The following is a 144,179-nucleotide window of genomic DNA, read 5'->3' as shown; positions in this document are numbered from 1 at the left end:
TAGAGGAAGGACTAAAAACAAAATATATCTATTGTAAAATAGATTGTGTCTGTAAAATGTGTATAAGATGTATAAACTGATGGTAGAAGCCTAAGTTTTATTGTTTATTAGTTTACTCCAACTGGGGGAAGGGTGGTAGGGTTTGCAGAGAATAATAAAGGTATATTCTAAACAAAGTTTGTATATCTATATAGGTATGTTTATGTATATATGTGTACATGTATGCACATGTGCAATAATATGGATATATATATTTACCCCCAAAATATATGGGGGATTGGAAATGATGCAGACAATTACATTCATTGAAGCTACAATCTTTCCGCAATATTAAGCTGATCCACCCCTTAAAAAAAAAAGACCATAGTGGGTCTTTCTGTTTGAACTAAACTTTACATCTTTGCCTGTTATAGAAGTGTTCAGAAAATAACTTTTTGGACTTGACTGCCAAAACTTTTAGGATATAGATGTGCTCAAAGTTGACCCATTTTGCATGCCCCACACTAACATGAGACATTCATGTCTTCATCACTGGAAAATATTAAGGGTTGAGTTTGATATAATTTAAAAGCTTACAAACAGGGTTGTCAAACTGTTTTATAATTTCTTAGAAAAAAATAAACATTTTTAATCTCAAAGCAGACAATTAATATCCCTTTGAGCAAGGTGATGTTATTAGTTACACTTTGGATGGTGTATCAATACACCCAGTCACTACAAAGATACAGGTGTCCTTCCTCACTCAGTTGCCGAAGAGGAAGGAAAGCGCTTAGGGATTTCACCATGAGGCCAATTGAGACTTTAAAGTTTGTGGCAAATCCAATACAACACATTACTGAGTACCACTCTCCATATTTTCAAGCATAGTGGTGGCTGAATCATGTTATGATAACATGTTATCATGTTATGGGTATGCTTGTCATCATGTTATGGGTATGCTTGTCATCATTGAGTTTTTCGGCATAAAAAATAAATGGAATCCAGCTAAGAACAGGCAAAATCCTAGAGCAAAACCTGGTTCAGTCTGATTTCCACCTGACACTGGAAGATGAATTAACCTTTCAGCAGGACAATAACCCAAAACACAAGGCCAAATCTACACTGGAGTTGCTTACTAAAAAGACATTGATTGTTCCTGAGTGGCCGAGTTGCAGTTTTGACTTAAATCTTCTTGAAAATCTATGGCAAGACCTGCAAATGGTTGTCTATCAATGATCAACAACCAATTTGACATAGCTTTAAGAATTTTGAAAAGAATACTGGGCAAATGTTGCACAATACAGGTGTATACAGACTTATCCAGAAAGACTCACATGTGAATACTTATGTAAACTAGATATTTCAATGGCAATATCAGTTATTTAAAAAAATACTGTCAATATTCTGTAGGAAACCTATTGAAATGATAGAAATATAGATAATAGAATATACTTATACATTTAAGTTGGAATTCGACATTGGACAACCGGCAACATCCACAAAGAAAATGTTAATTGACCACAAAATCAACATTTTGCAATGGCCATCTCAGTCTCTGGGTTTGAAACCCATTGAAAACCTGTGGTTTGAATTGAAGAGGGCAGTCCATAAGCATAGTACAGGATATCAAGGACCTGGAAAGATTATGTATGGAGGAATGGTCTAAAATTCCTCCCAATGTGTTCTCCAATCTCATACTGTAAAACATTTTAGAAAAATGCTCAGTGTCATTATCCTTACAAGGGGAGGGTGCTTGATTATTGAAAACAGGGGATCCAAAAATGTTGACCCCTATTTTTTTTTTTTTTATTGTATTACTTGGTACAATCTCTTTCTCTGAGCAATTGTATTAGTATAAAATAATATACTTTTTCATACAATTTGTCTCAGTTTTTTTATTTTTTATTTCATACTTCTTTTTTGCTAATCTTTATCAAGGAATCCAATAATTCCAAAGCCTACTGTATGTCTAACATGTTTATTGACTCCTAAGTGTTTTTAAAATATTTTTTTGTACATTATCGACAGATGCTTTATGTTAAGAGGGAAAAACATTATTATGACAGCTTGTCCAGTCTTAATGTTGTTGTTTTCCCACTATGACAGGATATGAAAACGTTTTTGAATATTTATCAGTCTACATATTAATTGACATAACAAACATATGCTATAGGACATTGTAAGTTGATCAGGAAAAACACTTTACCATTTTTTGCAACATTATCTTTTTTGATGAAAGATAAAAATATTCCTGGCCATTTCACTAAAATATGACAATGACAATATGCAGTTGCAATTATAGCATGTAAATCGAGGTTGGGCAAAATCCCATTGGGCAAAGTCCCATTTTTAGATGCATGCCAGCAAAGCCACTACACATAACAACACAACACTAAACAATACATTAATTGCACTATAACGGTGACAAACAGTGCCCACAAACTGTTAAGTACTACATAAAGCTGTCCCAACAGCAGAGCTTTATTTTCAGTACCATGGAATCCTTACCACTGCTACACTTGGCTATCAGCCTTGGCTATCAGCCTTGTCTGGCAGGGAAACAGTTAATTTAGCTTAATTTACTGCCATGAAACTGTGTCAAAGTTGGGCATTCTCTGATTTTATGGTGCTTTCATGACAACTGGGAACTCAGAAAAAACAAGGTTGAATCATGACGTCAGTGATCTTCATGTCGGAGCTCTAGAAAGAGGCCCAAGTTCTCGACTTGGAATTCTAAGTTGGATATCCGTTCAAAATGTATTTTCCAGTCAGAGCTCGTTTTTTTTCTCCAAGTTCCCATTTGACTTGAACACACTGAAATCTGATATTTTCAAGTTCTGAGTTTCCAGTTGGTTTGAATACAGCAGAAGTCATGCTGGATTGACAGCATGGCTAATGTATTCAACCTTTTTTGGCCCATGGTGTTGAATATTATCCTGTTTGGGATAGGGGGCAGCATTTTCACTTTTGGATGAAAAGCATGCCCAGAGTAAACTGCCTCCTACTCAGTCCCAGATGCGAAAATATGCATATTATTAGTAGTATTGGATAGAAAACACTCTGACATTTTCTAAAACTATTTGAATGATATCTGTGAGTATAACAGAACTCAAAAGTAGGCGAAAACCTCAGAAAACTCCAACCAGGAAGTGGTAAATCTGAGGTTTGCCGTTTTTGAAAGCTTGGCCTATCAAATGCACAGTGTCTATGGGGTCATTCGGCACTTCCTAAGGCTTCCACTTGATGTCAACCGTCTTTAGAAACTTGTTTGAGGCTTCTACTGTAAAGGAGAGGCTCATACAGTAAGTGCTCTTTGAGTGAGTGGTCTGGCAGAGTGCCACAAACTCTGACGCTCGTTCAGTGGTAGCTCTCGTTCCATGGCTTTTCTACACACAAAGGATTTCTCCGGTTGTAACATTATTGAAGATTTGTATTAAAAACATGTGTTTTTGTGACTTGGCTCTGACCGAACATAATCATATGTTGTGCTTTCGCTGTAAAGCCTTTTTAGAAATCGGACACGATGGGTAGATTAACAAGAAGTTTATCTTTCATTTGTTGTATTGTACTTGTTATTGTGTGAAAGTTAACTATTTCAAAAAAATCTTTTTGAAATTCCCGTGCTGCCGTTTCAGCGGAATGTTGTCGAGGGGTTCCGCTAGCGCTAAGAAGCACTAGAAGTTATCCATTAAAGGATGGAAAAGAGACCCTTAAACCCAGACCTGGACCACACACCCACTCCATTGAATAGCAGGCAAGTGATTGCTTTACAACACTTGCAGCCACTGATTCATTCCAAACAACTCATTGTTGCGATTTCCAACTTGTTTATGTCCAATGGACGATGAGCACCAATACCTTTTATCTATAATTTATCTTCATATGACAAGGATTGAAAAGGATTTGCCAGTAGATTGTTGACTTGATTCATGATGATGACTACTTGTCTAGCTCGCTAGCTAAGATTGTGAAATTATGATGTTGACATGATCAGTCCAATCAAAGCTACGATAGATATAAAGTGATTTGACATAATTTGATCTGTGGCCAATGATCTGTAGCCTTCTTAGACGGGCACTTCTAATGTAACTCAATGGCAGCACGCAAGGGGCTTGAATTTTCTAGCTTTCGCCGTAGATTTTGCGGTGACGTAGTGTCCCCATGAGTGACAGAACACCGGGACAATCACAGAGCAACTAGAGAACATTCCCAACCCCTACGCTCCGTATTTTCCGTTGGCTGCCCGACCACCACAGAAAGCGCTAAGCTAGGTTGAAACACCTCCATTCTTGGAGCTGCCTTACTCAAGAAAGCGAATAAGAGACCATGTTTGTATGCATCTTTATTAACTCAAAGATTTATAGATTTTTTTACATTGTTTGCAAACTGATATGTGACATGTATTAATTCCAAAATAACACGCAAAAAAAAATATGTATATATATTTTATAATAGCTAAACAACGGGGGGCTCAAAACAGGCTATGCTCCACCTGCCCTGAATGACGGGTCGCCACTGACAGTATGATATGGTTACTACCTACCCAAGGAATGTCTGATAGACATGGGATTGGAGTGAAACTGACACGGTCACTATCATAAAACATGTCATCTTCACTGTGTAAATGATGAATATACTTTTGCATATACATTTCCGTAAAAAGTGATTACCTATTGTCTTTGGTTCCAGCAGGTCCTAAATTATCAAAAAGAGCTTAGCAGTGGACTAACCTCAACTCCACACCTCACACCTTACTCCCTCAGTGTTGTTTTCCCCATTAGTAAGATGAATCCATTCACGGCTCATTTGCATAAACACCTGTCAGTGCTTTGTCCCCCACTGGTATCTAATTATTTATTTTTTCTGCATTGAGAATCCCTCGCTGTTCACTTGCCTGCTAGTCTTGAGCTGTTTGTCCTTACTCCGCACTCAAGTGTTGTGCATAGCTGCATAGTTCTTGCTTTAGTACAATGCACAGCTTTTCAAACTGAATTTTAATTGATTCACCACATTCATTTAATAAAAAATAAAAAAAGTCAATGATTAAAAATAAATTCTTATTTACAATGACAGCCTACAGAGGAACTGCTTTGTTCAGGGGCAGAACAATAGATTTCTACATTGTCAGCTCAGGGATTTGATCCAGCAACCTTTGAGTTACTGGCCCAACACTCTAACCTCTAGACTACCTGCCACCCCATGCTTTCTCCCAAGTTGTAAATCCATGAGCATCCAATCACGCAGTGAGGATAAGGTTCGGCCAGATGTCATCTTTGGTGTATGGATTAGCTCTATCAACAACACATTCAAACCCTTTCTTCAACATTCCTGCAAACATTGATTTTATGCATTTGCACAGATAATATGCAGTTTGCAGTTCATAGAGGTCTGCTGATCACCATATCACTGCAAACGATACCTGTCAAATGATGCATTCATTTCAGTAAAGACAGTGAAAGTATTTTCTTTAATCTGGCAACTTTACAAGTAACTGCATGCTCGTTTAAGAATATATACAGTACCAGTCAAAAGTTTGGACACACCTACTCATACGAGGGTTATTAATTATTTTTTACTATTTTCTACATTGTGGAATAACAGTGAAGACATCAAAACTATGACATAATACATTTGAAATCATGTAGTAACCAAAAAAAAGTGTTAAACAAATCAAAATATATTTTATATTTAAGATTCTTCAAAGTAGCCACCCTTTGCCTTGATGATAGCTTTGCACACTCTTGGCATTCTCTCAACCAGCTTCACCTAAATGCCTCTACCAGTGTGAATACAGTGTAAATATAGCTTATTCTGCTGTTTGGTCTGTGTGCCTTGGCGTCTGTGTGCCTTGGTGTCTGTGAGCCTGGGTCTGCTGCTGCCTCACTCACATACAGTAGTTTGTTAAACATACTGCTGCTTTCTGACTGGTTTTAGAAGCCATGCATCACTAGGGAAGATGGACCAGTAAAGTGAGAGTGCGTGCCCTTGGTGTGGTGTGGCGAGGGGGGTGAGAAGGGCTCATAGCTTTCATATTTGGCAGCATCAGCAGAGAATAGCCTTCCCCAAGCTCAGCCTTCTCAAGGGCTACATCCTAAATGGCACTCTATTCCCTATAAAGTGTACTACTTTTGACTAGCATCCATAGGGCTAATGTCAAAGTAGTGCACTATAAAGGGAATATGGTGCTGTTTCGGATGCAGACAAGGTGAAACATCAGATGATAGGCTGCTGCTATCATCATGTCTGGAATGAGAGAAGATGGCTTGAATAAAGTCTCACTGTTAAAATAAATCAATAGGTTTATTCGGGGGGTACATTGCCAGAAATGGCACTTTCACCTCCAATAGATTTGGCTACATAAATATGCTGCTGGCTTTGTGTGTTCAGTACTATTTAGTGTGAAACAGATTTGCAAAGACATTTAAACGGAAAATAAATAAATAACAAATCAAAATTTGGCACATACATACTGCATTGACCAAAATAATTGTTTGCATAGTATTTCCAAATACTGTAGCTTGAGGCATTCGCTGTTGATACAGTGTGGTACCTGTGATTTCAGTGCAAAAGTATTCCTTCAAGAGGCCTCTGACAGACAGAGAGCCACAGAAAGCAAGGTAAATGGAAAAAGACAAAACACAAAAACCCATCTTCTTTCTCTTCACATGAACCTCTGCCACAGATGGTTTGCCACCAGTGGCCAACTTCTGGCATGATGGACCACAGTAGGGGTGATATTAGTCGGGCAAAAGGAAGGTGACCATTCTTGGCAGAAAAAACATGTTTGCTTAGTTGGAAAAACCTATGAGAGGCTTGATATGAAACAGATGGCCAAACAATAACTGGGAGCGAAACGCGGCCTCGGGGGGACAAAATGGAATTTGGTTGAGTTGTGGGTATTCTGAGGTTCTCTCCCCTACTGGTTATGCTTGGCCTTTTTGATGTGTTGTTCCCTGTGGCTGTCGACCAACTAAAGCAATAAATCATCGTGACAATATATGTTGTGACATCTGCCACACAGCAACTGATGGCTGACAGAAGTCATCTGTACCCTTGATGGGTGAAAAAAGGCATGGGATCACATGCAACAGCGGGGGACATTGAAAAGGGTTACCCTAAATGGTCCCACTTTAAATGAAGTTTAGCTTATAAAGGCTTCATAAAGCCTCCATAAAGTACTACATAAATATGGCACCAATCATTATAAAGGGTGCCATAGCATCGCTTAATAAAGGATTTATAAATCATATTTAATTGAGGCTTCACAAAGAATTTATAACCTTGTCATGCATGTTGGTAGAGCATTGCAAAGCCAGGATAGTGGGTTAGATTTCCAGGACCACCCATGCGTAAAAATGTATGTGGAAACGTATTGCTTCTGTACCTCTCCTTGCCCCAAACAGTCCCTCTGAACACAACGTCGGTCACCCATGAAGCATTGTTACCCATCGCACCATGAAGCATTGTTACCCATCGCACTACAAAATCCCCGGTTCTTGCAGAGCAAGAGTAACAACTACTTTAATGTCTCAGAGCGAGTGACGTTACCGATTGAAATGCTACTAGTGCACATCTCTAACTAGCTTGCCATTTCATACCACTTACATTTTCAAGCATGACCGTAAGCACCTTTGGATAAAATCTTCTGCTAAATGGCATATATTATATTACGGAAAAACATTATATTACCAAAACATTTCTAGGATGGCCTAACCCCTTTCTCTGTTGGTTGCATAGCCAATATTGGACTTGAGCTCAACTTTCCCCAAAATTCTGTGCTGCAGGATGACACGTAGTCTAAAGTGCAGTCATGCACAGCAAAACACTTTTAAATAAGTACATTTTTATTGCCTAATTATTTATTTAATTGTTTTTACCTTTATTTATGGTAATTGAAATTAGTTAAGTGTATGGCCAGGTTACATGGCTACCTAAATTGTTATTTCAAATAATTTTGGTGACTTCAAAGGAACTGCTAGCTAGCAAGCTAAAGTTAGATAGCAAATCATATATTTTTTTATGACAGACACTGTTTGTGCAGGACAACAGAGAGAAAAATGTGGTCCTGATTCAAAAATTGAAGGTGAATCTCCAAAACCAGTTAGCTAGCTGGGCCTAGGCCTAATTGTTTTGTAATCTCATAAAATAAATGTATGAATTGCATTCCATTTTATGTTATTTAATGGAGAGGTAGTATGTAGGTCTTTCTACAAACTACGGTACCAGTGAGCATTTCTTGTAGTGGACAATTGTTTGGAGCTGTTACAAAGTCATTAATATAAATGAGCCTTTTTTCCCCCATCTAAATACCTTAAGATATACAAGGGGAATATAAATACAGTTGAAGTCGGAAGTTTACATACACCTTAGCCAAATACATTTAAACTCAGTTTTTCACAATTCCTGACATTTAACCAAGTAAAAATGCCCTGTCTTAGGTCAGTTAGGATCACCACTTTATTTTAAGAATGTGAAATGTCAGAATAGTAGTAGAGAGAATGATATATTTCAGCTTTTCTTTCTTTCATCACATTCCCAGTGGGTCAGAAGTTAACATACACTCACATATTATTTGGTAGCATTGCATTTAAATTGTTTAACTTGGGTCAAACGTTTCGGGTAGCCTTCCACAAGCTTCCCACAATAAGTTGGGTGAATTTTGGTCCATTCCTCCTGACAGAGCTGGTGTAACTGAATCAGGTTTCTAGGCCTCCTTGCACGCACACGTTTTTTCAGTTCTGCTCACACATTTTTTATGGGATTGAGGTCAGGGCTTTGTGATGGCCACGCCAATACCTTGACTTTGTTGTCCTTAAGCCATTTTGCCACAACTTTGGAAGTTTGCTTGGGATCATTTTCCATTTGGAAGACCCATTTGCGACCAAGCTTCAACTTCCTGACTGATGTCTTGAGATGTTGTTTCAATATATCCACATCTTTTTCTCTCCTCACGATGCCATCTATTTTGTGAAGTGCACCAGTCCCTGCTGCAGCAAAGCACCCCCACAACATGATGCTGCCACCCCCATGCTTCACGATTGGGATGATGTTCTTTTACTTGCAAGCCTCCCCCTTTTTTCTCCAAACATAATGAAGCATCACATCTGGAGCAAACCTGACACCATTCCTACGGTGAATCATGGTGGTGGCAGCATCATGCTGTGGGGATGTTTTTCAGCAGCAGGGACTAGTCAGGAGTGAGGGAAAGATGAACGAAGCAAAGTACAGAGAGATCCTTGTTGAAAACCTACTACAAAGCGCTCAGGACCTCCGACTGGGGCAAAGGTTCACCTTCCAACAGGAAAACGACCATAGGCACACAGCCAAGACAACGCAGGAGTGGCTTCGGGACAAGTCTCTGAATATCCAGCCAGAGCCCGGCCTTGAACCCGATCAAACATCTCTGGAAAGACCTGAAAATAGCTGTGGTGCGACGCTCCCCATCTGACCTAACAGAGCTTGAGAGGATCTGAAAAGCGGAGAATAATGGGAGAAACTCCGCAAATACAGGTGTGCCAAGCTGGTAGCTTCGTACTCAAGAAGACCAGCGGCTGTAATCGCTGCCAGAGGTGCTTCAACAAAGTACTGATAAAGGGTTGTAATACTTTTGTTATGCTGGTGAATGAGGACCCAAAAGCGACGTAATAGTAACAGAGTCTTTATTCCAGTAATAAACAAATAATGATTCTCCTGGATATAATCAATGGTAAATCCAAAACAGGAAACTGAAATCCTCTCGTCAATAGAGAGGAACGACTGGAGACGCGACCACTGACTGCAGGTCGCTTCGGGAAGGCACTGGCCGTAGCTGACATAGACACCTGCTCACACGCAGCATCTGAAGAAGGCAAAGAACACGACAGGGCGGAACAAGGACACAGGAACAGCAAACATCAAACAAGAATCCGACAAGGACAGAAGCGGAAAACAGAGGGAGAAATAGGGACTCTAATCAGAGGGCAAAATAGGGGACAGGTGTGAAAGAGTAAATGAGGACTTCGTTAAGGCAAATGAGAAACAGCTGGGAGCAGGAACGGAACGATAGAGAGAGAGAGAGCGGGAGAGGGAGAGAGGGAGGAGAGAGAGAAAGAGAAGAACCTAATAAGACCAGCAGAGGGAAGCACAGGGACAAGACATGATAATCAATGACAAACATGACAGTACCCCCTCACCGAGCGCCTCCTGGCGCACTCGAGGAGGAACCCTGGCGGCAACGAAGGAAATCATCAATCAACGAACGGTCCAGCACGTCCCGAGATGGAACCCAACTCCTCTCCTCAGGACCGTAACCCTCCAATCCACTAAGTACTGGTGACCACGTCCCCGAGAACGCATGTCCATGATCTTCCGTACCTTGTAAATAGGAGCGCCCTCGACAAGAACGGGGGGGGGGGAGGGAAGACGAACGGGGGCGCGAAGAAAAGGCTTGACACAAGAGACATGGAAGACAGGGTGGACGCGACGAAGATGTCGCGGAAGAAGCAGTCGCACAGCGACAGGATTGACGACCTGAGAGACACGGAACGGACCAATGAACCGCGGAGTCAACTTGCGAGAAGCTGTCGTAAGGGGAAGGTTACGAGTGGAAGCCACACTCTCTGACCGCGACAATACCTAGGACTCTTAATCCTACGTTTATTGGCGGCTCTCACAGTCTGCGCCCTGTAAGGCAAAGTGCAGACCTGACCCTCCTCCAGGTGGGCTCACAACGTTGGACAAAAGCCTGAGCGGAGGGAACGCTGGACTCGGCGAGCTGGGACGAAAACAGAGGAGGCTGGTACCAAGACTACTCTGAAACGGGGATAGCCCGGTAGCAGACGAAGGAAGCGAGTTGTGAGCGTACTCAGCCCAGGGGAGCTGCTCTGCCCAAGACGCAGGGTTTCGAAACGAAAGGCTGCGTAATATGCGACCAATCGACTGATGGCCCTTTCTGCTTGACCGTTAGACTGGGGATGAAACCCGGAAGAGAGACTGACGGAAGCACCAATCAAACGACAGAACTCCCCCAAAACTGTGACGTGAATTGCGGACCTCTGTCTGAAACGGCGTCTAACGGGAGGCCATGAATTCTGAACACATTCTCAATGATGATGTGCCGTCTCCTTAGCGGAAGGAAGCTTAGCGAGGGGAATGAAAATGTGCCGCCTTAGAGAACCTATCGATAACCGTAAGAATCACAGTCTTCCCCGCAGACGAAGGCAGACCGGTAATAAAGTCTAAGGCGATGTGAGACCATGGTCGAGAAGGAATGGGAAGCGGTCTGAGACGACCGCAGGAGGAGAGTTACCTGACTTAGTCTCGCGCAGTCCGAACAAGCAGCCACGAAACGGCGCGTGTCCGCTCTGAGTAGGCCACCAAAACCGCTGGCGAATAGAAGCAAGCGTACCCCGAACGCCGGGGTGGCCAGCTAACTTGGCAGAGTGAGCCCACTGAAGAACAGCCAGACGAGTAGAGACAGGAACGAACAGAAGGTTACTAGGACAAGCGCGCGGCGACGCAGTGTGAGTGAGTGCTTGCTTTACCTGTCTCTCAATTCCCCAGACAGTCAACCCGACAACACGCCCTTCAGGAGAATCCCCTCGGGGTCGGTAGAAGCCACAGAGACTAAAGAGACGGGATAAGGCATCAGGCTTGGTGTTCTTATTTCCCGGCACGATAGGAAATCAACGAACTCGAAACGAGCGAAAAACAACGCCCAACGAGCTTGACGTGCATTAAGTCGTTTGGCCGAACGGATGTACTCAGGTTCTTATGGTCAGTCCAAACGACAAAAGGAACGGTCGCCCCCTCCAACCACTGTCGCCATTCGCCTATGGCTAAGCGGATGGCGAGCAGTTCGCGGTTACCCACATCATAGTTGCGTTCCGATGGCGACAGGCGATGAGAAAAGTAAGCGCAAGGATGGACCTTATCGTCAGACTGGAAGCGCTGAGACAGAATGGCTCCCACGCCCACCTCTGAAGCGTCAACCTCGACAATGAATTGTTTAGTGACGTCAGGAGTAACAAGGATAGGGGCGGATGTAAAACGCTTCTTGAGGAGATCAAAAGCTCCCTGGGCGGAACCGGACCACTTAAAGCAAGTCTTGACAGAAGTCAGAGCTGTGAGAGGGGCAGCCACTTGAACCGAAATTACGAATGAAACGCCGATAGAAATTAGCGAAACCGAGAAAGCGCTGCAACTCGACACGTGACTTAGGAACGGGCCAATCGCTGACAGCCTGGACCTTAGCGGGATCCATCTGAATGCCTTCAGCGGAAATAACAGAACCGAGAAATGTGACAGAGGAGACATGAAAGGCGCACTTCTCAGCCTTCACGTAGAGACAATTCTCTAAAAGGCGCTGGAGTACAACGTCGAACGTGCTGAACATGAATCTCGAGTGACGGTGAAAAAATCAGGATATCGTCAAGGTAAACGAAAACAAAAATGTTCAGCATGTCTCTCAGTACATCATTAACTAATGCTGAAAGACAGCTGGAGCATTAGCGAGACGAACGGCAGAACCCGGTATTCAAAATGCCCTAACGGAGTGTTAACGCCGTCTTCCACTCGTCCCCTCTTCTGATGCGTACGAGATGGTAAGCGTTACGAAGGTCCAACTTAGTGAAGAACCTGGCTCCCTGCAAAATCTCGAAGGCTGACGACATAAGGGGAAGCCGATAACGATTCTTAACCGTTATGTCATTCAGCCCTCGATAATCCACGCAGGGGCGCAGAGTACCGTCCTTCTTCTTAACAAAGAAAAAATCCCGCTCCGGCGGGAGAGGAAGAAGGCACCACGGTACCGGCGTCGAGAGAAACAGACAGATAATCCTCGAGAGCCTTACGTTCGGGAGCCGACAGAGAGTATAGTCTACCCCGAGGGGAGTGGTCCCGGAAGGAGATCAATACAACAATCATACGACCGGTGAGGAGGAAGGGAGCTGGCTCTGGACCGACTGAAGACCGTGCGCGATCATGATATTCCTCCGGCACTCCTGTCAAATCACCAGGTTCCTCCTGAGTAGAGGGGACAGAAGAACACAGGAGGGATAGCAGACATTAAACACTTCACATGACAAGAAACGTTCCAGGATAGAATAGAATTACTAGACCAATTAATAAGAAGGATTATGACATACTAGCCAGGAATGACCCAAAACAACAGGTGTAAAAGGTGAACGAAAAATCAAAAAAGGAAATGGTCTCACTGTGGTTACCAGATACAGTGAGGGTTAAAGGTAGTGTCTCACATCTGATACTGGGGAGAAGACTACCATCTAAGGCGAACATGGGCGTGGGCTTCCCTAACTGTCTGAGAGGAATGTCATGTTTCCGAGCCCATGCTTCGTCCATAAAACAACCCTCAGCCCTGAGTCTATCAAGGCACTGCAGGAAGCAGCCGAACCGGTCCAGGTAGATGGACCGACAAGGTAGTACAGGATCTTGATGGAGAGACCTGAGTAGTAGCGCTCACCAGTAGCCCTCCGCTTACTGATGAGCTCTGGCTTTTACTGGACATGACATGACAAAATGTCCAGCAGAACCGCAATAGAGGCAAAGGCGGTTGGTGATTCTCCGTTCCCTCTCCTTAGTCGAGATGCGAATACCTCCCAGCTGCATGGGCTCAGTCTCTGAGCCGGTGGGAGGAGATGGTTGAGATGCGGAGAGGGGAAAACACCGTTAACGCGAGCTCTCTTCCACGAGCTCGGTGACGAAGATCTACCCGTCTTCTATGCGGATGGCGAGAGCAATCAAAGAGTCCACGCTGGAAGGAACCTCCCGGGAGAGAACTCATCCTTAACCTCAGCGTGGAGTCCCTCCAGAAAACGAGCGAGCAACGCCGGCTCGTTCCAGTCACTGGATGCAGCAAGAGTGCGAAACTCTAATAGAGTAATCCGTTATGGATCGATCACCTTGACATAGGGAAGCCAGGACCTGGAAGCCTCCTTCCCAAAAACTGAACGATCAAAAACCCGTATCATCTCCTCTTTAAAGTTCTGATAAATTAGAACACTCAGCCCTTGCCTCCCAGATAGCTGTGCCCCACTCCCGAGCCCGACCAGTAAGGAGTGATATGACGTAAGCGATCCGAGCTCTCTCTCTTGAGTATGTGTTGGGCTGGAGAGAGAACACAAATATCACATGGGTGAGAAAGGAGCGACACTCAGTGGGCTGCCCAGAGTAACATGGTGGGTTATTAACCCTAGGTTCCGGAGACTCGGAAGACCAGGAAGTAGCTGGTGGCACGAGACGAAGACTCTGAAACTGTCCTGAGAGATCGGAGACCTGAGCGGACAGGGTCTCAACGGCATGGCGAGCAGCAGACAATTCCTGCTCGTGTCTGCCGAGCATTGCTCCCTGGATCTCGACGGCAGTGTTGCGAGAATCCGTAGTCGCTGGGTCCATTCTTGGTCGGATTCTTCTGTTATGCTGGTGAATGAGGACCCAAAAGCGACGTAATAGTAACAGAGTCTTTATTCCAGTAATAAACAAATAATGATTCTCCTGGATATATTCAATGGTAAATCCAAAACAGGAAACTGAAATCCTCTCGTCAATAGAGAGGAACGACTGGAGACGCGACCACTGACTGCAGGTCGCTTCGGGAGGCACTGGCCGTAGCTGACATAGACACCTGCTCACACGCAGCATCTGAAGAAGGCAAAGAACACGACAGGGCGGAACAAGGACACAGGAACAGCAAACATCAAACAAGAATCCGACAAGGACAGAAGCGGAAAACAGAGGGAGAAATAGGGACTCTAATCAGAGGGCAAAATAGGGGACAGGTGTGAAAGAGTAAATGAGGTCGTTAGGAGAATGAGAAACAGCTGGGAGCAGGACACGGAACGATAGAGAGAGAGAGAGCGGGAGAGGGAGAGAGGGAGGAGAGAGAGAAAGAGAAAGAACCTAATAAGACCAGCAGAGGGAAGCACAGGGACAAGACATGATAATCAATGACAAAACATGACAACTTTTGTAAATGTGATATTGATTTTCTTTTTTTATACACATTTGCAAACATTTCTAAAAACAAGTTTTTGTTTTGTCATTATGGGTATAATGTGTACAATGATGAGGGGAAAAATGATATAATCAATTTTAGAATAAGACTGTAGCGTAACAAAATGTGGAAAAACTCAAGGGGTCTAAATACTTTCCGAATGCACTTTAGGTATTGTTCAAGTGACTAGTTAACAGGATAGATAACAAGCAGTAGCAGCAGCATATGTAATGAGTCAAAAGAGTGCAAAAGAGGGTCAATGCAGATAGTCTGGGTATCTACTCGTTAAACTATTTAGCAGACTTATGGCTTGGAGGTAGAAGCTGTGCAGGGTCCTGTTGGTTACAGACTTGATAGCAGCAGCTCTAGCCTTAAACTCAGTGCGGATGTTGCCAGTAATCAATGGCTTTTGGTTGGGTATGTACAGTACAAGTCAAAAGTTTGGAAACACCTACTAATTTTTGATTTGTACTATTTTCTACATTGTAGAACTATATTGAAGACATCAATACTATGAAATAATACACATGGAACCATGTAGAAATCAAAAAAGGTATTTAAGATTCTTCAAAGTAGCCACCCTTTGCCTTGATGACTGATTTGCACACTCTTGGCATTCTCTCAACCAGCTGCATGAGGTAGTCACCTGGAATGCATTTCCATTAACAGGTGTTCCTTGTTAAAAGTTAATTTGTGGAAATTATATCCTTCTTAATGCGTTTGAGCCAAGGTAGGGATGGTATACAGAAGATAACACTATTTGGTAAAAGACCAAGTCCATATTATGTCCATAACAGCTCAAATAAGCAAAGAGAAATGACAGTCCATCATTACTTTAAGACATGAAGGTCAGTTAATACGGAGGATTTCAAGAACTTTGAACCTTTCTTCAAGTGCAGTCACTAAAAAACATCAAGCGCTATGGAGAAACTGGCTCTCATGGGGACCGACACAGGAAAGGAAGACCCCGAGTTACCTCTGCTGCAGAGGATAAGTTCATTAGAGTTACCAGCCTCAGAAATTGCATCCCAAATAAATGCTTTACAGAGTTCAAGTAACAGACACGCTGCAAAGAAATCACTACTAAAGGAAACCAGTAAGAAGAAGAGACTTACTTGGGCAAAGACACATGAACAATGGACATTAGACCGGTGGAAATCTGTCCTTTCGTCTGATGAGTACAAATTCGTCTTTGTGAGACGCAGAGTAGGTGAACGGATGATCTCTGCCTCTGTGGTTCCCACCGTGAAGCATTTGTGATGGTGTGGGGGTGCTTTGCTAGTGATACTGTCAGTGATTTATTTAGAATTCAAGGCACACTTAACCAGCATGGCTAACACAGCATTCTGCAATGATACATAATTCCCATCTGGTTTGCGCTTGGTGGGACTATTATTTGTTTCTCAACAGGTCAATGATCCAACACACCTTCAGGCAGTGTACGGGCTATTTGACCAAGAAGGAGAGCGATGGAGTGCTGCATCAGATGACCTGGCCTCTTCAATCACCCGACCTCAACCCAATTGAGATGGTTTGGGATGAGTTGGACCACAGAGTGAAGGAAAAGCAGCCAACAAGTGCTCAGCATATGTGGGAACTCCTTCAAGACTGTTGGAAAAGCATTACAGGTGAAGCTGGTTGTGAGAATGCCAAGAGTGTGCAAAGCTTTCATCAAAGCAAAGGGTGGCTACTTTGAAGAATCCCAAATATAAAATATATTTAGATTTCTTTTAACACTTTTTTGGTTATTACATGACTCCATATGTGTTATTTCATAGTTTTGATGTCTTCACTATTATTATACAATGTAGAAAATAGTACAAAATGAAGAAAAACCCTTGAATGAGTAGGTGTGTCCAAACTTTTGACTGGTACTGTACGTCACTGTGGGGACAACATTGTTGATGTACTTATTAACCCTTGTGTTTTGCTGGGGGGAAAAACTATGTTCATTGTGGTATGGGTCAGATTGACCCTCACAGTTTAAACACACTCAAGACAGTCAAAGAATCAAGTAAAACAGCCAAAACTTTATTTAGTCTTGTCAGACCTTTCAGAAAGAAGTACATTTGATTTAAAAAACTCTATACTTAAGAACTATTTGTTAAACATATTTCCTTTCTCACAAACAATGACTTTGTTTCCCCAAGTATGCTTTTTTTTGGTATTTTCCAGTAACAGTAACACTTAGGTGTGATTTGACCCTATTTGTCAAAATGATCCCTTCAGTCTTTCTCTCCACATGTTGAACACAATGTACATGTGTGCTTTCTGCAGATGTATTTATTGCATTCTACACAAGCGGTGCTGGCTTTACTGTCTTGGCAAGGGGGGCAGAGCAAATCGTGTAGTGCCTGGAACAATATTGATTATATTGGAAGCTGACAGTCTACATTGACTTTGTTGTGGTGACCATTCTATATTACCATCTTTAGATTTCTCTGTTCTGTCTTCTCTGGATGATGGTTGTTGCATGCTCTCTCTCTCTCTCATCTGATGGAGTGGATGGTATGGCAGACTCCTCTGTGAATTTTTCTTTGGTGAAGAGGATTCCCTCTGGATCATCAACAGCATTGTGCTCTATCTCTGAAATGTCCTCTGTCTCTGAAACCTCTTCCTTTATTTCCCTGTCACATTCCAGAATTTGTGATGCGACTTCATTGACTGAAAATCTTTTGGAGCTCATTTTTGAGTCTGTGTCAGAGATCTGCTGCTCTTGCACCGAGAAGGAGACGATTGGGGAAACTCCTTTTCACCCAAACATAATTATAAAAGTGCAACTAGAACCTGTCAAAACAAAATACATCAAAGGCACTAGTTTATTTTGGACCTGTGGAAATATCTAAACACATGAAAGCCTCTGGGTCAAAATGACCCACAACATCATGTTTGTATACAAAATCTACACAGACATTCCACAACACATCGGTGTGTCCAAATTTTGAAGTTAGGTTCATGACCCTAAATGGGGTAATTTAATTTCATGGAGAAAAAGAGAGGTTAGCTCGTATTTTAGACAACTCAAAAGTGGAAATGGGTTAAATTGACCCGCAACATAACAGGAGGGTTAATGAAGCTGGTGACTGATGTAGTAAACTTCTCATTGCTATTGGATGAACCCCGGAACATATTCCAGTCTGTTCTAGCAAAACGTGGAAATATCTGTGAAATTATGCGATTTTCCAAATGTGAATTCATGTAGTTTTACCCGTAAGGGATGAATTTCTTTGCATTGGTTATTATTGCATTGGTTCTTATGTTATGTTGCCATGACTCTTATCTCTGTTTATTAAGCTCCCCAGGTAAATAGCCAAGGAAGGCACTGAGCTGCAAGCTGTCCCCACAAATCCAAGTGTATGAGATGTCCTCCTCCTCTACCTTATCCCATTCCACAATAACTTCATCCCCAAACTGCGGCATTGACTGCAGACATTGCTGACAGGTTAGGTTAGACAGAGACCTGTCATTACCTGTCCTGAATTGTTGTCTTCCAGAGGAGGAGAAGAGGGCAAGATACCTGCCAGAGGATGCTGAAACCCTTCCAATGGTAAGACAACATGAACAATATACTTGGTCTATCATATACTAGGGTCTATTTTTCTCCACTTCCTGTCTGACTGACATGGCCAAAGTAAACTGCCTGTTACTCAGGCCCAGAAGCCAGGATATGCATATAATTGGTACCATTGGATAGAAAACACTTTGAAGTTTGTATAAATGTTAAAATAATGTATGATACTATAACACAATTGATATGGTAGGAGGAAATCCAAAGAAAAACCAACCAGATTAGTTTTTTTTGGAGAGCCCTTGCTCTTTCAATGGAAAGCTATGGGTCCTATGCAATTCCAGCTCCCAGATTGAAATTCCTATGGCTTCCACTAGATGTCAACCATCTTTGTTCAAGGTTTCAGGCTTGTTTCTTCCCAAACGAGGAAGAATTTAAAGTTTTGGTACAGGGAGTCAGAGTTGGAAATCAGTCTGTGTGGAAATCAGTCCGACGAACGCACACTTGCTAATTTAGCTTTTCTATTGAACATACTTCTTTCCGAATGAAATATTATAGTTTAATTACATTTTTGGGTACCTGAGGATTAAATAGAAATGTATTTTGACTTGTTTTAACAACGTTTATCTGGAGCTTTTTGGATTCCTTTCTCTGCATGTTGAACGAGTGGATTACTCATTTCGATGGAGCCAACTAAACATACTTTTTGGGATATAAAGAAGGATTTTATCTAACAAAACGACCATGCATGTTGTAGCAAAACAACCCTTGGGATTGCAAATAACAGGACGATTTTCAAAAAGTAACTGAATATTTAATTGCTATTTGTGATTTTACGAAGCCTGTGCTGGTTGAAAAATATGTGGGGCGCCGTCCTCAAAATTTCACATGGCATGCTTTTGCTGTAAAGCTGTAAGTCGCTCTGGATAAGAGCGTCTGCTAAATGACTTAAATGTAAATGTAAATGTAAATCAGAAAATGCTGTTAGATTAACAATAATTTAAGCTTTAAACCGATATAAGACACTTGTATGTACCTAAATGTTTAATATCCATAATTTTTATGATTATTTATTTGAATGGCGCGCCTGTAACGCTCGTCCTCCTCCTCGTCTGAGGATGAGCAAGGATCGGACCAATATGCAGCGTGGTATGTATCCATAGTATATTGATTTGTGAAAGACGAACACGAAGAACACTTGACAAAATACAAAATAACAAAACGACGTGAACAGACCTGTACTTGAGAACATGAAACAAGAACGCACGAACAGGAAGGAAATCACTAACGAACGAACGAACGAAACATTCCCGTGTGGCACAAACACTGACACAGGAACAATCACCCACAAACAAACAGTGAGAACAGCCTACCTTAATATGGTTCTCAATCAGAGGAAACGTAAAACACCTGCCCCTGATTGAGAACCATATCAGGCTAATTGAAAATGAACCCAATATAGAAACACATAACATAGAATGCCCACCCCAACTCACGCCCTGACCATACTAAACAAAGACAAAACAAATGAAATAAGGCCAGGAACGTGACAGCGCCCTCCAATTTCACCGGAAGTTCTCGACAGGTGACGCCTCGGTAACGGGACGCCTAGCCCTAAGCTTTTGACATCATACTTTATTTGTTCATTATGGAATTTGACATACCAATGTCCTGATCCAATACGTTTTCCTGATCACATCAATCATTTGATATTTGTATTCAGGCTAAATAATAACACATCATCCGACTTTTTCTACAATGCAATAAACCTTTCCTATCAGTGCCGCACAGAAATGCCCTTATCCAGATGATGTGACAAAGGCATTTCCTAACAGACCTGCTAACTTTATTTGTTGTAACTATTAAGGTTAGAGCCAAAATGCAGAACCTCCAGCAGGCAGAGAGACAGGAACCTTTCGTCAGCCAGATCAAGGACAAGGCATACTGTTCACAGCCTTGTGCAATGTTCAATGTTATTGCATTGCCGGACTTCTTGAAACTTAATGGATTTGTATTGTTTAAACTTTTTAATTTGACATCCTATATGTTAAAGATAGGGAAGATGATAAGTGGGGGTGGAGTATTAATGGGAAGGGGTTTACAATGTAAAAATACAAGGAGATCTATGGTTTAAACTTGAATGTTTATTTGTTTTAGCTGTTAATGATAATTCCTTAGGTGTTAAAGCATTTGGGTTTCGTCATTAAGCCTTTATATATATGTGTTATAAATGACCAAAGGTGACTGACTTTATAGTAAGTACAGCGTCATACGATAAGGCATTTATGTACGTGTTATGAATGACCAAAGGTGTCTCACTTTAAAAATAAGTACAGCGTCGTGCGATAGAGTCTTTGTGTTATGAATTATTATTATTTAAGGACAAATTCTTATTTACAATGACGACCTACCCCGGCCAAACCCGGACAAGGCTGGGCCAATTGTGCGCTGTCCTATGGGACTCCCAATCACGGCCGGATGTGATACAGCCTGGATTCGAATCTGGGACAGTAGTGATGTCTTTTGCGCTGAGATACAGGGCCTTAGACCGCTGCGCCAAAAACCTTTTGCAGGTTGTTGTTGTGGCTCAAACAGATTTTGAGGAGTGCCTTGGTAAATGCTACACTTGTTGCATCCATTAGTGAGATTGCTATACCAATTTAAGTTATATGTAGTAGCAGTTCCATTACATGTAAATGTATGTAAGGGATAGATCAGAGTGGCAGTAAGTTGCACATTTGCAACGGTTGAATTTTGATTCAATGCGGCATTTTTTCTTTTTTATTAGCTTACCTTGGATTGATTTTTTATTGTTTGAAGCATTCTGTAAATCATGTTGCATTGTGGACACATTTTGAGGGAAGGGAAAGAATTGCTGGCTCATTAACATATTTGAGACATGCCTTGTAAGTGGCTATATTTGCTGCACCAGTTAGTGCGAATGCTATACCAATTGAACTGTTATGTGGTAGTAGTGCTCTAATCATTTAATATATACAGTGCTTTGGAAAGTATTCAGACCCCTTGACTTTTTTCACATTTTGTTACTTTACAGCCTTATTCTAAAATTGATTCAATTGTTTATTACCTCAACCATCTAAACACAAAACACCATAATGAAACAGTAAAAACTGTTTAAAAATGGTGTGTTAATTTATCAAATCACATACAGTAAGTATTCAGACCCTTTACTCAGTACTTGTTGAAGCACCTTTGGCAGCGATTACAGCATAGAGTCTTCTCTGCAGATGCTCTCAAGCTCTGTCAGGTTGGATGTGGCGCATCGCTGCACAGCTATTTTCAGGTCTTTCCAGAGATGTTCAAGTCCGGGCTCTGGCTGGTCCACTCAAGGACATTCAGAGACTTGACCCGAAACAACTCCTGCGTTGTTTTGGCTGTGTGCTTAGGGTCGTTGTCCAGTTGGAAGGTGAACCTTCACCCCAGTCTGAGGTCATTGGCGCAACAGAGCAGGTTTTCATCAAGGATCGCTCCGTACTTTGCTCCGTTCATCTTTCCCTCGCTCATGACTAGTCTCCAAGGCCATGCCGCTGAAAAACATCCCAAAAGCATGATGCTGCCACCACCGTGCTTCACCGTAGGGATGGTGCCAGGATTCCACCAGACGTGACGCTTGGCATTCAGGCCAAAGAGTTCAATCTTGGTTTCATCAGACCAGAGAATCTTGTTTCTCATGGTCTTAGAGTCTTTAGGTGCCTTTTGGAAAACTCCAAGGTGGCTGTCATATGCCTTTTACTGAAGAGTGGTTTCCGTCTGGCCACTCTACCATAAAGGCCTGATTGGTGGAGTGCTGCAGAGATAGGAAAGGCAAAGACATTTCTGCCAACCTGTTTTCAGAATGCTGAGGATTATTTTTATTTAATCAATTTTAGAATAAGGCTGTAACGTAACAAAACATGGAAAAAGTAAATGGGTCTGAATTCTTTCCAAAAGCACTGTATAGGGAACAGATCAGAGAGGCAGTGGGTCTTAAACCTTTAATTGGTGAATATTAAGCATATCCTTTAAGTCTGTTTTGCCCTGTAATCACAGCCAGTTTTGGAGGCCTCTAGAAGTGCAAGTGATATACAAATACCTGACACCCGACATGTTTACACTAATCCCATGTAAGTACAATAAAGTACTGACATGATTACAGTATCATTTACCTTCTCACGGTATAGTAGGCTGAAAGGCGCTGCATGGTCAATTTGACATCTGCATTGCCGAGCAGCATTTACGGTGATATGGTCAATGCAGAAGTCAGGGCATTCATTCTTCTTTCACTTCTCGGTGCAGAGCAGAGCTGTTGTGAAGGAAGTTGTCAAGGAAGTGAGTTCTGTTTATACAGTACCTCCCACCCTCACCTACCGTCAACCAATCATGTCAATACGGATCTATTTCGGAGCCCTCCGCATTGTTACAACATTTGAGAGGCACACGGAGATGCGGTACGCAGCTCAATTTGGCCACTGCGTGCCTCCGGAGGCTCCGAAATTGTGTCACACCATTCATACGGTACCGAAGACCACTTTCTCGGCTCAAGCATAAATTGTGTCTAATGCTCTGCATTTTCCAGTAACTTGCAGGAAGCTGGTGTCAAGTTCTTGTGAATATTACAGTAACGTACTTTGCCCTTCAAATTAGTGGATTCGGCTATTTCAGGCACACCCGTTGCTGACAGGTGTATAAAACCGAGCACACAGCCATGCAATCTCAAGAGAAACATTGGCAGTAGAATGGCCTTACTGAAAAGCTCAGTGACTTTCAACATGGCATCGTCATAGGATGCCACCTTTCCATCAAGTCAGTACATGAAATTTCTGCCTTGCTGTTATTGTGAAGTGGAAACGTCTAGGAGCAACAATGGCTCAGACGCGAAGTGGTAGGGCACACAAGCTCACAGAATGGGACAGCCAAATGCTGAAGCACGTATTATGTACAAATTGTCTGTCCTCCGTTGCAACACCCACTACTGAGGTCCAAAGCCTGTGGAAGCAACGTCAGTACAGGAGTTGTTCATCGGGAGCTTCATTAAATGGGTTTCCATGGTCGAGCAGCCACACACAAGCCTAAGATCACCATGCACAATGCCAAGCATTGACTGGAGTGGTGTTAAGCTTGCTGCCATTGGACTCTGGAAGCGATGAATCCTGCTTCACTATCTGGCAGTCTGACAGACGAAATCTGGGTATCTCCCCGAATGCAAAGTGCCAACTGTAAAGTTTGGTGTAGGAGGAATAATGGTCTGTGGCTGTTTTTCATGGTTCGGGCTAGGCCCTTTAGTTCCAGTGAAGGGAAATCATAACGCTAGAGCATACAATGACATTCTAGATGATTCTCAACCCCATCGAACAACTTTGGAATTAATTGGAATTCCGACTGCGTGCCAGGCCTAATCGCCCAACATCAGTGCCAGAACTCATTAACACTCGCGGCTGAATGGAAGCAAGTCCTCGCAGCAATCTTCCAACATCTAGTGGAAAGCCTTCCGAGAACAGTGAAGGCTCATGTAGCAGCAATTGGGGGAATCAACCTCATATCAATGCCAATGATTTTGTAATGATGTATTCGACGAGCAACTGTCCACATACATTTGGTCATGTAGTGTACATACAAAAGGTATCTTGTTACAAATGCAGAATATTTTGAAAATGAATGTATGCCTGACTAAAACAACATTAACAGTAACGGTTACAGGTACATTTTACTTTCTATTAAGGAGATACAGTTGAAGTCGGATGTTTACATACACCTTAGCCAAATACATTTAAACTCAGTTTTTCACAGTTCCTGACATTTAATCCAAGTAAAAATTCCCTGTCTTAGGTCAGTTAGGATCACCACTTTATTTTAATAATGTGAAATGTCAGAATAATAGAATAGAGAATTACTTATTTCAGCTATTATTTCTTTCGTCACATCCCCAGTGGGTCAGAAATTGTCGTACACACAATCCATTAGTATTTGGTAGCATTGCCTTTACATTGTTTAACTTGGGTCAAATGTTTCGGGTAGCCTTCCACAAGCTTCCCACAATAAGTTGGGTGAACTTTGGCCCATTCCTCCTGACAGAGCTGGTGTAACTGAGTCAGGTTTCTAGGCCTCCACGCTTTTTCAGTTCTGCCCACACATTTTCTATAGGATTGAGGTCAGGGCTTTGTGATGGCCACTCCAATACCTTGACTTTGTTGTCCTTAAGCCATTTTGCCACAACTTTGGAAGTATGGAAGTATGACCCATTTTTCACCAAGCTTTAACTTCCTGACTGATGYCTTGAGATGTTGCTTCAATATATCCACATAATTTTCCCACCTCATGATGCCATCTATTTTGTGAAGTGCACCAGTCCCTGCTGCAGCAAAGCAACCCCACAACATGATGCTGCCACCCCCATGCTTCACGGTTGGGATGGTGTTCTTCGGCTTGCAAGCCTCCCCCTTTTTCCTCCAAACATAACAATGGTCATTATGGCCAAACAGTTATATTTTTGTTTCATCAGACCAGAGGACATTTCTCCAAAAAGTACAATCTCTGTCCCCACGTGCAGTTGGAACAGTGGCTTCTTCCTTGCTGAGCGGCCTTTCAGGTTATGCCGATATAGGATTCGTTTAACTCTGGATATAGATAATTTTGTACTTGTTTCCTTCAGCATCTTCACAAGGTACTTTGCTGTTGTTCTGGGATTGATTTGCACTTTTCGCACCAAAGTACATTAATCTCTAGGAGACAGAACGTGTGTCTTTCCTGAGCGGTATGACGGCTTCGTGGTCCCATGGTGTTTTTGTACTTGCGTACTATTGTTTGTACAGATGAACGTGTTACCTTCAGACGTTTGGAAATTGCTCCCAAGGATGAGCCAGACTTGTGGAGGTCTACAGTTTGTTTTCTGAGGTCTTGGCTGATTTATTTTGATTTTCCCATGATGTCAAGCAAAGAGGCACTGAGTTTGAAGGTAGGCCTTGAAATACATCCACAGGTACACCTCCAATTGACACAAATGATGTAAATTAGCCTATCAGAATCTTCTAAAGCCATTACATAATTTTCTGGAAATATCCAAACTGTTTAAAGGCACAGTGAACTTAGTGTATGTCAACTTCTGACCCACTGGAATTGTGATACAGTGAATTATAATTGAAATAATCTGTCTGTAAACAATTGTTGGAAAAATGACTTGTGTCATGCACAAAGTAGATGTCCTAACCGACTTGCCAAAACTATAGTTTGTTAACAAAACATTTGTGGAGTGGTTGAAAAACTAGTTTTAATGACTCCAACCTAAGTATATGCAAACTTCCGACTTCAACCCTATGTTTTTTTTTTATCAACCTTAGATGAATGCATTGACTGTAAGTCACTCTGGACAAGAGTGTCTGATAAATGACCAAAATGTAAAAATCAACATTTGCAAAGCACACTGATGGGTATTATTCAAATGAGCTCCTCAATTTTAAACAATTTCTGTTTTCATCAAATTTCATATTTTTGGAGGGTGGAATAATTCCCAGCAGTGTGCTTTTCAAGTGTTCCTTTTTACATTTACATTTTGGTCATTTAGCAGACGCTCTTATCCAGAACGACTTACAGAACCAGTGTGTTAAATTAAGGTTAACAAGATTATACCACAGTCATAGAAAGTAAAAAACACTATGTTACAGTTACCAAGAATGTTGTAGTTAAATGGGCTACTTATAAGTATATATTTGAAAATACAAAATAGATGTATAATTAAAATCTTACAAAATAGGTTGCATGAATTGCAGTTCAGGCTAGTGAAATACATAATAAAATAGGTATTGAAGGTATGGAAATAACATGTAACAGAAATACTGCCTGTCGTTGGCACTAGCTACCTATACTGTGAATCTGCAACAGTTTACTAACCGCTGTGCTTCCAGTGATTTACTGTAAATTCTAGAAATGCAGCATGTTACTGTAGTCAGGTGTTCCAGTAACATGCTGTAAATTTGTGTTAATGTAAAGGTCCTGTAAATCTACAGTAATTTACTGTTTCTGTGCTGCCTGTATTTTACTGTATTTTACAGGAAATGTTATACAGTGTAGTTCTCTGTGACTATATGGACGATTATGATATGAGAGTTTAAAGTCTGTATTACACTAATCAACAGTGTAATACACTGTAGAAGATGATATCACACTAAGGTTGAGTTTGTTGCCTGGATAATAAACATTGGATTAATGGACAGTAAAGGCCTGCAATGTTTGTATTCCGTTTACAAAGTCATCAGTGTAATAGAGAAATATGTTGGTTCTGACCCAAATGACACCCTATTGCATAATTATAGTGCCCTATAATGAGAATACGTTGTCATTTGGTCAATGCACCATAGCAGCTAGTCCATTCTCTTTCACTGCTGTATGGCATCATAATCAATTTTAACTGTGCCACATATTTCCAAATGTAAATCTCATAAATGGTAATTGATTAGCATTGTTGGGAATATAATGAACTTGTCACTAGCATAAAGTATTCATTTAACCTTTTCGTGGCCATAGCAATCCTACAATGCAACATCAATAACACATCATTGAAATAGCTTCTATTTTTAAGGAAACGTTTGTTTGTTCATAACATAAACTATGATGGACGTCTGTTTTTAGTCATACAAAATCGAGAGAGCATAGGAAATATATACTGTCTGTACAGTTCATATTTAAAAGATGCAATATTACATTGCAAGAAAAGCTGTTTTGAGGACTTTGACCAGAACATAAGCCACACTTTCACTGACCAAGAACTTGAGATCCATGGAGCATACAAACATAAAATAACAAAAACATAATGACAATCAAGAGGTGTTAAAATGCATGCTGGGCAGAAAGAGTGTCTTGAGTTATTCTCCCTGGTAAAAGGTGGATGCCTGTGGGCTGCGGGGTTCAGAGGTGCAGGTTGCAGCAGGAACATATGGGGGCTGAGGAACCACCTGGGGGTGTTGGGTAATGGGGTTGTGGGGGGGTTACACAGCACAGTACCACTACCAGTGTTGCCGGTTATCACACCAGCAGGAGGGAAGGGGGCTATGGCAGAGTTACTACCTCAGGCTGGTCGCGTGTGGAAGGGGATGGGGTGGAACAACAGGCTAACGAACAAGAGGTGAGTACGTTTTTGGGTTAAGATACAGAAGATGTGTTATGCATGAATATGTTTGCAAATGGTTGACTAACTTACGCACATACGCAGATCAAGTATCAAAAAGCAAGTAAATAGTAAGCTATTTTAATATTAAAAATATGTTGTTTTTTTGCCATCAACAATGTCACACAACAAATGTAATTATATAACATGCATGTACTGTAAGATAACTTTTTTATTTGCACTGCAGGGATCGGTTTGAAGGATGAGGCCAATTTTTCTTGTTACTTATTTACATTTTCTGTCCTCTTTGTCTACTTATTTATACATTTTTCTACTTATCTACAAAACCCAACTCATTCAGGGTTTTTCTTAATTTGACTATTTTCTACATTGTAGAATAATAGTGAAGACATCAAAACTATGAAATAACACATATGGAATCATGTAGTAAGCAAAAAAATGGTTAAACAAATCCAAATATATTTTAAATTTCAGATTCTTCAAAGTAGCCACCCTTTGCCTAGATGACAGCTTTGTACACGCTTGGTATTCTCTCAACCAGCTTCACCTGGAATGCTTTTCCAACAGTCTTGAAAGAGTTCCAACATATGCTGAGCACTTGTTGGCTGCTTTTCCTTCACTCTGCGGTCCAACTCATCCCAAACCATCTCAATTGGGTTGAGGTTGGGTGATTGTGGAGGCCATGTCATCTGATGCAGCACTCAATCACTCTCCTTGATCAAACAGCCTTTACACAGCCTGGAGGTGTGTTGGGTAATTGTGCTGTTGAAAAACAAATGATAGTGTGAACCACACATGCGGAGATCATCCATTTACCTATTCTGCATCACACAAAGAGATGGCAGAGATGGAGATGGATCCAAAAATTGCAAATTTGGACTCAATAGACCAAAGGACAGATTTCCACCGGTCTAGTGTCCATTGCTCGTGTTTCTTGGCCGAAGCAAGTCTCTTCTTATTATTATTGGCATCCTTTAGTAGTGGTTTATTTGCAGCAATTGAACCATGAAGGCCTAATTCACATAGTCTCCTCTGAACAGTTGATGTTTTACTTCTCACGAGTCACCATCCCGGATCCGGGAGCATCCTCATCAGTAAAAAAGCTGACTAGCATAGCCTAGCATAGCGCCACAAGTAAATACTAGCATATAAATATCATGAAATCACAAGTCCAAGACACCAAATGAAAGATACACATCTTGTGAATCCAGCCATCATTTCCAGCCATCATTAGCTAACCACAATAGCAAAAGACTCAACCGCATATTTTCACCATTTTTTTACCGCATAGGTAGCTATCACAAATTCGACCAAATAAAGATATAATTAGTCACTAACCAAGAAAAAACTTCAGATGACAGTCTTATAACATGTTATACAAAATATCTATGTTTTGTTCGAAAAAGGTGCATATTTCAGGTATAAATCATAGTTTTACATTGCAGCTACAATCACAAATATCACCAAAGCAGCTAGAATAACTACAGAGAGCAACGTGAAATACCTAAATACTCATCATAAAACATTTATAAAAAATACATGGTGTACAGCAAATGAAAGACAAACATCTTGTGAATCCAGCCAATATTTCAGATTTTTTAAGTGTTTTACAGCGAAAACACAATATAGCATTATATTAGCTTACTACAATAGCCAACCACACAACCGCATTCATTCACGGCAAAGGTAGCGATCGCAAAAAAACAGCAAAAGATATACAATTATTCACTAATCTTGACAAACTACATCAGATAACAGTCCTATAACATCATGTTACACAATACATATATGTTTTGTTCGAAAATGTGCATATTTAGCGGTACAAATCGTGGTTTTACAATGTGAATACGTAGTCAAAATGCACAAAATTGTCCGGAGAAATCTTGGACAGTCAYCTAATCTAATCAAATAACTCATCATAAACTTTACTAAAAAATACATGTTGKACAGCAAWTGAAAGATACACTAGTTCTTAATGCAACCGCTGTGTTAGATTTAAAAAAATAACTTTAGTACGACATACAGCTTACGTTATAGCGAGACAGCGCCCAAAATAAGGGCAGAAAATATGACTAAACATTTTCAACAGAAATACAAAATAACATCATAAATTGTTCTTACTTTTTGCTGAGCTTCCATCAGAATCTTGTACAAGGAGTCCTTTGTCCAGAATAATCGTTGTTTGGTTTTAGAATGTCCTCTTCTCCTGTCGAATTAGCAAACATAGCTAGCCATGTGGCGCAAACGTGCCCAACTTCACATGACGCAAAGAAAAGAAAATTCMGAAAATCGCAATAAACGTTCAATAAACTGATATAACTCGGTTTAAAAAAACTACTTTATGATGTTTTTATCACATATATCAAATAAAATCAGAGCCGGAGATATCTAACGTCTATACCGAAAGCTTTTCAGAACGCAATCTGGGGTTCCTTCTCGCACCTTCCAAGACAATGAAAATTCCAGACACGTCATTCCAAAAGCTCTTGTTCGGCCTCAGATCAAGCTAGACACCCCAKTCCACCTCTCACTGCCTGTTGACATCTAGTGGAAGGCRTATGCAGTGCATGTAKATCCATAGATTTCAGGCAAATTAATAGGAAKGCCCTGGAACAGAGCCTCGATTTCAGATTTTTCACTTCCTAGCAGGAAGTTTGCTGCAAAATGAGTTCTGTTTTACTCACAGATATAATTCAAACGGTTTTAGAAACTAGAGAGTGTTTTCTATCCAATAGTAATAATAATATGCATATTGTACGAGCAAGAATTGAGTACGAGGCAGTTTAATTTGGGCACAATTTTTTACAAAGTGAAAATAGAGCCCCCCTATGTCTGTTACTTGAACTCTGTGAAGCATTTATTTGGGCTGCAATATCTGAGGCTGGTAACTCTAATGAACTTATCCTCTGCAGCAGAGGCAGCAGAGGTCTTCCTTTCCTGTGGTGGTCCTCATGAGATCCAGTTTCATCATAGTCCATATTGACTGACCTTCATGTCTTAAAAAAGTAATGATGGACTGTCATTTCTGCTTGCTTTTTTGAGCTGTTCTTGCCATAATATGGACTTGGTCTTTTACCAAATAAGGATATATTCTGTATACCACCCCTACCTTGTCACAACACAACTGATTGGCTCAAACACATTAAGGAAGGAAACAAGGCACCCATGTTGATTGAATTGCATTCCAGGTGACTACCTCATGAAGATGGTCGAGAGAATGCCAAGTGTGCCAAGTGTGTGCAAAGCTGTCATCAATGCAAAATGTGGCTACTTTGAAGAATCTCACATATAAAATATATGCTGATTTGTTTAACACTTTTTTGATTACCACAATTCCATGTGTGTTAGTTCATAGTTTTGATGTCGTCACTGTTATTCTACAATTTAGAACATAGTAAAAATAAAGAAATACCCTGGAATGAGTAGGTGTGTCCAAACTTTTGACTAGTACTGCATATATATACCCCACATTATTTCATTTTGGGGATTTTTATTATCCAAACTCACAGTAGGTGGCGGAATGCGCATATATTATTTTTGAGAATGCCATTATACCAAAGAAGAATAAGAAAAAATAAATAAATGTATTCTAATGAAACTGTTTACAAAATAGGCTACATGAATTGTAATTCATGCCAGTGAAATACAAATAACAAAATAAGTATTGAAATCCATATATCAAATACATGTAACATGTATCTGCAGCAGTTTACTAACCACTGTGCTTCCAGTAATGCACTGTAAATTCTAGAAATACAGCATGTTACTGTAGTCAGATGGTCCAGTAATATGCTGTAAATGTTTGTTACTGTAAAGGTCTTTACAGGTTTCTTTGCTGCCCAAAACTTTCTTTAAATTTACAGTAACCTACTGGCTACTGTGCTGCCAGTATTTACTGTAAAAATGGCAGGATTTGTTTTTACAGCGTATGCTAGTCTACATGATGACATTATTATGGATAAGAGCGAGAATATTGGTATTTGTCAAACGGCAGTCAAGCATCAATCATCAGAATACAAAATAAGGAACGGCAGCGCTGCTAAAGTACACATATAAGGGGGAGGATTGTCCAGCAATTTTACATAACCCACAACTTACATTCAGAATGTAGGGAGGAGAGTACTGTTGGTAGAGACTACGTACATCATGTAAACTGGAAAAGCCATGTCAGTAATGTTTGCAATAAATCCAACCACTTACTGATTACATTAGTTATGGAAAATGTATGTTACGTACACTACATATACAAAACGATATGGACACCCCTTCAAATGAGGGTATTCGGCTGACAGGTGTATGAAATCGAGCACACCGCCATGCAATCTCCATAGACAAACATTGGCAGTACAATGACCTTAATGATGAGCTCATTGACTTTCAATGTGGCATAGGATTCCACCTTTCCAACAAAACAGTTCGTAAAATATCTACCCTGCTAGAGCTGCCTCGGGTCAACTGTAAGTGCTGTTATTGTGAAGTTTAAATGACAAGGAGCAGCAGCACAGTGGTAGGCCAAACAAGCACACCAAATGGGGCCGCTGAGTGCTAAAGCGCGTAGCGCTTAAAATCGTCTCTCTTCACTTGCAACAATCACTACCGAGTTCCAAACTGCCTCTGGAAGCAACGTCAGCACAATAACTGTTTTTCAAGAGCTTCATGAAATGGGTTTCCATGGCAGAGTAAACGTACATTAGCCTAAGATCACCATGCGCAATGCCAAGCATCGGCTTAAGTGGTGTAAAGCTCTCCACCATTAGACTGGAGCACGTGTGAGTGATGAAGTGTGAGTGATGGATGAAACAAGCTTCACCATCTGGCAGTTTGACGGACAAATCTGGGTTTGGCGGATGCCAGCAGAACGCTACCTGCCCTAATGCATAGTGCCAACTGTAATGTTTGGTGGAGGAGGAATAATGTTCTGGGGCTGTTTTTCATGGTTCGGGCTAGACCCCTTAGTTCCAGTGAGGGGGAAATCTGAACAATACAGCATAAAATGACATTCTAGATGATTCTGTGCTTCATCTTTGTGGCAACAGTTTGAGGAAGCCCCTTTCCTGTTTCAGCGTGAAAATGTCCCCGTGCAAAAAGTGAGGTCCATACAGAAATGGTTTGTTGAGATCGGTGTGGAAGAACTTGACTGACCTGCACAGAGCCCTGACCTCAACCCGATCGATCACCTTTGGGATGAATTGGAACTCCGACTGCGAGTCAGGCCTAATCGCCCAATATGGTCCCGTCTGGCTCAGTTGGTAGAGCATGGCGCTTGCAACGCCAGGGTTGTGGGTTCATTCCCCACGGGGGGACCAGGATGAATATGTATGAACTTTCCAATTTGTAAGTCGCTCTGGATAAGAGCGTCTGCTAAATGACTTAAATGTAATGTAAAATGTAATATTAGTGCCCAACCTCACTAATGTTCTTGTGGTTGAATGGAAGCAAGTCCCACAGCAGTGTTCCAACATCTAGTGGATAGCCTTCCCAGAAGAGTGGAGGCTGTTATAGCAGCAAAGGGGGACCAACTCCATATTAATGCCCATCATTTTGGAACAAGATGTTTGACGAGCAGGTGTCCACATAGTTTTGCTCAAGTAGTGTATCATTGTGTAGCATATGATAAAAAATAATAATAATGTAAATGCGAAAACAATTCTAAAAATCAACCTGCAACAGAAAATGCTGTGAAATATGACAATAACACCCCTCCGACATATGTGGATGCCATAGTCTTAACTTCCTGTCTCTGGTATCTCTTAATGTAGCTAAAAGTACTCAGTCCCAAACAACTCCAGTTATTAGCACTAACTCCAGGGAGGGTATCACTCTGTTGAAGGTTAAGATAGTGAACTCCAATAATGAATTTAACTCTAAATGTTTTTACTCTGTCATTTCAACTCTCCTTGATTTACTATACAGGCTGTCTGCATTCGTGATTTCTGTTACCACTATCTCATCTGTGTAATATTGACATAAACTCAGAACTACTGCAAACATGGTTCTGTTTTATCAATTGCTGTGCTGATTAATGGACAGGTCATTCATTACCTCTGTCAAATGAATAAGTAGCTTAAAGTTACGTTTTGTATATGTATTTATTTTTGCAATAAGATGGTGACACTACAATAAAACACATTTTCAAAAGGCCTATATCTAAAATCACATACAGCATAATGAGCTACGGTAGTAGGTCAAAGCTGTGTGCTTGAAAACCTTGGTAGATCATGGGTGGAGTAGACATTTTGGTGCTCATGTGAATTTCCTTTTGTTCTATGCTTCAGACCAATCGCTACTTCTCACTTAAATCATTGATTTTTTTAAGCATTATACAATGTTTCTAAATGCAAAGCCTGCGCTCTGTCAACAAGCTGGTGTCCGCATTTCTGTGACAGATATATGCCCACAATCCCACACTGCCATCGAGCAGTCCCTGCGCTGTACTGTCAGGATGGCGTCCATCTCACATACGTTTTCGACAACCTTTTCCTTGAGAGTTTGAGAGCTGGTCTCTCTTCCGTTCTCACTTTCCTGCCACTCCACAAACCAAGATGCTCTTTTAAGAGCCACCTAATTAATACAAATGGGCACACACCATGCCCGGTGCACGAACCAGTCCTCAAAATGGTTCCTCTGGGAGGCAAACCCACCGTCTTCAGATCCCCAGACTGCAACGCTAACCGTTACACAAAAAACCCTGTTCATATTTTTTTTACTTGACACTATTTAAATGGTCAGTTTGGTGATGATAGGAAGTTTTTGTTCCAAAATGCTTTTAATCATCCACTCAGTAGTGATCGAATGTTTATTTGACTTACTTGATTTAAAAAAATTGAATAAAACAATTGAAAACAGCCTTGTATAATCACATAGCTAACCAAGTTAGCAAGCATTACATTTATTTTAACTGCGCAAAGGTCGAGCAAACAATGATGTTATAGCTAGCACTCCCTTGCTACTTTTTACTTGTACATGGCGACTTCAGATTTTCGGTAAAACACTAAAAAGTAGCTTGACTTGACATTGTGTTTTCCAGTGAGAGCAAATTTGGATTTAAATGGCATGAAAAAAATTGCATTAACAGAGGATGGAGCATACTAAATTAATGCATCATGAGGTAAGGGAATTTGTTCTGGATGCTCAAAGAGTGACATGTCTGTCTATTATATTGATCGAGCTAGCTAATTAGCCAGTAAGATTTTGTACACTGCAATGCAAAGCCGATACTAGCTACTTGCATGTTCATTGGCAGGGTGTTGATTCAACGTTAGCAAGGCATTTTGATTTAACTACTACAGTTTGTGTTGTAACAGCCTGGTCTCGGTTGATGCTAGCGACTGTGGTGTAAAGTACGTATGTACTTTAAAGTACTACTTAGGTAGTTTTTATGAGTATCTGTACTTTACTTTACTATTCATATTTCTGACAACTTTTACTTTTACTTCACTAGATTCCTAAAGAAAATTATGTTATTTTTACTCCATACATTTCCCTGACACCCAAAAGTACTCCTTACATTTTGAATGCTTAGCAGGATAGGGAAATAGTCTAATTCACGCACTTATCAAAAGACCATCCCTGGTCATTGGTACTGCCTCTGATCTGGCGGACTCACTAAACACACATGCTTTGTTTGTAAATTAGTAAATTAGTGTTGGAGTGGCTATCCATAAATTAAAAAAGTATATTAAGTATATTTTAAACCAAATACTTTTACTCAAGTAGTATTATACTGGGTGACTTTCACTTGAGTTATTTTAAATCCAGGGATTTTTGTGGGCTTTGGTCTTTCCATTTATATTTTGAGTTTGGAGTTTAGCATGTTGCACGTGTGGCACACCGATTTGTGTCACCTCATTAGGCAGTGTGGTTACACCTGTGCAGGTTTGTCATCTCATTAGTCGGAAGGTGTTTCACCTTTACTGGCCAGGTGATATATTAGAGTGGCCCAGTTCACCAGTTGTCTTGAGAGATGTGGAGGGTTAACACCTTTAGTTAGTTCACCCCATTTGAGTTCTAGAAAAACAATCCTTTGTCTGATCTTCTTTGTGCCACCATTTTGGTTTGCTTCCTGTCTTTTAGTTTGGTGTGTGTTTTTATATTGTTTTCCTCTTCTTGGGCAAATTTAGTGGGCTCTCATGGTGTCTTAGGTTCCAGTTGTTGTTGCTAGTCAAATTTAAGTGGACACCACAATGAATTTCTTTCAGAACCCCTCTTAAAACTTCCCCTTCTGTTTGAGAGACAAGTTTGGGTTTCTTGCTGGGGAACATAACAGTATCTTTACTTTAACTCAAGTATGATATTGGGTACTTTTACTATCACTGACTATTGAGCATGCAATTGTACACAATAATCTGTTTACATATGTGTTTGGGGTTCAACCATTGACTCTATACGATTCCACATAGAAAATCTCAGCTATGATTTGTGTTGTGGTCTTGGTGGTTATTGGTTGAGGAAATGTAGCATAGCTAGCTGCAGTGTTTGTCCTGTCTGTCATTAAAATAACTCTACCTCATCTTGTTGTTGCTTGGACGATGGAGTAATGTTAGCCACTTGCATGCATCATAAGGTAGCATCATAAGGTAGCTAGCAGCGCTTCCCAAAGTTTGCCATTGGCTTTGAATCTAGCTAGCTATGTTTAGTGGAAGATTGTAGGATATATTATCAACATTGAATTGTGGTAAAGTCTTGTTGGGATAATTTTGGCGACCTAGCTAGTTCAGTAGCAAATGTAAGGAATGCATCCCATTGTAGATGGCAAAGTACATTTATGTGAACAGCTTTGTGGTGCATGAACTGGCCATACATAATGTTAGCTAAAGTTAGTCTTATGTTAACTAGGTAACTGGCTAACATATCAGCCAAGGACATTCACTAGCTTATTTGTGTATATTTGTTTGTGCTCTGATTACACGCAAGTGTCGAGGTCATCAGTTTACAAATGACTTCAGCCTTATATGAAAAACCATCCTTAGCAAAATAAAGCTAGCTTTCCTCGCTTGTTGGTTAGCTAGCTAGCCAATGTTATCTTTCATCTGACAGGTATAACGTTAGCGTTAGCTTGCTAGCTATAGCTGCTGCCTAGCTAGCTAGTTATCTAGATTATCAAAACAAAACCACATTCATTGAAGTATCACATTGGAACCAGCTCACTAATAACAACCAACCCATTTTTTTCATGCCGGTCAATAATCTGTATGCATTTATTAACCTCAACTTGAACACCAATATAGAGCTATCTACAACGGCCTAGGTTTGATCTCATCCACTTATGACTGGCTGCATGGTTGTTGTGTTTCTGAGCTACCAGGTTGCTGAACTCTGAGATTCGGCTGAAAAAGATGTTAGCGTTGTCAAAAATGTAGTACAACATTGATTGTCAATTGGCACGTGAGAGTGATGAATTATACTGTTGCCCCTAAAAACGTATTCAGTCCAAATGCATCTAAGTCTAATGGTCACCTTTATAGATGATGTAGTCTCATTTTGATCCTTAGTCAAAAATTTGAGCTAGGTTTTGTCAAGAAATTCTCACGGCTCTAATGCTAACAACTTTGTTAACTTCTTATGGCTGAAGGGGCAGTATTGAGTAGCTTGGATGAAAGGTGCACAGAGGTGCCCATATTAAACGGCCTGCTCCTCATTCCCAGTTGCTAATATTTGCATATTATTATTCATATTGGATAGAAAACACTCTGAAGTTTCTAAAACTGTATGAATTATGTCTGTGAGTATAACAGAACTCACATGGCAGGCAAAAACCTGAGAAGTTCCACTTCCTGTTTGTATTTTTTCTGGGGGTGCCAATTTTCAACCAAGCTCTCAATGAAATCACAGAGATATTGATGAGTTTTCACTTCCTACGGCTTCCACTAGATGTCAACAGTCAATAGAACTTTGCCTGATGAATCTAATGTGAAGGGGGGCCGAAGGAGACAGGAATTAGTAAGCTCTGGCAGGAGGTGATCACGCGCGTTCACGTGATAGGTAGCTCCGTTCCTTCGGTCAACTGAAGTCGATGAAATTCTCCGGTTGGAATGTTATTCAAGATGTATGTTAACTTCTTGGAACTACAGGGGGTGCTGTTCCGCATTAGCATATTTGGGTCTCCAAATTAAACTGCCTCGTGCTAAATTCTTGATCGTACAATATGCATATTATTGTTATTATTGGATAGAAAACACCTTCTAGTTTCTATAGAAGTTGGAATTTTTGTCTTCTGAGTGGTACAGAAACAATTTCTACAGCACTTTTCATGACAGGGTTCAGATTTCAGAAATTTTTACCTCTGATCTGGAGTCTGTTTTTAAGGCGACAGTGAATGCTATGAAGAAACCGACACTGCCTACGTCTTCCTCTGGGTGTCTGTACGTCATCACGTTTTGAATGAAATCGATGGGACATTCACAGCCATTATAAAAGACAAAAATGTATAGGGACCGCCCTTTCTCGTCGTGCGCCTGAAGCGTGAAGGCCATCGGACTTGCCTCGTTCCAAATGTTGTCTAACCAGCAATATTTCTCGGTCATGTTTTCAGTCGTTATAGTTGTTAAAACATCATAATGTAGTTAATTTGAACCGTTTTATAGCAATTTATATCCGTTTAGTGCGATTTTTGAGGAATTTATTTGTTGTGCACTCTGAAACTTTGGACACGTTTTGGGGTGTCGGTCGTTGGTGGTGGACATTTCGAAGGACAGAGGACATCTATCGACCAAAAAACGTTTATAACATAGAAAGGATACATTGCCCAAGAATCTGATGGAAAGAACAGCTCAAAGTAAGCAAATTTAATATGATAATCGTGTTTCTGTCGAAATATTTTTAAACGCATATTTTCGCCATTTTGTTTGGTATAGCTTCACTTGGCGGAACCCTGTATTGAAAAGTAAGGATAATTTAAAAATGTAAATCAGCGGTTGCATTAAGAACTAATTTGTCTTTCGATTCTGTCAACCCTGTATTTTTTAGTCAAGTATATGATTAGCTTTCAATTAAACTAGATCACTCTGATAGATGACGTCAGACATATTGAGGCTTGATTTCCTAGTATTTTATTGTGTAACCACGGTTTTGTATGGCTAAATATGCACCTTTTCGAACAAACTGTATATGTATATTGTAAAATGATGTTACAGGAGTGTCATCGGAAGAATTCTGAGAAGGTTAGTGAAAAAATTAATATATTTTGGCGGTGATTACGTTATAGCGCTCTTTGGCTGGAATCGATGCTCTGGTAACGTTTGCACATGTGGTATGTAACTTATCGATTTATTGTGTTTTCGCTGAAAAACGCTTAGAAAATCTGAAATATGGTCTGAAATCCAAGAATGGGTCTTTCCATTGCTATGCTTTGTCTATTTTTATGAAATGTTTTTATGATGAGTAAATTGGTCATACACGTTGCTCTATCTAGTAATTCTAGTCGATTTGTGATGGTCGGTGCAATTGTAAACTGTGATTTCTACCTGAAATATGCACTTTTTTCTAAAAAAAACTATCCTATACCATGAATATGTTATCAGACTGTCATCTGAAGAGGTTTTTCTTGGTTAGTGGCTATCAAATATCCTCTAGTTGAGCCGAATTGGTGATAGCACCTGAAGGAGTAAGAAACTGATGGAGTTAGAATGGTGGTGTATTTTGCTAACGTGTTTAGCTAATAGATTTACATATTTTGTCTTCCCTGTAAAACATTTTAAAAATCTGAAATGGTGGCTTTATTCACAAGATCTGTATCTTTCATCTGGTGTCTTGGACTTGTGATTTGTGATTTAATGATATTTAGATGCTACTATCTACTTGTGAAGCTATGCTAGCTATGCTAATCAGTGTGTGGGGGGATGGGGGGTGCTCCCGGACCCGGGGTAGAGGCTCGTTAGAGGTTAACAACATTCTAAGGATTGATTCAGTACATCGTTTGACATGTTTCTACTGACTGTAACGGAACTTTTGGACGTTTCGTCACGTTATAGTGGACGGTAGTGGACGCGCTTTGGGTTTGGCGTTTGGTAAACATGTCCAAAGTAGCTAATTTGACATAAATAACGGATATTAACGAACAAATCAAGCATTTATTGTGGACCTGGGATTCCTAGGACTGCATTCTGATGAATTCATCAAAGGTAAGGAAACATTTATCATGTATTTTCTGGTTTCTGTTGACTCCAACATGGCGGCTAATTTGGCTATTGTTCTGAGCTCCGTCTCAGATTATTGCATGGTTTATTTTTCCGTAAAGTTTTTTTGAAATCTGACACAGCGGTTGCATTATGGAGAGGTATATCTATAATTCCATGTGTATAACTTGTATTATCATCTATATTTATGATGAGTATTTCTCTTGAAACGATGTGGCTATGCAAAGTCACTTGATGTTTTTGCAACTAATGAATCTAACGCGTCAATGTAAACTCAGATTTTTTTATATAAATATGAACTTAATCGAACAAAACATGCATGTATTGTGTAACATGAAGTCCTATGAGTGTCATCTGATGAAAATAATCAAAGGTTAGTGATTAATTTTCTCTATTTCTGGTTTTTGTGAAGCTATATTTCGCTGTGTATTTCGCTATGGCTGTGCTTATTGTGGTTTTGTGGTGACCTAACATAATCGTTTGTAGTGCTTTCGCTGAAAAACATATTTGAAATCGGACACTTTGGTGGGATTAACAACAAGATTACCTTTAAAATGATATAAAACAAATCTATGTTTGAGGAATTTTAATTATGAGATTTCTGCTTTTTGAATTTGGCGCCCTGCACTGTCAATCGCTGTAGTCATATCATCCCGGTAGCGGGATGGCAGCCATAAATGGTTAATAAAACAGTTGTTGTATGGTTCTCGGTAATGGCAGAACATAATCGTGATGAGAGGTAGGTAGTGTGTTGTGTACCTTCAATCAAGTTGATTTGTGAAGACTCATCAACATTGGTGTCATATTGAGGTTTGTTTTCATAGAAATGATGATCCAGAAGTTAATTTGTTAAAAGGTTAACTTGGTCTTGCAACACTTATTTTAAATAAATGTATATTTGTGATGACCCCTAGCACTTGAAAGTCAAATTCAGCCTCAAGCATCTAATTCCCTATTAATTAAATGTATTTATTCAATAGCAAGCATTGGTACGTCCTCTCTTTTCAAACTGACCTTTTGAAGCCACTGGTATATACCTAATAGGCTTTTTTTAATTGTCCATAGATGGCACCAATTTCCATTAAATTCAGGAAGAAATAGAGAAAACCTAATACTCCTATGAGCACAATAAGAATGTTAAACCAGTAACTACGTAAATAGCCTGCCAATGTCTTCATTACATCGAAAGTGCTCTATCATAGAAAACAAAATACTTATAAGATCAATTACAATTAATTCAAAATCCTTGACCTTGTGTATGAATAAAATACTGATATATAATCATTGTCACAGAATAGATTGGAGTTAACTCCATGTATCACAATACACTACATGAATATATATTTTAGTAAGTGGTGAATTTAGCACGTAAATCTTGCTAAATTTGCCTCCAGCAAAGCCACTACACAACACTAAACAACACATTAATTGCACTATAATAGTGACAAACGGTGCCCACAAACTGTTAGGGCCTACATAAAGCTGTCCCAACAGCAGTCCCAACAGCTTACCACTGCTACACCTGGCTATCAGCGGAGCCTTGTCTGGCAGCGAAACACTTCATTCAGCCACATTTACTGCCTTTAAAAAAATACATAGCGGATATGGCTGACTTGCTCAAATGGTTTCTAATGACAATTGAGATGTACAAACTATGGCATACAGGGACGACAAGCGGATAAGAGGCAATCCGTAATTTTGATTAAGACATTAATGAGCGAGCTAGGACGGATGTAGTCAATAACAATTTGTTTAGCACTTTTGAAAGGTACAGCGACAGAATTCAGAACATGGGACGTTCTTAGTGTTCTCCCTGTACACCAAGTCAGAACCGTAAGAAAAATAAAGGGGGCATATAAGCAGACAATGAAAGCTCTTACAAAAGTTGATGATTACATTTCTCTAAAACAGGTTATAGGCTACACGTCTAATTCAGAACAGTAGGCAAATTAAGAGGGGTAAATAAACCAAATTATTTGAGGCACATGGGCTACTAACAGCTTTCTACACAACATGCACTTAGTATTACTTTCTTAGCTACAGTATACATATCTCCCTGGCATATTGCATAATTTTTGCAGTAGCATACAGGACTCACCTTGTTGTGCTGTGCTCACTTGAAAGGGAAGGTGGCACGGCGGTCCTTCGTGGGCAAATGTTGCCATCAAAGTCAAGCTTTCTCTGGTTTTATGGTGCTCTCAAGACAACTGGGAACTCTGGGGGGGAAAAAAACAGGTTGAATCATGGTAACGTCATTGATCTTCAGGTCGTAGCTCTAGAAAGAGGCCCGAGTTCCTGACTTACTACTCTGACTTGGATGACCGTTCAAAACGTATTTCCCAGTCAGAGCTAGTCCCAGTTGTCTTGAACTGACTGAAGTCAAGTTTTCAAAGTTCCGAGTTAACCATTGCTCTGAGTGCGGCACAAATCATGCTTCATTGACAGCATGGCCAATGTTGAATGTTTATCATTTTGAACTTGGAAAAGAGACACTTAATCCCAGAGTTGGGACCACACAGCCACTCCACTGAACAACAGGCTTGTGCATTGCTTGGCAATGCTTGAAGTTAGCCACTGTCATGGATTCCTTACAAACTGCTCGTTGCAATTGCCAACTTGTTGTGTAATGTCCAATGGCCGATGAGCACAGATACATTTTATCTATAATTTATCTTCATATGACAAGGATTAAAAAGGATTTGCCAGTATATTGTTGACTTGATTCATGATGATGACTGCTAGCTAAGATTTTTAAATTATGATTTTGAAAGTCCAATCAAAGATACTGTGGATATAACGTGATTTGACATGTTATCTGTGGCCAATGACCTTGAGCCTTCTTGGATGGGCACTTCTGACTCTAATGCAGCACCCAAGGGGCTTGAATTTTCGAGGTATACCCTGTCATGACTTTGCCCTGTTGGGTGAGGGTCATAAAACCCCCTTTCCCTCTCTTCCCCACAATGGTTTATGACCCCCCCCCATAAATGCCTTCCCCCCTTCTCTCTCCACTCGACAAAAAATTTATTTTGAAAATCCATTGTTACCACAGAGAGAGACTTTGCAATACAGTAACATCAAAAGGTTGGGAATGGAACAATATTTCTGTAATCCAACCAGTTGAAAGTATCCGTTGGAACTTAAAGGATACGATGTCAGATCAGTTGTTGTCTGGGACATTATTACTGATAACAGGACAACATACATTGTGTCTTGGAAAGTCTACACATTCTAGTTATGAGTTTTCATAAGTAAACTATGCTCACTCAGTGGCCACGCCCAAGTGACCAGACATTGGTTGGAGAGGGATGAGACACACCCTTCTCCAGTATAAAAGCCCCAATGACCCAATTCACGTCAGACTAAGCAAACCCCCGTGAGCTGTGGTTGCGAATGGTTGAATATCCACAAAATTTACATGAGACCAGATCATGTGGAGTTGACGATTACCACGATGGAAGGATGGATTTCTACTAGACCAGCCAGAATTCGGCACGAGCTGATTATGTCAAAATGGTACGAACTTTGAACTCTTATTCACTAAAGAAGAAGTGATAAATACTAGAAGTCGAGTTATCAGCTGTAAACGTACGTGGCCTAGGAACGGACAGACTACGACCAGAAATATTCTGCAAAGGACACTGGCGATCTCTGCTGGGCAAACCAGTCTTCCATCTTCAACCCACCTATCGAAACGTAGCTCAGTGTAAATATATATCTTGCATTTTCCTTTTCCGAATGGGCAGTTATTAGAATGCACAAGATTCTGTATTTACGGTAGCATAGCTTCTCAAGGTCCGATAGAGATCCAATCCCCTTTGTCCCTCAGTCTTCCTGCTCTTTCATTCAAACCCAACCCCCTTTCTTTGTGTAACCAGCCATCATATCGGTTTCATCCGCCAGGGACTTTTTATTTTATGACATGATTAGTAATCAATGTATGATCCATCCTGTGTATATGTAATTCTGTGTGATTATTTAGGTATTTAGTTAAAAAAATAATTAAGACAATTTTTGTATTGCTGATTCAACTTGTTAGCCAGGGTTCGTGAAGATAACCAAACATCTTACGACGTTTAGATGAGACTGAATAAGGTGACGATTAGCAATTGACTGCTATTGATATAAAAGATCTTCAGATCTTTAAGAGTTTTTTCAAAAGACATCAGGTCTATAAACACTCTTCTGTGGTGTCCCAGGCTATTAACGAGTTAATTGTTGCATGGTTCAATTCAATCACGTAATCAATCAAACGTTAGGTAATCGATTTAATAAAATAGCCCCACCACCACAGAAAGCACTGAGCTAGGCTGAAACACCTGTATTTTGGAGCTGCCTTACAAACATGGTCTCTTTTTTGATTTTATTGGGTATGTGGCTTTATTAACTCAATGATTTATACATTTTTATTACATTGTTTGCAAACTGTTATGTGACATGTATTAATGCCAAAAAAACTAAATGAAAAACAGGTATTTTTTTGGCAAAACATGTGGGGCTCAAAACAGGTCGCCACTGCATTTAGTTATAGGTGAACCTGCATACATTCCTTGAATAGCACAGCCAGAACTGTTCCACACTTACAGCAAGTATTCCTGCTGTGCATCTCCTTTCCAGCGGTAACACCATCTTGGCATAATACCTCAACATGAGGCCCACAGAGCTAGCAAGATATTGCCCTACAGCGTTCAAGTCTGACATTCTGTATCTGAATGAACCCCCCCAGTTAATGTAGTCTCAACTCAATTACCTGACACCCCCCCCCCCCCCCCCCCCCCCCCCCTTGTAAAGAGAGCGAGAGAGAATCATCCATTCAATCGTTATGATCACAGCTGATGGTTTCCAATTACACAGTAACGAGACCCATTTCCATATGATTCAGTTGGAACAGGTGTGGTCTTACTTGCAAATACACTACATCTAAATGGAGGTTTCATATGGCAGAGTGGAAATGCACTGTTAGCGTCAGCATTCACTCATACTGCGTGAGTGGGTGAGGGCGATGCCTGTTATTCAGAGACAGAACGTTCTACTGATGATTCTTTTTTCACATCAGAAATTGAAGCACAACCTTCTGTCTCTTATAATTTGTATTTATTTATTGATCTAAAGTTCAGAGACCTTCATCTGACAGAGTCAGACATATGTTTATTTTAACAGTAATGTTGACTACATTTTACCGCAGGTCTAAAGCTGCGAAGTCGCTTTACAATTTTCACATTGGACTGTGTGGCCGGCCGGGGTTTGAGATGTTGTCCCTGCCTCTCACACCGTTGAGTCCTTCTGGCCACACTGCTGTAGGGACTACAAGATGACAATCACGAGAGCATCAGACAGACAGACCATATTTTAGAGAGAGGGTGTGTCCCAAATGGCACCCTATAGAGCTCTGGTCAAAATAATTGCACTATGTAGGGTATAGGCTTCCCTTTCAGACACAGACACCATGTAGTAGAGATAGAATAGAGAGAGATTGCTCTTGGTCTCTGATTAGGAAGCCAGTCCATTACTGGGTGACCCTGAAGAGTAATTTAGGAAAAGCAATCAAACTCAAGATGAATGTCTCAGCTGGTTTTGAGGAGGAAGGAGGATATAGACAGACTGTAGGATGTACTGTAGGATGTACTGACATCAAGGATGTACTGTACATTTTCAGGGCACTGTCTTTCAAAGATAATTCATACAAATCCAAATAACTTCACATAACTTCAATGTAAAGGGTTTAAACACTGTTTCCCATGCTCGTTCAATGAACCATAAACAATTAATGAACATGCACCTGCGGAACGGTCGTTAAGACACTAACAGCTTACAGATGGTAGGCAATTAAGGTCAGAGTTATGAAAACTAAGGAAACTAAAGAGGCCTTTCAACTGACACTGAAAAACACCAAAACAAAGATGCCCAGGGTCCCTGCTCACCTGCGTGAACGTGTCTTAGGCATGCTGCAAGGAGGCATGAGGACTGCAAATGTAGCCAGAGCAATAAATTGCAATGTCCGTACTACGAGACGCCTGAGACAGGGAGATAAGATGGACAGCTGATCGTCCTCGCAGTGCCAGACCACGTGTAACAACACCTGCACAGGATCGGTACATCCGAACATCACACCTGCAGAACAGGTACAGCATGGCAACAACTGCCCAAGTTACACCAGGAACGCACAATCCCTCCATCAGTGGTCAGACTGTCCGCAATAGGCTGAGAGAGGCTGGACTGAGGGCTTGTAGGCCTGTTGTAAGGCAGGTACTCACCAGACATCACCGGCAACAACGTCCCCTATGGGCACAAACCCACCGTCGCTGGACAAGACAGGACTGGCAAAAAGTGCTCTTCACTGACGAGTCGCGATTTTGTCTCACCAGGGGTGATGGTCGGATTTGCTTTTATCGTCTAAGGAATGAGCATTACACCAAGGCCTTAACTCTGGAGCTGGATCGATTTGGAGGTGGAGGGTCCGTCATGGTATGGGGCGGTGTGTCACAGCAACATCAGACTGAGCTTGTTGTCATTGCAGGCAATCTCAACGTCAATCCGATTGAGCACGTCTGGGACCTGTAGGATCAGAGGTTGAGGGCTAGGGCCTTTCCCCCCAGAAATGTCCGGGAACTTGTAGGTGCCTTGGTAGAAGAGTGGGGTAACATCTCACAGCAAGAACTGGTGTAACGGTTCTCCTCCTCCTCTTCATCCGAAGAGGAGGAGCAAGGATTCGACCAAAATGCAGCGAGGTGTGATGACATATTGAAATTTATTTAAAGACGAACACGAACACGAAAAACACTTGGAAAATTACAAAATAACAAAACGACGTAGACAGACCTGAACATGGAACTTACATAACTACACGAAGAACTCACGAACAGGAACAGACTACATCAAACGAACGAACAACCGAAACAGTCCCGTGTGGTGCGCAGACACAGACACGGAAGACAATCACCCACAAACAAACAGTGTGAACAGCCAACCTATATATGGTTCTCAATCAGAGGAAAACGTCAAACACCTGTCCCTGATTGAGAACCATATAAGGCTAATTACAAGTGACCTAAACATAGAAACACAAAACATATAATGCCCACCCCAACTCACGCCCTGACCAACTAAACACATACAAAAATAACATAAAACAGGTCAGGAACGTGACAACTGGTAAATCTGGTGCAGTCCATGAGGAGGAGATAAACTGCAGTACCTAATGCAGCTGTTGGCCACACCAGATACTGACTGTTACTTTTGATTTTGACCCCCCCCCCCCCTTTGTTCAGGGACACCTTATTCCATTTCTGTTAGTCACGTCTGTGGAACTCGTTCAGTTTATGTCTCTGTTGTTGAATCTTGTTATGATCACACAAATATTTACGCATGTTAAGTTTGCTGAAAATAAACACAGTTGACAGTGAGAGGACGTTTCTTTTTTTGCTGAGTTAATTTTGCGGGGGATACAAACATAGAAATGCATTTTCATCTAAAAGGACCCATGAGCACCAACATGTGAAGGAGGATAAAGTTCACAGAAGCAACAAGTAAAGGTAGACCAACCAATTCGGTATAGTTAAAGTGTATTTACTTTTAGCAAGTTTGTTTATGAACTATTAAGTGATTAAAACTCAATTATATTACCAAATCAGTAAGGGAATTACTACAATTGAATTGGCTACAATGGGAAATCATAACAGTCACAAACCACAAAGCAAGAGTGTGAAAACAGTCTGGACAACCTCGCCCTCTCTCTGCTGCTCGCTTTTCCATCTCTCTCTCCAGTTAGTGTCACCTCTCCCGGCTCTTACTGGCACCTACCATGGAACTTACCCGCTTTCCATTTACTGTAACAATAGCAATGAACATCGAAATTGTTAAGGTTTAAAAACAATTATAATAAATAATTAGAACATGGATGAAGATACTATAAGCTTTTTGAATGTTTAAAATTAATCAGATATTGACTGAATTATAGCACATAGAACATTTTCCTGCCACAAACAAATAATGAATGGAGTTCAGTGATTTTGGTTGGAATTCAGGTATTCAATTTATTGTAAAAATGTTTTAAAAAAATCTTAAAATGCACTCATTTTTTATTGTATCATGTTTAAAAATGCATTTTGTGTTAAAATAAAGACAATTATATAAATGCCACATTTGCATATTTGAATAGTTTAATACAAAAGTGGTGAAACACTTGCTATGTCTACCCGAGCAGCATTCACCTGTGCTGTCTAGACTGCCTCGTTAAGTGTGTCAATAGCAGGATACCCTCGGATTAAAAATCAACACGCTTGGTTCTAGTTTACACTTATCAAAACATACTTTACATTGTTTGCAAGATCAGACATGATGTCACTTATAATCAGTGTTCATCTTCGGAAGTTGCTTTCATTTCAGCACATCTAATTTGTAAACATTTCAAATGTATTAAATTATAACTTTTTTCAATTCCACAAAAAATGAAGAAACATCAAAATAAAGTTCTCTCTTTCTGTATTGAGTGTTGTGTTGAGATTAAAGTGTTGAGATTATTAAATCGTAGACAAAGAGTTACCGTTCTTATAAATGCAACAGAAAGCCAATGTATTCCATTGAGCCCATTTCAGCCATTACCGGGGTGTTTGACAGGCCATTACAAACATTTCTGTGGCTGTGACGTTAACGGGAAAAACGACAGGCACACGCAAGTGTATGAAAAAGTCACAGGAGTAAAATGAAAGCAATCAATCAAGTGAGATTTCAGTGACAAGTGGATTTTGCACCCCTCAAACACAGGAAACAGATGACTGGAAAAGACAGATCCTCAGGTAAGCGGGGCGTGCACATTGCTAGTAGCAAGCATCCTCACCCCCTGAGCACCGACCAAGACCACGGACGTTGAAAAGTATACTAAACACAAATAGAAAACGCAACATGCAACAATTTCAACAATTTTACTGAGTTACAGTTCATATAAGAAAATCAGTCATTTTAAATAAATTCATTAGGCTCTAATCTATGGATTTCACTTGACTAGGCAGGGATGCAGCCATGGGTGGGCCTGGGATGGCATAGGCTCACCCACTGGGGAGCCAGGCCCAGACAATCAGAATGAGTTTCCCCCACAAATGTTTAATCAGCTGCCTGGGTGGCTGGTCTCAGACAATCCCGCTGGTGAAGAAGCCGGAGGTCCTGACTGGCGTGGTTACACGTGGTCTGCGGTTGTGAGGCCGGTTTGACGTATAGCCAAATTCTCTAAAACAACGTTGGAGGCGACTTATGGTAGATAAATTAACATTAACAGATCTGCTGGACATTCCTGCAATCACCATGCCAATTGCAAGCTCCGTCAAAACATGAGACGTCTCTGGCTTTGTGTTGTGTGAGAAAACTGCACATTTTAGAGTGGCCTTTTATTGTCCCCAGCACAAGGTGCATATGTGTAATGATCATGCTGTTTAATCAGCTTCTTGATATGTCACACCTGTCAGGTGAATGGATTCTCTTGGCTAAGGATAATTGCTCACTAACAAGGATATAAACACATTTCTGCTTAAAAATAGAGAGAAACATGTTTTTTGAGCGAATGGAACATTTCTGGGATGTTTTATTTCAGCTCATGTTGCTTTTATATATTTTTGGTTCATTATTGTTGAAATTTGGTCAGTCTGCCCTGGCCGAACCAAGTCTGAACCAATCATAGATGTCTATGTTTCACAAGTTTGGACAGTAAAGAAAAGTACAGTACAATGCAGTACTGTACAGTAGAGTTCAGTACACTACATTACAGTATAATTTACTGTATTGTAATGTACTCTATTGCACTGAACTGAACTTTACTCTACTGTGCTCTACTGTGATGTCCAAACTTGATGTGAAACATTGACGCCTATAATTGTTTCAGATGTGGTCTGTTCCGGAGGCAAAGATAACAATAATAGGCAGTGTGTAGAATAATACCCAAATATACCCAAATATCCAAATATGCAGAAAAAGGATATTGCATATTTCCACTTTTTGTGTACCTATTCAGGATTCTTCACCCTGAAGCGAATGTTGTTCATAAGCATATTTATGCTTTTGTGTACAGTATAGAACAGATCAGAGACCCAGGCAATCCCACATGTGCAGAGAGTGTCGTATACAGAGGTGGACACACACACACGACCCACGTTACGTCCTTTTTATAATATGAGGGGGCTGGTGGAAGGAGCTATAGGAGGACAAGCTCATTGTAATTGCTGGAATGGAACCAATGGAATGGTACCAAACACATGGAAACAATGTGTTTGACTACATTCCGTTGATTCCATTAGAGTAATTACACTGAGCATGTCTTCTTATAGCGTCTACCCCCAGCCTCTTCTGATCTGAATGTACTGTATATTACCTTGAGTACATCTGAGAGACTAAAGAAACAATTGTGTATTTTGCTTATTTTAGTTAATTTAGCTGGTTGAACATTGTTGAGTTGAGGTCATCAGGAATACAATGGGACCTTACTAAATACCTGTGATCCAGCCACCTTACTAAATATTTGCATCACTGAAACTTTCCCATGATCCTGTGGGATAAAGGTTTGTGCCAATAAATGTTCTCTGTGTGTGTGTGTGTGTGTGTGCGCGTGCGTCCTCCTTGGCTAAAGGGAGATTGATTAGCGATGAAGTCATAATTGCTGACTCAATCACGTCCATAGTTAATCAATCTTTGGCTGAAGGATGAATACGTTTGGTGAAAAAGGACAATACTTGGTGTTGAGGTGATGAATGGTTGATAGAGGACATATTCATTCATCACGGGTGGCTTTCCTTGCTGGATATGCAGGCATCAATGGTGGGCCCTTATCAATCAATCAGGGAAGTGGGAGGTAAGCTTTGAAGAACAAAGCTCCAGCTCCCTGCTAAACCATACAGAAAACCTACAGAGCTAAAGGGGTAATGGGTTTTGAAGGGTTATCAAGATATAATCACCTGTTTCATGTCACCTTGAGGTGTCATCGGTCCACCATCTTATTCATGCTTCCTAAAAGTAGGTAGTCGGTAAGTAGAAGTAGAGTTAGTGTTAAGTAAAGTTATTTGATTCCTGATATTCTTCTTGTGCCAATAAATGTTCTGTTTGTGTGTGTGTGTGTGAGTGTGTGTGTATGCACGTGTGCATGCACGTGTGCATGCACGTGTGCATGCACGTGTGCATGCACGTGTGCATGCATATTCACGTGTGTGTAAGTATGTGTGCATGCGTGAGAGAGAAGGCACTATGACTGAGGCACTTTACCATTGCATTCCAATGGACAAACATGTGTCATGACAATTTCTAAACATAGTAAACAAATGCAAAATGGGATTGGTGCAGGTGTGCATCACTATATAACATATTTAAATTGCAAACACAGAAGAAGGAGAACACTGTTTATGTATACTGTAGCTTAACTAATGGAGCTAGATTTTACAGTACCGACCTCAGTAGAAAATAGAGACCCACAGTCCACCGACTGGCTGGTGTCTACAGTCTCTTTAGGGAGGAAAAGACACATGCCTTTCATATGTGAAAAATCCTTTCATTTTAATGTCGTTTCTGACATTCCTTTTCTTGGCTCACGATGAATTACATTGAAGCTTGTGACTTATGAATTTCTGAGCGATCTTTTGATGTCGGCTCCTTTTGAACAGAAATCAATAACCGTAATAAGGAGGAAGGGAACAGAGGCTTTTTTTCTGTATGGTGTGCTTCTCTATATTGCTCTATGCTGTCAATAGCGGTTGACTCCCTTCCTACCGACTACACCTTTCTCACCACATAGATTTGTTGAAACATCGGAAAGCAAATATTATTTCATACAGATTGAGGGCTATTTCCACACCGACCATGATTGCACTAAACCCAGTGGGTATACATTATATTTTGTCATATTTGAAGATCCTGATATGACTGCGTCTAATCCTTACCTACTCTCTCCCTTTATTTACAATAGTGGGAATTCTTCTGTTAGGTGTGTTTTTGCTAGGAATATGGCACCAAATACTAAACTTTTTACTACATTATTTATAGGAATTTTTAGGTGTGTCAATTTTTACCCCAACCTTTTTGAGAAAATAAATGATTACTTGTTTAACAAAATGTCCTTCTCTAAAAAATTGTATCAGTATAAAATAATACAATATTGTGTAACGTGATATTTACACGTACAGCCGAAAGCTTCATGAACCTGACAGGAGACTCAAATTTGATCTCGGTGGCAATTCTTTCAATTACGATCCAGTCACATGAGATTGTTTGATTGCGCCATTATTAACAAAGTTATATTTTAATGTACCGATACTTGAGAATATAATGAATGATTTCAATGGAACCAAAGTACTTAACCTGAGATGGGGAACAGACATGGATCCCTGCTCTCCCTCTTGTCCATAAAATCAAATGACTTTATAACCTGAGAATGTAATTAATTAAATGCATAGGTCTGTGAATATATCTGGGTTTAATACGAGTAAATAGAAATTCTCTGTTCCTAACCAACAGCCATGTAAATCTCTTCTGAGTAAAAAATGTGGTAAAAAAAATGCTCTGATGTAAATTATACAAATGTCCAACTATTTCTATGCATGTAATCTCTCTGAAGATGTGAATTAATATTAACAGATTTCTGAGAAATACTACAAAATGTCTCAAGATACAATGCACACATACCTGACCTAAACACTATCAACCAGCTTTTTTACCACATTCTTGCCGACATACCACATTCTAGCCTTTTATACCTCCCGTCAACATGCCGGCACAAGTGTTGAGTGCGTGGGAGTAGGGCTGTGCATATGTGGGTGGACGTCATTTTAATAAATCCATTGACTATACACCATCGCAAAGAAATATATGATTCATTAATTAAGGCAGGTCCTCAGAAACATTATAAGACTAATACAATTTATTTTCAAAATAATAGAATAGCATATTTTTGTTTCATTATGTTACTTGCTGCGCCATGCACATTAAAGCAATAGTTTGTTATTTTGTTCATTGAACAGAGAAGACAGAGTTACATTCCCCTGACCTGATGACAGTCAACACACATACATTGTATAGTAAGAATATAATGGAATATATGTAGGGAAAATATAAATCAATCATATTTTTACCACACAACTTGATTGTCACGGGAACGTGTGGAACCACTGTCATATATATTGATACCTTGGGGCAGTGACTCAGGGACTGCTATTGTCCCCATTATGCCTGTACATGCTGACTAATCTTTGCATGTCACAATGCAGACACCCTAACCCATGCAATTTCAACATTGAACCATCCTTACTATTTAATTTGGGACAGAAGACATATTGAAAACAAATCCCCAGCTATCAACAAGAAGCTGTTGAAAAAGCTTTTAAGGTTAGACAATGATTATATATTTTTTTACGTCACAATCAATCAACTACCAGTCATCTGTGTGGTGCCTCTATGGAACTTCTACTCGTCAATATTAATTCATTTAACACTTCCACACTTGTGGGGATCCTTGAGTTTGAATGAAATTATACAGAAAACATACTGTATACATTTGCATTCCCTTAAAGGAAAAACCACATGTTCACATGTGGAAACCACATGATTTCACATCTGAAATCATGAGTTTTTGGAAACTGTTCACATGTGACATTTTCCAGGTGAAAACATTAATTCATCATTATGATAAACACAGTGCTGTTAACAGTGTTCAACTTACATATTTGACACTCTTGACTAAATTGTGCATGTTTATACAGTAATTATTAGTCAGCATGTCTTCACCTGGGATTTGAACTGACAACGTCTTGGTTCATGACATTCTGAAATTTCTGCTACGCCACCACGTCTGTGTCAAGCATGAATTTCACCTGTATTCCTACATTCCCAGCTTTGTTGAAAATACACTAAATAAAGCAACGTAACAAAATGTGTAAAAACTCAATGGGTCTGAATACTTTCCGAATGCACTGTATTTATCACAGTGATTCAGGAGGAACATTAAAACTGAATAATATGTCCCACCAACATTAGACATCTACAGAAAACCCCTCAAATTGCTAAAATAAGTAAATCAATTCAATGTTTAGCAAATAGACAGGTTAAAACTTATTTGGGAACGGGGGCAGTATTGAGTAGCTTGGATGAATAAGGTGCCCAGAGTAAACTGCCTGCTACTCAGGCCCAAAAGCTAGAATATGCATATAATTAGTAGATTTGGATAGAAAACACTCTGAAGCTTCTAAAACTGTTTGAATGATGTCTGTGAGTATAACATAACTCATATGGCAAGGAAAAACCTGAGAAAAAATCCAACGAGGAAGTGGGAAATCTGAGGTTTGTAGGTTTTCAAGTCTTTGCCTATCCAATATACAGTGTCTATGGGGTCATTTTGCACTTCCCAAGGCTTCCACTGGATGTCAACAGTCTTTAGAACCTTGTTTCAGGCTTCTACTGTGAAGGGGGAGTGAATAAGAGCTTTTTGACTAAGGGGTCTGGCAGAAAGACATAAGCCAAGTCTCGCACGCGGCCGTGAGAGCGAGCTCTGTTCCTTTTCATTTCTAAAGACAAAGGAATTGTCCGGTTAAAACATTATTGAAGATTTATAATAAAAACTTCCTAAAGATTCATTCTATACATCATTTGACATGTTTCTACGAACTGTAATATAACTTTTTTGACTTTTCGTCTGAAGTAATTGCATTTGGAATACTGGGCTAAACACGCAAACAAAAAGGAGGTATTTGGACATAAATTAGGGACTTTATCGAATTTTTTTAATTTTATTATTGTGAAACTGGGATTCCTGGGAGTGTATTCCAATGAAGATCATCAAATGTAAGTGAATATTTATAACACTATTTCTGAGTTTTGTGACACCTCCTTCTTTTGGAAAATGGCTGAATGTTTTTCTGTGACTTGGCGCTGACCTAACATAATCTCAAGGTGTGCTTTTGCCGTAAAGCCTTTTTGAAATCTGACACAGCGGTTGCATTAAGGAGAAGTTTTTCTTTAATTGTGTGTTTAACACTTGTATCTTTTATCAATGTTTATGATGAGTATTTCTGTAATTTGATGTGGCTCTCTGCACTTTCACCAGATGTTTGTTTGAGACAATGCATTTCTGAACATAAAACACCATTTTCAAATGAGGTTTTTGGACATAAAGATGAACTTTATCGAACAAAACACACATTTATTGTCTAACATGGAGTCCTGGGAGTGCCATCCGGTGAAGTTCATCAAAGGATAGTTATTAATTTTAACGCTATTTCTGAGTTTTGTGACACCTCTCCTTCATTGGAAAATGGCTGTATGTTTTTCTGTGGCTTGGCGCTGACCTAACATAATCGCAAGGTGTGCTTTTGCCGTAAAGCCTTTATGAAATCAGACACTGTGGCTGGATTAACGAGAAGTTTATCTTTAAAATGGTGTATAATACTTGTATGTTTTAGGAATATAAATTATCAGATTTCTGTTGTTTTGATTATGGCGCCCTGCAATTTCACTGGCTGTTGGTTAGGTGGGACGCTAGCGTCCCACATATCCCAGAGAAGTTAACTGATTAATAGAAGTGCAGGAGGCACTCTTTTGCTAAGTACAGAGATGCATTATAGGTAATCAATGTGTAGGGGAATGTTACAGACTTTGTGTTGCAACAGAAAGATCGCCACACCTCAAACCAGAGGTGAAATTTCATGTGAAGTCTTCCAAATACACGTTTTTACATGATTTCATTTACATTTACATTTAAGTCATTTAGCAGACGCTCTTATCCAGAGCGACTTACAAATTGGTGCATTCACCTTATGACATCCAGTGGAACAGCCACTTTACAATAGTGCATCTAAATCTTTTAAGGGGGGGGGGGTGAGAAGGATTACTTTATCCTATCCTAGGTATTCCTTAAAGAGGTGGGGTTTCAGGTGTCTCCGGAAGGTGGTGATTGACTCCGCTGTCCTGGCGTCGTGAGGTAGTTTGTTCCACCATTGGGGGGCCAGAGCAGCGAACAGTTTTGACTGGGCTGAGCGGGAACCTGTCTCTTATACACATCTAGATGTGTGTCGTTCCCCTCACAGCTCCGTAGGCAAGCACCATGGTCTTGTAGCGGATGCGAGCTTCAACTGGAAGCCAGTGGAGAGAGCGGAGGAGCGGGGTGACGTGAGAGAACTTGGGAAGGTTGAACACCAGACGGGCTGCGGCGTTCTGGATGAGTTGTAGGGGTTTAATGGCACAGGCAGGGAGCCCAGCCAACAGCGAGTTGCAGTAATCCAGACGGGAGACGACAAGTGCCTGGATTAGGACCTGCGCCGCTTCCTGTGTGAGGCAGGGTCGTACTCTGCGGATGTTGTAGAGCATGAACCTACAGGAACGGGCCACCGCCTTGATGTTAGTTGAGAACGACAGGGTGTTGTCCAGGATCACGCCAAGGTTCTTAGCGCTCTGGGAGGAGGACACAATGGAGTTGTCAACCGTGATGGCGAGATCATGGAACGGGCAGTCCTTCCCCGGGAGGAAGAGCAGCTCCGTCTTGCCGAGGTTCAGCTTGAGGTGGTGATCCGTCATCCACACTGATATGTCTGCCAGACATGCAGAGATGCGATTCGCCACCTGGTCATCAGAAGGGGGAAAGGAGAAGATTAGTTGTGTGTCGTCTGCATAGCAATGATAGGAGAGACCATGTGAGGTTATGACAGAGCCAAGTGACTTGGTGTATAGCGAGAATAGGAGAGGGCCTAGAACAGAGCCCTGGGGGACACCAGTGGTGAGAGCACGTGGTGMGGAGACAGATTCTCGCCACGCCACCTGGTAGGAGCGACCTGTCAGGTAGGACGCAATCCAAGCGTGGGCCGCGCCGGAGATGCCCARCTCGGAGAGGGTGGAGAGGCATTTCACATGCGATTAGCATATTTGTGGGCATGGTCTAAAATGTATGGTATTTGTGCCAACCATCAGTGGAAATGTTGTATTAATTTAAGGGGTTATATTGTATGTTATCCTTTTCACACGTACCAACACACAGGTGTGATCATTCTACAGTGGTCCCTGTAGCGTACAATCAACCTGGTGTGATTAGAATGCTTATTTAGAACATCCAGTTTTGGTATGATGCAACAATCTGCATTTGAGCTGGTCACACTGTTTTTCAGAAACATGTTGCACAAAGTTATGTCCAGAATGTGAGTAGTTTATTTTTGGATGCAATGTAAAGACATTCACAGAAGTAGCTACAGCATAACACAATCATCCAAACCTGGAAAATGTAGGCTACATTTGTCCTAGTGCTGAGGAAAGATTGCTAAAACACAAGCGGTCATATTTTTATAATTCTCGGCTGACAGAAACTACAATATGAATTTGCTAATAGCAATTACTATTTATAATTATTCACATCACGGGTGAGCTCACCATTGATCGAAATAACTGAGTAAAACACTTTTTAGAAATAGAAAGTAATACAATGATGGGTAGTTTCTGCACACCGCCATGCTTGTTTTTTTTCTGCATCAACCAAAGTTAATAATAGGAGACAAGATGAGTTTGGTCTGTTTATATTATGCATGCTGAAGGGGGTGTGTCGTCTACGATCATTCACTTCCCATTAATTCACTTCCGGATGTTTACCCGAAAGATGAGTGAACCATTTCTTCACCTCATAAGAACATCTTTGGTCAGACAGATTACGTGACACCCAGAATGCATTGTATAATGTCAACGAACATGGCACCACACATAGCTAGCAAATAGCTTAGCTCATTATAATCAGTACAACCTTCAAAAAAGTATTTTACACACATCATAATATCCATTACAATATATGCAATAATCGGAATGCATTATTTGTCACCAGTATAGAAAACGTGAACAAAACTGTAAATACAGTATGCATATATGTATGCATGGAGCATAATGTATGTGCCTACAGTAGAAATGACAACACGAGATACAGAAAACAAGGAACTTACTTTGATTGCAACGCACACATGTCCAAAGTTATTATGTGTAAAGGAAACAACAAAGAAGGCAAAGCGAGCACCAGCAAGAAAATGTTCCAATTCTTGCAGACTGTGCAAATACTGTATATGCATACTTGATCTGTGCAAACATGAGTGAAGTGTGGTGGGCTCTCCTCGAAGAGAGAAGTTTATCTGGCTCAGTAAAGTCTCAAACATAAATTTTCCATAACACAGAAATGGGCTACTTCTATGTGAATTAATGAGGAGGCGCAACAAAACTCAATTCAAGCTGTTAGAAAATACAACTTGTCCGAAAATAATTGGAAATTGACATGTTGAAACAGCCTATAGATAACACGCGCTGCCTGCTAATTAACTGTCCTGTTGCGTAATAATCACATTTTGAAACAATGAGTGCATTCTGACATTACGTGTATAAAACAACTCACGCTGGGGCGAACGTTAAAGATATTTTGAACTCACATGTGAAAAGGATAATACATGTGCACATCGCTGTTGATATTCTCAGTTCTTCAATATGTTTTAAGAATTTGACACACGAAATAGCTGCACTATTAAGATGTGACTGTGCATTTTCCAGTAGCTTATTAGCAGCTGGTTCACAGAAAGTTAATGTTTAATTCTCACAATTATACTGCCAATTAGCTGTAAGTGAGTTCATGTGAAATTCATCAAAACTTGTATAGCTAATCTGTCACACTCACCTGATGGTGTGGCAGGGAAGTGAGTAGTATAATTGCAATAAATGTAATATTGTATGGATCTATGGTATCATTCGGAGTTATGGCATCCTTTAACAAGGCTGGAGAATTAACACTGTACTGTACAGGCTACTAGCTTAAAACCTCTCTAGGCTAGATGGGACGCTACAGTCCCACCTGACCAACATCCGGTGAAATGGCAGAGCGCCAAATTCGAATATAATTACTATAAATATTAAACTTTCATGAAATCACACACGCAATACACCAAATTAAAGCTACACTTGTTGTTAATCCAGCCAACATGTCAGATTTCAAAAAGGCTTTACGGCAAAATGCAAACCATGCTATTATCTGAGGATAGCGCACCCATCAAACAAACACAGACAATCATATTTCAACCCTCCAGGCTCGACACGAAACTCAGAAATAAAGATATAATTCATGCCTTACCTTTGACGAGCTTCTTCTGTTGGCACTCCAATATGTCCCATAAACATCACAGATGGTCCTTTTGTTCGATTAATTCCATCGTTATATATCCAAAATGTCCATTTATTTGGCGCGTTTGATCCAGAAAAACAGTTTCCAACTCGCACAACATGACTACAAAATATCTCATAAGTTACCTGTAATCTTTGTCCAAACATTTCAAACAACTTTCCTTATACAACTAGGTTGTTTAACGTAAATAATTGATACAATTTAAGGCGGGATAAACTGTGTTCAATACCGGGGGAAAACAAAGTGGAGAATGATTTCAGGTCACGCGCCTCTAACAAACAGCACACTTCACTCGACACTCGTTCTGAACAGGGCTACTTCTTAATTTCTCAAAGGAAAAACATCAACGAATTTCTAAAGACTTGACCTCTAGTGGAAGTGATAGGAACTGCAAGCAAGTGCCTTAGAGTTCTAGATTACCAATGAAAACCCCTTGAAAAGAGAGTGGTTTCGCCTGCCAAATAAGTGATGTTATACTCACAGACATCATTCAAACAATTGTAGAAACTTCAGAGTGTTTTCGATCCAAATCTACTAATACTATGCATATCCTAGCGTCTGGGCCTGAGTAGCAGGCAGTTTACTTTGGGCACGCTTTTCATCCGGACGAGAAAATACTGCCCCCTATCCCAAAGAAGTTATTAAGAACAGAATAAAAAAAAAGATTAACTGGGGTGACATTACCTCTCATGGGAGACCAAAAAGAGCTAGTTGAAGCCACGCCTGCAATATTCTGATTGGCTGCCGTTGATACAGTGTTGCATGTGGTCAAAAGAAGAGTCAGTGAACGCACAGTAGGTTACTGGCATGTATTTCTAGTGGCAGCAAGTTGACTGTAGGCAGGGATGGCATAAATTACAATTAGAAAATACTCTAAAGACCAATGCATCAAAATAAAATATAAGACATTATTGCAAAGTATTGTATTTAAAAATAAATAAAAATAATAAATAATACAATAGCAAGTACCCGGCCTAACGGCAACACCATTTTCACTAACGGTTACAGAAACATCTTACATTGACTGTGATATGTTGTTGTTGAATGCACTACTAAATGACCAAAATGTACAGTGGGGAGAACAAGTATTTGAAACACTGCCGATTTTAAAGGTTTTCCTACTTACAAAGCATGTAGAGGTCTGTAATTTTTATCATATGTACACTTCAACTGTGAGAGACGGAATCTAAAACAAAAATCAAGAAAATCACATTGTATGATTTATTATAAAAAATAATTTGCATTTTATTGCATGACATACGTATTTGATAATCAGAAAAGCAGAACTTAATATTTGGTACAGAAACCTTTGTTTGCAATTACAGAGATCATACGTTTCCTGTAGTTCTTGACCAGGTTTGCACACACTGCAGCAGGGATTTTGGCCCCATCCATGATTTTGGAATTAGATGTTCGACCAGCTGGTGACGACATACTTTTGGTCATGTAGTGAATGTGAAAATGGCATGTTTCTAGGTTTTGTGGAAAAAAGATAATTGAAGATGTGTTTCTAATAAAATCATCTGTATGTGATTTTAATTATGAGTATGTTCGCCTACTAATTTGTTGACGTTGTTATTGAAAAGACGTATCTTCCTCTATCTTGTCAACTACAAAACTGAGAAACACATCACCTTCACTTATGTTGAAGATAATTCATATTTAATTGAGTTACTTGAAAATGCACCATAACTTCTACAAAGTGCAGCTCATTAATGGCACATACAAAGTGTGCAGAACAGACAGTGTGAAAGGACGTATTCTACTTATTCCACCCATATATTTAAGTGTTGATCCGAGTGTTCTGTCCACCCAAGCTAACTGGCTAACTTTAGCTAGCTTGCTAGCTACTTCCAGACACAATTGAGAGAACAGCTCACTGGTCATTTTACTCACCCTAGCTGAGCTGGTTAGGCTGTTTTTATGTTATCCAGAGCGTTGGTGACTACAACTGTGCTGCTGGAAGCAATTTACAATTTTTTGACAAAGTTTACTGACACTGGCCATATTCAATGGGTGTTGAGCGTTCGTAAAGTCGTCAGTTATTCTGAGCTCATAGCTACATCTATCAGCCGTTGTCGCAGTGATATTCTATTGAAATGGTTACTTGCATAGTGGAGTCTTTTGTTAAGACATGTAGCTAGCTAGCTAGGTAAATAATGAATCATAATCCCAACTCATGATGTTGCTACCCTGCAGGTAGCAAACCAACCAGGTTCAACGTTAGCTAGCTAACATTAGGCTATAACTAGCAAAGCAAATGGAGATTTGAATAATAAGATCCTACACATACCAACCAGGTTCAATGTTAGCTAGAAACCATTAGGCTATAACTAGCGAAGCAAATGGAAATGTGAACAATGACATCATACATGTAACATTAGCTAGCAAGCGAGCCAGCAAGCTAATGTTAGCTAACAATACACTAACTTGAATTGAAAATGACTTTCTGTCAAAATTAGAAATGTGTTATCTCTGAAAATGTAGCTAGCTAGACTATCATACCCGTATACATCATGGTTGGATGCTTCTCCCTGTCAAGGATGCCATGGTTGCCCTTAGTTTGAAGTAATCTGGATACAGGTGTTTTCTCCATCTCCTCCAGAAAATGGAGAACAACACTTATGCAGTTCTACTACACGCTATATTTAAAAAAAGATGTGTTAGACACGATTACCTACACATACTGACCAGCTCATATAGACAGAAGTGAGCTATATGGTAGACCAATCCAAACTCATCTCTCAGCATGTCCAGCCCACTCATTATCTCGGCCAATCATAGATAGCGGGATGGTTGCTCACTTTTTCTGTGGCTAAACCAACTAGGCTCGTAATTTAACAATTTTATTCATATTTACAGATGGCATACACATTTGTTATCAAGGCCATGAAAGTTTTTTAATTTATCCTTTATTTTACCAGGTAAGTTGACTGAGATCACATTCTCATTTACAGCAACAACCTGGGGAATAGTTACAGGTGGGAGGAGGGGATCAATTTGCCAATTGTAAGCTGGGGATTATTAGGTGACCGTGATGGTTTGAGGGCCAAATTGGGAATTTAGCCAGGACACCGGGGTTAACACCCCTACTCTTACAATACGTGCCATGGGATCTTTATTGACCTCAGAGAGTCAGGACACCCGTTTAACATCCCATCCGAAAGACAGGGCCCTACATAGGGCAGTCCCAATCACTGCCCTGGGGCATTGGGATATTTTTTAGACCAGAGGAAAGAGTGCCGCCTACTGGCCCTCCAACACGATCTGGTCTCCAATCCAGGGACTGACCAGGACCAACCCTGCTTAGCTTCAGAAGCAAGCCAGAAGTGGTATGCAGGGTGGTATGCTGCTGGCATAAGTTAACATGTTCCAGAAGGCATTTCTGCCCAAAAATGCATTTTGACCTCCTCTAAAAGTACTGTGTTTTTGCCGCAACTAGACAAAATACTCCAGGGGACCATAGCACATAATTCTAAGAACTTTCTTGGGGACATCCCTGGAATAAACCAGGATCTAGACAACAGCTATAGGGGACCATGGCTGTTTTAAATTGAATTAATGGCCATTATACCTTCATAAGTAAAATATTGTCAGTGGGGGGAATTCCGACCCGATTATTCACCTGCTATTTGTTTGGGCTAGAGATCTGAGAAATTAAAGTGTGGCGGAGGTGTGTATACCGCGTATAAGGTCTAGCGAACCTGTAACGGTCGTCCTCCTCCTCTTCGTACGAAGAGGAGGAGTAGGGATTGGACCAAAGCGCAGCGTTGAATGTGGACATAATGATGTTTATTAAAGTAAAGACGAAACACAAAAACACTTTAACAAACTACAAAACAAATAAACGATGTAGACAGACCTGGACTTGAGAACTTACAATATACGAAGAACGCACGAACAGGAACAGACTACATACACGAACGACAAACGAAACAGTCCCGTGTGGTAGACATACAGACACGGAAGACAACCACCCACAAACAAACAGTGTGAACAGCCTACCTTAATATGGTTCTCAATCAGAGGAAACGTAAAACACCTGCCCCCTAATTGAGAACCATATCAGGCAACACATTGTACCCAACATAGAAACACAAAACATAGAATGCCAACCCCAACTCACGCCCTGACCAACTAAACACATACAAAACAACAGAAAACAGGTCAGGAACGTGACAGAACCCTCTGGTTTCAAGTGGAAAAAGCATCTACTTGCTTTTTTACGATAGAAATAACAGAATTCTCCATGCACTGTTTTAATTATATGCCCAGGCTTTTCTCAGTTTTATTTTACAATTTGTATCATGTTAAATATTAGCCACTATCGAGAGCCACCATCAGCAATACCCACATACATGTATTTATAACTGTCACTTTAGTGTTATTTTCCTTCAATTTTTGGCCTACATTTTGCATCATACTATTCCATTCTGTTTACCTTTATTTCCTCTGTCATGTCTCTGTAGTTTTTCGTGTGGGTCACTAGCATTATAAAGTTGTGCAATAATTTGATACATGTAGCCTATTTGAATAATTATGGAACTCAGGCCCCATGTAGCAGGGTAAACCTGGATCCTGGTGCACGGTTCATAACGATTGGAGCGTTATCATACAGTATCATGATTAGTGAGAATTCGGGTAAATTTATAGAAATGTATATTGTTCAACCCCTATTGTACACTTTTTTCCACCTTCCAATATTTAATGGATTGAACATGAATATGACAACTTTCAGAATGAATCAAACCACTATTTCTGATTCATAAATACATTTAGTGGGTAAAGGCTCTCCAAACGTTTTTTTTTTATGATTCAAACATACTTTACTGACCCTAAAATGTCTATATTCTGAACCATTTCTCTCAATGTATTCTAGTGAGTCTGTCAACAAAATTCGAGTTAAAGGTACAATGTATTTAAAGGGATGGCTTAAGATAAATGTACTGAAAACTCTGAGAAAATCAACGCACTCAAGGGAATCACACCTGCAAAGCCCGTTACGCACCTGTCTAAGGCAAGTTTTAATATCAACTACTGAGAAATGCATAGGAAAGGTGTGTGTAGGAAAGTCATAAGTGTCCTAAGTCTGAATCGGGCCCAATTGAATTTGACAGATAAGTAGATGCATGGTATCACATGTAAAAAGTTTGCATCCCCGTGTTTCCACATGGCTCAAATGTTGTCACGTGTAGTTTCATGTTAATACAGTACAGTCGTGGCCAAAAGTTTTGAGAATGACACAAATATTAATTTCCACAAAGTTTTCTGCTTCAGTGTCTTTAGATATTTTTGTCAGATGTTACTATGGAATACTGAAGTATAATTACAAGCATTTCATCAGTGTCAAAGGCTTTTATTGACAATTACATGAAGTTGATGCAAAGAGTATTTGCAGTGTTGACCTTTCTTTTTCAAGACCTCTGCAATCCGCCCTGGCATGCTGTCAATTAACTTCTGGGCCACATCATGACTGATGGCAGCCGCTTCTTGCATAATCAATGCTTGGAGTTTGTCAGAATTTGTGGGTTTTTGTTTGTCCACCCGCCTCTTGAGGATTGACCACAAGATCTCAATGGGATTAAGGTCTGGGGAGTTTCCTGGCCATGGACCCAAAATATTGATGTTTGTTCCCCAAACCACTTAGTTATCACTTTTGCCTTATGGCAAGGTGCTCCATCATGCTGGAAAAGGCATTGTTCATCACCAAACTGTTCCTGGATTGTTGGGAGAAGTTGCTCTCGGAGGATGTGTTGTTACCATTCTTTATTCATGGCTGTGTTCTTAGGCAAAATTGTGAGTGAGCCCACTCCCTTGGCTGAGAAGCAACCCCACACATGAATGGTCTCAGGATGCTTTACTGTTGGCATGACACAGGACTGATGGTAGCGCTCACCTTGTCTTCTCTCTGGATGCCCCAAACAATTGGAAAGGGGATTCATCAGAGAAAATGACTTTACCCCAGTCCTCAGCAGTCCAATTCCTGTACCTTTTGCAGAATATCAGTCTGTCCCTGATGTTTTTCCTGGAGAGAAGTGGCTTCTTTGCTGCCCTTGTCACCAGGCCATCCTCCAAAAGTCTTCGCCTCACTGTGAGTGCAGATGCACCTACACCTGCTTGCTGCCATTCCTGAGCAAGCTCTGTACTGGTGGTGCCCCCGATCCCCCAGCTGAATCAACTTTAGGAGACGGTCTTGACGCTTGCTGGACTTCCTTGGGCGCCCTGAAGCCTTCTTCACAACAATTGAACCGCTCTCCTTGAAGTTCTTGAAGATCCGATAAATGGTTAATTTAGGTGCAATCTTACTGGCAGCAATATCCTTGCCTGTGAAGCCCTTTTTGTGCAAAGCAATGATGATGGCAAGTTTTTCCTTGCAGGTAACCATGTTTGACAGAGGAAGAACAATGACTCCATGCACCACCCTCCTTTTGAAGCTTCCAGTCTGTTATTCGAACTCAATCAACACTCACACCTGTGTTAACGAGAGAATCACTGACATGATGTCAGCGGGTCCTTTTGTGGCAGGGCTGAAATGCAGTGGAAATGTTTTTGGGGGGGATTCAGTTCATTTGCGTGGCAAAGAGGGACTTTGCAATTAATTGCAATTCATCTGATCACTCTTCATAACATTCTAGAGTGTATGCAAATTGCCATCATACAAACTGAGGCAGCAGACTTTGTGAAAATGTATATTTGTCAATCTCAAATATTTTGGCCACGTCTGTACATGTTGCTTCAGATAAAACATGTGATCATGTGATTTTTCCATAAGGGTTATTCAGCATCAGCCATTAACCCTATGAGCTCAATATGATTGGCTGCATTCATTAGGAGAGGTAAAACCAATTATTGTCTCGTTTAGCATATTAGAGGTAATGAATTGATGTATCTGAATTCCTGCAATCCAGTTGTACATTGAAAACAATTATACATAATAGGCAAAGTAGTAACCACTTTCCATTCTACTGTGCATTTAGACCATTATCCAGAGAGGAAACTATCTCTCTGTGGGTTACACTATAGACTCCTAATTAAGTGAATCTCATAAAGACTTAGTTAAACCTTCATAAGCCCTTTATAAGTCTACATAAATGTTTCACAAACCCTTTAAAGCAAATGTCATACTGTATGATGGGTGGCTTAGAGGTTATTCCCCATTTGGCAAAGCAACATCATGTAAAGACCTGTTATATCACACTTTCATTATAAATGTGTGTACACCTTTAGTGTGATATAAGTTTTTATTGACTCCCTCCACTAATTTTACTCTCTGTTTGATTCGGTCTTTGGACACCGATTGTGTGACTTTCAACTGTGTTGTGAGAGACACTTCATCAGTATGACTATCTGCATCCCAAATGGCACCCCTTTCCCATTGTAGTGCACTACTTTTGAACAGGCATAGGGCTCTGGCCAAAAGCAGTGCACCATATAGGGAATAGGATACCATTTGTGACACACACTGTATTATGCAGCAGGTGGAAGTAAGTCAGAGCAGATGAAGAGATGACACCTTAAGGTATTACACCGACTGCATGAAATAAATGATATGTGGCTGCATCAAACAAAAAGGCTACAAAGTTAGGGGCTGCCGAGCGTGTGACATTATTTTCAGAACGGGGGAGAGAGAGATTAATTTCCACCAGCAAGACCACTAGCTATATCTCTCTCCTCTGCATTCAGTCATAATTATTTTTATTGACTTCATGTTACAGACAATCTGAGTGATGAGAACAGTAGCAAAATAATTATGAGACTGGAATACTAAGTATACTGTATTATATACAAATATATGACCAAGATATCTGCTCCTGATTCTTTCTTCGCTATAGTGTTCAAAGGAAAGTTGACAGTCTGGGCCTTGCGATGCATTATCTATTTATTTATGGAGTTGTCATTGTTAGCAGTATCCATTTACCCTTGCAGAGTTGTTTTGTATTCGACACATGGTAATGAATATATTGATTTACATTTTAGGCCCCTGCCAGAAATCAAGGATAGTGATGACAATATTTCTGCAGGCAATAAGGTGAGGAGATTAAACATAGATCCCAGAGAATGTGGCCTGAGCAAGTGAGGGGCGTAAAATGCCAATGAAGTTAACACAGTCCACCATAGTTGAGCTTTGACCTTGAAGAAAATAAGGTTATATTGGAATTAAACATGCATGCTTGCTAGGGAATTGGCTGGTATACAGTATTTCTTGTTGAGCACATTTACATTTACATTTAAGTCATTTAGCAGACGCTCTTATCCGACTTACAACTTGGTGCATTCACCTTATGATATCCAGTGGAACAACCACTTTACAATAGTGCATCTAACTCTTTTAAGGGGGGGGGGGGGTTAGAAGGATTACTTTATCAGAGGTCCAAGGCTTGCAATAATAATCGAGAGTCAGCTATATCTGGGTATTGTTTGGTTTTCAATTGTTCTATACATGAAGAGTTTCTTTCCAAAATGCTATCCATTTTCAGAAATGTTGGTAAATAGCTTTTTCTAAATTTTTTGGAAGATTCGATATAGGCCGATAGTTTTTTTATATTTTCTGGGTCAAGGTTTGGCTTTTTCATGAGAGGCTTTATTACTGCCACTTTTAGTGAGTTTGGTACACATCCGGTGGATAGAGAGCCGTTTATTATGTTCAACATAGGAGGGCCGAGCACAGGAAGCAGCTCTTTCAGTAGTTTAGTTGGAATAGGGTCCAGTATGCAGCTTGAAGGTTTAGAGGCCATGATTATTTTCATCATTGTGTCAAGAGATATAGTACTAAAACACTTAAGTGTCTCTCTTGATCCTAGGTCCTGGCAGAGTTGTGCAGACTCAGGACAGCTGAGCTTTGGAGGAATACGCAGATTTAAAGAGGAGTCCGTAATTTGCTTTCTCATGATCATGATATTTTCCTCAAAGAAGTTAATCAATTTATTGCTGCTGAAGTGAAAGCCATCCTCACTTGGGGAATGCTGCTTTTTAGTTAGCGTTGCGACAGTATCAAAAATACATTTTGGATTGTTCTTATTTTCCTCAATTAAGTTGGAAAAATAGGATGATCGAGCAGCAGTGAGGGCTCTTCGATACTGCACGGTACCGTCTTTCCAAGCTAGTCGGAAGATTTCCAGTTTGGTGTGGCGCCATTTCCGTTCCAATTTTCTGGAAGCTTGCTTCAGAGCTCGGGTATTTTCTGTATTCCAGGGAGCTAGTTTCTTATGACAAATATCTTTCGTTTTTACGGGTGCGACTGCATCTAGGGTATTGCGCAAGGTTAAATTGAGTTCCTCAGTTAGGTGGTTAACTGATTTTTGTCCTCTGACGTCCTTGGGTAGGCAGAAGGAGTCTGGAAGGGCACCAAGGAATCTTTGTGTTGTCTGAGAATTTATAGCACGACTTTTGATGCTCCTTGGTTGGGGTCTGAGCAGATTATTTGTTGCGATTGCAAATGTAATAAAATGGTGGTCCGATAGTCCAGGATTATGAGGAAAAACATTAAGATCTACAACATTTATTCCATGGGACAAAACTAGGTCCAGAGTATGACTGTGGCAGTGAGTAGGTCCAGAGACATGTTGGACAAAACCCACTGAGTCGATGATGGCTCCAAAAGCCTTTTGGACTTTTCCATGTGTGAATATTAAAATCACCAAAAATTAGAATATTATCTGCTATGACTACAAGGTCCGATAAGAATTCAGGGCACTCAGTGAGGAACGGTGTATATAGCCAAGGAGGCCTGTAAACAATAGCTATAAAAAGTGATTGAGTAGGCTGCATAGATTTCATGACTAGAAGCTCAAAAGACGAAAACGACATTTTTTGTTGCTGTAAATTTAAATTTGCTATCGTAAATGTTAGCAACACCTCCGCCTTTGCGGGATGCACGGGGGATATGGTCACTAGTGTAACCAGGAGGTRAGGCCTCATTTAACACAGTAAATTCATCAGGCTTAAGCCATGTTTCAGTCAGGCCAATCACATCAATATTATGATCAGTGATTAGTTAATTGACTATAACTGCCATGGAAGTGAGGGATCTAACATTAAGTAGCCCTATTTTGAGATGTGAGGTATCACGATCTCTTTCAATAATGGCAGGAATGGAGGAGGTCTTTATCCTAGTGAGATTGCTAAGGCGAACACCGCCATGTTTAGTTTTGCCCAACCTAGGTCGAGGCACAGACACAGTCTCAATGGGGATAGCTGAGCTGACTACACTGACTATGCTAGTGGCAGACTCCACTAAGCTGGCAGGCTGGCTAACAGCCTGCTGCCTGGCCTGCACCCTATTTCATTGTGGAGCTAGAGGAGTTAGAGCCCTGTCTATGTTGGTAGATAAGATGAGAGCACCCCTCCAGCTAGGATGAGCACCCCTCCAGCATCATCCTTGAGATGTCACTACAACTTGATTGGAGTCCAGCTGTGGCCAATTCAATTGCATGGACGTGCTATAGAAAGAAGCACACATGTCTATCTAAGGCCCCACAGTTGACAGTGCATGTCATAGCAGAAACTATACCATAAAGTCCAAGGAACTGTCAGAGGTGGCAGGTTAGATTGTTGGGCCAGTAACTGATGTGTTGCTGGATCGAATCCCCCGAGTTAACCCACTGTTCCCTGGTAGGCCGTCATTGTAAATAAGAATTTGTTCTTAATTGACTTGACTAGTTAAATAAAGGTTACACACACAGTAGATTTCTGAGATATAATTGTGATGAGGCATACACTTGGGGAAGGGTATAAAACCATTTCTAGAGTGTTGAAATATTCCAAGAGCAAAGTGGTCTCCATCATTGGGAAATTGAAAAAATATGGAACTACGCAGAATCTGCCTAGAGCTGGATGTCTGAACAACCGGACAAGAAGGAGACCAAGAACACAATGATCACTCTGACAGAACTACAGAGGTCCTTGGCTGAGATGAGAGAACCTGCCATAAGGACAACAGTCTCTACAGCACTTCACCAATCTGGACTTTATGGGAGACTGGCTAGATGGAATCCACTCCTGAGAAAAAGGAACATGACAGCACACTTGGATTTTGCAAAAAGGCACTTGGAAGACTGAGATAATAAGGCAAAAGATTTTGTGGTCTGATGAGACAAAAATTGAACTATTTGGCCTGAATGCAAAGCGCTATGTCTGGAGATAACCCGGCACAGCTCATCACCCGTCTAACACCATCCCTACTGTTAAGCATGGTGGTGGCAGCATCATGCTATGGGGATGCTTTCCAGCAGCAGTGACTGGTAGACTGGTAAGGATAGAGGGAACAATGAATAGATCCAAATACAAGGAAATCCTTGATGAGAACCTGCTTCAGAGTGCAAACGACCTTAGACTGGGGGCGAATACTTACATTCCAACAGGACAATGACCCAAACTATACAGGTCAAAGCAACATTGGAATGGCTTCAGAACAACAATGTGAAAGTTCGTAAGTGGCCCAACCAAAGCCCAGACTTGAAGCCAATTGAAAATCTATGGAAAGACTTATAGATCGTTGTTCGCCATCGCTCCCAATCTAACTTCGACGCCAAAGGTGCTTCTACAAAATATTGCATCAATGGTATGAATACTTAAGTAAATTAGATATCTGTATTTAATTTTCAATAAATGTTCTAATATTTCAAAAAACATGTTGATTACCAAAACGACATTGAATGTTCCTGAGAGGCCTAGTTATATTTTTTACTTAAATCGCCTAAAAAAATCTATGGCAAGACATGAAAATGGCTGTCTTGCAATGATCAACAAACACCTTGACAGAGCTTGAAGAACTGCAAAAGAATAATATGCAATATTCTACAATCCAGGTGTCTAAAGCACTAAGAGCCTAAACTAACATGTATTGACTCAGGGGTGTGAATATTTATGTAAATTAGATTTTTCTGTATTTCATTTTTAATAGTTGTAAAAATGTCTGAAAACATGTTTTCACTTTGTCTTTATGGGGTATTGTGTGTAGATGGGTAAGACAAATATATATTTAATCCATTTAGAATTCAGTCTGTAAAACAACAAAATGTGGAATATGTCACAGGGTAGGAAGACTTTCTGAAGGCACTGTATTGCCTCACTAACAGAGAAATAGGTATTACTGCTAGATTTTACACAGTGAAATGGAACAAATACAGTGCCTTGCAAAAGTATTCATCCCCCTTGACATTTTCCTATTTGGATTTCGTGTAATGAACAAGATAGTAGAAATTGGTGAAGTGAAATGAAAAAAAATAACATGTTTCAAAAAACTGAAAAATTGTGTGTGCATATGTATTCACCCCTTTGCTATGAAGCCCCTAAAAATGATCTGCTGCAACCAATTACCTTCTGAAGTCACATAATTTGTTAAATAAAGTCCTTCTGTGTACAATCTAAGTGTCACATGATCTCAGTATATATATAGACCTGTTCTGAAAGGCCCCAGAGTCTGCAACACCAATAAGCAAGGGGCACCACCAAGCAAGCGGCACCATGAAGACCAAAGATCTCTCGAAACAGGTCAGAGACAAAGTTGTGGAGAAGTACAGATCAGGATTGGGTTATAAAAAAAAATATCAGAAACTTTGAACATCCCACGGAGCACCATTAAATCCATTACTAAAAAATTGAAAGAATATGGCACCACAACAAAACTGCCAAGAGAGAGCCGCCCACCAAAACTCATGGACCAGGCAAGGAGGGCATTAATCAGAGAGGCAACAAAGAGACCGAAGGAACTGCAAAGCTCCACAGTGGAGATTGGAGTATCACATTACACCATACACTCCACAGAGCTGGGCTTTAAGGAAGAGTGGCCAGAAAAAAGCCATTGCTTGAAGAAAAAAATAAGCAAACACGTTTGGTGTTCGCCAGAAGTAATGTGGGAGACTCCCGAAACATATGGAAGAAGATACTCTGGTCAGATGAGACAAAAAAATAGCTTTTTGTCCATCAAGGAAAACGCTATGTCTGGGGCAAACCCAACACCTCTCATTACCCCAAGAATACCATCCCTTGGGACTTTTTTCATCAGCAAGGACTGGGAAACTGGTCAGAATTGAAGGAATGATGGATGGCCCTTAATACAGGGACATTATTGAGGGAAACCTGTTTCAGTCTTCCAGAGATTTGAGACAGGGACGAAGGTTCACCTTCCCGCAGGACAATGACCCTAAGCATACTGCTAAAGCAACACTTAAGTGGTTTAAGTGGAAACATTTAAATGTCTTGGAATGGCCTAGTTGAAAGCCAGATCTCAATCTAATTGAGAATATGTGGTATGACTTAAAGATTGCTGTACACCAGCGGAACCCATCCAACTTGAAGGAGCTGGAGCAGTTTTGCCTTGAAGAATGGGCAACAATCCCAGTGGCTAGATGTGCCAAGCATAACCCAACATACCCCAAGAGACTTGCAGCAGTAATTGCTGCAAAAGGTGTCTCTACAAAGTATTGACTATGGGGGGTGAATAGTTATGCACGCTCAAGTTCAGTTTTTTGTCTTATCTTCTTGTTTGTTTCAAAAATATATATATTTTGCATGTTGTGTAAATAAAATGGTACAAACCCCCCAAAAATCTATTTCAATTCCAGGTTGTAAGGCAACAAAATAGGAAAATGCCAAGGGGGTGAATACTTTCGCAAGCCACTGTAACTACTTTTTTAAATTAAGAACTGTACACTTTACTTGACACTCAGTGTCATAACACAATGTCATAATATGTAATTAAAGCTGACATAACATGGTAAACATTGTTATGACATATATTGCGTTATTTTATGGATGGTTATGACACCTACATAAGTGTCAAAACCTACTACACAAGGTAAACATCCCATTACACCATTACCTACATGTGAACAGTATGTTTATGTTATAAACTCAGCAAAAAAGAAACGTCCTCTCACTGTCAACTGTGTTTTTTATCAGCAAACTTAACATGTGTAAATATTTCTATGAACATAACAAGATTCAACAACTGAGACATAAACTGAACAAGTTCCATAAACATGTGACTAACAGAAATTGAATAATGTGTCCCTGAACAAAGGGGGAGTCAACATCAAAGTAACAGTCAGTAGCTGGTGTGGCCACCAGCTGCATTAACTTCTACTTGGTCACAATCCCGGATCCAGGAGCATCCTCATCAGTAAAAAAGCTGACTAGCATAGCCTAGCATAGCGCCACAAGTAAATACTAGCATATAAATATCATGAAATCACAAGTCCAAGACACCAAATTAAAGATACACATCTTGTGAATCCAGCCATCATTTCCGATTTTTTAAATGTTTTACAGCGAAAACACAATATGTATTTCTATTAGCTAACCACAATAGCAAAAGACTCAACCGCATATTTTCAAAAAAAAATTACCGCATAGGTAGCTATCACAAATTCGACCAAATAAAGATATAATTAGTCACTAACCAAGAAACAACTTCATCAGATGACAGTCTTATAACAGATTTATTGTATAGCATATGTTTTGTTCGAAAAATGTGCATATTTCAGGTATGAATCATAGTTTTACATTGCAGCTACAACCACAAATATCACCAAAGCAGCTAGAATAACTACAGAGAGCAACGTGAAATACCTAAATACTCATCATAAAACATTTATGAAAAATACATGGTGTACAGCAAATGAAAGACAAACATCTTGTGAATCCAGCCAATATTTCGGATTTTTTAAGTGTTTTACAGCGAAAACACAATATAGCATTATATTAGCTTACTACAATAGCCAACCACACAACCGCATTCATTCACCGCAAAGGTAGCGATAGCAAAAAAAACAGCAAAATATATAAATTTATTCACTAACCTTGACAAACTTCATCAGATGACAGTCCTATAACATCATATTACACAACACATATATGTTTTTTTTCGAAAATTTGCATATTTAGCGGTACAAATCGTGGTTTTACAATGTGAATACGTAGCCAAACTGCACAAAATTATCCGGAGAAATCTTGGAGAGTCACCTAATCTAATCAAATAACTCATCATAAACTTTACTAAAAAATACATGTTGTACAGCAAATGAAAGATACACTAGTTCTTAATGCAACCGCTGTGTTAGMTTTTTTWAAATAACTTTAGTACGACATACAGCTTACGTTATAGCGAGACAGCGCCCAAAATCAGGGCGGAAAATATGACTAAACATTTTCAACAGAAATACGAAATAACATCATAAATGGTTGCTACTTTTGATGAGCTTCCATCAGAATGTTGTACAAGTTGTCCTTTGTCCAGAATAATCGTTGTTTGGTTGTAGAATGTCCTCTTCTCCTGTCGAATTAGCAACCAAAGCTAGCCATGTGGCACAAACGTGCCCAACTTCACATAAAGAAAAGAAAATGCCGGAAAACGCAATAAACGTTCAATAAACTGATATAACTCGGTTTAAAATAACTACTTTATGATGTTTTTAACACATATATCAAATAAAATCAGAGCCGGAGATATCTAACGTCTATACCGAAAGCTTTTCAGAACGCAATCTGGGGTCCCTCCAAGACAATGAAAATTCTGGTCACGTCATTCCAAAAGCTCTTGTTCGGCCTCAGATCAAGCTAGACACCCCATTCCACCTCTCACTGCCTATTGACATCTAGTGGAAGGCGTATGCAGTGCATGTAGATCCATAGATTTCAGGCAAATTAATAGGAAGGCCCTGGAACAGAGCCTCGATTTCAGATTTTTCACTTCCTAACAGGAAGTTTGCTGCAAAATGAGTTCTGTTTTACTCACAGATATAATTCAAACGGTTTTAGAAACTAGAGTGTTTTCTATCCAATAGTAATAATAATATGCATATTGTACGAGCAAGAATTGAGTACGAGGCAGTTTAATTTGGGAACGATTTTTTACAAAGTGAAAATAGCGCCCCCCTATTGAGAAAAGGTTAACCTTTTCTCAATAGAGAATATTTTCAATAGAGAATATTTTCACTTTCTGCATCTCCTCCTCATGGACTGCACCAGAAATTAAACTGCCTCGTACTCAATTCTGCATCTCCTCCTCATGGACTGCACCAGATTTGCCAGTTCTTGCTGTGAGATGTTACTCCACTCTTCCACCAAGGTACCTGCAAGTTTCTGGTCATTTCTGGGGGGAATGGCCCTAGCCCTCAACCTCCGATACAACAGGTCCCAGATGTGCTCAATGGGATTGAGATCCGGGCTCTTCGCTTGCCATGGCAGAACACTGACATTCCTGTCTTGCAGGAAATCACACACAGAATGAGCTAGTATGGCTAGTGGCATTGGCATGCTGGAGGTTCATGTCTGAATGAGTCTGCAGGAAGGGTACCACATGATTGAGGAGGATGTCTTCCCTGTAACACACAGCATTGAGATTGCCTGCAATGACAACAAGCTCAGTCCGATAATGCTGTGACACACCGCCCCATACCATGACTTACCCTCCACCTCCAAATCGATCCCGCTCCAGAGTACAGGCCTCGGTGTAACGCTCATTCCTTCGATGATAAACGCGAATCCGACCATAACCCCTGGTGAGACAAAACCATGACTCGTGAGTGAAGAGCACTTTTTGCCAGTCCTGTCTGGTTCAGCGACGGTGGGTTTGTGCCCATATGCGACGTTGTTGCCGGTGATGACCTGCCTTACAACAGGCCTACAAGCCCTCAGGGTTCAATCCCCCAACGGGGAGGAAGGAGTAGGTTAGGTAGTTCTTTACTGATTCCATATGTGTTATTTCATAGTTGTGATGTCTTCACTTATTCTACATTGTAGAAAATAGTAAACATTTTGAAAATGTAGACTGGTACTTGCTTAATTCATTTGATTAATATTATGGTGTTTCTATTCCACGGAAAACATCAGGATGGAACAGAAAATATGGTGCTGAACAACTTGACGCTCATAAATTCAGAGCGTTGTCAGATTGTTCGTTTGTAAATTCAGACCGTTTCGCTCTCGGAGCGCACATTGGACATTCGGGCCGAGGAGTAGGGTTGATTTGAGCGTTCTGTCCTTACAACTGCAGCCAAGCACACACGCTGACGTTGGCTAGCTTGCTAGCTACTTCCAGACACACAAGTGACCACTCTGACCATTTTACTCGCCGTAGCGATGGTGACTGTAACTGTACTGCTGGAAACAATTTAAATACGCTTTTTTGCTGATGTTTACTGACACCGGCCATTCAACGGGTGTTAAGCACTCGTAAATTCATTATTCTGCGCTCTGGTACAGTCAGACGAGAGTGCTCTGAAATCGGTGTAGATAGCCAGAGCGAATTTACGAAAGCACCTTAATATCCATTGAGAACGCACAATGACTATAACATTTAGCTAAGCTAAGAATGACGGGAATAATCAAGTCAATAAATGTTGGGTAGTTAATATACTGACACGTTTGATGTATAGTTATAGTTAATATACTGGCAAGTTTGATGTATGACTTCTTCGGGATCGGTGTCCCTTCCATGGGATGGTTGAGCTAACGTAGGCTAATGCGATTAGCATGCGGTTGTAAGTAACAAGAACATTTGCTAGGACATGGACATATCTGATATTGGCAGAAAGCTTAAATTCTTGTAAATCTAATTGCACTGTACAATTTACAGTAGCTATTACAGCGAAATAATACCATGCTATTGTTTGACGAGAGTTCACAATTTTGAACATGAAAAGTTATTAATAAACAAATTAGGAACATTTGTGCAGTCTTGATACATTTTTTACATAAATACAATGGTTGATTGGATCAGTCTAAATATTTGCACATTCACTGCTAAATTGCACCTAGGCTGGAATAATACATTATGGCCTTTCTCTTGCATTTCAAAGATGATGGTACATTTCTTTGTATTATCTTTTACCAGATCTATTGTGTTATATTCTCCTACATTCCTTTCACATGTCCACACACTTCAAAATGTTTCCTTTCAAATGGTACCAAGAATATGCATATCCTTGCTTCAGGTCCTCAGCTACAGGCAGTTAGATTTGGGTATGTCATTTTAGACGAGAATTGATAAAAAAGGGGAAGACCCTTAAGAGGATAACTACTAACGTTAGGTAACTAGCAATGCTATTCCATGTGGTTCGTAAGGACAGCGTAGCTAACAAATTGTCAGCCAACAACGTGTAAGGTAACTTATTTGAAAAGTCATTACTTTATTACATTGAGTAGCAAGCTACCAACTGGTTGTTAGGGCAAATCTTATTTTTTCACACCTAGCTAGGCTATTAGACTATTCTTTAGTAAAGGTTGAATACTCTATTGTTCAGCTATTAGCCCCCCTCCCCAACTCACAACAAAGTGTTGATACTCTCATCTCATTCCTCGCCCTCTTTCACGCGTCATTATTCTGCACCTGAGCGGTTCGCTTGTGGGCGTTTTGCCTGGATATGGCAGCACCTTTGGTTGCGGGTAAAGAATTCTGCATACAGTAGCAAGGTGTGGTTATTCACAGGCAAATTGTTAAATGCTATGAAGGTAAATTTGTGTCTTTTTGTCGAGAGCAAAACCTTTTTATTTTCAATAAAAGTTATTGTTCTGAAAGCAACTTTTTTCCGACACAAAGGAAGTCATAGCGGACACCTACGAAGAAGGACTGTGTGATGATGGAATCTCAGGTAAGCAGCACTGGGCGTTCTTCCGTGCAACTTTTACATAGCTAGTAGTTAGCTCCTACAATTCAGTGTAGGTTCATAACATTCTACTATATTACATACCGTAGAATGATAAATCATGCATTTATTATTTTCAAGCTAACCAAAAGCATTTAGCTACGAACGCCTGTTCTCACCATTGTCAGTTGAATTAATCTAACTTTCTTTCATGGCAACTCATAAGCAGGCCATGCCATATTTGTTTCATAGTCGATATTTACTCATATTTCATGACAGTGTAATGGTTAGCTTTTTTCACGTCTAAAAGTTACATTATCTTCAAAATGTTTGTCCTCGTGTGTCTGTTTTTCAGCAAAAAGTACTCTGTAGCCACTTAGTGTGGACACCAGGTGAGACCACACACACACACACACAAAAACAGTCTCTTCTTCACTTCATCCCTCTCCCCCTTCTCCCTAAATCCTCTTGGATATATCAGCTGTTTTGGTGAACCCCTCCAGCATCTGACCTGGCTGACACAGAGGGCAAAGCATGATCATAGGTGAGAGGTAATTTGGCCAGGTCAACAGGAAGCATTATTAAAGAGATGCTTTACATTGAAATACAGATCGAGCTGTAGTAGTCCCAGAGTTAATGATCCAAGGTCAGTTTTGCATTTCACCTCCTGATGATTATGATGACTGACGGTGTTAGAATAAAAAACAAGGCTGAATCATGCTCTCTCTCTATCCATCTGTCTCTCGTCTGCAAGTATGTTTTGATGTGAGAGAGGAAGCCAGTCCCGTTTCGGGCCAACTGGGGCCCAAGGCTGGTTAGGAGACATCGATAGAGACACTGTAATTGGGATGAACTGAGAGAATATTAGGGTAGCAATGTAATTCATTAATCATATGCTGTCTGCCTCTGTTCTTACCTCTTTCCCTTTCTGTCTTCTACACCTCTCTCCCCACCTCGTCTTTCTTCCTCATTTTATAATGCACACCATATGCGCGTTCAAGTACAGATTGAACTTGTATTTATAATATAATATTACAATTATCATAATTATAACGCATGTATTATGCATTTATAACACCTGGATTATGAACTTCTTTCAATAAAGTGTTTCACATTCTCCACTGGTTGAAATTAAGTATCTCATTGAAATACTATCTTGTCTCCTCAGATTAATGCAGATGAAGGGAGTTAGATATGCATAGATTGTTTCTGTATATATGAATTACAGATCCGCCTTTACTTAAATCATGTTTCTAGTCTAATGCATAGTTACAATGTGTAATCATTGATGTCCCAGGAGCAGGAGTGGTAAACACTGCTGAAGTGTACAATTGTAAAACATACATGCAGACACAGCATCATTCAAAGAATTGAGTTTGACTCACCTGGTATTGGATTTGACTGAAAATTAATGTCTCACTGAGATTCATACCTAAACCGCACCTTTATTTGCCAAGAGTACATGATCAGTGAATATATTCAATGTACAGGCTGCAATGTGGGGATCCATGCGTGGTAATAACTACAGAACATGTATAGTTGAGGTTCATATACACTTAGGTTGGAGTCATTAAAACTGGTTTTGGCAAGTTGGTTAAGGACATCTACTTTGTACATGATAAAAGTCATTTTTCCAACAATTGTTTACAGGCAGATTATTTCACTTATAATTCACTGTATCACAATTTCAGTGGGTCAGAAGTTTACATACTGTAAATTGACTGTGCCTTGAAACAGCTTGGAAAATTCCAGAAAATTATGTCATGGCTTTAGAAGCTTCTGATTAGAGGTGTACCTGTGGATGTATTCAAGACCTACCTTCAAACTCAGTGCCTCTTTGCTTGACATCATGGGAAAATCAAAAGAAATCGGCCAAGACCTCGGAAAAAAAGATGTAGACCTCCACAAGTCTGGTTCATCCTTGGGAGCAATTTCCAAATGCCTGAAGGTACCACGTTCATCTGTACAAACAATAGCACACAAGTATAAACACCTTGGGACCACGCAGCCGTCATACTGCTCAGGAAGGAGACACGTTCTGTCTCCTAGAGATGAACGTAGTTTGGTGCGAGAAGTGCAAATCAATCCAAGATCAACAGCAAAGGACCTTGTGAAGATGCTGGAGGAAACAGGTACAAAAGTATTTATTTCCACAGTAAAACGAGTTCTATGTCGACATAACCTGAAAGGCCGCTCAGCAAGGAAGAAGCCACTGCTCCAAATCCGCCATAAAAAAAGCCAGACTACGGTTTGCAACTGCACATGGGGACAAAGATCGTACTTTTTGTAGAAATGTCCTCTGGTCTGATGAAACATAAATAGAACTGTTTGGCCATAATGACCATTGTTATGGTTGGAGGAAAAAGGGGGAGGCTTGCAAGCCGAAGAACACCATCCCCAACAGTGAAACACGGGGGTGGCAGCATCATGTTGTGGGGGTGCTTTGCTGTAGGAAGGACTGGTGCACTTCACAAAATAGATGACATAATGAGGAATGTGGATATATTGAAGCAATAGCTTAAGACATCTGTCAGGAAGTTAAAGCTTGGTCGCAAATGGGTCTTCAAAATGGACAATGACCCCAAGCATTCTTCCAAAATTGTGGCAAAATTGCTTAAGGACAACAAAGTCAAGGTATTGGAATGGCAATCACAAAGCCCTGACCTCAATCCTATAGAATAGTTGTGGGCAGAACTGAAAAAGCGAGCAAGGAGGCCTACAAACCTGACTCAGTTACACCAGCTCTGTCAGGAGGAATGGGCCAAAATTCGCCCAATTTATTGTGGGAAGCTTGTGGAAGGCTACCCGAAACGCTTGACACAAGTTAAACAATTAAAAAATTCTCTCTACTATTATTCTGAAATTTCACTTTCTTAAAATTAAGTGGTAATCCTAACTGACATAAGACAGGGAATTTTTACTTCGTTAATTTCAGGAATTGTGAAAAACTGAGTTTAAATGTATTTGGCTAAGGTGTATGTAAACTTCTGACTTCAACTGTATATTGGACTTGGATCCTTGGCACAATGAAGTTATTATATTCTACTCTATTCACAGGCTTCATTCATGCCATTCAGACTTGAAGTTGATATAACAACTATGATAGCTAAGGTTCATAGATTGGTATGAATATTAGTTCTGAACCTAATGTTTTAGGGTCCATACACAGATCGGCTACATACTGTAGCTAGCTACACATCCATAGGCATACTGTTATTTTTATCCTCCACAACACAATGAGCAAGTAAATTGTTAGCTAGCTATGCTACTTCAGCTGCATTGCAAGGCAAGCTTACACAATTGTACATTCAATTTGCAGTAAATGCTTTAGCTAGCTAGATTCTTTACATCCACTGTTTCCAAGATGACAGCCTGGTTTGCTGGTTTTCCCAGGAGTCCCTAAAACATTAAACAACACGAATTAAAATGTCATACTGTTTTCATGTCATAACATCAGCTAGATAGCTGGCTAATGTTAGCTAGTCAGTTTTTTTTAAATAAATTGCAACCCCCTTGTGGTGGTCTGGAGCAATGAAGCTGTGACGCTGGGTCCCACGGTGTATGCTCGCAAGGAACCAGTATAGCTGTGTTGTTGGCTAGCTCCTATGAACAACAGTGCCCTGACGAGTGAGCACATTTTCTACGCCAGGCATAATCACGGCTTATTAGCTCAATGTTATGGATGTATCCAAATAAATGTCTCTAGAAAACACCTTAAACAACTGCAAATGCGACGACCAGCATCCCGGAGTCGCCTCTTCACTGTTGACGTTGAGACTGGTGTTTTAAAGAAGCTGTAGGTTGAGGACTTGAGGCGTCTGTTTCTCAAACTAGACACTAATGTACTTGTCCTCTTGCTCAGTTGTGCACCGAGACCACCCACTCCTCTTTCTATCTGGTTAGAGCCAGTTTGCGCTGTTCTGTGAAGGGAGTTGTACACAGCGTTGTACGAGACCTTCAGTTTCTTGGCAATTTCTCGCATGGAATAGCCTTCATTCCTCAGAACAAGAATAGACTGATGAATTTCAGAAGAAAGTTTTGTTTCTAGGCATTTTGAGCCTGTAATCGAACCCACAAATGCTGATACTCCAGATACTCAACTAGTCTAAAGAAGGCCAGTTATTTTCCGTTTTCAGCTGTGCTAACATAATTGCAAAAGGGATTTCTAATGATCAATTAGCCTTTAAAAATGATACATTTGAATTAGCTAACACAACGTGCCATTGGAGCACAGAAAATATGGTTGCTGATAATGCGCCTCTGTACGTCTATGTAGATATTCCATTAAAGAAAATATGTCGTTTCCAGCTCCAATAGTCATTTACAACATTAACAATGTCTACACTGTATTTATGATCAATTTGATGTTATTTTAATGGACCAAAAATGTGCTTTTCCTTAAAAAAAAGAAATTTCGAAGTGACCCCAAACCTTTGAATGGTAGTGTATATCTGGGCTTGGTCCCTGAATATTACGTATCAGATTGCTATATAAATATACCAAAATCAAGTTTAATGCATGGTATGAATGCATTGGACAATAGAGTTGTTCACTCCTGCCTCTTTTAAACTGTTTGAATGTCACAACCAGATGATATTTTAGAAAATTGCCCCTATTAAGGAGACCGAGGCTTGCTGAAATGAATACTTATGGCCCACTCTTAGTGATTAACCCTCATCTTACATTGCATTCACTATTTATGGCTCTAAGGTGTGTCATGTTTCTATGGATACCCAGGGACTTGTCATGCAGAGCATTTATTCTGTAGTCCAGTGAAGTGGTCTTTATGGTGGCCATGTGGTCTGATCTATTAGAAGTCCAGAGATAATGATCAATGAAATAAATCTGAGTCATGTAAAAAAGTTGAATATCTAGGAGAGAGAGGGTAAAACATTGCCGTGTGCATACATACGTACATCTGATGCAGATTGTCATCCATTGGCTTCAATCTCATGATTTATGAATGCTTGTTTTACATGCTCTCCTATATAAATACTGTATGTCATCTATTGTATTGCTGTCTGCCTACAACTATATATTTGCAACTTTACTGCAAGTTTACATTTTCAAAAGGGGTTCTCAGTGCATGTTAGAAAGTCAATATTTAATGTGCTTGGGAAAGCATCATAAATCTCTAAGGCACTCATCAATTTTCTTCAATGGCAGTCCAAACCACTCAGTGGGTGAAAAAGCTGACACTCTCTTTGACTGGGTGCAGATTGGAAATTCTCTGGCAATGGATTCCTCTGACTTCTCACTCATTTATCAAGCTCATATTTCCTTTCTGAGATTTCAGGGGTCGAAGATATTCAGCAGCACTGAATGTATTTTCTCTAGTACATTTAATAAATTGTTATGTACTGTTGGATTTGTGTCAAAAAATGATTAGTCAATGTCTATCTGAGAGAGAGAGAGATTTTACCAAATTACCGTGCAACGGACCACCTATTCACCCTGCACACCTTAATTAACAAACAAACAAACCAAAATTAAAGCAAAGTCTTCTTGTAATTTGTTGATTTAAAAATAGCTTTCGACTCAATTTGGCACGAGGGCCTGCTATACAAATTGATGGAAAGTGGTGTTGGGGAAAAACATACGAAAAACAAAATCCATGTACACAAACAAGTGTGCGGTTAAAATTGGCAAAAAACACACATTTCTTTCCACAGGGCCGGGGGGTGAGACAGGGATGCAGCTTAAGCCCCACCCTCTTCAACATATGTATCAACGGATTGTCGAGGGCACTGGAACAGTCTACAGCATCCGGCCTCACCCTACTAGAATCTGAAGTCAAATGCCTACTGTTTTCTGATGATCTGGTTATTCTGTCCCCAACCAAGGAGGGCCTACAGCAGCACCTAGATCTTCTTCACAGATTCTGTGAGACCTGGGCCCTAACAGTAAATCTCAGTAAGACAAAAATAACGGTGTTCCAAAAAAGTTCCAGTTCCCAGGACCACAAATACAAATTCCATCTAGACACCGTTGCCCTAGAGCACACAAAAAATTATACATATTTCGGCCTACAAATCAGCGCCACAGGTAACTTCCACAAAGCTGTGAACAATCTGAGAGACAAGGCAAGAAGGGCCTTCTATGCCATCAAAAGCAACATCAAATTCGACATACCAATTAGGATCTGGCTAAAAATACTTGAATCAGTTATGGAACCCATTACCCTTTATGGGTTTGAGGTTTGGGGTCCGCTCACCAACCAAGAATGCACACAATGGGAGAAACACCAAATTGAAACTCTGCATGCAGATTTCTGCAAAAATATCCTCTGTGTACAATGTAAAACATCAAATAATGCATGCAGAGCAGAATTAGGCCGATACCCGCTAATGATCAAATTCTACAACCACCTAAAAGGAAGCAATTCCCAAACCTTCTATAACAAAGTCATCACCTACAGAACAATAAACCTGGAGAAGAGCCCCCTAAGCAAGCTGATCATGGGGCTCTTTTCACAAACACAAACAGACCCCACAGAGCCCCAGGACAGCAACACAATTAGACTCAACCAAATCATTTGAAAACAAAAAGATTATTACTTGACTGAATATCATTTACAAAAAAAACAGAAAACAAGAACGCTATTTGGCCCTAAACAGAAAACCTGACCACTGTGACTGACCCAAAATGAAGGAAAGCTTTGACTATGTACAGACTCAGTGAGACTTGCAATTGAGAAAGGCCGCCGAAGGCAGACCTAGCTCTCAAGAGAAGACAGGCTATGTGCACACTGCCCACAAAATGAGGTGGAAACTGAGCTGCACTTCCTAACCTTCTGCCAAATGTATGACCATATTAGAGACACATATTTCCCTCAGATTACACAGACCCACAAAGAACTTGAAAACAAATCCAATTTTGATAAATTCCCTTATCTATTGGGTGAAATACCACAGTGTGCAATCACAGCAGCAAGATTGGTGACCTGTTGCCACAAGAAAGGGCAACCAGTGAAGAACAAACACCATTGTAAATACAACCTATATTTATGTTTATTTATTTTCCCTTTTGTACTAACTATTTGCACATCGTTACAACACTGTATATATACATAATATGACATTTGAAATGTCTTTATTCTTTTGGCACTTTTGGAAGTGTAATGTTTACTGTACATTTTTTCTTCTTTATTTCACTTTTGTTTATTATCTATTTCACTTGCTTTGGCAATGTAAACATACGTTTCCCATGCCAATAAAGCACTTAAATTGAAATTGAATTCAAAACATACTGTAGAGAAAGAGACGCAGAGAGAGAGAGAAGAGCAGAGGCAGAGAGAGAGAGAGAAACAGGGAGAGATCCACAAAGAATTTGAAAACAAACCCAACTTTGATAAACTCCCATATATCTATTGGGGGAAAAACCACAGTGTGCCATCACAGTGAAATAAATCTGGAATGGGGATGCTACATTTCAACATGTGAAAACATGATCCCATGTGAGATAAATGTGACAACATGGTGTTGTAAAATCTTAACATGTAATACCATGATAGTACACGTGATAACATTTGAGCACATGTAAAAACCCAGGTGTCAAATGTAATTTAGAATATTTTACCTTGAAAGGCATAATTTACATTCATTAAATTTGAACAGTCATGGTCCGCTGGGAAGTCCCCAAGGCTGTTTTTAGAAAGTTGTGTCATGCACCCCTGGAGGTTTTGTCTAGTTGCGGTGAGAATATGGTAAATTTACAACTAGCTAATGGATTTTTACATCTAAATGTAGGTGTTAATCCCCGGAGCCGATGTTCATGTACCCTCTAATTAGTGTAATAAAGAAATCCCCATCAAAATCTGTCTGTTTATTAAGCTAGGGATATCTGAATTTTTGCATGGGGTGCGTCTCAATCCACCATATCTGCCAATGGCAGTCATCCGCATCTGGAGTGGAAAGTGGCCAAGCTATTGTGGTGTTGTCAGAACATGAGGTGTCATGAAAACCAGTCTTTTTCCAAAACATCTGTAGCGTCCGAATAGTTTGGCCTACAAACTAATATGACCACTCCATGGAATGATGAGACTCTGACGAACATGTACACCTCTAGGATGCTCACAAGCTTCACAAGACTCGTCTGAAGGTAGCCTGCATCCAATTAAAGAAAATGAATGAAAGTATACACTGAGTGTACAAAACATTAAGCACACATTCCTAATATTGAGTCCCGTCCCCCCTTTTGCCCTCAGAACAGCCTCATTTCGTTGGGGCATGGACTATACAAGCTGTCAAAAGCGTTCCACAGGAATGCTGGCCCATGTTGATTCCAATTCTTCCCCCAGTTGTGTCAAGTTGTCTGGATGTCCTTTGAGTGACGGACCATTCTTGATACATGGGAAACAGTTGAGCGTGAAAAACTCAGCAGTGTTGCAGTTCTTGACACAAACCGGTGCTTTTGGCACCTACTGCCATACCCCGTTCAAAGGAACTTAAACTTTTTCTTGCCCATTCACCCTCTGTATGGCACACAAACACAATCCATGTCTGAATTATCTCAAGGCTTAAAAATACTTCTTTAACCTTTTGTCAATAGGGGGAGCTGTTAGCATTATTTTTTTTTTTACATTTCCAAATTAAACTGCCTCGTACTCAATTCTTGATCGTACAATATGCATATTATTGTTATTATTGGATAGAAAACAGTCTATAGTTTCTATAGGAGTTGAAATTTTGTCTCTGAGTGGTACAGAACAATTTCTACAGCACTTTTCATGACAGGGTTCAGATTTCAGAAATTTTTTACCTCGATCTGGGTCTGTTTATAAGGCCACAGTGAATGCTATGAAGGAACCGACACTGCTACGTCTTCCTCTGGGTGTCTGTACGTCATCACGTTTCAATGAAATCGATGGGACGTTCACAGCCATTACAAAAGACCAAAATGTACAGAGACCCTCTTTCTCAATGTGCGCTCAAGCTTGAAGGCCATCGGACCTGTCTCGTTCCAAATCGTTTTCTAACCAGGAATATTTTCCGGTCATGTTTTCAGTCGTTATAGTTGTTAAAAACATCATAATGTAGTGAATTTGAACGTTTTATATCAATTTATATCCGTTTAGTGCGATTTTGAGGAATTTTTTGTTGTGCGTTCTGAAAGTTTGGACACACGTTTTAGGGAGTCGGTCGTTGGTGATGGACATTTCGAAGGACAGAGGACATCTATCGACCAAAAGACGTTTATAACATAGAAAGGATACATTGCCCAAGAATATGATGGAAGAACAGCTCAAATAAGCAATATTTATATGATAACCGGTGTTTCTGTCGAAATATTTTAAACGCATCATTCGCCATTTTGTTTGGTATAGCTTCACTTGGCCAACCCTGTATTGAAAAGTAAGGATAATTTTAAAAATGTAAATCCGGCGGTTGCATTAAGAACTAATTTGCTTTCGATTCCTGTAAACCCTGTATTTTTTAGTCAAGTATATGATTAGCTTTCAATTAAACTAGATCACTCTGATAGATGACGTCAGACATATTGAGGCTGATTCCTAGTATTTTTTATGTGTAACCACGGTTTTGTTATGGCTAAATATGCACCTTTTCGACAAACTGTATATGTATATTGTAAAATGATGTTACAGGAGTGTCATCGGAAGAATTCTGAGAAGGTTAGTGAAAAAATTAATAATTTTGGCGGTGATTACGTTATAGCGCTCTTGGCTGGAATGATGCTCTGGGAACGTTTGTTCATGTGGTATGCTAACTTATCGATTTATTGTGTTTTCGCTGAAAAACGCTTAGAAAATCTGAAATATGGTCTGAAATCACAAAGACTGGGTCTTTCCATTGCTATGCTTTGTCTATTTTTAAATTGTTTATGATGAGTAAATTGGTCATACACGTTGCTCTATTAGTAATTCTAGTCGATTTGTGATGGTGGGTGCAATTGTAAACTGTGATTTCTACCTGAATATGCACTTTTTTCTAACAAAAACTATCCTATACATGAAATATGTTATCAGACTGTCATCTGAAGAGGTTTTTTCTTGGTTAGTGGATATAATATCTTTAGTTGAGCCGAATTGGTGATAGCACTGAAGGAGTAAGAAACTGATGGAGTTAGAATAGTGGTGTATTTTGCTAACGTGTTTAGCTAATAGATTTACATATTTTGTCTTCCCTGTAACACATTTTAAAAATCTGAAATGGTGGCTTTATTCACAAGATCTGTATCTTTCATCTGGTGTCTTGGACTTGTGATTTAATGATATTTAGATGCTACTATCTACTTTTGAAGCTATGCTAGGTATGCTAATTAGTGTGTGGGGGGTGGGGGGTGCTCCCGGATCCGGGTTTCTGAGGCAGTAAAAGTTAACCTGTCTCATCCCCTTCATCTACACTGATTGAAGTGGATTGAACAATAGACATAAAAGATATTATAGCTTTCAGCTGGATTCACTTGGTCAGTCTAAGTCATTGAAAGAGCAGGTGTCCTTCATGTTTTGTACACTCAGTGTATATGGAAGTAGTTTAGTGCCATTTTTTTATTTTTTTTATCACATAATTTCCTAATCTTTCTTATACAGTATCTCTCAGATGTAGGACAGAAACAAACTTTAAAACAAACTTCCTTTGAATTAAATGTCTTTCCATGTATGAATAATTTATTCAATGCATTTTTATGGATAAATAGTAGTTACCAAATCTTTAATTGGTACTGTATATATATAAACACATATATTTTATATACCTAAAGGGGTCTTAAAATTCATAATCAAATAGCTATATCATCCTTGGTATGACCATCTTAAAACAATTCCATATGTTAGCTATGTGTACCTCTGAAAGTACCTTATGTGTACCTTTGACCTTTTTGTACACCAGGGTACAACACTGTATTATAACAGTACTCTAATTTTTGAGAGAGTGTGGATATACAGTACCAGTCAACATTTTGGACACACCTACTCATTCAATTGTTTTTCTTTATTTTTTCGACATTGTAGAATAATAGTGAAGACATCAAAACTATGAGATAACACATATGGAATCATGTAGGAACCAACAAACCAACAAATGAAAATATATTTTAGATTCATCAAAGTACCCACACTTTGCCTTGATGACAGCTTTGCACACTCTTGGCATTCTGTCAACCAGCTTCATGGGGAATAATTTTCCAACAGTCTTGAAGGAGTTCCCACAAATGGTGAGAACGTGTTGGCTGCTTTTTGTTCACTCTGTGAACGGTTGCAATTTCAAATCCTGAGAGCATTTATACATATTTAGAGCTAGATTCTATCAGATCCGCGCTAGCTGCCAACCTTATAGCGGTTGTTTCGGTGTTGTCGCGGGTTGGAACTGCGTTAGAGCTGTCAAATCCACAAGTGTTTCCTGGCATTATTCCTGAAGCAAAAATTGACATTGGATGCACGGAGCTGCATTAAGAGAAATCCCATGCAGCCTTGTTTACAAGTTGGAACACTGGAATGTGATGTGTTTTGTATACCTTGATAAGGCTGATATATATCCTTATTATTTTCTTCAATGATTTTCAATTTAATGTCATTTTTATATAGTCTTCACTTTCTCGTTCTGAACTTGTAACGCGATTAGGACTGGTATGGCTTAGTGGCAATCACCACATGAGCCGCCTCTCACTGATTTGACAGCTCTAACAAAGTTACACCTCTGACACTGCCAAAATACTAGCTATGCAGGTGTCATGTCCCACGTGTTTATGGTTGACCTGATTGAACCTAGGCCTTAATGTCAAGTGTCCCTGAGCACTGCTACTTTTTAGTTAGTGTTGTCAGATAATCGCACAATTATTATTGCAATTAATTGCAATTCATCTGATCACTTTTCATATGCAAATTGCCATCATACCAACAGAGGCAGCAGACTTTGTTAAAATTAATATTTGTGTCATTCTCAAATCTTTTGGCCACGACTGTACATGTTGCTTCAGATAAAACATGTGATCATGTGATTTTACAAATACAGTAGTGGAAAAAGTACCCCATTTTCATAGTTGAGTAAAAGTAAAGATACCTTAAAAGAAAATATCTCAAGTAAAAGTGAAAATCACCCAGTAAAATATGTACTTGGTTAAAAGTCTAAAAGTATTTGGTTTGAAATGTGCTTAAGTATCAAAGTAAAAGTATAAACCATTAAACATGTCTTATATTAAGCAAACCAGATGACACAATTTATTTATATTTTTTTATTTACAGATAGCCAGGGGCACAGTTCAACACTCAGACATAATTTACAAACAAAGGATTTGTGTTTAGTGAGTCTGCCAGATCAGAGGCAGGAGGGATGACCAGGGATGTTCTATTGATAAGTGTGTGAATTAGACAATGTTCCTGTCTTGCTTAGCATTTAAAAGGTAAGAAGTACTTTTCGGTGTCAGGGAAAATGTAAGGAGTAAAAAATAAATTATTTTCTTTAGAATGTAGTGGAGAAAAAGTAAAAGTTGTCAAAAATATGATTAGTAAAGTACAGATACCCAAAAAAACGACTTACTGTAAGAAGCACTTTAACTTCTTGTGGCTGCAGGGGCAGTATTGAGTAGCTTGGATGAAAGGTGCACAGAGTAAACGGCCTGCTCCTCAGTCATAGTTGCTAATCTATGCATAGTATTATTAGTATTGGATAGAAAACACTCTGAAGTTTCTAAAACTGTTTGAATTATGTCTGTGAGTATAACAGAACTCATATGGCAGGCAAAAACCTGAGAACAAATCCAAACAGGAAGTGGAAATTCTGAGGCTGGTTGATTTTCAACCAAGAACCCGTTGAAATCACAGCGAGATATGAATGAGTTTGCACTTCCTACGGCTTTCACTAGATGGCAACAGTCTGTAGAACTTTGTCTGATGCCTCTACTATGAAGGGGAACGAATGAGAGGGGAATTAGTCATGTCTGCCATGACCTGACCATTCTTTGACCATGCGCGTTCACATGAGAGGGACCTCTGTTCCATCGCTCATCTGAAGTCAATGTAATTCTCCGGTTGGAACGCTATTCAAGATTTATGTTAACAATATTCTAAAGATTGATTCAATACATTGTTTGACCTGTTTCTACTGACTGTTACTGAACTTTTGGACATTTAGTCAGCTTTTAGGGAACGCGCTTCGTGATTTTGAAATTGTTTACCAAATGCGCTAACAAAAGTAGCTAACTGGAAATAAATAACGGACATTATCGAATAAATCAAGCATTTATTGTGGACCTGGGATTCCTGGGAGTGCATTCTGATGAAGATCATCAAAGGTAAGGGAATATTTATCATGTAATTTCTGGTTTCTGTTGACTCCAACATGGTGGCTAATTTGACTATTGTTCTGAGCGCCGTCTCAGATTATTGCATGGTTTGCTTTTTCCGTAAAGTTTTTTTGAAATCTGACACAGCGGTTGCATTAATGAGAGGTATATCTATAATTCCATGTGTATTATCATCTACATTTATGATGAGTATTTCTGTTGAATCGATGTGGCTATGCAAAATCACTGGATGTTTTTGGAACTAGTGAACGTAACATACCAATGTAAACTCAGATGTTTTGATATAAATATGAACTTTATCAAACAAAACATACATGTATTGTGTAACATGAAGTCCTATGAGTGTCATCTGATGAAGATCATCAAAGGTTAGTGATTCATTATTTATCTCTATTTGTGCTTTTTCTGACTCCTATCTTTGCCTAGAAAAATGACTGTGTTCGTCAGTGATTTGGCGGTGACCTAACATAATCGTTTGTGGTGCTTTCACTGAAAATCCTACTTGAAAGCGGACACTTTGGTGGGATTAACAACAAGATTACCTTTAAAATGGTATGAGACACATGTATGTTTGAGGAGTTTTAATTATGAGATTTCTGTTGTTTGAATTTGGCGCCCTGCACTTTCACTGGCTGTTGTCATATCGATCCTGTTACCAGGATTACAGCCATAAGAAGTTAAAGTATTTTTACTTAAGTAAACGTCCGTCTTTCAAAGATAATTCAGAAATGTCTAAATAACTTCACAGATCTTCATTGTAAAGGGTTTCCCATGCTTGTTCAATGAACCATAAACAATTAATGAACATGCACCTGTAGAACGGTCGTTAACTTCTTGGAACTATAGGGGGTGCTGTTCCGCATTAGCATATTTGGGTCTCCAAATTAAACTGCCTCGTGCTAAATTCTTGATCGTACAATATGCATATTATTGTTATTATTGGATAGAAAACACCTTCTAGTTTCTATAGAAGTTGGAATTCTGTCTCTGAGTGGTACAGAACAATTTCTACAGCACTTTTCATGACAGGGTTCAGATTTCAGAAATTTTTACCTCTGATCTGGAGTCTGTTTTTAAGGCGACAGTGAATGCTATGAAGAAACCGACACTGCCTACGTCTTCCTCTGGGTGTCTGTACGTCATCACGTTTGAATGAAATCGATGGACATTCACAGCCATTATAAGACAACAGTGTATAGGGACCCGCCCTTTCTCGTCGTGCGCCTGAAGCGTGAAGGCCATCGGACTTGCCTCGTCCAAATCGTTGTCTAACCAGCAATATTTCTCCGGTCATGTTTTCAGTCGTTATAGTTGTTAAAAACATCATCATGTAGTTAATTTGAACCGTTTTATAGCAATTTATATCCGTTTAGTGCGATTTTGAGGAATTTATTTGTTGTGCCTCTGAAACTTTGGACACGTTTTGGGTGTCGGTCGTTGGTGGTGGACATTTCGAAGGACAGAGGACATCTATCGACCAAAAGACGTTTATAACATAGAAAGGATACATTGCCCAAGAATCTGATGGAAGAACAGCTCAAAGTAAGCATATTTAATATGATAAATCGTGTTTCTGTCGAAATATTTTAAACGCATATTTCGCCATTTTGTTTGGTATAGCTTCACTTGGCGAACCTGTATTGAAAAGTAAGGATAATTTTAAAAATGTAAATCAGCTTTGCATTAAGAACTAATTTGTCTTTCGATTCCTGTCAACCCTGTATTTTTTAGTCAAGTATATGATTAGCTTTCAATTAAACTAGATCACTCTGATAGATGACGTCAGACATATTGAGGCTTGATTTCCTAGTATTTTTATTGTGTAACCACGGTTTTGTATGGCTAAATATGCACCTTTTCGAACAAACTGTATATGTATATTGTAAAATGATGTTACAGGAGTGTCATCGGAAGAATTCTGAGAAGGTTAGTGAAAAAATTAATATATTTTGGCGGTGATACGTTATAGCGCTCTTTGCTGGAATCGATGCTCTGGTAACGTTTGCACATGTGGTATGCTACCTTATCGATTTATTGTGTTTTCGCTGAAAAACGCTTAGAAAATCTGAAATATGGTCTGAAATCACAAGAACTGGGTCTTTCATTGCTATGCTTTGTCTATTTTTATGAAATGTTTTATGATGAGTAAATTGGTCATACACGTTGCTCTATCTAGTAATTCTAGTCGATTTGTGATGGTCGGTGCAATTGTAAACTGTGATTTCTACCTGAAATATGCACTTTTTTCTAACAAAAACTATCCTATACCATGAATATGTTATCAGACTGTCATCTGAAGAGGTTTTTTCTTGGTTAGTGGATATCAATATCTTAGTTGAGCCGAATTGGTGATAGCACCTGAAGGAGTAAGAAACTGATGGAGTTAGAATAGTGGTGTATTTTGCTAACGTGTTTAGCTAATAGATTTACATATTTTGTCTTCCCTGTAAAACATTTTAAAATCTGAAATGGTGGCTTTATTCACAAGATCTGTATCTTTCATCTGGTGTCTTGGACTTGTGATTTAATGATATTTAGATGCTACTATCTACTTGTGAAGCTATGCTGCTATGCTAATCAGTGTGTGGGGATGGGGGGTGCTCCCGGACCCGGGGTAGAGGCTCGTTAGAGGTTAAGACACTAACAGCTTACAGATGGTAGGCAATTAAGGTCACAATTATGAAAACTTAGGACACTAAAGAGGCCTTTCTACTGACTGAAAACACCAAAAGAAAGTGCCAAGGGTCCCTGCTCATCTGTGTGAAGTGCCTTAGGCATGCTGCAAGGAGGCATGAGGACTGCAGATGTGGCCAGGGCAAAAAATTGCAATGTCGTACTGTGAGACGCTAAGACAGTGTAAGGGAGACAGGACGGACAGCTGATCGTCCTCGCAGTGGCAGACCACGTGTAACAACACCTGACAGGATCGGTACATCCGAACATCACACCTGCGGGACCGGTACAGGATGACAACAACAACTGCCCGAGTTACACGAGGAACGCACAATCCCTCCATCAATGCTTAGAATGTCCGCAATAGGCTAGGAGAGAAGGCTTGGACTGAGGGCTTGTAGGCCTGTTGTAAGGCAGGTCCTCACCAGACATCACCGGCAACTACGTCGCCTACGGGCACAAACCCACAGTCGCTGGACCAGACAGGACTGGTAAAAAGAGCTCTTCACTGACAAGTCACGGTTTTGTCTCACCAGGGGTGATGGTCGGATTCGGGTTTATCGTCGAAGGAATGAGCGTTACAGAGGCCTGTACTCTGGAGCGGGATCAATTTGGAGGTGGAGGGTCCGTCATGGTATGGGGCAGTGTGTCACAGCATCATCGGACTGAGCTTGTTGCCATTGCAGGCAATCTCAACACTGTGCATTACAGGGAAGACATCCTTCTCCCTCATGCGGTACCCTTCCTGCAGGCTCATCCTGACGTGACCCTCCAGCATGAAAATGCGACCAGCCATACTGCTCGTTCTGCAAGACAGGAATGTCAGTGTAATGCCATGGCCAGCGAGGAGCCCGGATCTCATTCCCATTGAGCACATCTGGGACCTGTTGGATCGGAGGGTGAGGACTAGGTCCATTCCCCCCAGACATGTCTTTGAACTTGCAGGTGCCTTGATGGAAGAGTGAGGTAACATCTCACAGCAAGTACTGGCAAATATGGTGCATTCCATGAGGAGGAGATGCACTGCAGTACTTAACACTTCTTATGGCTGCAAGCCCGGTGTCGGTACACATATGACAACAGCCAGTCCAAGTGCAGGGCGCGAAATTCAAAATATATTTTTTCGAAATATTTAACTTTCACACATTAAAACCTGTTGAGGATAGAGGGTGCTATTTACACTTTGGGGGGAAATCGTGCCCAATTTAAACGGCCTCGTACTCAATTCTTGCTCGTACAATATGCATATTATTATTACTATTGGATAGAAAACACTCTCTAGTTTTCCGTTTGAATTTTGTCTGTGGGTAAAACAGAACTCATTTGGCAGCACACTTTGTGACCAGGAAGTGGAAAGTCTGAATTCAATGCTCTGTTTAAGGACCTGCCTATAAATGGGTATGATACGTATGACTATACGTGCACGTCATACACCTTCCCCTAGATGTCAAGAGGAAGTGAGAGAAGAAATGAGTTGATTATCTTGGCCTGAGATGGAATGAACCCTCTTGGAACGACGTGTCCTCCATTTTCGGTTTTCTGGAAGGCGCGTGGAGGGACCTGTAATTGCCTTCTGAAAAGCTGTCGTTACAGGCGAATACTATCTCCGGCTTTGATTTTATTTGATACATGTCACAATATCATCGTAAAGTATGTTTTTTCAATATAATTTTATTAGATTATTTAATTTTTTTCGGGACGTTTTGCGTTGTCTGTGTTTGTTGACGATGGAGAGTTTCAAGTGGACTTGTTAATGTGTGAAAGTTAAATATTTCTAAAAAATATATTTTGAATTTCGCGCTCTGCCTTTTCAGTGGAATGTGGGAGGAGTTCCGCTAGCGGAACCCCTGGGCCAGACAGGTTAACAAGTCCAATACAGCAAATGAAAGATAAACATCTTGTGAATCCAGCCAACATGTCCGATTTCTTAAATGTTTTACAGCGAAAACACCACGTATATTTGTTAGCTCACCACCAAATACAAAAAAGCACAGACATTTTTCACAGCACAGGTAGCTTGCACAAAACCAACCAAACTAACCAAGAACCAACCAAATTAAACCAAGAAACAACTTCATCAGATGACAGTCTTTATAACATGTTATACAATAAATCTATGTTTTGTTCGAGAAATTTGCATATTTGAGGTATAAATTATAGTTTTACATTGCAGCTACATTCGGAAATAGCACCGAAGCAGCTAGAACAATTACAGGACCAAATTGAAATTCCTAAATACTCATCATAAAACATTTATGAAAAATACATGGTTTACAGCAAATGAAAGACAAACATCTTGTGAATCAGCCAATATTTCAGATTCTTTAAGTGTTTTACAGCGAAAACACAATATAGCATTATATTAGCTTACTACAATAGCCAACCACACAACTACATTGATTCAAGGCAACAGTAGCGATAGCGACAAAACCAGCAAAAGATATTAATTATTTCACTAACCTTCATAAACTTCATCAGATGACAGTCCTATAACATCATATTACACAATACATACAGCGGGGAGAACAAGTATTTGATACACTGACAATTTTGCAGGTTTTCCTACTTACAAAGCATGTAGAGGTCTGTATTTTATCATAGGTACACTTCAACTGTGAGAGAAAGGAATCTAAAACAAAAATCCAGAAAATCACATTGTATGATTTTTAAGTAATTAATTTGCATTTTATTGCATGACATAAGTATTTGATACATCAGAAAAGCAGAACTGAATATTTGGTACAGAAACCTTAGTTTGCAATTACAGAGATCATACGTTTCCTGTAGTTCTTGACCAGGTTTGCACACACTGCAGCAGGGATTTTGGCCCACTCTCCATACAGACCTTCTCCAGATCCTTCAGGTTTCGGGCTGTCGCTGGGCAATACGGACTTTCGGCTCCCTCCAAAGATTTTCTATTGGGTTCAGGTCTGGAGACTGGCTAGGCCACTCCAGGACCTTGAGATGCTTCTTACGGAGCCACTCCTTAGTTGCCCTGGCTGTGTGTTTCGGGTCGTTGTCATGCTGGAAGACCCAGCCACGACCCATCTTCAATGCTCTTACTGAGGGAAGGAGGTTGTTGGTCAAGATCTCGCGATACATGGCCCCATCCATCCTCCCTCAATACGTGCACGTCGTCCTGTCCCCTTTGCAGAAAGCATCCCCAAAGAATGATGTTTCCACCTCCATGCTTCACGGTTGGGATGTGTTTCTTGGGGTTGTACTCATCCTTCTATTCCTCCAAACACGGCGAGTGAGTTTAGAGCAAAAAGCTCTATTTTGTGTCATCAGACCACATGACCTTCTCCCATTCCTCCTCTGGATCATCCAGATGGTCATTGGCAAACTTCAGACGGCCTGGACATGCGCTGGCTTGAGCAGGGGGGACCTTGCGTGCGCTGCAGGATTTTAATCCATGACGGCGGTAGTGTGTTACTAATGGTTTTCTTTGAGACTGTGGTCCCAGCTCTCTTCAGGTCATTGACCAGGTCCTGCCGTGTAGTTCTGGGCTGATCCCTCACATTCCTCATGATCATTGATGCCCCACGAGGTGAGATCTTGCATGGAGCCCCAGACCGAGGGTGATTGACCGTCATCTTGAACTTCTTCCATTTTCTAATAATTGTGCCAACAGTTGTTGCCTTCTCACCAAGCTGCTTGGCTATTGTCCTGTAGCCCATCCCGCCTTGTACAGGTCTACAATTTATCCCTGATGTCCTTACACAGCTCTCTGGTCTTGGCCATTGTGGGAGGTTGGGTCTGTTTGATTGAGTGTGTGGACAGGTGTCTTTTATACAGGTAACGAGTTCAAACAGGTGCAGTTAATACAGGTAATGAGTGGAGAACAGGAGGCTTCTTAAAGAAAAAACGAACAGGTCTGTGAGAGCCGGAATTCTTACTGGTTGGTAGGTGATCAAATACTTTGTCATGCAATAAAATGCAATTAATTACTTAAAAATCATACAATGTGATTTTCTGGATTTTTGTTTAGATTCCGTCTCTCACAGTTGAAGTGTACCTATGATAAAAATGACAGACCTCTACATGCTTTGTAAGTAGGAAAACCTGCAAAATCGGCAGTGTATTCAAATACTTGTTCTCCCCACTGTATATGGTTTGTTCGAAAATGTGCATATTTAGAGCTGAAAACCGTGGTTATACATTGTGAAAACGTAGCAAATATTTTCCAGAATCTCCGGATATATTTCTGACACTCACCTATTCTGACCAAATAACTAATCATAAACGTTACTAAAAAATACTTGTTGTACAGCAAATGATAGATACACTAGTTCTTAATGCAATCGCCGTGTTAGAATTCTAAAAATAACTTTAGTACGACATGCAGCTTACGTTATAGCGAGACAGCGCCAAAAATCAATGTGGAAAACACAACAACACATTTTCGACAGAAATAGGAAATAACATCATAAATGGGTCCTACTTTTGTTGAGCTTCCATCAGAATCTTGCACAAGGGGTGCTTCGTCCAGAACAATCGTTGTTTGGTTTGAGAATGTCCTTTTTCCCTCTTGAATTAGCAAGCAAAACTTGCCAAGTGGCGCGAAGTTCTCCATCGTGAACAAACGCAGAGAACGGAATACGCCAAAACTCCCGAAAAAAATTCTATATTCTGATAAAACAATATTGAAAAAACATACTTTACGATGATATTGTCACATTTATCAAATAAAATCAAAGCCGGAGATATTAGCCGTCTATAACAAAAGCTTTTCAGAAGCCAATGCTGATGTACTTCCTGCGCCTTCCTGAACAAAGGAATTTGGGGTCATGTCATTACAAGCTCTCTCTTTTGACCATAGAAATAGCTATACACTCCATTTCACCTCTCACAGCCTATTGACATCTATTGGAAAGTGTATGAAGTGCATGTATACTAATAGATTTCAAGTAAATGATTAGGGAGGCCCTGGAACAGAGTCTCGATTTCAGATTTTTCACTTTCTGACAGGAAGTTTGCTGCAAAATGAGTTCTGTTTTACTCACAGATATAATTCAAATGGTTTTAGAAACTTGAGAGTGTTTTCTATCCAATAATAATAATAATATGCATATTGTACGAGCAAGAATTGAGTACGAGGCCGTTTGAAATGGGCACCTTTCATCCAAGCTACTCAATACTGCCCCTGCAGCCATAAAAAGTTAATTGGCCATACCAGATACTGACTGTTACTTTTGATTTTGATCCCCCCCCCTTTTTTTCAGGGACTTATTATTTTATTGATGTTAGTCACATGTCTGTGGAACTTGTTCAGTGTATGTCTCAGTTGTTGAATCTTGTTATGTTCATACAAATAGTTACACATCTTTAAAAAAAAATGTCAAGCTCTGTTAAGTTGGTTGTTGATCATTGCTAGACAGTAATTTTACTGTTACTGTGACGCCTGCTCCCGCACCCCCTCTCTGACACTCGAGGATGCCAGGCGGCCCATCATTACGCACACCTGTCACCATCGTTACGCGCATCAGTGCTTCATGGGACTCACCTGGACTCTATTACTTTATTGATTGCCCTATACATGTCACTTCATCAGTTTCTTCCACGTGTCTGCATTAATGTCATTTTGTTCACCTTGTCCAGACGCTGTCCTTGTTTTGTTTTCATGTCAGTAATTTATTAAATATTCACTCCCTGAAATTGCTTCCAGTCCCCCAGTGTCTGTCCTCACAATGAAGAGTGATACTCACTGATGTGTTGTGTTGGATTTGCCCCAAACACAATCTTTTTACTCTGGACAAAAAGTTAATTTCTTTGCCACATTTTTTGCAGAATTACTTTAGTGCCTTATTGCAAACAGGATGCACATTTTTGAATATTTTTATTCTGTACAGTAGGGCTGGGCAGTATTACCTAAAAAAATCATCTCTTTTTGAATTTTTTATTATGGTCAATTCACGATATCTTGATAAAAAAAATAAGGCAATTTTTCCGAAATAAGCTTTGTTGTACAATTCAACGTAATATGCACTGCATTTCAAACAGTCAACAATAAAGTAATGAATATGAGGTTTGTGAAAGTATACCTAGACTAAATATAAGCCTTCCATAACAATAATACAACTAATAATTTATCTATTTTATCAAAATAGTTTAACATGCTTTTTTGCAATAATCACTGAACGGGCTTTCAAGCCTGTCTATGATAAAGCCCTTTTGTTTACCAATTTAAACAGAACCACTCGTAATGCACATTCACTTATAATGACCAACTAGATGTAGCAGGCATTATACAAAATGAACACAGGTCTCAAACATTCTCTCAGGCACAAGCCCACGTGCTAGTGAGCAGCCAGCTAATCTTAATATTTAAAGTCTAGCCAACTTAGATCTATCTATTCAGTAACTAACAAGGTAGAACAATTGAATTGTTATGAACACAACCTTCTGTCCGTCCAACTGTTTGAGTTTCCACTTTGTTCAGATGTTGAAATCAAGTTGCCAATTCCTTATATACTAGTTTTTTATGCTCAAAGCACATTTATTAAACAGAGACAGCTGGTATAACAGTCTGTGGCTAAAATGCTGCATTCATTTTCCAGAAACAATTAACATTGATACTCACATTTTAGTAAAGTCTACTCTTAGGAGTTGAAACATAAAAATAGAATCTGTAATACAGATAATGTCTCAATGTGTTTCGATGTCCATATGAGCGAGATTCGCTCATATGGACATCGAAACACATTGAGACATTATCTGTATTACAGATTCTATTTTTATGTTGGACAAAATCTCAAATGCAAATAGCGATTTTGTCCGCTTGTTTCGGAGATTAAGAAGGGATGTTTCATCTTTGTTGCTTGGTGTGTGTGTGTGTGCGTGTGTGTGTGTGTGTGTAAATGGGAAGGTGCACAATCACAGCAGAAGGAGCGAAGTAGATGAGGACAAGCGGACATAAACCCTCAAAAACTAAAACATTTAATAAAACTTGATTCTTGGGATACAAGCATTTGGAATATCATGCAAAAACATACATTCAAATAACCTAATTAATTTGAAACATCACCCAGCCATAATTAATTAAATATATTGTCCAGGCCTACTGTACAGGCTTCCTTCTGTTCACTCTTGTATTTTGGAGTAACTAAAATGTAGAACCATCCTCAGTTTTTCCTTCCTCTCCGTCAACTGAGTTAAGAAGGATGCCTATACCTTGTAGTGACTGGGTGTATTGATACACCATCCAAAGTATAATTAATAACTATTCAATGTCTGCCCCCCCATCTACCAATAGGTGCCAATCTTTGCGAGGCATTGGAAAACCTCCCTTGTCTTTATCAATGAATCTGTGCTTGAAATGTACTGCTCGACTGAAGGACCTTACAGACAATTGGGTAACACTTTACTTGAGACCTGGAGTCACAAAACGTTATGACACAATCATAACCATGTCATATTTCAAAACAGCTGACATTGCTTGTCATAACCTTTCCTAATATGGTCATAACACTGTCGTGACCAATATATTTACACCTGTAGTGACATATATTGTGTAATTGTATGATACCTACATAAGTGTCAAAAGCCATATTTTTTCAAATGAGTTTTTTCCCTACCAAGACGTTTCCTTTCGTTTAAAAGTTTGTTTCTTAAAACCTCTTTGGGCTAGGGGGCAGTATTTTGACGTCCGGATGAAAAGCGTGTCCAAAGTAAACTGCCTGGTACTCCAGTAACTGGATATGCATATAATTGGTCGATTTGGATAGAAAACACTTTAAAGTTTCTAAAACTGTTAAAATAATGTCTGTGAGTATAAAATAACTGATATGGCGAAACCCCGAGGACAAACCACCCCCCCCCCCCCAAAAAAAAATGTCAACCTACCACTGTTTTCAATGGCTGTCACTTTTATTATAAGGCGAAATCCTCCCAGATTGCAGTTCCTAGGGCTTCCACTAGATGTCAACAGTCTTTAGAAAGAGTTTCAGGCTGGTGTTTGGAAAAATGTGCTAGAAGTTGTAGTGGCTCCCATTTTAGTAGTGTTTCCATGTGCGTGGATGGAAGGGCGTTCTTTGTCATTTATCTCCGGTAATGAACATACTATTCTCCGTCTTAAATTGTATAGTTTATTTACGTAGTAGGGTACCTGAGGTTTGATTATAAACGTTGTTTGACTTGTTTCGAAAAGTTTATTAGCAATGTTTGGGATTCATTTTGTATGCATTTTGATGGAGGGAAACCAATGGATTATTGACTGAAGCGCGCCAGCTAAACTGAGTTTTTATGGATATAAAGAAGGACTTTATCGAACAAAAGAACCATTTGTGATGTAACTGGGACCTTTTGGAGTGCTAACAGAAAAAGATCTTCAAAGGAAAGGCATTTATTATATGACAATTTCGGACTTTCGTGTCGCACCTGCCTGGTTGAAAAATGTTTTTCATGGTTTGTATGCGGGGCGCTGTCCTCAGATAAATTGCATGGTGTGCTTTCGCCATAAAGCCTTTTTGAAATCTGACACAGCTGCTGGATTAACAAGAAGTTACGCTTCATTTTGATGTATTACACTTGTATTTTCATGAATGTTAAATGTTGATATTTATGTAATTTGAATTTCACACTCTGCAATATCACCAGATGTTGTCGAGGTGTCCCGCTAGCGGCACGTCTAGCCATACGTAACATTAAGTCCTTTGTTGTTGCTGTAATGAAGTCTTTACTGTCATGGTTTTTTCATCATATTTTTTTAATGAATTTTGAAAATACACTTTATGACACTGTCATAAAGCATTAGGACCATCCTATGTCACTTTACATGGACTAAGAAAATACACTTTATGACACTGTCAAGTAGCATTATGACCATCCTGTGTTGCTTTCCTTGGATTAAGAAAATACACTATGAAACTGTCAAGAAAAGTATGACCATCATAATCATACACTACATGCTTGTCTAATCACAGAATACATGCTCGTCAAACATCTCATTCCAAAATCATAGGCATTAATGTAGAGTTAGTTTCCCATTTGCTGCTACAGTAAAACAGCCTCCAATCTTCTAAGGCTTTCCACTAGATGTTGGAACATTGCTGCTGGGACTTGCTTCCGTTCAGCCACAAGAACATTAGCGAGGTTTGGCACTGATGTTGGGCGATTAGGCCTGGCTTGCAGTCAGCGTTCCAATTCATCCCAAAGGTGTGTAATGGGGTTAAGGTCAGGGATCTGTGCAGGCCAGTCAAGTTCTTCCACTCCGATCTCAACAAACCATTTCTGTGTGGAACTTTGTGCAAGAGGGAATTATCATGCTGAAACAGGAGAGGGCCTTCCTCAAACTGTTGCCACAAAGTTGGAAGCACAGAATCATCTAGAATGTCATTGTATGCTGTAGCGTTAAGATTTCCCTTCACTGGAACTAAGTGGCCTAGCCTGAACCAGGAACACAGCCCCAGACCATCCTCCACTAATCTTTACAGTTGGCACTATGCATTAGGGCAGGTAGCGTTCTCCTGGCATCTGTCAAACCCAGATTTGTCCGTCGGACTGCCAGATGGTTAAGCGTTATTCATCACTCCAGAAAACGCGAATCCACTTCTCCAGAGTCTAATGGCGGTGAGCTTTACACCACTCCAGGCAATGCTTGGCATTGCGCATGGCGATCTTAGGCTTGTGTGCGGGTACTCAGCCATGGAAACCCACTTCATGTAGCTCCCAACGAACAGTTCGTGCTGACGTTGCTTCCAGAGTCAGTTTGGAACAGCACTCGGCGATCCCATTCAGTGAGCCTGTGTAGCCTACCAATTCCGTTGTTGCTCTTAGACATTTCCACCTTACAATAACATCACTTAAAGTTGACCAGGGCAGCTCTAGCAGGGCAGACATTTGACTGACTTGTTGGAAAGGTGGCATCCTATGACAGTGCCATCGGATGGGCCCTAGCCATCAATCTGTACGTCTCTGCTCTCTCTTTGATTTGATCTGTGGTTGTATTTTAGTTGTGACGTGTTAGTTGTGTTCTAGCTGGTCTCCAGTAGTTGGGCTCTAGCTTGCAGAACATAACCGTTGTGGTTGGCTAGGCTGGTTAGGCTAATAGCTAGTTGGCTGAATAACTAACGTTAGCTGGCTAAGATAACTGCATATAGCTAACATTCTTTGATAACTGGTTAGATGGCTTTATTTCCAACCCTTTGTTTTACTTTAATGTAGCTGTAAGGTAGGTGTTGATAGCAACTAGCTGACTCATAGTGCTAATGTAACATTAGTAGGCTGTTAGGGCTAACGTTAGCAGGCTAGTAAGTATTTGCTTGTAAGTTGTCTGAACATGTAATTGAAACCAGTAGTCATGAGTGCAAACAATTTGGTTTAATTTGAAGTTCTTTGGGAGTTTACATTTTAGTGAATAGGCTTGCCGGATCCTCCATATTACATCACTTCTGGGAAAGACTTGACTTTGTTATTCTGATTAGTTTTGTGTACTAACTCGAAAAGGTTTTTAAAGCTAGGTGTAAATATTCATTGGGAATTTTGATGCAAATACTAATGCAAATCCATATGTTACATGTGGTTACGTTTATGCTACCCTTTAAGCACATTTTTACTCCTGAAGTTATCCTCTACTGCCTCAGAAACCCGGATCCGGGAGCACCCCCCACCCCCCACACACTGATTAGCATAGCTAGCATAGCTTCACAAGTAGATAGTAGCATCTAAATATCATTAAATCACAAGTCCAAGACACCAGATGAAAGATACAGATCTTGTGAATAAAGCCACCATTTCAATTTTTAAAATTTTTACAGGGAGACAAAATATGTAAATCTATTAGCTAAACACTTAGCAAAATAACCCACTATTCTAACTCCATCAGTTTCTTACTCCTTCAGGTGCTATCACCAATTCGGCTCAACTAAGATATTGATAGCCACTAACCAAGAAAAACCTCTTCAGATGACAGTCTGATAACATAATCATGTGTATAGGATAGTTTTGTTAGAAAAAAGTGCATATTTCAGGTAGAAATCACAGTTTACAATTGCACCGACCATCCACAAATCGACTAGAATTACTAGATAGGAGCAACGTGTATGACCAATTTACTCATCATAAAACATTTCATAAAAAATAGACAAAGCATAGCAATGGAAAGACCCAGTTCTTGTGATTTCAGACCATATTTCAGATTTTCTAAGCGTTTTTCAGCGAAAACACAATAATCGATAAGTTACATACCACATGTGCAAACGTTACCAGAGCATCGATTCCAGCCCAAGACGCTATAACGTAATCACCGCCAAAATATATTAATTTTTTCACTAACCTTCTCAGAATTCTTCCGATGACACTCCTGTAACATCATTTTACAACATACATATACAGTTTGTTCGAAAAGGTGCATATTTAGCCATACAAAACCGTGGTTACACAATAAAAATACTAGGAAATCAAGCCTCAATATGTCTGACGTCATCTATCAGAGTGATCTAGTTTAATTGAAAGCTAATCATATACCTTGACTAAAAAATTACGAGGGTGACAGGAATCGAAAGACAAATTATTCTTAATGCAACCGCTGATTTACATTTTTAAAATTATCCTTACTTTTCAATACAGGGTTCGCCAAGTTGAAGCTATACCAAACCAAAATGGCGAAATATGCGTTTAAAATATTTCGACAGAAACACGATTTATCATATTAAATATTGCTTACTTTGAGCTGTTCTCCATCAGATTCTTGGGCAATGTATCCTTTTCTATGTTATAAACGTCTTTTGGTCGATAGATGTCCTCTGTCCTTCGAAATATCCACTAACGATCGAACGGACCCCAAAACGTGTCCAAACATTCAGAGTGCACACAAAGAAATTCCCAAATCGCACTAAACGGATATAAATTGCTATAAAACGGTTCAAATGAACTACATTATGATGTTTTTAACAACTATTAACGACTGAAAACATGACCGGAAAATATTGCTGGTTAGACAACGATTTGGAACGAGGTAAGTCCCGATGTCCTTCACGCTTCAGCGCGCGACGAGAAAGGGAGGTCCCTATACATTTGTCTTTTATAATGGCTGTGATTTTCCCATCGATTCCATTCAAAACGTGATGACGTACAACACCCAGAGGAAGACGTAGGCAGTGTCGGTTTCTTCAGAGCATTCACTGTCGCTTAAAAACAGACTCCCAATCAGGGGTAAAAATTTCTGAAATCTGAACCCTGTCATGAAAAAGTCTGTAGATATTGTTCTGTACCACTCAGAGACAAAATTCCAACTTCTATAGAAACTAGAGGTGTTTTCTATCCAATAATAACAATAATATGCATATTTACGACCAAAGCAAATTTAGCACGAGGCAGTTTAATTTGGAGACCCAAATATGCTAATGCGGAACAGCACCCCCTATAGTTCCAAGAAGTTATTTACTGTAGGCTTGCCATAACAAAGGGGTGGAATACTTATTGACTCAAGACATTTCAACTTTTCCTTTTTTATTTATTTTTAAAAAATCCACTTTGACATTATGGGGTATTGTGTGTAGGCCACTGACCAAAATATCAATTTATTCCATTTTAAATTCAGGATGTAACAGAACAAAATGTGGAAGAAGTCAAGGGGTGTGAATACTTTCTGAAGGCACTGTATTCTGACTCCGTATTGTGAAAATTCCTGTTCTCCTGTATCCCTCAGATACCCCCTGAGAATGATGTTTGCCAGACCCTTTCCTGCCCTGTTCCCCTCTCTGTATCTGCTCAAGGAACCTGCAAGAATGAAGGCCTTGAAGTCAACACAGCCTGTGTCCGCATCCCAAATGGCACCCTATTCCCTATGTAGTGCACTACTTTTGAACAGGGCCAATAGGGCAATGGTCAAAAGTTCTGCACTACATAGAGAATAGGGTTCCATTTGCGATGTACACTTTGATAAAGTATTCACTGTCATGCTCTGAGTACATGTCCTCTGTCATTAGGACTGCCTCTTGAATCTCTAGCAGGATTGGATAACATGAGAGGGATCTGTCTTCGTTGGGTACAGTCCAGCACACTGCATACTCCTGCTTCACTTTGAAGTCTCCCAGGAGAGACTGGATGGATGTGCAATACACTGATGAGATTCTGGTCCAACATGTCAGAAAGTTAGACCTTAAAAATATTCTTCCCACTTTATCTGCATCACTCAAAGCTATGGGTGTGTAATCTTAGGGGTTTTGGTAAATTTGTAAAAACAATTTTACCAATTCACAAAAACATATCTTCAAAACAGATGAAAATAGTAGTGTTCAAGTAATATTTTTGCCATTTATTGAAGTGATTATTTTGCTTCATCAACAGATTTGTTTCAAAATCTATCTTGTTCCATTGTTGAGGTTGCATTAACAAGAAGTTAGTTATAGGCTACAAGGTGAACAAATTGCTTTTTTTCCTAAGATATGATTCACCTTTCATTTTGACATTGGAGATGAGCAACATATTTCCACCACCATACAACTTTGATCAGAAGAAGAGCAAGTTTCCAAAGACGAGATGAAACGGGGAGCAGAAATTGTGTTCAGAGGAATTATGCCTTGCAGAATTGGTTAAAAAATGAAAAAGTTGAGCTTCAACCTCAGAGTTAGAGATCTGTATGGCCAAAACAAATCGATAGACGGAGCAGATGAATCAAATTCCGGCTCATCAGACAAATCCTGTGGGATCACTGTGCCCTCCCCAACAATGTCCACCCATTACTGTTTAATCCCTCCCTGATCCCAAAACAAAGCCGCCACATCCCACATGGCCCAACCCAGCTCCACACCAACCATCAACACAGTCATCACAACAAACAGATTCCTCCAAGCTCCACAACTCCACAAATATTATCAGTCTGTGTAACAGTTGATTCCACGTTTCAATTTAGGTAGCCAATTGTACATGTTGTATGTTAAACATATAGGCAAATGAACAAGCTTTTAAACATTATAATACACTATCTTTCGTTGGTTTTAATCCTCGTGACTTGGCATTTACCGTTACTTAATTTTTCAGCAAATGCTCTGAAAATACAGTGTACCTTATAAATAAGCTAAAATGTTTTAAGTGCCAAACACACATAGAAAATACTATTCTACGTGTACAAAATGACCATGGGAACACTTTTAGCCACAATGGCACTAATGGCAACCATTATAGAGTTCCTAGAGAGATATGGAGGCATTGATTCTGATTGCTTTGCCCTGTGCTGCTAACCAATGGGTGGTTGCAGCAGGCTAATAAAGCAGAATGGAACAATATGCCATACACAACATCACTGTTTTATGAATAGGGTTGTGTCCCACATGGTACCCTATTCCCTTTATAGTGTGCTACTTACTTTTGACCATTGCCCATAGGGCTCTGGTCAAAAGTAGTGCGCTATACAGGTATAAGGGTGCCATGTGGGACACAACCCTATTCATAAAACAGTGATGTTGTGTGTGGCATCTCATTCTATTTTGCTTCATTAGCCTTCATGAGCCTGTGGGACGCAATCTGGACTAAGAGGTGTAGTAGTAATGGCCATCATGTTTACAGGGTTGGAGAATCTTTGTGCCACAATAATAGTTGTCCGTTTGGTATCATTCTATTTTGTTATGATATTTCCGTAGTTGGCCCTGAGTGCAACAAGACCCACAGAAGAGTAGAATGGCTGCAGCAACACCGTAGAGCTGACCTAAAATACATACACAAATATGGAGGCACTACAACAGAACTAAAGCATTCAAGAGTTGGATTTCCAGCAAAGTCAACAATTATTTTGCAAGATCACACTCAAATAGTAAACATTTTCGAAAAGGTATGGGTACTATGCATGTAAAAAAGGCTCTTGTCCACCCCTGCAACATTTGGACTGTATATTAATTTACTATCTTAAACGCCCACACCAGTAGAAATCCACTTAAAAACCCTTGAGTGAGTAGGTGGGTCCAAACCTTTGACTGATACAAGTCAAACGTTTGGAAACACCTACTCATTCACGTTTTTTTTGTTTTGTTTACTATTTTCTACATTGTAGAATAATAGTGAAGACATCATATATCAAATAACATATGGAATCATGTAACCAAAAAAGTGTATATATATATTTTACATTTTAGAATCTTCAAAGTAGCTACCCTTTGCCTTGATTACAGCTTTGCACACTCTTGGAATTCTTAATAAGAATAAGGCACTGACAGCTGTCAGTGTACCTAGCTAGCATGCTGACCTTATCTAACTTGCTAGCTATCTTGCTAACCTTATCTATGCCATTCTACTTATATTAGGTAGATTAGGAGGGGTCCAGTCCAGAGGTGTTTAAAATGAGGAATGCTCAAATTCTGAGCAATGAAATCCACACAACAGGACTTAATGTATGGCTTCTCTCACAAAGCTTTGCTTACCGGTACACATTTTGGGATAAGATCAGCTATCCTTCTCTGCAGCAGACCCAAGAAAATGAGAAAGAATGCTGGCTCCATTGGAAATGGGGCTCAAGTACAGTACATTACCAGTCAAATGTTTGGACACACCTACTCATTCAATGGGTTTTTCTTAAATGTTACTATTTTCTACATTGTAGAAGACGTCAACACTATGAAATAATGCATATGGAATTATATAGTAACCAAAAAAGTGTTAAACAAATGTAAATATATTTTAGAATCTTCAAAGTAGACACCCTTCGCCTTGATGGCAGCTTTGCACACGCTTGACATTCTCTCAACCAGCTTAATGAGGAATGCTTATCCAACAGTCTTGAAGGAGTTCCACATATGCTAAGCATTTGTTAGCTGCTTTTCCTTCACTCTGCAGTCCAACTCATCCCAAACCATCTCAATTGGGTTGAGGTCGGGTGATTGTGGAGGCCAGGTCATCTGATGCACCCCTCCATCACTCTCATTCTTGGACAAATATCACTTACACAGCCTGGAGGCGTGTTTTGGGTCATTGGCCTGTCGAAAAACAAATGATAGTCCCTCTAAGCGCAAACCAGATGGGATGGTGTATCACTGCAGAATGCTGTGGTAGTCATGCTGTTTAAGTGTGCCTTCAATTAAATCACAGACAGTGTCACCAGCAAAGCAGCCCCAAACCATCACACCTCCTCCTCCATGCTTCATGGTGGGAACCACACATGCGGAGATCATGCGTTCAGCTACTCTTCTCACAAAGACATGGTGGTTGGAACCAAAAATCTCACATTTGGACTCATCAGACCAAAGAACATATTTCCACCTGTCTAATGTCCATTGTTTGTGTTTCTTGGCCCAAGCAAGTCTCTTCTTATTATTGGTACAGCAATTTGAACATGAAGGCCAGATTCATGAATTATTCTCTGAACTTGATGTTGACGTGTGTCTGTTACTTGAACTCTGTAAATGATTTATTTGTGCTTCAAGTCTGAGGTGCAGTTAACTTTGATGAACTTATCCTCTGCAGCAAAGGTAACTCTGGGTCTTCCTTTCTTGTGGCAGTCCTCAAGAGAGCCAGTTTCATCATAGCACTTGTTTTTTGCAACTGCACTTGTTCTTGACATTTTCCCTATTGACTGACCTTCCTTGTCTTAAAGTAATGATGGACTCTCATTTCTCTTTGCTTATTTGAGCTGTTCTTGCCATAATATGGACTTGGTTTTTAACCAAATAGGGATATCTTCTGTATACCACCCCTTTTAATTAGCTATTTTTTCTAACTTTTATTTAACTAGAACAAATTCTTATTTACAATGACGGCCTACCCCGGCCAAACCCTAACCCAGACGACACTTGGCCAATTGTGCACCACACCATGGGACTCCCAATCACAGCCGTTTGTGATACAGCCTGGAATCGAACCAGGGTCTGTAGTGACGCCTCTAGCGCTGAGATGCAGCCCCCTACCTTGTTACAACACAACTAATTGGCTCAAACGCATTAAGGAGGAAATAAATTAACTTTTAACAAGGCACACCTGTTACTTGAAATGCATTCCAGGTGACTGCCTTCATAAGGCTAGTTGAGAAAATGGCAAGAGTGTGCAAAGCTGTCATCAAGGCAATGGGTGGCTACTTTGAAGAATTTCAAATATAGCATATATTTTGATTTGTTTAGCACTTTTTTTGGTTTCTACATGATTCCATTTGTGCTATTTCATAGTTTTGATGTTTTCACTATTTTTCTACAATGTAGAAAATAGAAAAAAATAGAAAAACCCTTTAGTGAGTAGGTTTGTCCAAACTTTTGACTGGCTCTGTATATCTAGAAACTCTTCCAGTAACAATGCATCCCATAGGAAATGTTATGAATATCGTAACCATGTTTACATTCAGCATCAACAATCACATTTTACTGATGGTTAATATTAAGCTAAGCTACATATAGCATATCTTTACTCATTTAGTGTGTTGGATTTGGAGTGTGTGGAATGTTCTTCCTAAAACTTTTTTGTTTTTGTTTGTGGAGAAGACGATTATTCTGTTAGAGGCATATGCCATGCTGATGAGAGACTATCAGATCCATGCATGAATAATGCATGAAGTAACAATTCATTTCTTTCCTCCTCGAAATTGAAGAGTCATTCTTCAGCTTCATTGTGTCACAGATTTCTATTCATCTTTTTTTTATTGAAGAATAAATGTATATCCTGCCAAAAATAGTTCCATTGCAGGTCATAATTCAGCATCTCTTCCTTGTCTTTGTGCCATGCAAGTACCTATAAATCAAAGACAAAACGTTTGGCAAAGTGTATCTTAGTGGCACATGTGGAATTCGTGGACAAATGCTCTGATCACCGATATAGTTTCATCATATGTACGAGGTGAAGAATTAAACTACACAAAAATATAAAAAGCAACAATTTCCAAGATTTTACTGAGCTACCGATCATAAGGAAATTAGTTAATTTAAATATTTTAATTTAGCCCTAACCTATTGGTTTCACATGACTGTGAATACAGAATATGCATCTGTTGGACACAGATACCTTAAATAATCGTGCAAGCTAACAGGTGGGCCAAAGACAGACAAATAACGCCGCAGTACAGTAGTTGTGCGCAGAACGACATCTCGGGAACGGACAACTCGTCGATCCTTGTCACGGATGGGCCATTGCAGCAGACTGGGTTCCACACCTATCAGCTTTAAAGAAAGAAGAAGTGGCTCCAGTGGGCACGCGATCACCAACACTGGAAAAGTGACAGCGAGTTCAGTTTATTTGAATGGCCTGCGCAGTCCACAGACCTCAAGCCAATAGAACATCTTTGGGATGAATTGGAACTCCGACTGCGAGCCAGGCCTAATTGCCCAACATAAGTGCCTGAAGAAAGTCCCTGCAGAAATATTCCAACATCTTTTGGAAAGCCTTCCCAGAAGAGTGGAGGCTGTTATAGCAGCAAAGGGGGACCCAACTCCATATTAATGCCTATGATTTTGGAATGAGATGTTCGACGAGCAGGTGTCCACATACTTATTGGTCATATAGTGCATCTGTTCGTCCATGTATGAATCTGTTATTCAATGCAGTTCTATGAGCCAAATGCAATGTTTCATCAAATATTTGTATTTATTTATTTTATACCTAAAGGGGTCCTAAAATTCTAAATCAAATATCTAAATTATCTTTGGTATGACCATCTTAAAACATTGTATAATCATCAGCACAAGTGGATTGTTTTTGTTGTTATGAGAACGCTTGCCGCAACCTTACAAATGTTCTGGGAAATTTCACAGAATCAATTTTGGTTTTCTGGGCAGTCTCAACATCCATTTTCCATTTTCTCAATCAGGTGCTTGTGACCTTTGCACAGTGAACTTGCAGAAACTAACCTAACCCTTCTTCAGTCCCTGTGGTTTCCCTTATGCAATTATTGTTTTCTTCCTTTTCATTTGTCTGCCTCTGTAATCACCTCAGAACCACTTCCTGAATCAGTCTGTTGTGAAAAACTATCATTTAACCTTAATTTCCATTCCGGCCTGCTTGGCACCACAGAGTGATTCAGAATTTCTTGTGACAAAGCTGTCAGAAATATCTGTCACTGGCAAGACTATTCAACAGAGAATATATGTGTCAAACACATGGACTGGGGTTCGGCATACTGATAACACAGCCATCTGACGCCACTTTTGGGTCACACACATGCACAACATAGTGTGTCGATTATGACAGCGATTACATCTTTTGGTTTTAATGTTTGGTTTCTGGGAACAGTTTAAGTGTTCCTTTTGATGATTTTTTTCAAGTGACATCTGCAATCCTAAAATGACTTTCATACTTCGTAATACGTCACATGTTCAAATGTGAAAGAAAAAGACGTTGCTATGATGACTTTATTTATATTTACTCTCGTGGTTGTAATTTGATATGCTATTCATATGATAATGTGAATGGTGTGTACAATGTACTGGTGTACAGTCTGCAGCATACACTATGAATGATAGGATAGCATCACAAGCTGCAGAAGATGAAACCAAGATCCTGAGTACCACACGAATTACATGAGACTAGAACTTACATCACTTTCCCCTCATACTTCTATTTCCTCTTGATTATGCATCTGTCTAATTAGTGAGATCAAAACAAAACTTTTGGAAAAACATCCTTTGTGAGAGCTAGGCGTCGCGTGTTCTTATCACATTTCTCCGTGTTTACTGACAGCGGTAAATGGTGTAAAGCTTTGCATCAAAAGGTGTGTAGACCTTTTGATACAAAGGGAGAGGTTTACACTGCCGGTGAGTTTAGAGAGGAAAAAATTGCCCTCCTAGCTAGTCCACCTAGCTCTCGTAGTTTTCTGGTATGGTGAGCATGGTATAGGGTAGAACAGGCACACATCCAACAGGAGTGTGAACATACATGCTGCTCTGGTGGAGTGAAAACTGAGAAACCACCAACCACCACAGTTCTTTTGAGGAAAAGTTTGATCTCTGATATCAATGAAGGAGCTCTCCAATTTGCATTGCTTCTCCTAAGATGCCTGTTCCTTGTGGAATTGAGGGGGTGGGTGGGTGGGGGGGGGTCCCTTTTATATTCAGCCTGAGATCTTTCACACATACACCTAAATAATAAAAATGCACCAGGTAAGGATTGGTAGAAAGAACAAGCAGACAAACAAACAACATTTTGGGAATTGATCTGTTAGTTACAGGAACTGAAATGCTCTGTTATACATGCCTGTATATAACACATACAGTGGGGTCTGTAATTATTGACACCCTTGATAAAAAATTTGCAAGAATGACTGTATAAAATAAACACGTTAACTACTGAGCTACATTAGGCTACATTATTCTATACTAATACAATTGCTCAGAGAAAACATTTTGTTTAAACAAGTAATACTTTTTTTCTCAATAAGGTAGGGGTTAAAATTAGTAACACACCTGTTTTCAATATCTTGCAATAGCTTACCATGCCAGCATAACAGCACTGAGCCTTTTTCTAAAAACGCTTTATAAGGTTGGAGAATACATTAGACCATTCCTTCACACAGAATCCTTCCAGGTCCTTGATATCCTTTACTATGCTTATGGACTGCCCTCTTCAATTCAGACCACACGTTTTCAATGGATCTCAAGTCCGGAGACTTGATTTTGTTGCCAATTAACCATTTCTTTGCGGATTTTGATGTGTGCTTTGGGTTATTGTCTTGCTGGAATATCCACGTGAGGCCAAGTTTTAAACTCCTGGTGGAGACAACCAGGTTTTTAGCTCAAAATATAGTGGTACTGGACAAAGATCATGATGCAGTGTTTGCCAGTATCACCTTTGCCTACCAAATGAATGAATTATCTCCCACAGACAAGGGACCCAGGCACTACAGCAGCGGCAGGGCATATAATATTGCTTCCCTGCATCCTATTTACTATTCCTCTCAACAAGTCATCTCCCATCATAATGCATTTACTTCACGACCCCCGTGTCCCACCATGACCTTCACCAGTAAAGTCCAGTGCATCTGACTTTTTTTTTAACCTTTTTTGCCATTCATGGTTTAATTGTTAGGCGCTCAAGGCTTAAACAACCATCAAAAGCCCCTGAGTGGGTGCAGGGTGTGTGACTGTGACAGTATATCTGTGCTCTTATCAGAGTATGAGGCTACCAGTGAAACTGCCCTCCATGTGCTAATCCCTCCCTACCAGCCCGAGGTGGTGTTCCTACTAAACTAATTATTCTGTGTTACCAGAGCAGCTGGAAAACAGAGCGGCATTGTAAAGTATTACAATGTGACCTCTATCTCTGACCTTCTATTCTTCATCTAAATATCCCCTCTCTAGCTCTTTCCTAACAAACAGTCATCAACCTACAGTCCTTTCATACGTGAATGAGTGAGTTTCTTTTTTAAAATCTTAAAATGTCAATCAGCAGTAGAAGCAATAACAAAGCAGTCTATCCACCCCTGATTTGGTAAAAAGCTGAGGGATGGGACTGGAGAAAAGTAAACACTCTCAAATTCATTTAGAGCTGTGGATGCAAGGACTGACCTTCCATGATATCAAAATTATAGTTGTAACCGTGTTTTGAGGCTAAATAGTGTTTCTTTACATTTTCTTAGTTTGTAAACGTTATAGAAAAACAAGTTTATAATTTGGGATCTGATGAGGTACGACCGTTGAACTAAGCTCATGAGGCATTTATAAGTTATATTCTTCAAGAATCAATGGGTTTATATAATTCATTTATATAAACATATAATTAATTATATGTACCCAAAAATTCAGAAATGTCCATCCCCAACTACAACATTTTCCGCCAAGATAGAACTGCCAAAGGGGGTGGAGTTGCATACTACTGCAGAGAGCCTACAGAGTTCTGTCATGCTAAAACTGACCATCCTACCGATCCTTGACTTTGGCAATGTAATTTACAAAATAGCCTCCAACACTCTACTCAGCAAATTGGATGTAGTCTATAACAGTGCCATCCGTGTTGTCACCCACCACTGCGACCTCGCTTCATATTCGTCACCAAACCCACTGTCTCCAGGTCATCTAAGTCCTTGCTAGGTAAAGCCCCGCCTTATCTCAGCTCACTGGTCACCATAGCAGCACCCACCCGTATATTTCACTGGTCATCCCCAAAGCCAACACCTACTTTGGCCGCCTTTCCTTGCAGTTCTCTGCTGCCAATGACTGGAACGAATTGCAAAAAACACTGAAGCTGGAGTCTTATATCTCCCTCACTAACTTTAAGCATCAGCTGTCAGAGTAGCTTACCGATCATTGCACCTGTACACAGCCCATCTGTAAATAGCCCACCCAACTACCTCATCCCCATATTTTTTTTATATTTTGTTGCTCCTTTGCACCCCAGTATCTCTACTTGCACATTCATCTTCTGCACATCTATCACTCCAGTGTTTAATTGGTAAGTTGTAATTATTTTGCCACTATGGCCTATTTATTGCCTTAACTCCCTAATCTTACTACATTTGCACACTGTATATTTGCACACTGTATATAGCTTTTTCTGTTGTGTTATTGACTGTACATTTGTTTACCCATGTTTAACTTTGTGTTTGTGTCGCACTGCTTTGCTTTATCTTAGCCAGGTCACAGTTGTAAATGAGAACTTGTTCTCAACTGGCCTACCTGGTTAAACAAAGGTGAAATAATAAGTCTACAAATGAATGTAGCAACTCCTGATATCCCCTTTAAAGGAAACGTGACTTTTCATTTTCTGGTATACTAAAGGCCGTCTGCTGCAGGGTGACCAGTGAAATTATAATCACCTTACTCCTCCTCATTGTCCTCTCCATCTCTATGTCCCACATGGCACCATTTTCCCTACAGTGCATCACTTTTGTCCAAAAGGCTCTGGTCAAAGGTAATGCACTACCTAGGAAACCGGGTGCAATTTGGGGCAAAGACCAGGTTTCGACCATGACCATCCCAGGGCCGGCAGACAGATATATATAGAAGTGTTACTGTGTGTATTCTCCTTCCTCTCAGCGGAGATAGGTTCCTCAGTGCTGGAGGCCTTCTCTTGATCCTGCAGTGATACAGAGGATTTATTGTGGGGCTCTTGTGATTAGCCAGAGAGGAAATGGGAAAACTGGGCAATCGCAGCCAGCAGTCCCACATCAGAGGAAAATGGACACACACACGCACCCTGGTACGCGTACACACACATCTAAAATGGATTAAATATTTTTTTCCCCCTCATCAATCTACACACAATACAACATAAAAATGGAAACATCACATTTACATAAGTATTCAGACCATTTACGCAGTACTTTGTTGAAGCATCTTTGGCAGTGATTACAGCCTCGAGTCTTATTGGGTAAGACGCTATAAGCTTTGCACACCTGTATTTGTGGAGTTTCTCCCATTAATTTCTGCAGATCCTCTCAACCTCTGTCAGGTTGGACGAGGAGCATTGCTTCACAGCTATTTTCAGGTCTCTCCAGAGTTGTTCGGTTGGGTTTAAGTCCGGACTCTGGCTTGGCCACTCAAGGACATTCAGAGAGTTGTCCCGAAGCCACTCCTGCATAGTCTTTGCTGTGTGCTTAGAGTCGTTGTCCTGTTGGAAGGTGAATTATCGCCCCAGTCTGTCATCCTGCGCACTCTGGAGCAGGTTTTCATCAAGGATCTTTCTGTACTTTTCTCCGTTCATCTTTCTCTCGATCCTCACTAGGCTCCCAGTCCCTGCCGCCGAAAAACATCACCACAGCATGATGCTCCCACCACCATACTTCACCGTCGGGATTGTGACAGGTATCCTGCAGATGTAATGCTTGGCATTCAGACCAAAGAGTTCAATCTTGGGTTCATCAGACCAGACAATATTGTTTCTCATGGTCAGAGTCCTTTAGGTGTCATTTGGCAAACTCCAAGCGGGCTGTCATGTGCCTTTTACTGAGGAGTGGCTTCCATCTGGCCCCTCTATCATAAAGGCCTGATTGGTGGAGTGCTGCAAAGATGGTTGTCGTTCTGAAAGGATCTTCCATCTCCACAGATGAACACTACACTGTAGCTCTGTCAAAGTGACCATCGGGTTCTTGGTCACCTCCCTGACCAAGACCCTTCTCCCCTGATTACTCAATTTGGCCAGGCGGCCAGATCTAGGAAGAGTCTTGGTGGTTCCAATCTTCTTCCATTTAAGACTGATGGAGGCCAAATTTTCAAAAGGATGGATGTTTTGGTACCCTTCCCCAGATCTGTGCCTCAACACAATCCTGTCTCAGAGCTCTATGGACAATTCCTTTGACCTCATGGCTTGGTTTTTGCTCTGAAATGCACTGTCATCTGTGGGACCTTATATAGACAGGTGTGTGCCTTTCCAAATCATGTCCAATCAATTGAATTTACCACAGGTGGACTCCAAGTTGTATAACATCTCAGGACGATCAATGGACACAGGATGCACCTGAGCTCAATTTCGAGTGTCTTAGCAAAGGGTCTGACGACTTATGCAAATAAAGTATTTCTGTTTTTTAATACATTTGAAAAAATATCTAAATACCTGTTTTCGCTCTGTCATTATTTGGGTATTGTGAGTAGATGGATTAAATATATAAACAATCTCAGGAATTTTAGAAGAAGGCTGCAACATAACAACATGTAGAAAAAGTCAAGGGGTCTTAATACTTTACGAATGCACTGTGCATTCATGCCTACTTACACAAACTCCACAAACTCCACGATGCAAACACTGTTTATACCTACAGTACCAGTCAAAAGTTTGGACACATACACATTCAAGGGTTTTTCTTAATTTTTTATATTTTCTACATTGTAGAATAATAGTGAAGACAGCAACACTATGAATTAACACATGGAATTATGTAGTAACCAAAAAAGTACAAAAACAAATCAAAATATATTTTAGATTTGAGATTCTTCAAAGTAGCAACCTTTTACCTTGATGACAGCTTTGCACACTCTTGGCATTCTCTCAACCAGCTTCATGAGTTAGTCACCTGGAATGCATTTAAATTAACAGGTGTGCCCTGTTAAAAGTGAACTTGTTGACCTTTCTTTCCGTCTTAATGCGTTTGAGCGAATATGCTGTGTTGTGACAAGGTAGGGGTGGTATACAGGAGATAGCCCTATTCTGTAAAATACAAAGTCCATATTGCAAGAAGAGCTCAAATAAGCAAAGAGAAATGACAGTCCATCATTACTTCAAGACATGAAGCTCAGTCAATTAAGAAAATTTCAAGAACTTTGAAAGTTTCTTGAAGTGCAGTCGCAAAAACCATCAAGTACTATGATGAAGCTGGCTCTCATGAGGACCGCCACAGGAAAAGAAGACCCAGAGTTAATTCTGCTGCAGAGGATAAGTTCATTAGAGTTAGCAGTCTCAGAAATTGCAGCCCAAATAAATGCTTAACAGAGTTTAAGTAACCGACATCTCAACATCAACTGTTCAGAGGAATCAGGCCTTCATTGTCGAATTGCTGCAAAGAAACCAGTACGAAAGTACATCAATAAGAAGAAGAGACTTGCTTGGGCCAAGAAACACAAGAAATGGACCGGTGGATGTCCTTTGGTTTGATGAGTACAAATTAGCGATATTTGGTTCCCACCGCCGTGTCTTAAAAATTCTTATGGCTGGGGGCAGTATTGAGTAGCTTGGATGAATAAGATGTCCAGAGTAAACTGCCTGCTACTCAGTCCCAGAAGCTAATACATGCATATTATTAGTAGATTTGGATAGAAAACACTCTGAAGTTTCTAAAACTGTTTGAATGATGTCTGTGAGTATAACAGAACTCATATGGCAGGCAAAAATCTGAGAAAAAATCCAACCAGGAAGTGGGAAATCTGAGGTATGTAGTTTTTCAACTCATCGCCTATCGAATATACAGTGGGATATTGGTCATATTGCACTTCCTAAGGCTTCCACTAGATATCAACAGTCTTTAGAACCTTGTTTGATGCTTCTACTGTGAAGGAGGGGGGAATGAGGGCTCTTTGAGTCAGGGGTCTGGCAGAGTGCCATGAGCTGACCATGCGCCTTCACGTGAGAGTTAGCTTGCGTGCCATTGCATTTCTGAAGACAAAGGAATTCTCCTGTTGGAACATTATTGAAGATTTATGTTAAAAACATCCTAAAGATTGATTCTATACATCGTTTGACATGTTTCTACGGACTGTAACGGAACTTTTTGACTTTGTCTGCTTGCGCATCATGAATTTGGATTACTGGGCTAAACACGCGAACAAAAAGGAGGTATTTGGACATAAATTATGGACTTTATCGAACAAATCAAACATTTATTGTGGAACTGGGATTCCTGGGAGTGCATTCTGATGAAGATCATCAAAGGTAAGTGAATATTTATAATACTATTTCTGACTTTGTTGACTCCACAACATGGCGGATATCTGTATAGCTTGATTTGTTGTATGAGCGCTGTATTCAGATTATTGCATGGTGTGCTTTTTCGGTAAAGCTTTTTTGAAATCTGACACAGCGGTTGCATTAAGGAGAACTGGATCTGTAATTCCATGCATAATAGTTGTATCTTTTACCAATGTTTATCATGAGTATTTCTGTAAATTGATGTGGCTCTCTGCAAAATCACCGGATGTTTTGGAACTACTGAACGTAACGCGCCAATGTAAACTCAGATGTTTGTATATAAATATGAACTTTATCGAACAAAACATACATGTATTGTGTAACATGAAGTCCTATGAGTGTCATCTGATGAAGATCATCAGAGGTTAGCGATTAATTTTATCTCTATTTCTGCTTTTTGTGACTCCTCTCTTTGGCTCGAAAAATGGCTGTGTTTTTCTGTGACTAGGTGCTGACCTAACATAATCGTTTGGTGTGCTTTCGTCGTAAAGCCTTTTTGAAATCGGACACTGTGGTGGGATTAACTACAAGTTTATCTTTAAAATGGTGTAAAATTTAATGATGAGATTTCTGTTGTTTTGAATTTGGCGCCCTGCACTTTCACTGGCTGTTGTCATATCGATCCTGTTAACGGGATCCCAGCCATAAGAAGTTAATGAGACGCAGAGTAGGTGGTTCCCACCGTTAAGCATGGAGGAGGTGTGATGGTGTGGGAGTGCTTTGCTGGTGACCCTGTCAGTGATTCGTTTAGAATTCAAGGCACACTTTACCAGCATGGCTTCCACAGCATTATGCAGTGATATGCCATCCCATCTGGTTTGCACTTATTGGGACTATCATTGTTTTTTCAACAGGACAATGACCCAACACACCTCTAGGCACACACCTCACCTCTATTTGGCCAAGACTGAGAGTGATGGAGTACTGCATCAGATGACCTGGCCTCCACAATCACCCGACCTCAATCTAATTGAGATAGTTTGGGATGAGTTTGACAGCAGAGTGAAGGAAAAGCATCCAACAAGTGCTCAGCATATATGGGAACTCCTTCAAGACTGTTGGAAAAGCATTCCAGGTGAAGCAGGTTGAGAGAATGCCAAGCGTGCGTAAAGCTGTCATCAATACAAAGTGTGGCTACTTTGAAGAATCTCAAATTGAAAAATATATTTTGATTTGTTTAACACTTTTGTTTACTAGATGATTCCGTATGTGCTATTTCATAGTTTTGGTGCCTTCAATATTATTCTACAATGTAGCATATAATAAAAATGAAGAAAAACCCTTGAATAAGTAGTTGTCTCCAAACTTTTGACTGGTACTGTATGTTGATGAGAAACTTTAAGGGCAAAACTGCTGCTTTGTCATTTTGTATTGTGTATACTCAACATATGAATATGCATCTTTTACAAGCTTGGAAAGTAGAATATCCTCTGGAACAAAATCAGAATTCCTTGATATTGAAAACGGCTATCTGAATACCTTTGTCCTTGAAGAAAAATACTTCAAATGTATACTTTTAGATTACGAACCATGCTTGCAGAGCTAAGCATAATTATTGCTGAAATAACACTTTTCACTTCTCTTGTGAAGAGTGTTATATGCTCTAAGCTTGTCATGCAATGAAATCTAGTTAACAACTCAGATTCACTCAAACATGCTCTATTTTAATAGGGAAGGGGGAGATAGAGGGGGAGAAGACAGAACAATGATATTACATATTGAAAATGATTTACACAATCAGTGCATTCGATAAGTATTCAGACCCCTTGACTTTTTCCACATTTTGTTACGTTACAGCCTTATTCTAAAATTGATTGAAACCTCTTTGGGCTAGTGTCCCACCACGACAACATCCGGTGAAATTGCAGAGCGCGAAATTCAAAATGCAAAAATCGTAATATTAAACATTCATGACCATACAAGTGTCTTACATTGTTTAAAAGCTTAACTTCTTGTTAATCCAACCGCGTTGTCAGATTTCAAAAAGGCTTTACGGCAAAAGCATAACATGCGATTATCTGAGGACAGCGTCCCACACCAAAATACTTTTCAAAACCAGCACAGGCGTCACAAAATCCCAAATAGCGATAGAATAAATCACGAACCTTTGAAGATCTTCCTCTGTTTGCAATCCCAAGGGTCCCAGCTACACAACAAATGGTAATTTTATTCGATAAAGTCCTTCTTTATATCCCAAAAATGTTAGTTTAGTTGGCGCGCTTGATTCAGCAATCCACTCATTCAACATGCATACAAACGAATCCAAAAAGTTACCAGTAAAGTTTGTCCAAATAAGTCAAATGATGTTTCTAATTAATCCTCAGGTTCTTTAATATCTAAATAAATGATACAATTTAAGACGGAGAATAGTATGTTCAATAGGGAAGATGAATAACGAAGAGCGCGCAGCTAATTCACGCGCGCAGCAAGACTACTTTTCTAATGAGAGACACTTTGGAAAAAATACAACTACTTGTTCATTTTTCAAAAAACAAGCCTGAAACCCTTTCTAAAGACTGTTGACATCTAGTGGAAGCCATAGGAACTGCAATCTGGGAGGAATTATTTTGAATATCCCATAGGCTAGCATTGAAATGGCCTGTGACCTCAAAAAAAAAAAAAAATCCCGGATGGATTCTCCTTGGGTTTTTGCCTGCCATATCAGTGCTGTTATACTCACAGACATTATTTTAACAGTTTTAGAAACTTCAGAGGGTTTACAATCCAATGCTACCAATTATATGAATATCATAGCTTCTGGACCTGAGTAAGACAGTTTACTTTGGGCACGTCAGTCATCTGGAATTCAGGATACCTAGCTTTAAAAAGTTAAATAAATGTTTTTCCTCATCAATCTACAAAAAAAAGCGAAGAGGTTTTTATAATTTTTTGCAAATGTATTAAATATAATTAACTTAAATATTACATTTACATAATTATTCAGACCCTTTGCTATGAGACTCAATATTCAGCTCAGGTGCATCCTATTTCCATTGATCATCCTTGAGATATTTCTACAACTTGATTGGAGTCCACCTGTGGTAAATTCAATTGATTGGACATGATTTGGAAAGGCACACCTGTCTATATAATGTCCCACAGTTGACAGTGCATGTTAGAGCAAAAACCAAGCCATGACGTCGAAGGAATTGTCGAAAACCTGCGCCAGACCGCTCAGGACCTCAGAATGGGGCGCGGGTTCACTTTCCAACAGGACAACAACCCAAAACACACAGCCAAGACAATGCAGGAGTGGCTTCGGGACAAGTCTCTGAATGTCCTTGAGTGGCCCGGCCAGAGCCCGGACTTGAACCAGATCGAACATATCTGGAGAGCCCTGAAAATAGCTGTGCAGCTACACTCCCCATCCAACCTGACAGAGCGTGAGAGGATCTGCAGAGAAGAATGGGAGAAACTCCCCAAATACAGGTTTGCCAAGCTTGTAGCATCATACCCAATAAGTCTTGAGGCTGTAATCGCTGTCAAAGGTGCTTCAACAAAGTACTGAGTAAAGGGTCTGAATACTTATGGAAATGTGATATTTCATTTATTTATTTATTGACAAAATGTCTAAAAATCAGTTTTTGCTTTTATCATTATGGGGTATTGTGTATAGATTGATGATGGAAAAAAACTATTGAATCAATTTAGCAAAAAACAATTGACTCAATGTAACGTAACAAAATGTGGAAAAAGCCAGGGGTCCTGAATACTTTCCGAATGCACTATTCCATGTGTGTTACATTAAAGACAATAAAGCCTAATCTTATCCAGACCATTCCTTAATCATCCTTGCCTAAATCTGTATTTATCCCCCACGAGGGACATACATCCTCTCTACTAGGACCTTTATAACCACTTTAAAATCATAATGATAAAATACATATACTTTTTTTTACTAATCTTCAACACCATAACTATTTATTTCTTAACCAATAAAGGTATAGTTGGATTGGTGAACTGTGTCTTGGAATGCGGCCCAAATTACACCCTATTCCCTATGCAGTGCACTACTTCTGACCTGAGCCTATGAGACCTAATAAAAAAAAAGTGCCCTATGAAGGGAATAGGGTGCTATTTAGGACGTAAGATGCAACTGCTCTATACTGCTGCGTTTCTGCTGGACCTCTTTCTGTATCTTTCTATATTTTCTGTGGTTGCAGAAAGCAATTAAAGGTGCCACCTGTTTCTCTGTTCCTTCAGAATCCACTGCCTGGTAATTGGAATCCCCTGTTCTGGCTCTGCGCTGGTCTTCTCTTGCTACATCAGCAGCTATCTCATATCTCAACACAGCTGCCATGCTGTGCCTACCTCGCCACATATAGGCCTAAACCACACTTTTTGAGTCTGCGTCCCAAATGGTACCCTATTTCCTTTATAGTGCCCACAGGGCTTGAAAAGTAATGCACTATATATGGAATAGGATGCCAAAATAGGAATAGGATGCAAAAAATATATATATTTTTTTTCAATGGAAATGTTTCATATGGACACCCCCCCCCTATATAATGTTCATGGTTCATGGTTCACAGAGTTGAGCATTTACAAGGTCTTAGATTCATGCCTCTATTGAACCGTGTCCATTAACTTGAAGGGTTTTAGAAAAGGAGTAATATGCTCCTCTATGGAGTCAAGAGGACCTGCATAATGTAAATGTGTGAGATAAAACCACTTAACACTGTTTGACCTCCTATTATTGTTAAATTCAATTTTTGGTGTTAAAAAGCACAGTTTTAGTGATTATGAATTATGTATAAGTAGATATACACTGAGTGTACAAAATGTTAGGAACACCATCCTAATATTGAGTTGCACCCCCTTTTGCCCTCAGAACAGCCTCAATTTGTTGGGCATGTACTCTAAAATGTGTTGAAAGCGTTCCACAGGGATGCTGGCCCATGTTGACTCCAATGCTTCCCAAAGTTGTGTCAAGTTGGCTGGATGTCCTTTGGGTGGTGCACCATTCTGGAGACACACAGGAAACTGTTGAGTGTGAAAAACCCAGCAGCATTGCAGTTCTTGACACACTCGAACCGATGTGCCTGGCACCTACATACCCAGTTCAAAGGCACTTACTGTAAATTTTTTGTCTTGCCCATTCACCGTCTGAATTGTCTCAAGGCTTAAAAACATCCTTCTTTAACCTGTCTTTTTCCCTTCATCTACACTGATTGAAGTGGATTTATGAGGGATCGTAGACTTCACCTGGATTCACCTGGTCAATCTATGTCATGGAAAAAGCAGGTGTTCCTGATGTTTTGCACACTTAGCAAACATGCAACTATGAAAGTACTATTGGTACAATTGGTCAGTGCTTAAGTTAAGGTATATACAAGTAGCTTAGCAAACAACTTTAAAATGTAGTGAATTATAATGAAATTGCCTTAAATATCACATCTGTACATGTAAGGATACATGCCTATCTGTGTTGTTCCCAGGATCTATATTTCCAAAATGTTGCTGTATGGTGGAGAGTTCACATTACCATTAACCTTCTCCAACGGACAAACTTTAGGCCTCATTAACATTTCCATTCTTCATGAAAAAGTGCAGAATTATGATGCTTTCACTCTCGCCAACATCAGATTTAAGCAATGACAATACCTCAATACCTGACCATCTATGAAATTGAGCACTTGCTAAGTCTCACCAGTGACAGAGAGAAAGCAAGGTATAATGTGTAGCTTTTAGTGCATCTGCGGAATCTTATTTTCTAGGAATTTGAGACAAGGATGAAATGTTCAGTGGCTAAACATATTGGTCTGAGGAAATAGATGGAAGGGTCAGTTGGTGACCTGAGAATTCACCAGTGTCCCAAATCATACCCTTTTCCTTGTATAGTGCATTACTTTTGACCAGCGACATATGGGCCCTGGTCAGGAATAGGGCACTACATTGGGAATAGGGTGCCATTTGGATGCAGATTCAAGAGCCTCTAATCCTGTTTCTGAGAGTGCTGAAATACCCGGGATTGTTGAATAGGTCAAATTTTCTAATTCTCTTAAGGCTTACTTTTTTTGTCAATGTTCTCTCTTCAGATGCTTTGTCTTCGCATTCAGATTAAGCTGATAAATGCTTTTTGACTGCATAAACCTAAACATTTGTGACTCACCACCGGGATTCGGTCTTATGTAGCAACATTTGCATTTTTTTGTACATTGTGTAAACGTAGAGACTCAGAGCTACAAAATGGTATATCATACACTGCATTTGAGGAAACAATGGGAAAGTAATTCTGCTTTGAAAGTTGATCAATTTGTAAACTCACTATTGAGAAAAAATAATTTCAATGTTTTGGTACTGCTATTGGGCTACTATTGGAGAGCCCTTCTTTGTCTACACCCATTCAGCATTGTTCACACCTTCTTAAGCCTTAGCCCCACCCATCTCTTTAAGGGTGGGTCCCTGCGTTCTGTACTAACTTGCCAGCTACTCCCAGACATCTAAGAGAGATAGAACAGCTAACTGAACATTACTCACCCTATCTGTGATTTCGCTTTCAGAGTGCACACTGGACGCTCTGGCCAATAAGTAGGGTTGTTCCGAATGCTCTGACCTCACAACTACTGTCAAGCACCCAAGCTAACTGGCAAACATTGGCTAATTACTTCCAGACACATTATGAGAGAACACCCCACTCTGACCATTTAACTCGCTCTAGCAGAGCTGGTTAGGCTATTTTCACGTTATCCAGAGCTTTGGTGACTGTACCTGTGCTGCTGGCAACAATTGCATTACGCTTTGTTGCCGATGTTCACTGACACCGGACATATTCAACAGGTGTTGAGTGTTCAAAAATGCATCAGTTATTCTGCACTCTGGCCGACTAAGACGAGAGTCTTTTGTTAAGAAATGTAGCTAGATAGCTAGTTAGGTAAACAATGAATCCCAACGAATAACGCAACGTTAGTTAGCAAGCCATCCAGCTAACGTTAGCTAACTAGCTAACAGTACACTAACTTGAAATGGAAATACTTTGTCAAAATAAGAGTGGAGTCTTTTGTTAAGACATGTAGCTAACTAGCTAGCTAAACAATGGACCATAATCACAACTCATGACGTTACTTCCCTGCATTAATTTGCAGGTAGCTAACCAACCAGGTTCTATGGCTTTAACGAGTCAAGCAAATATGTCTGAGATACGAAGAATAAAATCATACACATAACGTTAGCTAGCTGACAGTACACTTGAAATGAAACCACTTTCTGTCAAAATTTGAAACATGTACTATGAAAATCTTACCAGTATACATCATTGTTGGACGCCTCTCCTGTCTGATGCCATGCATGGTAGCCTTAGTTTACTGATGTATTCCAGACTGGTGTTTTCTCCATCTCCTTAGCTATCATACTCAAATTCCACTGCTTTCAAAACTCAGTCCTCCAGAAAGTCGAGAGAATATACATAACGTTAGCTAGCGAGCCAGCCAGCTAACGTTAGCTAGCTAACAATACACTTTAACCTGACATTAGGTTTATGCAGTTTTACAACCCGATACATAAAAGCCGCGTTAGACACGATTACTTAAACATACTGACCAGCTCCAATAGACAGACACGTGCTATATGGTAGACCAATCCAAACTCATCTCTTGGCATGTCCAGCCCACTCATTATCTCAGCCAATCATTGCTAGCGTGAAGGTTCTCACTTTTTCTGTGGCTAAACCAACTAGGCTGAAAATTCTACAATATTATTCGTATTTACAGATGGCATACAAGTTTGATATTAAGGCACATGACAGTTCACATGTTCGAGAAGGCATTTTTGCCATAAAATTCATTTTTGATAAAAACATGTTTATGTTCAAACAGCTCTCCTGTGAAGTCGTGACTTGCGTCATATGCCTAGTTTCCTGAATCTGGTCACATTTAGTTCTGCTGAGTTGATTGATTCTGATTCAGACCACTTAAAATTAATACAATTAAAATGCCCACTGTGAGGCCATTTTAACCTCATGATTACCCATTATTCAAGCTCTCCTGAACATAAAGATAAACTATGTTTATCCACATAAAAACTTTCCTTTTTTCATTGGGCTTTCAGCTCTCTCTACGGGGAGTCGGTCAGTCCAGTGGTAATGTGTCATTCTTCTCTCATCTGTTATCAGTAGGCTTTTCAGAAACACTTTATTTGGATAGTCCATCTGTAAATGCTCTACAGACTATCAGACAATCTACAGTAACATTTGAACTAACTGTCTACGAACCCTAAAGGTGTCCGCATGCTTCCCAGCCGAAACAGTTCAGACGAGTTTGTGCGTATATTACGACAACATTTTGTGATGTTTTAGTTCGTTTTGGACTTCGGTAAGAGTTTTTTGTTTGGCAAGCCGAAGTCAGGAGTCAAAGTCTATGCCCATTTGTCAGTGATTGGTCAGTAGTAGGAATTCTTCAGTATAGACCTTGTTGTCATTCAAAAATAGACGACTCGCTTTCATGCACAATTTTTCATTTAGAAATACTGCACCAAACATCTTAGTTAGATGTAAAATCGCCCAACTAAACTCAGCAAAAAAAGAAACATCCCCTTTTCAGGACCCTGTGTTTAAAAGATAATTCGTAAAAATCCAAATAACTTCGCAGATCTTTATTGAAAAGGGTTTTAACACTGTTTCCTGTGCTTGTTCAATGAACCATAAACAATTAATGAACACGCACCTGTGGAACAGTCGTTAAAACTTCTTAGGGATCAAATCCCTTTAGCGGGATCGATTTGACAACATCCGGTGAAATGGCAGAGCGCCAAATTCAAATTAAATTACTATAAATATTTTATTTTCATGAAATCACAAGTGTAATACAAAAAAATAAAGCTTAACTTCTTGTTAATCCAGCCACCATGTCAGATTTCAAAAAGGCTTTATGGTGAAAGCAAACCATGCGATTATCTGGTCAGCGCACCATCATACAAATGCATGACAAACATTTTTCAACCAGGGAGGTGCGACACGAAAGTCAGAAATAACCATATAATTTATGCCTTACCTTTGAAGATCTTCTTCTGTTGGCACTCCAAAATGTCCCAGAAACATCACAAATGCTCCTTTTTGTTCGATAAATTGCTTCTTTAATATCCCCAAAATGTAAATTTATTTGGCGCATTTGATTCAGAAAAACACTGGTTCCAACTCGCCCAACATGACTACAAATGATCTAATAAGTTACTTGTAAACTTGGTCCAAACATTTCAAACAACTTTCCTAATCCAACTTTAGGTATCCTAAAATGTATATAATCGATAAAATTAAAGACGGAATATACAGTGTTCAATAGCGGATAAAATCAAAGTGGAGCGAGTTCCAGGTTGCACATGTCACGACTCCGACCGAGGCAGGCTCTCCTTCCCGTTCGGGTGGCGCTCGGCGGTCGTCGTCACCGGCCTATTAGCTGCCACTGATCCTTTTCTCCCCCTCCTTATGTGTTTATTGGTTACACCTGTTTTGTATTTGTTTGTAATTAGTTGGGCTTATCAGTCAGCCGGCCCGCCCGTTTCTTTGTGCGGGATTGTTAGTTGGTAAGCGTGGTGTTTGTGTCAAACTACGTGTGTACGTTGGTATTGGACTGTTTTCGTTCCCCCCGTGTCTGGGGTAGTTTTATGAGAGCACCCAGTGTTTAGAAGGGTGGCATAAGTTTCACAGTGTTCATTAAAAGAACATTTGTTATTGCACCCTCTGTTTCCTGCGCTTGACTTCGCACTCCGACACCCAGTCCTTACAGCACACTAAACAAAAGAGTCCACTTGGCTTGACACATGGAAACAACAGGACTACTTCTTCATTACTCAGAAGAAAAACATCAACCAATTTCTAAAGACTGTTGACATCTCGTGGAAGCCATAGGAACTGCAACCAGGTGCCTCAGAAATCTAGTTTCCCATGGAAATCCAATTGAAAACAGTGAACTCAAACAAAAAAAATCCTGGATGGTTTGTCCTCGGGGTTTCGCCTGACAAATAAGTTCTGTTATACTCACAGACATTATTTTAACAGTTTTATAAACTTTAGAGTGTTTTCTATCCATGCATATCCTAGCTTCTGGGCCTGAGTAGCAGGCAGTTTACTTTGGGCACGCTTTTCATCCGAACGTGAAAATACTACCCCATATCCCAAACAGGTTTTAAGACACTAACAGCTTACAGCCGGTAGGCAATTAAGGTCACAGTTAAGAAAACTTAGGACACTAAAGAGGCCTTTCTACTGACTCTGAAAAACACCAAAATAAAGATGCACAGGGTCCCTGCTCATCTGTGTGAACGTGCCTTAGGCATGCAGTGCCTAGCTCCACTCCTATTCCCCAGGCGCTCTCTTTTGAAGACTTCTGTAACCGTAATAGCCTTGGTTTCATGCATGTTAACATTAGAAGCCTCTTCCCTAAGTTTGTTTTATTCACTGCTTTAGCACACTCTGCCAACCCGGATGTCCTAGCCGTGTATGAATCCTGGCTTAGGAAGACCACCAAAAACTCTGAAATCTACATCCCTAACTACAACATTTTCTTTAAAAAATTCACCTCTTTAAAAACAAGTCTCTCACCGTTGCCGCCTGCTATAGACCACCCTCTGCCCCCAGCTGTGCTCTGGACACCATATGTGAACTGATTGCCCCCCATCTATCTTCAGAGCTCGTGCTGCTAGGTGACCTAAACTGGGACATGCTTAAAACTTCTACTTGGTCACCATCCCGGATCCGGGAGCATCCTCATCAGTAAAAAAGCTGAATAGCATAGCCTAGCATAGCGCCACAAGTAAATACTAGCATATAAATATCATGAAACCACAAGTCCAAGACACCAAATGAAAGATACACATCTTGTGAATCCAGCCATCATTTCCGATTTTTAAAATGTTTTACAGCGAAAACACAATATGTATTTCTATTAGCTAACCACAATAGCAAAAGACTCAACCGTATATTTTCAAAAAAAATTTACCACATAGGTAGCTATCACAAAACCGACCAAATAGAGATATAATTAGTCACTAACCAAGAAACATCTTCATCAGATGACATTCTTATGTGCATATTTGAGGTATAAATCATAGTTTTACATTGCAGCTACCATAAAAAATATCACCAAAGCAGCCGGAATAATTACAGAGAGCGTGAAATACCTAAATACTCATCAGAAAACATTTATGAAAAATACATGGTGTACAGCAAATGAAAGATAAACATCTTGTGAATCCAGCCAATATTTCAGATTTTTTAAGTGTTTTACAGCGAAAACACAATATAGCATTATATTAGCGTACCACAATAGCCAATCACACAACCGCATTCATTCACCGCAAAGGTAGCGATCGCAAAAAAACGGCAAAAGATATAAAATGATTCACTAACCTTGACAAACTTCATCAGATGACAGTCCTATAACATCATGTTACACAATACATATATGTTTTGTTCGAAAATGTGCATATTTAGCGGTACAAATCGTGGTTTTACAATGTGAATACGTAGCCAAACTGCACAAAATTATCCGGATATATTTCTGACACTCACCTAATCTAATCAAAGAACTCATCATAAACTTTACAAAAAAATACATGTTGTACAGCAAATGAAAGATACACTAGTTCTTAATGCAATCGTCGTGTTAGAATTCTAAAAATAACTTTAGTACGACATACTGCTTACGTTATAGCGAGACAGCGCCTGCAATGAGGGCGGAAAATATGACTAAACATTTTCCACAGAAATACGAAATAACATCATAAATGGTTCCTCTTTTGCTGAGCTTCAAACAGAATCTTGTACAAGGAGTCCTTTGTCCAGAATAATCGTTGTTTGGTTTTAGAATGTCCTCTTCTCCTGTCGAATTAGCAACCATAGCTAGCCATGTGGCGCAAACGTGGCCAACTTCACATGACGCAAAGAAAAGAAAATTCCAAAACTCCAAAATTCCAAAACGTTCAATAAACTGATATAACTCGGTTTAAAAAAAATACTTTATGATGTTTTTAACACATATATCAAATTAAATCAGAGCCGGAGATATCTAACGTGTATACCGAAAGCTTTTCAGAAGGCAATCTGGGGTTCCTTTTCGCGCCTTCCAAGACAATGAAATTTCCAGACACGTCATTCCAAAAGCTCTTGTTCGGCCTCAGATCAAGCTAAACACCCCATTCCACCTCTCACTGCCTGTTGACATCTAGTGGAAGGCGTATGCAGTGCATGTATATGCATAGATTTCAGGCAAATTAATAGGAAGGCCCTGGAACAGAGCCTCGATTTCAGATTTTTCACTTCCTAACAGGAAGTTTGCTGCAAAATGAGTTCTGTATTATTCACAGATATAATTCAAACGGTTTTAGAAACTTGAGGGTGTTTTCTTTCCAATAGTAATAATAATATGCATATTGTACGAGCAAGAATAGAGAACGAGGCAGTTTAATTTGGGCATGATTTTTTACAAAGTGAAAATAGCGCCCCCCTATTGAGAAAAGGTTTTAACACCCCAGCCATCCTACAATCTAAGCTTGATGCCCTTAATCTCACACAAATTATCAATGAACCTACCAGGTACCACCCCAAAGCCGTAAACACGGGCACCCTCATAGATATCATCCTAACCAACTCGCCCTCTAAATACACCACTGCTGTTTTCAACTAAGATCTCAGCGATCACTGCCTCATTGCCTGTATCCGTAATGGGTCAGCGGTCAAACGACCGCCACTCATCACTGTCAAACGCTCCCTGAAACACTTCAGCGAGCAGGCCTTTCTAATCGACCTGGCCTGGGTATCCTGGAAGGATATTGAYCTCATCCCGTCAGTAGAGGATGCCTGGTTATTTTTTATAAATGCCTTCCTCACCATCTTAAATAAGCATGCCGCATTCAAGAAATTTAGAACCAGGAACAGATATAGCCCTTGGTTCTCTCCAGACCTGACTGCCCTTAACCAATCCAAAAACATCCTGTGGCGTTCTGCATTAGCATCGAACAGCCCCTGTGATATGCAACTTTTCAGGGAAGTTAGAAACCAATATACACAGGCAGTTAGAAAAGCCACGGCTAGCTTTTTCAAGCAGAAATGTGCTTTCTGCAACACAAACTCAAAAAAAGTCTGGGACACTGTAAAGTCCATGGAGAATAAGAGCACCTCCTCCCAGCTGCCCACTGCACTGAGGATAGGAAACTCTGTCACCACCGATAAATCCACTATAATTGAGAATTTCAATAAGCATTTTTCTACGGCTGGCCATGCTTTCCACCTGGCTACCCCTACCCTGGTCAACAGCACTGCACCCCCCACAGCAACTCGCCCAAGCATTCCCCATTTCTCCTTCTCCCAAATCCAGTCAGCTGATGTTCTGAAAGAGCTGCAAAATCTGGACCCCTACAAATCAGCGGGGCTAGACAATCTGGACCCTTTCTTTCTAAAATGATCTGCCAAAATTGTTGCAATCCCTATTACTAGCCTGTTCAACCTCTCTTTCGTATCGTCTGAAATTCCCAAAGATTGGAAAGCAGCTGCAGTCATCCCCCTCTTCAAAGGGGGGGGACACTCTTGACCCAAACTGCTACAGACCTATATCTATCCTACCCTGACTTTCTAAGGTCTTCGAAAGTCAACAAACAGATTACCGACCATTTTGAATCCCACCGCACCTTCTCTGCTATGCAATCTGGTTTCAGAGCTGGTCATGGGTGCACCTCAGCCACGCTCAAGGTCCTAAACGATATCTTAACCGCCATCGATAAGAAACAATACTGTGCAGCCGTAATCATTGACCTGGCCAAGGCTTTCGACTCAATCACCACATCCTCATCGGCAGACTCAATAGCCTTGGTTTCTCAAATGATTGCCTCGCCTGGTTCACCAACTACTTCTCTGATAGAGTTCAGTGTGTCAAATCGGAGGGCCTGTTGTCCGGGCCTCTGGCAGATTCTATGGGGGTGCCAGAGGGTTCAATTCTTGGGCCAACTCTCTTCTCTGTATACATCAATGATGTCGCTCTTGCTGCTGGTGAGTCTCTGATCCACCTCTACACAGACCACACCATTCTGTATACTTCTGGCCCTTCTTTGGACACTGTGTTAACAACCCTCCAGACGAGCTTCAATGCCATACAACTCTCCTTCCGTAGCCTCCAACTGCTCTTAAATACAAGTAAAACTAAATGCATGCTCTTCAACCGATCGCTGCCTGCACCTGCCCGCCCGTCCAGCATCACTACTCTGGACGGTTCTGACTTAGAATATGTGGAGAACTACAAATACCTAGGTGTCTGGTTAGACTGTAAACTCTCCTTCCAGACTCACATCAACCATCTCAATAAAGTTAAATCTAGAATTGGCTTCCTATTTCGCAACAAAGCATCCTTCACTCATGCTGCCAAACATACCCTCGTAAAACTGACCATCCTACCGATCCTCAACTTCGGCGATGTCATTTACAAAATAGCCTCCAATACCCTACTCAATAAATTGGATGCAGTCTATCACAGTGCCATCCGTTTTGTCACCAAAGCCAAATATACTACCCACCACTGCGACCTGTACCCCTTCGTTGCCTGGCCCTCGCTTCATACTCGTCGCCAAACCCACTGGCTCCAGGTCATCTACAAGACCCTGCTAGGTAAAGTCCCCCCTTATCTCAGCTCGCTGGTCACCATAGCAGCACCCACCTGTAGGACACGCTCCAGCAGGTATATTTCACTGGTCACCACCAACGCCAATTCCGCCTTTGGCCGCCTCTCCTTCCAGTTCTCTGCTGCCAATGACAGGAAACAACCACAAAATCTCTGAAACTGGAACTATACTTGCTATATTGTATTTACTTCACCACCATGGCCTTTTTTTGCCTTTACCTCCCTTATCTCACCTCATTTGCTTTCATTGTATATAGACCTATTTTTTACAATATTATTGACTGTATGTTTGTTTTCCTCCATGTGTAACTCTGTGTTGTGGTGTCGAACTGCTTTGCTTTATCTTGGCCAGGTCGCAATTGTAAATGAGAACTTGTTCTCAACTTGCCTACCTGGTTAAATAAAGGTGAAAAAAATGTATAAAAATGAGGCATGAAGACTGCAGATGTGGCCAGGGCATTAAATTGCAATGCAGTGGCAGACCACGTGTAACAACACCTGCACAGGATCGGTACATCCGAACATCCCACCTGCGGGACAGGTACAGGATGGCAACAGCAACTGCCCGAATTACACCAGGAACGCACATTCCCTCCATCAGTGCTCAGACTGTTCGCAATAGGCTGAGAGAGGCTGGACTGAGGGCTTGTAGGCCTGTTTTATGGCAGGTCCTCAAAAGACATCACCGGCAACAACGTCGCCTACGGGCACAAACCCAACAGACAGGACGCGGTTTTGTCTCACCAGGGGTGATGGTCGGATTCGCGTTTATCGTCGAAGGAATGAGCATTACACCGAGGACTGAACTTGTTGTCATTGCAGGCAATCTCAACACTGTGCATTACAGGGAAGACATCCTCCCCCCTCATGTGGTAACCTTCCTGCAGGCTCATCCTGACATGACCCTCCAGCATGACAATGCCACCAGACATACTGCTTGTTCTGTGCGTGATTTCTGCAAAAACAGGAATGTCAGTTCTGCAATGTCCTGCGATGATCCCGGAGCTCAATCACATTGAGTATGTCTGGGACCTCTTGGATCGGAGGATGAATGCTAGGGCCATTCCACCCAGAAATGTCCGGGAACTTACAGGTGCCTTGGGGGAAGAGTGGGGTAACATCTCACAGCAAGAACTGGCAAATATGGTGCAGTCCATGAGGATGAGATGCACTGCAGTACTTAATGCAGCTGGTGGCCACACCGGATACTGACTGTTACTTTTGATTTTGACCCCCACTTTGTTCAGGGACACATTATTCCATTTCTGTTCGTCACATGTCTGTGGAACTTGTTCAGTTTATGTCTCAGTTGTTGAATCCTATGTTCATACAAATATTTACACATATTACAAGTTTGCTGAAAATAAACGCAGTTGACAGTGAGAGGACGTTTTTTTTTTTGCTTTGTTTTTGATCTCTTCGGCAAAAACATGAAAAATAATTACACACTTGACTTATATTAGATTTATTCTGAGGAAGTGTATGCTGGCTACGGTGTCTCAGAATGGACAAACGGTACTGTTCCCGCTTTTTGTTGTTTTTCAAGCGAATATCTTTTAAGGGAGTATACGAGCACACTCGTTTGGTTCGCGTAGCCGACTTCAGAACTTAAGCATGCTGATGCCTTAACCCAGGCTCTAAGCCTAACCTTAATGCGAATCCTAATCATATCCTTAACCCTAACCTTAACACTTATCCTTTCTGGTTGTAACTTTTTTCGGTAAGACAGATCTTCCAAAGGTGGGGGAGTGGCAATCTTTACCAAGAATCACCTTTGGTGCTCGGTTGTCCCCAAACAATTTAATTTGCTGGTTTTAAGCATTAAACTTTTAAATAGCTCTTTGTTGACTGTTGCTGGGTGCTATCCTCCTCCATCAGCACCCGCATGTACCCTACCTGCCCTAAACTCTCTCCTGGCCCCTTACACTAAGTCTGAATTTGGTCTGCTAGGTGACCTAAACTGGGATATGTTTAAACCACCTGGCCAAGTTCTAAAGGAATGGGATGCCCTAAATCTTTCTCAAGTTATCAACAATCCCACAAGGTATGACTCCAAAACACCCGAAAAGGCTACTCTCCTCAATGTTATCCTCACAATTAATCCTGATAGATATCAGTCTGGTGTTTTCTGTAATGACCTTAGTGATCACTGTTTTATAGCCTGTGTTCATAATGGCTGCTCAGTGAAACGACCTGTCCTGATTTGTCATAGACTCTTGCTAAAAAACTTTGTGTCAGGATTCCTATTTGACTCAGCAACATTTCCTCATCTTCCACCCCTTCTCATGCAACTATCCATGCTTCTCCCTCTTTTTCCACTGCCCCGCTACAAAATGTCTCCCTGCAGGTAGTCACTGAGTCCGAGATGCTAAAGGAGCTCCTAAAACTTGACCCCGAAAAAACAATCTGGGTCAGATGTTTTAGACCCTTTCTTCTTTAAGGTTGCTGCCCCTATCATCGCCAACCCCATCTCCAACCTGTTTAATATATCTCTCCTTTCTGGCGCGGTTCCCATTGCTTGGAAGGCAGCCACAGTCCATCCCTTATTTAAAGGGGGAGATCAAGCAGATCCTAACTGTTATAGGCCAATTTCTATTTTGCCCAGTTTATCAAAATTGTTGGAAAAACTTGTCAATAATCAACTGATTGGCATTCTTGATGTCTATAGTATTCTCTCAGGTATGCAATCTGGTTTCCGCTCAGGTTATGGATGTGTCACTGCAGCCTTTTTGAAAATGTTTTGCCTAAAATGACATACCCAAATCGAACTGCCTGTAGCTCAGGCCCTGAAGCAAGGATATGCATATTATTGGTACCATTTGAAAGGATTCACTTTGAATTTTGTGGAAATGTGAAAGTAATCTAGGTGAATAACACACAATAGATCTGGTAAAAGATAATACATAGGAAAAAAAACTTTTTTTTTGTTGATTTTTTTGTACCATCAAAAATGCCATAATGTATTATTCCAGCCCATGTGCAATTAAATGTTGGCCACTAGATGGCAGCAGTGTATATGCACAGTTTTAGTCTGATACAATGAACCATTGCATTTCTGTAAAAAAATTGTATCAAGACTGCCCAAATGTGCCTAATTTGTTTATTAATAACTTTTCATGTCCAAAACTGTGCACTCTCCTCAAACAATAGCATTGTATTATTTCACTGTAAAGCTACTGTAAATTGGACAGTGCAGTTAAATTAATAGGAATTTAAGCTGTCTGCCAACATCAGATATGTCTATGTCCTGGGAAAGGTTCGTGTTACATACAACCTCATGCTAATCGTATCTGCCTACGTTAGCTCAACCGTCCCGCAGGGGACCCACCAATCCTGAAGAAGTTTTAATGGCTGTGATAGGAGAAAACTGAGGATGATGGATCAACAACTTTATAGTTATTCCACAATATTGACATAAATGACAGTGTGAAAAGAAGAAAGCCTGTACAAAATAAAAATATTCCAAAACATGCATGCTGTTTGCAAAAAGACACTAAAGTAAAACTGCAAAAAATATGGCAAAGAAATTGACTTCATGTCCTGAATGTGAAGTGCTATGTTTGGGGAAAATCCAACACAACACATCACTGAGTACCACATGTTTTCAAGCATGGTTGTGACTGTATCATGTTATGGTTATGTTTGTCATCAGCAAGGACTCAGCAGTTTTTGTAGGATAAAAATAAACGGAATACAGCTAAGCACAGGCAATATCCTAGAGGAACACTTTCCAACAGACAATGGGAGACAAAATTCACCTATCAGCAGGACAATAACCTAAAACACAAGGCCATAATATACACTGGAGTTGCTTACCAAGATGACACTGAATGTTCCTGAGTGGCCTAAAAACAAATTTGACTTAAATCGGATTGAAAATCTATGGCAAGACTTGAAAAATGCTGTCTAGCTATGATCAACAACCAACTTGACAGACCTTGAATAATTTTGTTTTACAAATATTGTACAATCCGGGTGTGTAATGCTCTTAGAGACTTACCCAGAAAGACTCACAGCTGTAATCGCTGCCAAAGGTGAGTCTGTATTGTCGTATTGACTAAGGGGTGTGAATACTTATGTAATTTAGCTAATTATGAGCTAATTCTGTATTTAATTTTCACATAATTTGCAAACATTTCTAAAAATGTTTTTGCTTTGTCATTTTGTGGTATTTTATGTAGATGAGTGAGAAAATATATGTTTTTTATCCATTTTGAATTCAGGTTGTAACACAACAAAATGTTGAATAAGTCAAGGAGTATGAATACTGTATGTCATCCTTACTCATGACATGCAGCGATTACCTTTTTCTCTCTGCTAACAGCTCTCCATGCACGATCCTGAACCCTCCTGCTCAGCATAGACAAATGTGCGTCCAAAATGGCATCCTATTCTCTATATAGTGCACTCTTTTTGACCAGGGCCAAAATTTGTGCACTATATAGGGAATAGGATGCTATTCGGGACACAGTTAATACGCTACAGACTACGCTGCCTACAGATAGCCACCTGCTCCCCTGGCTCTGCTCCCTTTTGTGCAGTCACTGCTTAAACGCCCACACCAGTAGAAATCCACCTTTTAGAGCTGAAAGACGATGGCCAGAACAATGATTTAAATCAATAATTAATCGCTTTAGTCAAAGTATAATATATTTGGGCTTGAAGTAACAGAACCCAAAACTGCCCACTTTGTGCAAATCCTTGTGAATGATGTGTCTTTTCCTATGATATGACATACAAATTATTTTCAGCCTACATTTCAGTTCAGGGCTGGGTTTTATTTGAATGTTACCACCCACCAGAAATTAGAAACAGCTGCAAAGTTATTGCTCTTCATGACTGAGATAATCCAAACAGCCTGTCGTCCACTTGGCCGCCTGAGCCATGGAGCAAATAAAAGTAGAGAGTGTAAACTTGTGTTTTCACACGTACATTTTTTTTCACAAAAACATTATCATAATTTATTTGAAAAGGTAAACATTTTCACTTATTTTGAAGGTAGTCTGTCATGGTGGAAAAAGTAACCAACTGTCATACTTGAGTAAAAGTATAGATACCTTAACAGAAAAGTAAAAGTCTCCCGGTAAATTGAACTTGAGTAAAAGTCTAAAAGTATTTGTTCTAAAATAAACTACAGATTTTCTAAAAAACGACTTTAATGTTTTTACTTAAGTACTTTGCACAAAATTGTGAAATTGCATGATAGAATTTAGCAAACCAGCTCCCCCTGTAGCCCCAATATGAATGGTTTTGACTTGCTACATGCTCCATCGCTTTGATTGGTGTTAACGTTAGCTAGAAAACACAAGTTTCTATCCAGATAATGAAATGGCACCAGCGAAAGAAAATTAAAGGAATTTACAGTTACATCTCATTTGCAACGTGCATGATCACGAGTTAGTCAAAGCTCTCCTCTGTCCTGGCACCCCAATTGTGGAACCAGCTTCCCCCTGAAGAGTATTTTAAATAATCCCACAGCAGGCGGAACATAAAGCATTTCATTTGTAGGACAGGAAATTACATTGAAATAATGGGTGTATGTATGTGTGCATCCCAACTGGCACCCTTTTCCATTTATAGTGCACTACTTTTGACCAGTGCCCATAGGGCTTTCCGAAATGTTGGTACAGGGACAAAGTGGAGTCGCAATTCAACGGCTCAGAGGTGAGACGTTTGTGGCAGGGTCTACAGGCAATGACGGACTACAAAAAGGAAACCAGCCACGTCACGGACAATGACGTATTGCTTCCAGACTACCTCAACACCTTCTTTGCCAGCTTTGAGGATAATAGAGTGCCACTGATGCGGCCCGCTAACAAGGRCKSCSSCCCCCCCCCMCCCCYCYCCTYCTCCGTGGCCGACGTAAGACAATTAAACGTGTTAACCCTCGCAAGGCAGCTTGCCCAGACGGCATCCATCTGGCCACGCAGTCCTCAGAGCATGCGCAGACCAGCTGGCTGGTGTGCATACGGACATAATCAATCGATCCCTATCTCAGTATGCTGTCCCCACATCCTTCAAGTTGGCCACCATTGTTCTTGTTCCCAAGAAAGCAAAGATAACCAAACAAAATGACTGTTGCAACGAAGCACTCACTTCTGTCATAATTAAGTACTTTGAGAGACTCGTCAAGGATCATATCACCTCCAACTTACCTGCCACCCTAGACCCACTTCAGTTTGCATACCGCCCCAACAGGTCGACAGATGATGCAATCGCCATCACACTTGCACACTGCCCTATCCCATCTGAACAAGAGGAATACCTATGTAAGAATGCTGTTCATTGACTACAGCTCAGCATTCAACACCATAGTACCATCCAAGCTCATCATTAAGCTGGAGGCCCTGGGTCTCAACCCTGCCCTGTGCAATTGGGTCTTGGACTTTCTGACGGGCCACCCCCCCCCAGGTGGTGAAGGTAGGAAACAACATCTCCACTTCGCTGACACTCAACACTGGGGCCCCACAAGGGTGCGTGCTCAGCCCCCTCCTGTACTCCCTGTTCACCCATGACTGTGTGGCCATGCACGTCTCCAACTCAATCATCAAGTTTGCAGATAACACAACAGTAGTGGGCTTGATTACCAACCACGACGAGACAACCTACAGGGAGGAGGTGAGGGCAGCCGGAGTGTGGGGTTAGGAAAACAACCTCTAACTCAACGTCAACAAAACAAAGGAGATGATCGTGGACTTCAGCACCCCCCTATCCACATTGAAGGGACAGTAGTGGAAATGCTTTTTGAATGCTTAGCAGGACAGGAAAATTGTCCTATTCACACACTTATCAATGGAAAATCCCTGGTCATCCCTACTACCTCTGATCTGGCGTACTCACTAAACTCACATGCTTAATTTGTAAATGATGTCTGAGTGTTGGAGTGTGCCCCTGTCTTTCAATACATTCAAAATCCCAAACAATGAGGCAATCTGGTTTGAGTTGAAATTATTTATACTTTTACTTTTGATACTTAAGTATAGGCGGAAAGTTTTAAGATCCTCGGCGTACACGTCACAAACTACAATGGTCCACCCACACAGACAGTGTGGTGAAGAAGGCGCAACAGCTCCTCTTTAACCTTAGGAGGCTGAAGAAATTTGGCTTATCACCTAAAACCCTGACAAACTTTTACAGATGCACAATTGAGAGCATCTTGTCTGGCTGTATCACCGCCTGGTACGACAACTGCACTGCCCTCAACCTCTCCAGAGGGTGGTGCGGTCTGCACAATGCATCAACAGGGGCAAACTACCTGCCCTCCAGGACACCTTTAGCACCAGATGTCACAGGAAGGCCAAAAAGATCATCAAGGACAACAACCACCTGAGCCACCGCCTGTTCACCCCGCTAACATCCAGAAGGCGAGGTCAGTACAGGTGCATCAAAGCTGGGACCGAGAGACTGAAAAACAGCTTCTATCTCAAGGCCATCAGACTGTTAAACAGCAGTCACTAACTCAGAGAGGCTGCTGCCTACATACAGACTCAAATCGTTGGCCACTTTATTAAATGGATCACTAGTCACTTTAAACAATGCCATTTTAAGAATTTTTACATATCTTACATTACTCATCTCATATGTATATAATGTATCTTATACCATCTATTGCATCTTGCCTATGCTGTTCGGCCATCGCTCATCCATATATTTATATGTCCGTATTCTTATTCCATCCGTTTAGATTTGTGTGTATTAGGTAGTTGTTTGTTGGGGAATTGTTCGATTACTTGTTAGATATTACTGCACTGTCGGAACTAGAAGCACCAGCATTTCGCTACACTCGCATTAAGATCTGCTAACCATGTGTATGTGACCAATAAAAATGGATTTGATTTGATGTATTACTGATTCGATACCAGTACTTCCTTGTATATAGCCTAGTTATTGTTATTGTATTGTGTTATTTTATTATTACTATTTTCTTTTGATCTATTTGCACATTTTCTTGACATTGAACTGCATTGTTGGGAAACGGTTCGTAAGTAAGCATTTGATGGTAAAGTCTACGTCTGTGACAAATACAATTTGATTTGATTTGAATTGTGTGTGGGTTAGTGGTGAGACTGGGGTATGAAGGAATGGAGGAGCTAGTCTCTTCAAAGCCTCTCTTTCGGTTGATATTACATACTGTTGAGACTGATGTTGAGACTGATGCATCTCTTACCTCTTGCATTTTTTCTGGTTTGTGTGCTGTAGCTTCATTGATGCATGGTTGTCTTAACAGATAGTGCCATGATCTGTGAAACCACTGAGACATGGATTGTGGTCTGTAAACTGTAATGTTACCACCAGTTGTGAGTTATGTGGTCTGTGGACTGGGTCTTGACACAAGGGATCTCACGCTTGGTGTCTTGGTCTGGGCTAAAGATCCATGCTTGTCTGGCCATGACTCCATCACTGCACCATGTGCCACTGTCACCATGGCAACGCTTTGAACGGGTACTGCCTGCATCTTTCCAGTCATTAGAAAGTAATTTTAAAAGCACAAAAGCTGATGTTTTTTTCCAGAAGAATTGTATGTGACGTGGAAAATACTGAGATCCAGCCGGCCTAGTCACAACCTCAGTTTCCATGAAATGCATTGGCATACCTATACTATCAATATATTTCCTATTCTGTTTTGTATATTCACTTTTTAACCATTAATTATATTAGTCCATTGTAGAAATCTAAAAGTGTAGTTTTATTGACATTTTGTGTGGCATGTTTTCATCTCCCTCATCATTTGCATCCTCCTTACTCAGTGTGTACGATGTTGCAGTGTATCGGTTTATGTACTCAGTGTGTGTGCAGCGTTCATCTCCAGTATTTTGTAGTAATTGATTCTTCCACCTGAGGGCAGTACTTTATAATCTAATATCTATTAAATCTATCAATTAATTTGTAACATCAGATTTGCTTTCAGGGTGAGCTCACACGCTCTAGGTAGTTTACCTCTTTCAATTAAATAAATTACGTGTTGTTACTGTAGGTCCTTTCCTTTGCACGTAGTAGTCACCAGGTTTAGACTTGAACATGTAGTTAATGTATACTTTCTAAACAGATGATAGGTATTTTTCTGATGGTTGATGTATTGAGGAAGATGTTATTGTGATAAGACTGTGATATGTGGTTGGTTGATTTACCTGCACTGTCCAAGAATTTGGGCTCAGCTTGCAATATCCAACTGAAACCATTTCCCATAAAAGGGGAATACAATTATTAATCATGGAAAGACAAAGTTTGGATTATTAAACCTGCTCCCTAGTAGGGAATCCACAACATATCCCCTCATTTAAGTAGGTAGGATAAATCCAATTAGTCCTGGTCATTTCCAGGGAGTTTTACCCCTCTCTATGGGGTGGATCCTAACTCAGTTATACAGTAGCTAAACACTAACATGCCTTACATCATAATCACATTATCTCCCTTGCTAGCTAGCAAGCTAACTACTGTATCTAGCTAATCATTAGCTATAGCTAGCATATTGAGTTAGTGATTCACAGGTCAGCTGTTTGTTCACCTGCACCCACCCGCAATTGATAATAACCCAACCATAAACCGCCCGACTATAAATCTTCTTAGGGCTAGGGGGCAGCACACTGACTTTCTGCCTGACTAATGTGCCCAAAGTAAACTGCCTGTTACTCAGGCCCAGAGGCTAGGATAAGCATGTACCTGGTAGAATTAGATAGACTCCTTGAAGTTTCTAAAACTGTTAAAATAATGTCTGTGAGTATAACAGAACTGATATGGCAGGCAAAAACCTGAGGAAATTCCATCCAGAATTTTTAGTTTTGGAGGTCACAGGCCTTTCCAATGGAAGTGTATGGTTCTATATATAAAAATAGCTCCCAGATTGCAGTTCCTATGGCTTCCACTAGATATCAACAATCTTTAGAAAGGGTTTCAGGCTTGTTTCTTGAAAAACGAACAAGTAGATTATCCAAGGTGTTCTCAT

General features: G+C 40.1%; 1 long non-coding RNA gene across 1 annotated transcript; it reads right to left on the bottom strand.

The window, feature by feature from the left end:
- Positions 1-45,867: 45,867 nt before the first annotated feature.
- On the bottom strand, positions 45,868-134,995 carry LOC139023104 (uncharacterized). The gene is made up of 3 exons (XR_011474252.1): positions 134,966-134,995; positions 93,829-93,886; positions 45,868-45,977 (listed from the first exon to the last, which is right to left on the bottom strand). It is a non-coding gene; the product is annotated as an uncharacterized lncRNA (long non-coding RNA).
- Positions 134,996-144,179: the final 9,184 nt, after the last annotated feature.

This window comes from Salvelinus sp. IW2-2015, linkage group LG27, assembly GCF_002910315.2.
Source record: "Salvelinus sp. IW2-2015 linkage group LG27, ASM291031v2, whole genome shotgun sequence".
Taxonomy (NCBI): Eukaryota; Metazoa; Chordata; class Actinopteri; order Salmoniformes; family Salmonidae; genus Salvelinus; species Salvelinus sp. IW2-2015.
The sequence above is the reverse complement of the archived record's forward strand: the minus strand, read 5'-3'. Positions and strand labels throughout refer to the sequence as shown.